Consider the following 107,071-nt stretch of genomic DNA (forward strand, 5'->3'; position numbering starts at 1 on the left):
AAAAGAAAAAATAGGAAATACATGGATCAGCCAATTCAAAACCCTAGCAGCCCCTCCTCTCCTCCTTCCTCTATAAAAGGCATGGCCTCCCTCACAATTCACCATCTCCATTCTCTCACAAACAAAGCTGAATTGCTGCCCAAAAACATCCAGAAAATTCAAGTCAAAAACCTTCATCCATCATCACCAAGCCGTCCTCATCTTCCTCCTCCACCAATTCGAATTCATCCTTGCTCCATCCTAGAAGGTTTCTAATGTGTGATTCATCCATGACTTGTAATCTTTCTTTTTATTTTCTGCAAATTTCGAATTCATTGTATGAATCATTGGATGTTATTTTTGGTTTCATATATGAACAACATAAATTCAGACTTCTTTGGTTTTATGTTTTGATTGCATGAACTCATGAAATATGTTTGTATGTCGTGTGTAGCATCTATGGGCAGTAGGATTTCGAAATTAATTTAGGTTTTATTTCAATTAATTCCTTGAATTTGTACATCTAAATCAATGCTTGAGGAAGCCAAGGCCATGGTTCTCCTAAGGTTGAGATTTAATTCACCAAAGTGTTCATCGATTGAATATGCGCTTCGTGTTTCAATTATGGATACTTATATAGGGCTGTGATAGTTCTAGGAATTTGCATGTTTAATCAAGATGAGTGACGCCATGCTTGTGTAACATGTCTCCAATTCGACTTAATGTGCTTATGTGCTACTTTGTTGTTTAACTAGAACGCTTCGTTATGTTGAACTCTCTTTAGCATATGTTTAGGATTGAACGCTTCGTTGATTCTAAATAATTAAGAAGTCTTAACGATTAGATGAACCGCTTCGGACTCTAATTAGAATTGGAATTGAAATGGACTTAGAAATAATCGAAAATACTTGCTGCCTATATGTTGTTCTATACGTGTCATACATGTTTCTTGAGTAGAATTCGTGTTTTGGTTATGTGATGAATGGTTGATCAATTGTATAAAAGTAATTTAGGATTTATTTTACGTTGTAGTTTTAGAATCCAAATCAAATCCCCCAATAACATGATAAGTGTTGAGGCCCTTTTGATTCCCCGGACTGAACGATCCCTGCTTATTCTATACTAACGATGATGTTTTTCAGGGTATTTTATAGACGTTCTAAACGAACGCTCTATCAAAAATACTCGACATTTAGTTTCTAAAAAAATTCGGATTATTACAATAAAGATAAAAAAAATTGTAAAAATGTTCCAGGTGCAAGAAGCCAAGAATAAAGGTCAACTCATTATTTGCAATAGTGCACATTTGTGTTTCGAACAAATTTACCACAGTTACGTCTTCAGTTTTGTAAAGATATATATGTAAATCATGGATGTGATGCGTCCAAAGACTAACTAAAGTGAACCGTTCGACATGCATTAGGCAAGCACATTCTTCCAGCCAACTTCCACACTCTCAACACACGACATCCCTCTATATATATGGCCATCCATGAACTTCAATTTCATAACCAATCCAAACCTAAACACCAAATATCCCATTTCCCTCATTTCCTAATTCAGGGTACTCTTTAGTTGAAAGAAAATCAATCTCCCAGAAGGAGAAAATGTTTCCCCTTTCAAAGTTCGAGACAGCTTCAATATCATGGTGGAAAAAGCATAGAGATGGGGATGATGATGGTGATGATGGATATGACTATGCTCCGGCGGCATCAGTATGCATGGAAGGGGATGGAGATGATGACGATTCGGACTACGACTATGCTCCGGCGGCCTCTATGGATGGCGATGATGACGACGATGATGGTGGTTATGATTATGCTCCAGCCGCATAAGAGTAGTTATGTTCGAGTCAAAATGCTTACATTAAGAATAATTATGTTCAGAGTCGAAATTGCTTACATTATGCTCCAGTCAATATTATGAGAGTGGCAAGTAAATCATATGGGGTTGTTTGCAAACCCCTCAAGTATTTTCTGCCTTTTGTAGCTCGTCAGCTGTCAGGATACTATCTTTCAGTTTCTTATCAGTAACTACTGAATTGTGGCTGCGCGCAGTCTGATTTTATTTTTGTAATTTGAAACTGGAAGATGCTAATCAGTTTTATTAATATGAGAGATTATGAGCTAAATGTGGTTTATGAACACTGCTGTTTCCTTCAATATTGAAGTCTGTATTAATTTCCAGCACAAGATAAATAAGTTTAAATTCCCTATGTGCAAGCACATATACAGACACAGACACAGCCTTAGGATAAACAATCATTTAGAAATACTTTACCTGGATGATAAGATCATCAATTCATCATATACTAATTGAAACGAGCTACTTACTTACCAATTTGACGGGCCTGAAGAAAGCAAATTTGTTCATACGCAGTTGTTATTTTCCATCTTTCTTGTAATGGCTTAGCTCAGTGCACTTGCTTTACGATATTCTCTTCCTTGACCTTTTTTCAGTTATAATTCTCATGTATTTTTCCAAGCGCGCGGTCAGTTTGCTCATCGTCTGATATAAATTAAATACAAACTTTCTGATATTCTGGTAAAGAATTGCTGATGAAAAGTTTGTATTCATTGAGCTACTAAGTGATAACGATAGAGCTTCGCAGTTTACTTTATTTGGAAGAGATTAATGTTTATATAAATGTCATCAAAACTCAAGAGATTAGATATAAAGTTCTAAACTATTAATGTTCAGCACGCAACTACGTACATGATGTTGGCGTGAATCACAGAGGGATTGTGGGATAATTGTTGTTAAAAGTATATGTTTTCTAATTATATATATAGGACATCAATATGTATAGATCGATTAAGAAAGTTCAATATATTTTTCCACTTGGTATCAGAGCAATGCTCTGTTTTTTTCTGGGTTTATTTTTTCTCTGCGGTGTGCGAGCTCGTCAGCCAAGCTTTCTGTCACCATATCTCGGAGCACAGTCCATCCTCCGACGTCAGCAAGTTGGTAGCAAAGTCGAAATACCCGACTCGGAACCGCTTCTAGCTCCAAGCTCCCTCGGAACTGCCAAGCTCCCGCCGATAAGCTCAACTCACCCCGCGCGTTCTCCCGCCGATAAGCTCTGCTCACCCCGCGTGCCACCCCGCCGAGCTCCTCTCCGATCAGCTCGAACCGCCGCGTTCTCCCGCCGATAAGCTCTACTCCATCCTTGTTATGCCGGTCTCCGGTCTCCCTCGGCGACATCTCCTTCCGCCGCTGCAACCTTTGTACCGCAGGCGCCGTGGCAAGCTCTCCTCCACGGGAACCGCCGCATCAAGCTCTCCGTTGACATCGCCGGTGAAAGTCTGGCCGAAATTAGACCCGCCCGTTGAAATCGCCGCTGGCTCCGGATTTGGATCCGATCTGCTCGGTCCGGCCCAGCTACGACCCGTATTTGATCCGACTCGTATCTGAGCCGACCCGGATTCAACCCGATTCAGACAAACCAGACCCGACTCGGCCCAGAATTAGTATTTTTGATTGTCAGTGTAGGTTCACCGACAATGCAAGTGCACCCAAGAGAGGTTTATATCAGTTTTTTGATAACAATACCCACCGCATCCATAGCTGGTCGTGGCAAAAAATTGGTATGGCTTTAAATATTTCTAACTTTGTTGGTTTTGATACATGGATTATTGATTCGAGTGCGTCTGATCATATGACTTATGACAAATCTTATTTTACCGTATTGTCTCCTCCACCAGTGCCCTATGTTACTAATGCTAATGGTGAGGCATTTCCCGTATTAAGGAAATGGTCAGTTCGTATTACTCCCACAAAAGAGCTTTACAATGTGCTCTATGTACCTGCTTTATCTCATCATTTGATATATGTTCCCCAATTGAACGCTTACGCTAAATGCTCTGTGACATTTTTTCCCATGTATGTGATATTTCAGGATCTTCTGACCGGGGAGTTAATTGGTCGAGGGTATCTGCGGGGTCGGTTGTTTCATCTGAATCAGACATATGCGGGGGAGAAACCAGGGACACAGTCTCGGACCGCTTTAATCTCCACTTCTGACAAGTTAAGTGAAGTTTGGTTATGTCATCGTCGTTTAGGGCATCCATCTTTTAGTATTATGAAAAAATCTATGCCTACTTTGTTCATTAGTGTGGATGAGTCACTTTTACGTTGTGAGACATGTGTTTTGGGTAAGAGTCATCGATCTACTTATTCCCCTAGTACTTCAAATAAACATATTCTTCCTTTCGAATTGATTCATTCTGATGTTTGGGGACCTTCCAAAGAGTCTACTGTGTCAGAGATGCGGTATCATGTGTCATTTATTGATGATTGCACCCGTCTTTCAAGGATTGTTCTCCTCAAAACTAAAGATGAGGTTTTTCCCTCTTTTCAAGTCTTCTGTACCACTGTCCAAACACAATATAATGCCACAGTTAGAGTTATTCGTTCTGATAATGGGGGGGGAATATGTGAATCATGTCTTTCAGGAGTTCCTTAACACACACGGAATTGTTCATCAAACAACGTGTCCTTATACACCTGAGCAGAATGGCGTTTCTGAAAGGAAAAATCATCACTTACTTGACATGGCTCGATGTATTCTTTTTAGTGCCCATATGCCCAAATACCTTTGGGGTGATGCTGTCATAACTTCCGCTCACCTCATTAATCGTCTTCCCTCTCGTGCCCTTCAGGAAAAAGTTCCATATGAGGTGCTTGCATCTCATGTCTCCTTACCCTTTTTTCATAATCTTCATGCCCGTGTTTTCGCTTGTGTTGCTTTTGTCCATCTTCCCCAACACCAGAGATCTAAGTTGGATGCCCGGGCCGTTAAATGTGTGTTTGTTGGGTATGGCAAACATCAGAAAGGGTACCGATGCTATCATCCGCCTACCGGGAATTACTATGTCACTATGGATGTTACTTTCTTTGAGGACATGAGCTATTTTGCCTCTTCCAATACTGCTCTTCAGGGGGAGACTTCATATTTTGAAGAGCTGTATCATGGATAGGGGAAGATAAGTAAGCCAGTAGATATGGTGATAGGTTCTATTGAGAATACCAATATGTCAGCTACACATGCACCACCGGATGATTCCGGCGGTGAAGTCACTCCAGAAATTTAGGTACCAGCATATGACAACACAACTGCCCATCATGTCTCTCCTACTACTGTTTCTACACCTGACCAATGCTCTCCTGGTACAGAAGATCACTCATCTGAAGTTAGTCATTCTATTGGGACTAATACTAGTGAGGCTAATAGTAGACAATATGTCTTTCCAAATAAGTCTACTCGGGGTCAGCCAACAAAAAAGTATGAACCTACCATTCAGGCTAAAACTAAGTATCATGTGGCAAATTTTATGTCTACCAAAAGATTGTCTAAGTCATATGAATCATTTGTGAATCAAATATCTACTGTATTAGTACCTAACAAAGTGCATGATGCATTAAGAGATCCAAAATGGAGGAAATCAATGGAGGAAGAGATGGAAGCATTACAAAACAACAATATTTGGGATCTTGTATCTCCACCACACGGCAAGAAGACTGTGGGATGTCGTTGGGTGTTTACAGTGAATTATAATCCAGATGGATCAGTGAGCCGGTATAAAGTACGCCTAGTAGCAAAATGGTTCACCCAGACATATGGCATAGATTATGATGAGACATTTGCACATGTTGCAAAGATAAACACTATTCGGGTATTCCTCTCTTGTGCTGCTAGCTTAAACTGGCCACTTAGACAGTTTGATGTTAAGAATGCATTCATTCATGGAGAACTTACAGAAGAAGTGTACATGGATATCTCGCCGGGGTATGCGGCCGCTTCTCCAAATAACTTCATATGCAGATTGAGAAAATCTTTGTATGGTCTTAAACAGTTACTTCGTGCTTGGTTTGGAAGATTCTCACAATTCATGAGGAAAATTGGCTATATGCAAAGTAATTCAGACCACACATTATTTCTCAAACATCAACAAGGGAAGGTAACAGCCCTAATCATATATGTTGACGACATGGTAGTTACTGGTAATGATACTATTGAGGTAGACAGATTACAAAAGCAGCTAGCCACAGAGTTTGAGATGAAGGACCTAGGTACACTCAAGTACTTCTAGGGCATTGAGGTAGCCCGGGGAAGTGATGGTATCTATATGTGTCAGAGAAAGTACATCCTTGATCTACTAACTGAGACATGTATGTTAGATTGCACTCCAATTGATACTCCTATTGAGCAGAACCATCGGTTAGCAGAGTACCTAGATCAAGTGTCCACTGACAAAACTCGTTATCAGAGGCTAGTTGGACGCCTGATTTATTTGTCACATACCGGGCCAGATGTTGCGTATGCGGTAAGTGTGGTGAGTCAGTTTATGTATAATCCGAGTGTGGATCACATAGATGTTATTGTGAAGATTTTGAGGTACTTGAAGTTAGCTCCAGGGAGATGAGTAATGTTTTCTAATCACAACAATATCCTTGAGATTTGTGGCTTCACAGATGCAGACTGGGCTGGAAATATTACATATCGGAGATCCACATCAGGATATTTTACCTTTGTTGGAGGTAATCTTGTTACTTGGAGGAGTAAGAAACAAAATGTGGTAGCTCGATCTAGTGCTGAAGCAGAATACAGAGGTATGACTCAGGGAGTGTGCGAATTGTTATGGCTTAGAAATTTGCTACAAGATTTGGGTATTAAGCCTCAGTGTACTATGCAGCTGTACTGTGACAACAAGGCGGATATTGATATCTCCCAGAATTATGTGCAACATGATCGTACAAAACATGTGGAAGTTGATCGTCACTTTATAAAGGAGAAACTAGACGCAAAAATCATCAGTTTTCCTTTTGTTCCTACAGAAGAGCAACTTGCCGATATGCTCACAAAGGGAGTGTCTAAAAATGCATTTATGATTCACTTAGCAAGTTTGGCATGATTGATATGTATGCGCCAACTTAAGGGGGAGTATTGGCGTGAATCACGGAGGGGATTGTGCGATAATTGTTGTCAAAAGTATATGCTTTCTGATTATATATATAGGACATCAATATATATAGATCGATTAAGAAAGTTTAATATATTTTTCCACTCATGATTATGCGAGAATAGAGTTTTCAATGTTTGTAAACTCATCCTTAAACCCTAACAGTCGTGATGCTCAAATCATCAATAAATTAACTACTCCTCCGGAGGCCTCAGACATGGAGCGATTGTCATATATATATGAGCTCCGTCACTCCTATCTCAATCGATCAAAGAAGTGGTGATGACCGTGACGTGCAGAGTCATAAGCGTCTTCGCAGTTTCAACTAACCCAGTTCTTTATACTTGCATGACTCCATCGCTCAATATATTGATCATGATTAATTAATATTGTGTAGTTATATTAATTAACTGGTTAGGTCTAGACTAATACAAAATTAAATTCCACACGTACGTACGCATGACAATCAACCAAATACCTCAGGTATGATCGAGAATCACGAAAATACAGCTAGAAATGAAGGAGATACTAATACTGATTTCTGAGAAAATATTTACAACTTGTCGATCTGATCATTTATAGCTATATCTCTCTGTCTTTCTCTGCCAATCGTTTATTTTCTTCTTTTTCTGATTGGTACACCATAGTCAAGTCTCATATGTGGACATTATATACGCGGCACAGTGTCAATAAAATGAGCTCATATAAAATGTCATTCTAGGGACCCTAGGTGGCGTTATCAAAAAGCGCCACCATCTTTCATTTTCAGAAATTCAGTGTGGAATTTATGTAATGGAAAATACCACCACGTTGCCAAATTATCTCTGTTATACATATTGGAAATGGATGGATATGTACATGTAGGGATTATGACTCCCTCCTGCACTAAAGAGCCATTTGGTCGAGATCTAGATCGATCTTTTCCAGATTCACTTTTTATCAGCCAAATTGGTCAAGATAGATGCTCGCCGACATTAACGTTCTGTTTGTTTACCTACATGGCACGCCGACCTGTCACTTGGATGTCTGAGCTGGTTGGGCCATATACCTCAACCTAATAGAATCGATGGTCCATGCACACCCCTTCATGCATTGCTCACACTCCACACGCGAATCTCTTGTGCCCTAATGAAGCTCGACAACTTGTAGCACATATCCATCCATCTTCTTCCATATTCTTCAAATTTTCCTCACTATATATAAGGACATCATGCATCCCTACTCACCCATCCCCCATTCATAGCACTGGTCAGGAAACCCAAGTAATCAAATCCAAACTCTTTGCTAGCGCTTTGATCACTTCAGCTCTCGCTCCTACTCATTAGGTTATAAAATGAGTCCTATCTCCAACACTAATGTTGCTATGTGGTGCAATATTAAGCATGTCGATATTGGATGCTATGGGAAGGATAATCGTAATAAGTATTATGATTGTCTTTCCCCAGCTGTGAACTCTGAAGGGGACAGCGACGACGATGATGATTCAGATTATGATTATGCTCCAGCTGCATGAGTAGAGAGACTAAACTACTAGGTAATCGGTAGCTTAGTGTCGTGAGCATTGATAAAAAGTGACTTATATATCGTACTATAGCTACTTAGCTAGTATTGTTATCATGCTGAATAAATTGACGGTGCGTACGTACCAAGTCGATATTTAATAGTTATGGCTTAGTACGAACGTAGAACAATATTAGTGGCCGGCGTAGAGGCGGTAGAGCTTTTCACGTACGTAGAACAATATTATATATCGAAGTAGAAGGTCTTGCATGGACGTCGTCTTCCTCTACATTTTTGTCCTGCTACCTGTGACCTAATATATATGTGTCTGTCATCGAGGGTAGGTACGTAGCTTTAGCTTATGGATAATGTATTGTGTAAGAGCCAGCAAGCTCCAACAATAAAATGATGTTAACTATTGTTATACGTCCATTCAGTTTGGTAATACACCCCGAAATTATCACATTCCAAGAAACAAGATGTCTCTCAGGCATTTCATCATACACAAAAACCGCCGAAAGAGCTCAATGCATGGCAATTCTGAATCATGTCCCTTTGGATACGGCTTTAATCATTACATTGTAAATGAACAAACCAGGGGTTTGGATGGGAGTGAACGTTTTCTCAGCGTAGTGTAAGTCTCCGAGAGATGGGTCTGTGCAGGAGACCATGAGCTTGTTGAAGGTGGCTCTGCATTGGTTAATTCCAAGCCGTTTGGATCTATTTGAGCTGCTTCGTGCATTATGCTTTGCTTTAGCATTTTAAGTGGTTTAGGATGGAGGAGGTTTTGGTTTATTAAGAAATTTGGAGGGAAATAAAACCTCAAACTACGGAAGTGTTAGGGTTGGTTCATATTTGGCCCAAACAATGAGTACTACTTCAACTCACAATATAATCACATATGCACCCCAATTCCGGAAGAGACTACCACCGAAATTTCCCCATATTTTGTTAAACTATTTATTATACTAATTGATTACTTTTGATAATTTTACTCTGATATTACGGTACGTAAATTCCACAGTAGTTTCAAAATTAGCAATTAGTTGGTTAATATTCTACATACTCATTACAAACTCATAGACCAGGAGGGATGGTCAAGAACACATGGGCTTCTTGACCAATGTTGCAAATTTGTGAAAAACTTGATGTGCAATGTGTTACGGGATCCCTTCTCCCTTGGCTTTTTGGTCTTCCTCACCTTCCAAAGCCACAACAAGAGGGTAAGAGAAATCTATGTTTTGTGCTTGATTGTTTACATTTTCTCATTTTGACGGTGGAATATGATATATTTTGGGTCGACAAATCGTACTTTTCTGATCATAATGATATATAAGTATCTCACATTGACCCATACACGACGTAGTCCCAACCAAAACGCTGCCGTTTCACTCCCGCTACCAAATCAACGCCATAGACATTTCAATTCTTCAGCATTTGCAGAGCTTCTTCTCCATCTCTGTGTCTCCATTTCGCTTCTCCGAGCTCTCCCTCAGATCTCAACCTCGTCCTCTGCTTTGATTTGGGTTCAAGATCCGAGCTTTTCAGCGTGTCGGTGATTTACCATTTCTCTTCTCAATTTCATATATTTAAAGTTTCAATTTTTATGAGTTAACTGTACTAGATCGGCTTAAATCTTCAATACCCACATCTCAGATTTCGCTATGAAGCTGTTCCCTTTTCATTTTGGCTCATTTACCTTTCTGGGTTTCACTCCACTCTTTCTATAGCTCTTTGAGATTGTTGAACATCTTGTATTACATTTTGGTATTGAATTTTGAATTGGGGTGTTCTAGTTAGTCACAATGTCTGCAATTAGAGTTGATCCTAAGCAGTACTACGCCACTAGTAGTCTTCTGATTGGCTATGCACTCTGTTCTAGCTTGTTAGCTGTGATCAACAAGTTTGCCATCACCAAATTCAACTACCCTGGTCTTCTGACCGCTCTGCAGTACCTCACTTCTGCTGTTGGGGTTTGGGTTTTGGGGAAGTTGGGCTTTTTGCACCATGATGCATTCACATGGGAAACAGCTAAGAAGTTCTTGCCTGCTGCTGTTGTGTTTTATCTTGCCATTTTCACCAATACCAATCTGCTTAGACATGCCAATGTGGATACTTTTATCGTGTTCCGGTCGTGTACACCCATTTTGGTTGCGCTGGCTGATACGGTGTTTAGGAACCAGAAGTGCCCGTCAAAGCTTACGTTTCTGTCTTTGTTAGTGATTTTGGGGGGAGCTGTTGGGTATGTGGCCACTGATAATGGTTTTACTTTGACTGCTTATTCGTGGGCGTTTGCGTATCTGGTGACCATTACGACTGAGATGGTGTACATTAAGCATATGGTGACAAATCTCGGGTTGAACACTTGGGGTTTTGTGTTGTACAACAATTTGTTGTCATTGATGATGGCTCCGCCTTTCTGGATCATTACAGGAGAGTATGTTGAGGTGTTTGCTGCTTTGGGATCCAAGACTGAGAACTTCTTTGCACCTGGTGCGTTCTTTGCGGTGTCATTGTCGTGTGTGTTTGGTCTGCTCATCAGCTTCTTTGGGTTTGCAGCGAGGAAGGCAGTCTCTGCAACAGCATTTACAGTGACTGGTGTTGTCAACAAGTTTCTTACAGTTGCTATCAATGTGATGATATGGGATAAGCATGCCAGCCCCTTTGGTTTGGTCTGCCTCCTAATGACAATCGTTGGTGGTGTGTTTTATCAGCAATCTGTAACTGGACCTAGCAGTGCTCCATCAAAGGGTGTATCAGTATTGCCTAAGCAGACTCACAGCGAGAATGATGATGATGACTTTGACAATGAAAATCAAGGAAAAGCTGTTTCTGCTAAACTTGGGTCTACATGAGAATTCCTATCTTTGCATAATCACTTATTAGCTGCTGAAGAGGTATTGTATGTTTGAAGATTATCTTAAGAACTGTGTTTAGGAGTTATTCAGTATTTATATGCACAATTATAATGATTGATATCTGAGAGAATAGCTGCAATTGATAAAGATTATCTTAAAGTTATGTTACGATTTGATTAAGCTCTTTTCTTTTCATCTGCCCATTGTTTGGGGTCGTGTTCTTGTCAGTTAAATCTTGGAAGTAATGGTTGTGTGCTAGCTTGCATAGTGCGAGGACCAATATGAACCGACACTTTGTTGGCCGAAAAATTTGTCATGTGATTCTTTCTCAGTTAGCTTATTTCATCCTGCTATCTTGTTGTTTCTCAGTTTCCCTGTGTGAAATGGTTAGGCAACTTCTTGTCGTTACCTAGATAGGTATGCCAGACCTACTTAACGAAGAGAAACTGAAAAAGGTGCGAAATTAATTTAGATAGGTATGCCAAACCTAGTAGGTTTGAAATAAGCTTTCTACATATTAGAAAATTTCCTCTTCTTACAGATAACACATTATTTTTAGTTAGTAAGGATAATTGTACATATATGATTCTATTAAATCTCTTCACTTAATTGCTGCAACTGCTTGAGCTTTGTTGAGAGTAATGGCAGACTCAACTGATTGTCTTTTTGTCTGTGTTTTGAATTAACTGTAAGCACACTGCTTTGAAGAAGAAGAAAAACATATGGCTTCCTTAAAGATGAAAATTGATAGGCAATTAGAATAAAGACCTTACAGAATGTGATTTATATTGGGATAGTTCATAACGTGCAGATCACACAGGCACCCATGGAAGGTGGTATTTTGTCTAGGATACCTTCACTTCCTGAAGTTTTATGTCTTCCCACGTAAACTTCCTCTTCCAATATTTTATTAAGCCCTTGTATATGGAAATGCTATGAATAAAATACTTCATAGCTTTGTGGTTTCACTCTGATTGAACAAGAATCTGGAAGTGTATCATTAAGTTAATTGTTGTTTATCACCAGAAATCCTTACATGAACATGATCCGTCCTTGAACTGGTGGAACCGATTCCTGTCCCGAACTATTTTCTCCCTGTTGTGGACTTTGGAGATAAGCTTGGTTGCAGCGTGGCAATCACTACAGACTCGAAGGTTTTTCACTACTCGTATTGTCGTCCCAGGTGCTGTACTTATGAGCCCAAATGCAATTGCTAGTTTTTCGCTGTGGAGGCTAAGTGCAGTCTCCTTCTCTTCATCCATATCAAACGACTCTCTCTCTCTCTCTCTCTCTCTCTCTCTCTCTCACACATAATCTCCATCTCTGAGATATGTATCTGCTGAATGATTTAAAGCTCTTTATGGTTCAGAGGGGGGTAAGCAGGGGCCACTGCCCCCACTCTGACTTTTTTTCTTGCTGACTTCTTCTTCTCCTAGACCTAAGATTTAAAAAGGCGAAGGTGTGAGGCGAGACGTTTTGTCGAAGCCTCAAGTCTTGAAAGCCTTAAGGCGCCAAGGCGAAGCCTTTCATGCTTTATAAATATTCAGATTATAATCAAATAAGTAAATAAATGTAGATGAAAATAGTTTTTAATTGAAATAAATAATTAAAATACTTTAAATTCATACATTTTAAATATAAAAAAACGTATAAGTTTCAATTCTCTCATTCTAATTTCTTCTCCATTTATCACTATAACTGTTGGATACACGTCCACAACAATATTAAATTCATCTCAAGACGTGATATAGCGTAAAATGCGACGTCTTTTGTGTCAAAAGTCTCACAGATAGAGCCTTGAGGCGAAATTGACTCGTTTTGCCTCAAGGAGCGCCTTTTTAAACCTTGCCTAGGCTAACTTCCCCCTTCTTATTCTTCTTCTCATTCTCCTCCTCCTCCGCAAATTTTGCCCCCATTGAAAAACATCGCTGGTTCCACCACTAAATGTAACCACAACTCTTTTAAAGGAGTAGAGAAGGAAAATAAAAGTTTTCAGACTTGTATTCACTAAAGTGTCATACTGCTGTAAAAAAGATAACTAGCAACAATGGTCATAAATGACGTTTTTGAGCGAGAAGTAACCTTTCGACCAAAAAAAAAGAGCGAGAAGTAACCTCAAGACTGTAAATTGTGTTGGTCTCGTCAACCTTGAAAATAATAATTCAAGCTTTGAACTGAGCTATACAGTTTTGGTGTTGGTTTATTTTTATGAAGTTCATAATATAGAGATAAGAGAATCTGAAATGTAATTTCATAACAGGAAGAAAGTTAGAGATGTATACAGAACTTCACCAAGAGTATGACAGTTAGTGTGGTATGAACCATAAATCACTCGTTGTATCTTGTTTTCAGAAAATATTGGTGAACATTGGAATTTCTCATTTTGAGGGCATATAACGAGCTTGTGATTTTAATAATTCGTGAGAACTACACATTCTTCTATTAATTTCTTTTTTTTAAATACTTCGGTGTATTGTATTTGTGTTACAATGAACAGTACAAGTGAAATTAATGATTAATTTTAGAAGTCTGAAAAATGAGAAGGAAAAGAAAAGAAACAAAATAATAATTGGGCCGTAGCATGGCTTTTGCCATAGAAAAACAGAAGAAACGTTCGTAACTTAGAAGTCTGAATCCGAAGCGGAGTCGGATTAGTCCAAAGTCCAAACCCTTTGTAACAAGGAGTTTGACGGTTTGGGTGTGCGTGTATATAAACGTAAACGACCAAACAAACTAGTTCCCGCTTCCAAGTCTTGAAACACAAACCCCCCAACCCAAAGCAAAGCAAACTGCCTCTCCTCTCAAAAGCAAATATGTCCGGCAAGGAAACCCCGCTCCGGCAGTGCAGTCAACATCGCCGCAAGGTTCATACGGATTCGCTTAATGTGAAGAAGAATAAGAAGAAGGCCAAGGAAACACCGAATCCCAAGGAGTTGAAGTTGGAGTCGGAGGAGGCCGACAAATCATTCTACTTATGTTCTCTAGAGCACAGTAAGGACTGGGCGGCTTATGTTGTCCGCACCCTCAAGCTTTCGGAACTGTTATTATCTTCGCCGGCGGACGATCCAGTACCATTACAGCAAGTGGCTTATGAGGCCGGTTCGGATCTTCCCGGATCTGTGGGTTGCGGGCTGTGGGGATCCCAAATTGTTTTCACCGGCGGCGTCACACCCTGCTGCCCTCACGGCTTCGGTGATATAAGTGCTGACTCAGTTTGGCATACATATGTTTACGCCTTCGAGACACTTGGAAATGCAAAGAAGATCAGAAAGCTTGATGCCAATTTCCAAGGAGCGAAATTGAACCCTTTTACGGTGGAGCTGGGTGGCAAACTGTACGCTCTGTCGTATTGGATGGTCGGCGATCCTCCCTCATTTGAGGTATTTGACCCTGCAATAGGCAGGTGGGAAGGTTTGCCCCAGCCTCCATTTCTCGATTTTGACTCTCCCTGTTCTGCACACGGCAGCTTCTCTTATGCAGTTGCCGGCACAAAGCTCTTTGCCTCCCACGACGAACGACAAGGTCCGGTGTTCTGCTTTGACGTTGCCCATCCCAACAGAGACTGGAGAGAAGTCCTTACGTTGTGTGATGGCGGCTCTTTTCCATTTGATGACCAGGCTTTAGTCCTGGACCTGCAGGGAGGCAATGACATGAAGATAATGTTCGGCTACAGTTATGAGCCCTGGAGTCTATTGGTATATCTTATGTCATTGTCTGAAAACCAAGAAACCATCACAAAAATCGGTGATCTGAGGATGCCAATGGTGCCTGGTGAATTGGGTCGGCCACAATACTGTCAACTTTTGCACATTGGAGGTCAGAAAGCTTGTGTTGTAGTCTCCCAAATCGAGCAACCTGTGGAAAATGAGCCTCCTTATGATGAACTGGGTTCTCACAATACGCATGGTGCTCTCATTCCATTTCAATTTGAGCTTGATATGACCAAGGACAAGAATAATTGCTTAGAACTCCAATTCATGCCTCTTCGCAGCTTCAAATACCAAACCAACCCATCCACTTATCCCGGACCTGAAACGGTTGGCTGCTTCCTGCTCTAGCATCATAGACTAGTTTTTTTTTGTTTTCCTTTTCTATTCAGTCCAATTATCTGTGTTATGTATGCTCCCTGTTTCAATCAATGATAATATCATCTTCTTCCTTAGAATTTGTTTCAATCCATGGTTATTTCATTTTTATTTAGTTCCTTGCTTTGCATTTCTTGTCCCTTTGTTTTGTCATTTCTTGGTCTATGTAGATGAATTCAGATGCAACCATCATGATTGGGGGTTTGAAAGTGTTTTACCTCTAAGACTGCGGACGCCTGAAACCCATTGTGCCATTTTATTCAATTTCGAATTTCTTTTAAAGGACAGGTTTTCAGGGTCCAACGGCTGCCAACAATATTCCAATGGACTTGGACTTTGGACGAGGAACAAGTGCATGCCCTTTTATTTTATCTGCTTTACCCTGTACATGTTTGCTCATGTTTTGTGATTCATTGGAACCTGTGTGTTCTCTTTCAATCCAGGTGCAATCATTTTTCGCCTATTTGCAATTGGTCAGTGATTTTGTGTTTGATTTCAATGAAACTAAAAGGTTATCTCCTGAGAGGTTGGTAGGCAACAAGATGGTTCCTTTTTACACTTAGAGATGGATCGGTACTCTGTTTCTATTGAGTTGTTGTCCTGGAATTCATGCTTTTTAAATAATTATGTGCAGATCTTTGATACGGCAGAGAAGGAGATTGAAGGTTGAGTTGTGTAGCCAGTAAGTTTTCTGCAATTTATTTCAGTTCACATCACAGACGAGTAATGGGGTTCTTGCAAGGTAGTATCTGAATCCTGTGTTCTTTTACAACCTCGGATTTATAGTTTGAGCAATTAGTTGGGGTGCTTCTTTGCCATGCACATCTCTTACATTCATTCATGCATTTATTTTGGCTTTTCATACTTGCTTCTATCTCCATTTAATCTCAAAGTTTATTTGATGATCATATCTGATCATTCTACCAAGAACTTGATAACTGACAGGAGATGTCTTTCCATTTACTTGATAGTGGAATTTGTATTGTTAGTTGGAAAAAAAATTCCGATGTTTTTAAATACAATCTGACTTATCTTTCATTCACTTACAATGGTGCAGGGAAGCACAGGCGGGACCTTAAATGAATATATCCTTAAATGTAGTCCGAAATGACTTGCGATGCAGGAACATACTGAGAAGCTTTTAGGAAGTTGGAGAGACTGCTCAACAATTTTGATCTGTGGTGTGAACAAATCAATGGGAGAAGAAGAATCAGCAGAAATACGTGTTGTACTCTGAGTTTAGTTTTAGATCGCAACAATGATCAGTTGATCAGTTTACGGTATTGCCATTTTGTACTGAAGCTCTAAATAATGATGTTTAGAAATGACTGGCCCAATGCAAGGAGCTTCTGGAGATTAGATGTAGATAAACAGTAAAACCAATTGGGCTGTTGGGCTTTGGTAGACATGTACTAAAAGAGTTAATCTCAATTTCTGCTTCACAATTTAGCCATTTAGGCATGCAGCCACTTTCCAAGCTAGCTCTAGAGCCCCCAATTTGCTGCAAGCAAGCAATAAACTTGCCATGGTCACCTTATATCCCCCTTTTCTCCCTCAAGTGCATTCTACGAAAGAATAGGAACGCCTCATCATAATTACCTTCCTCAACATATCCATTGATCATGATGTTCCAACACAACAAGTTCTTAATTCTCATGTGTGTTATCGAACAGTTCTCGCGCAAGTGTGCGCAACCACACTTGCAATAAACTTCCACAAGAGCCGTACTGATCTTCAAATGCGACCCAAAACCTTTTCGCAGTTTCCAAATCCCTTGCCATCCCACATGCAGTCAAAACATTAAGCAAAGTGACCTCATTAGGATCCACATTTTCCCTGGCCATCTCATCAAAGAGCTTCAAAGCTTCAGTGGGCTGATTCCACTGCGCATAAGCGTCGATGATGGTCGCCCAAGACACCACACTCTTTTCACTCATCTTATCAAACACCCACAGTTCGAATACATGTTCATCTGAGTGTTCTGGATATAGGAATCGGAAGCGAAGCCTAGCTTGGTAGATTGACAATGCAGCTGTTTAATTTCCCTTCAATCAAATCCTTGCATGACTTGAACAAAGAAGGGAATGAAAACCGGTCAGGTACCCAACCCTGTACAATCATTTCTTTGTAGAAATAAATAGCCTCCCGGGCCAAATCCTTGTTCGTATAGCCTTGGATAATTGAAGTACAAGTGAAACCATTGGGATTGGGGATCTGGCTGAGTACTAAACGATAATAAGTAAGGTTTCCGAACTCTTCTAAAGCCAAAAAGGCGACGGCATTGAATGCGTCGAAGAAAAGACCAGTACGGAGGAGCGGCGCGTGGATTTGCTTGAGCTCGGACATGCTGGAGCAATTGTCTAGTAACGTAAGACATGGGTGTTGTTGAGCTTCATTGGTTTTAGTAGCCGCCGCGGCGGTAGTTCGGACCCTTATGGCGGTGGATTGGTGTAAAACTGGATTGTCAGAAAAGAAATACGGCCTAATGTGGAGGGAAAGCGGAGCAGCCATTGCTGCAGCCCTATCCTGTACGGACTTCCTTCCTGGTTAAATATTACAGTGAAAAACGCGTCTTCACCAAGTACAGTCGTTTTTCTTCTCCATTAGGGTTAATATGTAACTTTTTCCCCTTTGATCGTGACACTGAGGAGGCAGTTAATGCCGTTAATTTGGTGACCAATGCCGACATCGACATTGGCAGAGAATCTGCAACCTTTTTGATTGTGGGGTTGGTTCGAGATCGACCTGCAACTAGGTCAAATACTCAAATTAGTAGAGACCCGACCAAGTAAAACAGTAAGATAATTGTTTTCTCCAGCCCCGGCCGCAAGGAGATGTCAGAATCCCAATACTTAAAATCATAGTTACCCAATAGTGCTTCAAGAGCTAGCCTTTTGCTTTGGACCCTCCCAGCTGCGATTTCCACCATTGTTGTTTCTGAGGTGTTTGAGCACACCGGCCACCTAGGGTTTTCTGAGCTGTGATTCCATGTGGCGAGTACAGTACGTAACGGTGGTTGTGATGTTTAGCTGTGTAGACATGATATATCGATGCAGGTGAAGTAATGCGAGTAGTACTTTTTTGCGAAATCTATGAGTGAGGGTTATGTCTGCCCCTTGATACCGATTACGTCACATGTATCTGACCAAATTAGAAATTGCCAACGCAGAGAGAGCTATAGCTCGTGGAACAACAAACCAAGGACGTCAAAAAATAGCGAACAGAACTGAGACACACACTTGTGTCTCTAATTTGCATCGTTTCTTCTGATTAGTTAAGGTTCTGTCTTACGCATATTTACATGCTTGCATACCTGCATTCATGGTTCAAAACTTCAAATTACAATCGCATATGTGTTGCGGCCGTGTTATATATTATTGTTAATACTGTGTTATTTATTAACACTAACATACACGCAACACTTGTAGCTAGTTATGAAAAAAAAAACGATTTTACCGTTGAAATATTGGATCATAACTTATAAGTATTTTTTTTTTTTGTTCTAAGACATTTTTATGTGGGATCCCGAAGACAAATCTATCGTAATATAACTCTCTAATTAATACTCCACAGTAGTACACCATTGTATCACGAAGTGGAAATACCGGTCCAGAAATCAGACATCACGTATCCCACGGTCATGACTTATAAGTTATAACCAGTAAAAGATATATTTGTTACAGTGCTCAAGTTAAATGCCATTGGAGATGACTCAGATCGATCTAGTTTAATCATGAGGAGCAAGGGACTCTACTCTCTCACTCACGCACACGTCATCTTCATCTCTGAAATATGTTATATGTATCTGCTGAATGATTAAAGATCTTTATATTTCAGAGGTGAGAGGTTGGTGGTGAATATCATAACGTGATAGTGTCAGCAAAAACAACGGGAATTGAAGGGGACACAACCCTAGACCTAGAGAGATGTCTGTCCCATACACAACACGCATGTTCGCTCTGGTCCCAAATACCCCTCTCTCTTCATGTACCTCTCAGAGATCGTCTCCCTCTCTCATCTTCTTCCCCTCACAGTCACAGATCCACGGATCTATCTCTCTTCAGAGCTATCAGTATCGATCAGCAACAGCAGTCACAGACTCACAGTTAGTGATCCCTACCACCGATCGAGCCACCACCACCCACCACCTTCCACCTTCTTCGATTCACCTCCTCATAAAACCAATGCCAGCGCAACCAAGCAGAAATAGTTTTCGTGACTCATTCCCTACGTGTCCATAACCTATTACCTTCCCGATCAAACTTAAACTCTTGGTCCTCTCCTTCTCATCGTCCTAGGCTAGTCATCCTCGAGCATTACGACTTTGCATCCCTTTTCACTTAAATTCATGCCTCATTTTTGGGCTCTGTGAAAAATCTATATATCAATCCTATCAATAAGCTCCCCTGTGATCTATAATATGATTAATATCAATATACGCTCGATCTCCCTGGTCCCATATTCCATGCATGCATGTTACCCACTGTACTGGACCACCTTATGCGAATCACCACCTTGATTATACATATAATCAACTCTTTATCATTATCCCTCCCTATTATTTGACTCTTAACTCTTCCCAGTTAGGAAGAACTAGTTTCCTTAAAGAAATTTATCTTCATCAGATTCCTATACGTAGGACAGTGTACTCCCATCGAAACACCGCGCGCAAGCAGCGGCTTCCTATAAACATGTTACATTTTCCGCTTAACATATACGTCAAACATGATATGTAATTGATTCACATCTTCAATGTATCGTAAATATATTTATATGGCTTTTTCACTAAGAGATTCTTTTTTTTTTTGGTCTTTTAAAATGATAACTCATTCAGCTTTTCGATTACATTTTCACATCTCCACCGATCAACTTTTAGAGTATAATGTGTATATCACTTTTGTAAAATTTAAGATAAAATGGTGATCGTTAAGGTATCAAACTTGATGAAAGCAATTGACGCACCAAATATGTCAAACTTGAACTGTTCATGTTTATGAGTTTAAATTCTAGTTTTGAAAGTCTTAAACACCTCAATTTTAACTGAATTTTTACATAAGTGATATACGCATTAGACTCTAAGAGTTGACAGTGAACCCTGTGACCTTTCACTTTTTAAAACTAAAAAATGGATCCCTCACTAGAAGGGCCATATATATATATATATATAGGCGGGTTAGAGAGTCGACGTCCACAATACACTAAAAGTGTGGACATTGCTGCTTTCGGCAACCGACGACATGAAACGACGGCGCGTAAAGTGCTAGCCGTGCTCCCCCCTCCCGGCACTCTTGTCTGTGTCTACCAGAGCTCTATCTCTAACCCACGACGGCTGGAATATACAAATTTCTAGAAGTGATCTATACTTAAACTCTAAAAATTAAACGGTAGAAATGTGAAAATGCAATAAAAAGTTGATTAATGAGATATTCTTTTAAAATACCCAAAAAAAAAATCCCTTGGTAGAAGGGCTATATATATCTAGTACACGAGCGAGTTCAGATTTCCAATTCTATTAACATTTTGATTTGTAGCCTACAACGGGGAGATCCTCCCGGCCACTAGGTAGAATAAAAGATACAGAAAATTGAGGACCATCATTCCGTTAACATCTAATTAACAACAATATAAGCTGCAAATGGATTATTGAAAATTAGCTACGTTATCTTCAAAGTACTTCTTCAGTGGGTAATCCACGTATTTGTAAAGTACATATTTGATAGAGTAATTAAGATCAATAAAGCTAATCTAACAGAATCTGCATATAACTTTACCAAGATTGCAAGTAGTAAATATATCAACTTACTCTTCTGTACGTTAATTAAGAATTTAGGTATGAGATGGTAAGTAAAAGATCGTGACAAAGCACAGTCGATCTGTGGTTAGCTTCAGTGCTTGATAATACTAATCAACCAGTAATTAAATACGGTAAGTTGATGACATTAAAAAAATACTGTTCAGCAGTGTGGATTCAGCCATTCAGGTCGATGTGGTTATGATTGAAACTCAAGTGATATAAAACTATAGTGTAGTAGTCTTCTTTCCGTTGATTAAAACTAAGTTCGTTCGATCGGCTGGTGATTTGGTTTACTCAATAATAAGTCCTCCTAACTATAATTAAATCGTACTCGTCCTTGTCTTAATAGTATGGTGACATGACTGCATGGCTTAATTAAGAGCAACTTGTGGATAACTAAATCCAGTATTATGAATATTTCCTTGTCTTACTTTTGTAAGTAAATAAGAAAACCTATTAATCCTTTCTTTATCTAATCCAACTTGATTCACATTAACAATGACACCCACGAAGTAATATATATATATATATATTAACAATACTAATTAACAATGTCCCATCAATAGTGTCTTTACATGACACCTGTCTCCCTGATGCGAAAATATTCGCAGAACAATGCTACTATCTATATTTAACTACATGAAATTGCTACATTTATTGATTGTAGTGTGGCACCTAAGCAAGTGACAAGCTGCATTTCATTTTATGTATAGGTGAAATAAATCTGATCAGGTAGTATATAGGACCACATACCTTTCTGAGTTTAGAATACCATTACAAAGTGAAAAAAATTGATATATGTGATAATCTTGTCTTGTTTTTTTTCTTTGTAGAAAAATAATAATATTATCATGTTTACAAAGCTAAATTATATATATTATAAGATCAATTAATATGTTGTGAGTCAAATTCATGATTTCTGGTTCGTAATACATAAGAGAATTATGCGAACTCTCTATCTCTTATTCTTAATTAGAATATTAGTGGTAACCAATAATGGGTTTTTTTTATTGGAACCAATCATCACCATAGATTATATAGCGTAACACATCATTACTATAATCTACTCATTCCTCGAGCAATAATTTATCTAATTTTACCGACATGCAATATCCTGAAGGGAAAATCCTGAAACTTGAGCTGTATAAAACTGGTAATCATATAACTAATCAATGTAAAAGGACCTGCGTAAAGCTTAATTAAGCACCAACGGACTTCAGTTCCTTAATTTTTTACCCGTAAATTAATTTTCAGTTGAGCAGAAGTCATCAAACTGCAGCTGCTTCTTGCTTGAGCAGTAAATCCTATAGTAATTAAGTACTGAATGATCGACTCCAACTTATATTATTTTTAGTGCTAATTCGTACTGAATGCACCTGGCTGCAACATATTATTATTTAGACCTAAATCAAGATCAGGGAATCTTGGTTCTTGGTTAAGGGTCAGTTAGAAATATTCTCGATCCGGACCTGATGCTGCAGCCCTCTTCGATATCCTCAATTTTGAATCCTGATCCGGTGGAAAAACTCAGGACCGGAAAAATATCCGGTAGAAGCTAAACACGTATACAACCAATGAGCTAAGGTTCACCGCAGTCCAAAGAGTCGTCGTTAGCATTTCCAAATTCCAAGGATGAGAGAAGCACTTACTTATTATATAGTTGACCGGCCCAGTTAGGCCGGCGGATTTCCAGACACGGCGGACTCCGCCTGACGTGGATCACTGGATTTCTAATCCCCCTTACGGTGTTCCACAAAACCATGCCCTAATTCTCAACGTAATACTCCATCTTAATCACTATTTTAAATCAATAATTTGAAATAATCTTAAGAAAAAGGAAAATAACCATGTACACTATAGATTAGGTGGGTAATGGACCAGTGGAGCGCGTCATCAGTCGGCCCGTTTCTCTATCTATCTACTGTCCTACACTCTCTTTCCGACTCGGTCTCATATCATATCAAAACCCCCCTCTCCCTCCCTTTCGTCTTCCTATTTCACTTCACCATCTTCAATTCTTCATCTTCATCTCCTTCCCATCTTTCCTATCTCTTTCCCACTCTCTAAACTACCCCTTCACCTTTACACATTCCGACTCTCACTAATCTCTCTCTTTTTTTTTTTTTACGTCCATCATGAGATGAGAGCAGAATCTTCATCCTCATCCAACTAAGAACAACTCATCTTCCCCCCTAATGGAGCCGTACAGTAACTCCGGTGGCGTCAGCAGCAGCTCGAGCTCGTCGTCTTCCTCCTCTCTCGCCTCTATTACTAAGCCGCAAGAGATGGACGGTTACTTGGCGGAGGCAGGGTACAAGGTCCGCTCCTCCGACCTACGTCACGTCGCTCAGCGGCTGGAGCGATTGGAGAACGTCATGGTTAACTCCCAAGATGACCTTGCTCAGTTTGCTTCCGACACCGTCATCTACAACCCCTCCGACCTCGCCTCTTGGGTCGACTCCCTCCTCTCCGCCTCCGACTTCAACTCCCACCTCCCCATCTCCGATCTCGACTTCCCTGACGCCATCTTCACCAATCAGACCACTCTCCCTTCCGACACCTGGACAGAAATCAAACCGATCCCAGTCGCCGCGCCACCGCCCCCGCTGCAGAACCACCAGCTCGTCACGGCGTTGGAGGAAGACTCCGGGATAAGGCTTGTGCAGCTGCTCGTCACGTGCGCCGAATCCGTCCAGCACGGGGATCTCCCGCTGGCGGGCTCGCTGATCGAGACCATGCAGGCGCTGCTCACACGTGTGAACACCGGCTGCGGTATCGGAAAGGTCGCCGGATACTTCATCGACGCCCTCAGCCGCCGTGTGTTCACGCCACAGAGCGTCGGCTCCGATGTGGGCTCGGCTCACGAGAACGAGCTTCTCTACCACTACTTCTACGAGGCCTGCCCTTACCTCAAATTCGCGCACTTCACGGCGAACCAGGCGATCTTGGAGGCTTTCCACGGCCACGATTGCGTCCATGTCATCGACTTCAACTTAATGCACGGACTACAATGGCCGGCGCTGATTCAGGCTCTTGCTCTACGCCCCGGTGGGCCTCCCTTGCTTAGGTTGACTGGAATTGGACCGCCGTCACCTGACGGCCGTGACTCGCTGAGAGAAATCGGTCTCCGGCTAGCGGAGCTGGCTCGCTCCGTTAATGTCCGTTTTGCTTTCCGCGGTGTGGCGGCTTTGCGGCTAGAGGACGTGAAGCCGTGGATGCTTCAGGTTAGTCCAAAGGAAGCAGTAGCAGTGAACTCAATCATGCAGCTCCATAGACTTCTCGGGTCCGATTTGAGCCGGATTGAAATGATGTTGAGCTTGATCAGAAACCTTAACCCGAAGATTGTCACGGTGGTGGAGCAAGAAGCGGACCACAACAAAGCAGGGTTCTTGGAGCGGTTCACGGAGGCTTTATACTACTATTCCAACATGTTCGACTCGCTCGAAGCTTGTGGCACCATGCAGCCGGACAAGACCCTAGCGGAGATGTACATACAACGAGAGATATGTAACGTGGTATGTTGTGAGGGACTGGCTCGTGTCGAGAGGCACGAGCCACTCGCGAAGTGGAGAACCCGACTAGAAGAAGCCGGGTTCAGGCCGCTCCACTTAGGGTCGAATGCGTACAAGCAGGCGAGTATGCTGCTAACGTTGTTCTCGGCGGAAGGGTATCGAGTGGAAGAGAAGGAAGGTTGCCTGACAATCGGCTGGCATAGCCGACCTCTGATTGCGGCTTCGGCTTGGCAGGTTATGCCCTTGCCTGAAGCAACCGCAACAGCGACCCAACTGGGTTGGGATTGTTAATCATAGTGCCAATCGTATTTAAATTGTTACTCTTTTTTTTTTTTTTTTTACTTTTACTACAACAACTACTACTCTCCTACTACTACTTGAGCTTTATTTGTAAACTCGTGTTGCACCAGCTATGAATTAAGGAACTATTCATTAATTACCATATGTTGGTTTAGCAGGTTCTTTAAGTAGCAGAAAGAAAAGGGGAAATTCTCAAAGAAAAGGAAAGAATTCTATTTTTATGGTTGCCGTGTTAGCGAAGGTAATGGCCTGCTAATGGCTAAGTTGATGGTTCCTCTTATTCAGCCTTGTAAAACTAGCTCGTTCATGTCAACTTATAAAACCGGGAAGTGTATGTTGCGTGGTAATTATCCAATCCGATAATATAATTAGTACATCACTCGAACAAATTATGAGTTCATGAGAATTGATCAAGATGTTAATTAAAATATGGGAAAAAAATGTAAATCTAATTCGGGTTGTTTAAACTGAATCAGGTTGGTATTTGCCATAACTAAAAGAAGAGTCTTTGTTGAAGCACGCCCCAGAAGCAGTCGATCCTCGCAGGAGAAGTTGTACGTAGATATAGGAGGCTGTCTAGCTCAGTGTCTCTTGGTGACCTTCAAAATTGATCTTTGTTGTGAAAAAAGTTTATAGAATTCAAATTAAGAACAGAAATTTGAAAGAGAAAGCACACTGGTACCGCAACCTGACGTATTCCATAATGGAAGAAGGAATCAATTTAATTAAGGGTCCAATCTAGTGACACCCTTTGGGAATCCTATCTGTTCATTAGGGTCTATAAACTCAAAGAATGCTACCTTCGACCAAACATGCATTACACCAAATGGTACGTGATGGAACTTGAATTGGATTCCAAATCTGTATTCTCCACCTAAACAAACCTACATTATTCTTTTTTGATAGTGATTAGATTAATCTCAGGTATTTTTGTTGGTTTTATGATATATATATATATATATATATATTCATGGTTGTGTTATATGTTATTGTTGTAGATCTAACATTCTAACATGTTATATACTTTGATATTTTTAGTGAAAATGGCGTTTCAAACTGAATGATTTGTTGATTTTTCGAAAATTAGCGCACCATGTAATTCCGTAATTGCATGCATGCGTAGGTACACGTACATCAAAATTGCTATTGTTAGAGGTTGGTTCTACTTATGGTTGAAAAGTGACTCCGTAAGTGTGGTGGCATGTTTTTATTCCAAATCTTTCTCTTCTCCGTGGAACTTAAGAGTTTGTTGGCACAACTGTCTATCTAAAGTATTACATATGTCTTTTCGATGCAATCATATATTCAGAGAAGGAAATGCGGTAGCTGACAGAATGACCAATTTAGGCCTCACTAATGACTTTTTTGCTTTGTATGATATTCCCTTTAGTATGCTCGCTAAGTTATTACAAGCTTATTATTTGGTATTTCCAAATTTATCGGTTTTGATATTAGAATTATCTATTTTATTTTTCTTTTTTCCTTTGGATTTTCTTGAGAAGTTTTTGATCTTGACCCTGCTTTGTACTTTATTAAATAAATATTAAAAAAAAGGTACACGTACATCGATGATTATGCTAAAAAAATGCAGACTTCCACCGGAAAAAGAAGGATCGAATATGAATTGGTGTCATGCATGTACTGTAATTGCTAGGGCCAGAAATGGAATCATGATTGATTGAGTTGAGGATGATCAACCTCGAATGGAAAAGAGGATTCAACTTTCGCAATGTAAGAACAGAAATGCCCAGACACCTACAGCTTTAGCTACCTTTCACCATTTCGTTGTTGGCCTCTATCTGATACCCCATGATCGACTGTGATTCTGCAACAGTTCTACATGAATAGATGAGAGATTGAATCCCAATTCGAATTCATCATATTTCCATTTCACTTTCCTCCAGCTCGAGTGATAATTGAACATGCAGATAGGCGCATGTGGCCGGGTTGGCCAAGAATGGGAAGGAAATAAGGGTGTACAACTGTACAAAGTGAACGGGACCCGTCGACGTAATAATGAACATGAATGTGGACTCGACACTGCTTTGCTTCACATGGAGGTAGGAGAGAGCTAGCACCATCCTCGGGCCACCCTTTGTATCCGTATCTTAGACACATTTGCTTTGGGTGAAAATGGATCCAAGTAGGGGGTGATTTCTTCAAGTTTTTGTTGTTGGGACTTAGGAGCAACTCGAAGAATCTTCTTTTCTTAGACGTGGATCATTTCGGTTGCTCGATTGTTCTTATCTTAGCTCATTCGATAATTCAAAAATAACCCGTCATACTTTTTAGATAATACCATTACCTAATGTACTTCATTGTTCGAATTAGATATTTGAATAGATATTGTAATTCTGTACAGAATAAAACTCGAGCCAAATCACTTTGATGACAAAAATTAACTACCTAAATCAGATATCTGAATAATGTGGTGGAATAAGATCTTTAATTCCAAATCATAGTGTGTTAAAGCAAACGCTAGTCGATGGGGACTTACAATCCTTGAATCTCTTTCTTGAAGGTAGCTAGGTTCATCCATCAATCATCAGTCATCACTATATACTAGAAGTCTAGAAGGAATGCCACTAGTCCACTAGTACGAGAATTAGGTTTTGATAAGATATGATGGGAGGGATGGAGGGAAACATCGTTGAAAGGCCCGCGGGTCATACCGGAGCCATAAAAGCCCACAGTTTTGGCGTTATATTTTTGTTCAGTTCCTCGTGATTCCGTTACAAGATGATACTGTTGGAATTGGGGTCATCACGGGGCCGGGCTAGGGCGGACCGGGATTTGACCAAATTAATAAAATTTAGATCCGGGTTCAGGCAGCAATATGTAAGTCATTAGCCCACTCTAACGACCCATTCATTTAGGGATAATAGAATCAGGTAGAGTCGGCCTTCCATATAGGACTAAAGAGGGTCAAACCGGGCTGAATTTTGTATTAGGTTTATAAAAAAAATTAAAATAAATACATTTTAGTTATTTTTTCCTCAAAATTTAGCTATATAATTATATACATAATATAAGACTTTTTTTAAATTTATAATCATATTTTGCATATATATATATATAATTGATTTAGCTTAAAAATTTATAAAATATAAGCCAAAATGCTTATATTCAATTAACTTCCACTCAAAATCAAGGATTATTTAACAAAGCATAAATAGAAAAGAAAACTTATAAAATCAATCAAAAATAAAGATAAGTTCTATTGTATATGTAATTGAAGAAATATGTTTAAAAAATAGAAAACAAATGTTATTATTAGGACCAAAAGGACGAGCTTTTAGGGTCGGGCCAGGCTAGGCCTTAAAAGGCTCATTAGGATTGGGTCGTAAAGTATGGCCGGACTTTATTTGCACAACACTTATCTTACCCTAATCGAAAAAGCTTGGGGTGGCCCTTGCATTAGGACGGGTCGGGCCAGGCTGTGATTGCCCCTTTAGGATTGAGCGGGTTGGGCCTTAGGGTGAGACCTACATTGGATCTAAGCTACATAAAATTGGGTGCGTGTACGTGGAAGTGAAGAGTATGGAAGTGCGGAAGCGTTTTTTTTTTAATGGAAGCGGATAAGTTTTGGAAACATTATAATAAAATAATATATATTTATATCTAAAAATTCATTATATAAAACAACAAAAATAATTACTAACATTATAGAAAAACAATATGATAGAAAATGAGCTCAATAAACATTTTGTAATTGGCCTAGAATAAACAACACAAATAATTCAATAACTAACACGATACTAGTAGTGTAGTTAACCACAATGATATGCATCACCTCTCAGTCAATACATCAAACACATGACGATATCTCCAATCACACCGACCAAGTGTGTGGAATCAAAAAGATATGTAACTACATTTTACAATGAGTAGCGTGCTCCAAAGCTGAATGACTCTGCGCTCTCTCTCTCTGATTCATCCTAGTATAGCCCCAAAATCTACAACACTGATTTTTCACTCACCTAGTTTCAATCAATATCTTACTCCAAATCAAACTCATCTATAATCTTATATGCCATTATTGTCTCACACAAAACTAAAAATCTCAAACAAATCTTCAAATCTCATTCAACCTGCTTGAATGAGGCTTCAACTATATGTTTTATGGGTTTTCATTCAATTCGAGATTTTGATTTATCTTCATGAATTATCAAGTCCTTATAATATGAAGATCATTAAAAGGATTTATATTAGAGTCATGAAAGAGAGAAGAAAACTATAAAAACCCAACAACCCTCGCGCTTCCACGATACTTCTGATCTGGAAAGTTGCGCTTTCGCGACGCTTCCAAAAATTTCTCTTTTGAGAGCGCGTTTCCGTTTCCGCTTCTAATTCTGAAGTCGGAATCAGACTTCCGATAAAGTTTTCGTACATCGTCGCCTTGAATGTGTTGGTAAAAAGATTATTTCCCCACAATGAATAAAATTGAAGTAGGGCCACCATTTTACGAGAGAGAGCATTCACTTATGAGTTACTTCCCACGCCGTCAAAACGACATCGTACTTCACTATCAGGTCAATTTTATTGTGATGGGGGACAACTCCTAAATTAAAGATCCACATAATAATAAAAGGATATATATTATGATGTGGACGCATACTAATTTACCATAGAATACATGGAAGAATTCACATAATTGGTCTACCACTAAAATTAGCCACCGCTCCTACGAGCTTTACCGAATCCCAACAAACTAGAAGTCGAGAACAAAAGCGCGTCGCACCACCATCACTGGCACTAAGAACCGACTCTGAGATGATACCAACAAATGAAGTCCCGGGCCATTCAAAGCGTCGCTACCCCTCTTCATGATTTTCGATGTTTCATATGAAATACTATATTACATAGAAACATAAGTTTCATCATGTTGAGTTGTTGACCTATGAGTAGAAAATGGTTTATGTTTTCTTTTCTTTCAGTAGTGTCGGATCAATGATTTAGGCATAGGGTGGGCTTTAGGTTTGGCCGAATGATAACATTTTTTTTACTGCTATAATCATGTAAATAGTAAATGTTAATGAGTCTTTAAAAATAAAAATGGGCGTGAATACAAATATAAAAATATGATTTTAAAAAAACGCAACATTTTTCTTTTCTTTTTAAATTAATTAGATTGAATCTCAATAACTCATACTTGCAATTTCAAAATCAATAGATATGAGGAAGATAATTAGAAGAGTTTTTTACTTGAGGAATTTTGAATATTTAAAAAGAAGAAAACTGTCTTACAATATATATATATATATATATGTATGTATATCAGTCTCTATCCAGAGTGAAGCTTCACTCTGAAATTACAGAGTGAAGTTCCAATTTTAGCAAACTTTTCGGCCAAATTTTTTCACCATAAGCTATTCAATATTTAGGTATGTTATTCAAGATCATATCTACAAAGTTTCATCCAATTTGACAATGGTTTGAGCTTTCAAAATTGAGATTTACACGAACGGTTTACGTTGAACAATTTTAATTCATTCATTGATTTAATCTAATTTTAATACCTTAACGATGTTCGAATTAGATGAAACTTTGTAGAGATGATCTTGAATAGCATCCCTAAATATTGAATCGCTTATGGTGAAAAAATTTGACCGAAAAATTTGCCAAAATTAGAACTTCACTCTGGATAGGGACTGTATATATATATATACATATATCAATCAGAAACTAGAAGACATAACTAAAACAAATAACTAAAAGAAGAAAGTGTGGTAGAGAGAACTAAATAACAAAGGTCAAAAACGTATGATGAGTAGAATCCAGAGGAATTTGGCTGAGAACAAATACAAATACCACAAAAATAATGATATATACTTAGTTCTTTTTAAAACCCAAAAAAACTTGGTTGAGTTAATGCCTACCGGTCAATGCCTTGGATCCGCCCATGTCTTTCAGAGGTATATAAGGACATTCAGTGCATGTGACAAGCTAGCGAAACCGAACCCTATATATTGATGAATTACTGCAGACACATAATTAGAGGGGGCTGAGATGTGATATTATGTAGCCCAACCTTGTGTTTGTGAAGACAATATTTCATGTTCAATTGTGAATTCTCTATTCTCTATGTATTTACATATGATTTAGTTTTTACCTCTAAAAAGTTAATATCGCCTAATCTTTTACCGGTTTATATATAAATACACAAGATTTTAGCTTCTCAATTCAAACACTCGCAAGAAATGAGGCTCGATTCTTCCTCTACAAAGCTCACAATGCGTGTGTTTATCATCGAGTCACAAAACCGATAATGTGAGCTACACGTGTTAATGAGCTACGATGACAAATACAAAACGACTTGTCGTTCGTACACATCAAAATAGATAATTAAAATAATAAAAATAGAAAAAAAAACTAGAGGCGGGAGAGGAGCTTAGTCTGAGATAGAAAGAGAGCGATGACGATCGACGACGACAGCTCCGTCTACGTCGGCGGTCTCCACTACGACGCCACCGAGGACAGTGTTCGCCGAGTCTTCGATCTCTACGGTGCCGTCGTCGCCGTTAAGGTCACACCACTCTCTCACTATCAATTTAGTCTCTTCCTTATTCTTCCTAGGGTTTTGAGCATTTGAATTTGGGGATTTTTGCTCCGATCAGGACTTTTCTTTGTTAATTTTCAGATTGTGAATGATAATACGAGTAGAGGCACATGCTACGGCTTCGTCACTTTCAGGAATCCACGGTCGGCGATCGACGCCATCAACGACATGAACGGCCGGGTGAGTGATTCCGATTCTGTTTTCATGAAATCGAATTTTGAATTTTGTTTTGAATTGAAATTATTGACATTGTGGAGGTTTGGATTTTGAATCAGACTGTGGATGGGAGAGTGGTGAGAGTGAATGGAGTGAGGAGTAGAGGAGGGAGGTTAGGTTTCGGTGGAGGGAGAGGAAGAGGGAGGGAGACTTTCCGACGAGGTTTCGAGAGGGGGAGAAGCTGGGGTAGTAGGGGTAGGGACCATGAAATGGCGTATGATGATGTTAGGGAGAGGTATAGGGATAGATATAGTGATAGGTCGACGGAGCGTGGCGATAGGTACATTGTGCGATCGAGGGAGCGGCGGTCTGTGGAGTATGAGGAGGAGAGGGATGGGAGATACGGGCGTGGAGTTGATGATCATGAGTTAATGAGTGAGCATTACTCAGATAGAGATCGTGAGAGGGGTCGGGAGTTGGAAGATTTGGAGCAAGGAAGCAGCAGGAGCCATGAGCTGGGTTGGGGGAAGAGAAATCATACTGTGGAATCTGATAGAGAGATGGAGGTGGACATAATGGATCTTCGGAATGATGTTGTTGAGAAGGATAGAGATCAACAGTCGAGGAGGTGGAACAGGTAAGATATGCCTTTCTTCTTGTTTCTTATTTTTACTTGTAGTAGTCAGAGGCTGGAGTGCAACTTAGCTTTATATTTAGATTGCGCGAATAGGGTGATTGTAAAGCTGAATTCAGTTGCTTTGTTAGGCAAATTGTTGGATTTATGGTCACATGAATATGCAATTTTTCTAATTTTGAAACTGCCAGCATATTGCATTTGTAGCATTTTTTCAATTTTGCTGCCTTAATCGGTGTTGAGTGTAGCGGTTAATAAAACTGAGAATATGTTGGAATTTGAAATTGCCTGTTGGATGTTCAGTTTTCAAAAACTTCTTCCTATCTTCATGATCGGATAGTAGTCCCAAATGCTTCTAAGAGTTATATATGTCCTCTGTAAGAGAATTGCAGCCATCTTCCCCTTATCATAGATTGCCATCAGTAATTTAGTATCTTTTTTTTAGATGACCAGGAGAAATAAAGAAATGAGAAATCACATAAGGTAAATACGTGGAATTGGAATAGAGTTAACTTGACCATGTACGGGTTTTTTTTTTCTGCAGTGCAAATTCTGTTGACCAAAATAGTAGGGAGCTTTTATCCCATTCAAGCGGTGATTTCAATGATCAGGCAAGTAAAGCATTTGTAGCATTTCTTTCTGCGGGAATTTCATGCTTTGTTTTTTTTTTTTCTGGTCCTCTTAATTACTTTGCTTTTCTTTCTTTTCTTTTTGTCCTGTTGTGTATCTCAGGTAAAAGAACAGCTTGAAATATCCACACAGAGGCTTGAAGAATTGAAAAAGGAGGTTTGTTTTCCCGGGAAAACACTAGTATTTTAAGAATGGCAGTACCTTGATGGTCTCCATTATTGATATGGTCCTCTATAATGCATTAGATTAGTTTCGTCATATCTATCGAAAAATAATTTCATTCATTTGACACCTCCAAATCTTGCTTGAACTTGATTGTTGTTACCTTAGATTTTCTCAGTTGCAGGAGAAACCAAGAAGCATAAATTCCAATAGGGTTTCTCAATAGGAAGATTTGGTGGTCGAGTAATTTATGTAAATGGCCTTGAATTGTTCATCAGGAAACTATGGTCAATGCATGCAGATTTAACCCAAAAAAAATGCATGCCGATGAAAACGTGCTGCCATGCTCACAGACACCACACACACACGGGAAAGTCACCTTTGAAGTGAGGATGATATCAAATCTGTACGAGTCAGTAACTTAATTATATTCTGTTGTCAGACTATTGAGATGGAAGAGAAGCTAAAAGATGATGGAAAACTGGTTTTGGATTTACAGAAGCAATCTCAGGTTCTCCCAAGTTTCTGATTACTTGTCACTTTCCAGCTCATGCACTATTTTCATTTGCTCAATTTTACTCCCAAGTCTTTTTGTTTCACATGCTGAACTTGTTCTGGTCTCACTGTGACAGAAGCTGGAGGATGCGTTGGCAAATGCAAAGAAGAAAACTTTAAACCAGAAGAAGCAGTTGACCAAGGTATTCTTCGACAGACTGGTAGTCAGTAAACTCTGTACGTGCAACAATTCTAAAAGTTTATCTGTAATGCATGTTTATTTGATATCTGCAGCTACATGATTGCTTTATGCAAGTAAAACATTACAGAGAAAAACTCAAAAGCAGTGAAGACGAACTTCAGGTTGGTTGTTTTGTTCCTTTTGAAAATGTAATTATTTTGTCTATCCACGAACACTTCTTATCTATACTTTTAGCCATCTTGTTTTGAATTGGTTTTTGAATGTGCATTCTGTGATAAAGAGGCTATCTGATACCCGTTTAAGTTTGGTATGTTAATGGAGATCTTTGGTTTTGTGAAATCTTAAATCATGTTTTCCCCTCAATATCTCTATTGATATGCTGCACCAAGTGAATAACTTTCATCTATATATGGTAAGATTTGATTACAAACCATATTGCTTGCAGATGCTGGTTGAAAACTCAACAGGGGAAGATGTGATTGATGATATTGGTTGAGGGATACAATTCTGGCTATTGGCAATGCCTGAAGTCATCTGTAGCTATTGAAGATAACTGAATCTGCACCACATACTGAATTGTATACTTTCTCCTTTGTGGTTGTTGGGCGGTGAGGTTAGGGTAGCAAGCAGTCCTATTCATAGTGTATGAAGCTTTTGTAGATCTGTAACAGTCTAGTGAAGAATCAGCTTACTATATCTATGATGTATATCATATATCGTGCTTTCTTATCTGCCAGTAGTTTCACATGCTGTTGCGATACAATACAACTCTGTAGAGGAATTGTTTTCGCAATTAGATTTATTACCTGCCATAACTCTTTTGAATTAGAATGCGTGTTTGAATACATGCGGTGTGCATGAGACTCATGTGGATTATTAGCTGGTGTCTTGAAACTTGAAAGCATAGAGCTTTTTCGAGTATGGTGTGGGAATATGCATACCAAGGTAAAGAGGAAACAGGCTGTGCGTGCTTACAGAACAAGTGATCCTCTTTGCTCTGAAATTGTTTAAACATTCCGAGCAATTAGAGGCCCCCTGCTCGTGTGTCTGTGAATGCTAGGAGACCCAAGGCAAAGGAGGAGGAGCGGAGTTGGGCAAAGCGAGGCACCCTCTTCTCATGTGTCTCTGTGAGACCCGGGTGGAAAAAAAAAGGAGCTGAGATCAAACATTATCTTCAGATTTCGCAGTTATTCTAAGCCATTTGTAGCTGGATAGCAAATTAACAGCTTGAACTACAACTTTTAAAAGAGAAACAAAATGTTATTTATTACATGCAATGAACTACAATAATCAGAAATAGAAGTGGATTATTCGATTTAACAGAATCTCATGCCTAAAGGAAAACAAAACAAACACTCACTTTCTCCTTTACGACCTTTTTTACACACTAAGTTAACCTCACAGTCACTCCCGTTATATTTCACATTAAATAACGATAAATTTAGAATAAACATCTTAGTCCTCACCATACAAAATGGTATTCCTAACCTTACTCCTAAACCCTAACCCTAATCTTAATCAGAACTTGAGTGTGATCTGACTTCCATTGCTTTCCTCACGGTCTTCCGATCTCCGGACAGCCAAGCCTTTCTCCCCACTCTCAGTCCCAGCTTTCCAGCTCCCACTCTCAGACTTTCCATCCTCGATGCTTTCGGACTGGTCACCATTTCCCCTCAGGTCTGACTCCGGCGAACTTTGGGTCCGGGAAGTAGTGCTGGCTCTGTACACGTGGAGCTGGTGGTGGAGTGTGTGGTGCAGCTGGTGGTGGCCTGACTGCGACTGCTGCTGTGCCGTGGTGTAGAAGTCTTGTGACATTGGGGTTGCACAGTAATGTGTTGGCGCGTGCGAGGCTGGATTGTAAAGAGCCGTGGGACCATTGTGACCTCCGGCAGCATACTCCGGTGGAACCCAGATGCCACCTAGAACCACCAGCTGAGGCGTTGGACCTCCGGCCACCTGTGGGCTTGGGCTGGGCCGTCTAGTGTGGAGCCTGTACTTCTGTAAATAAAATAATTGAAACGTTAGTATTCAATTCAGAATATACAATTATGCAGGGTTAGTACCAGGGTTGTGTCAGAGATTCAAAATCATGAGGTTCATGTTAGCCTGCATTGTTTTGAATCAGAACAGAAAAGACTGGACGGTCTGAAACATGGTCAATACCTGCAGATGACTTTTAACTTCATCATTGGTCAAACCTTCAACCTTCATGAGCTCTCTGATTTGTTTTGGCGTGGCCACTGAAAAAAACACAAAGAAACAAATCAGATATTTGGCCACGCCCAATATCATAATGATCCTATAATGAGTTTATGACTGTCTTCGGTGTTTCATTATATATGATTACCTTGAGAACCACCAAGCATTTGCAGGGCGCTGACGAATCTCCGGTGTAAGTCCGGCGACCAGCACCGCCGTGCCTTCCTGTGACTACTGTTTTGAGTACTTGTGTTGGTGTTAGTGGTGGTGATAGTACCTGTTTGGCCTTCTATGGCCTTGCCTTGTTGATCTTGAGTAGTGCTAACAACACAGTTCATACCATTATCACCCAACTCGGAGCACTTGTTGTCCAGATCGATATTCTCGCCGGTTTTGTTCTCCGGGGACCCGAGAGCCAACTCCGGAAGAGGTTGCAGATTAGGGGAAGGACCCGGGTTGCGAATATCTTTCGAAAATGGATGGAAGGCTCCTCCTCCATAAGATTTTTGCTGCTTGGTATCAAGGGCTAGCTTGGGGCTGACATTGAACCCCATGCCACCTTGGCCTTTTGGTTTAGTTGCATCGGCTTGGCTCCATAGTTGGACCGAGGTCATCCAGTTTGCCTTGTCAGAACTATTTGCTGGTTTCTCTGAGCCTTCAGAGTTTGCATGTTTAAGAGGGATGAATTCTTCAAGAACCGGCCTAATTGGCCCTTGGTTATTTGCCGACGACGATCTGTAAGCTTGTAGCTGCTGCTTTGATGCCTCCACAGCTATAACAAAATCAATAATCGTATTATTTACATTGCATTGATCATTTATTTTATGTATTCAGTTCTTTAGCTTTATGTTTGTTTATCCTTCTTTTGCTGGCTTAAAGCACTCTTTGGAAAATATGTTGAGCAAGCTCTAACTTCTATAAATGAAAAAGAGATAAAAGAAAAAGGGTTTTGGAAACTGACTTCAAGGCAAATGAAAAAAAAAATTGAATATCCATTGGTGACTTCATAACATGAACATGAATATAAACTCCGAATCATAGGACGTACCAGTAGTGAGGAGCTGCATGGAGAGAGGAAGCTCGCGCTTGAATGCATCGATCTTGAGACGCTCTTCTTCGAGACGAGAGAGGATCTCTTCGAGCTGCTTCAGGTCATGAGACTGTGTCGTTGGGGCAGCCTGGAGATGATGGTCGGGAAATGATTTGAGGAGCATGGAGTAGCTGTGAGGCTTGCACTCAAGGCTTAGTTCAGAAGGTGATGCTGCACCCATTTTCCAATTAGTTAATGCAAGATGTTCGATAGGAATAACAAGAAGATCTCACTTTGGGTAGTCTATGAGAAAACAAAAACAGTGTTTTTAGAAGATATCGGGCAACAACAACAGGGTATGTGGGAACAAACAAGATCAAAAGAAGCTGTTTGGCTCTTTCTAAATTTCTAGCAAAAGCTAGAGAGGTTGGAGAGAAGATAAAGAAGGAGAAAGGTAGGGGGTGGTTGCTTCTGAACACAAGGAGGATCGAGGTAGGATCGTCTTCTTTTTTAGGGTGAGTTCAAGGGAATAAAGTGGTCATGGCTGAGATAGATATATAGAGGATCAATCTTAGAGAGAGAGAGAGAGAGAGAGAGAGAGAGAGAGTGAGTGAATAAAAGAAAGCTAGAACAAAGCAAAGGGATAAAGAAGGATGGTAACTTCTTGCAAAGGAACAAAGGCAAAAACAGATGGAGGAAAAGCTCAAAATGAGAGAGAAGGAATCAAGATGTGTCTGACAGTAGAGGGTCATGTGCTTTGAGCCGTGCTTCAGTTGCTTGTTTTATTAGAGATGCACATAGAGACTTTACTGGCTTCTCTCTGTATCTCTTCGTTTCTGTCACGATGAATTCAAAATTCACCAAATTTTAAAGATGATTCTTCTTCTCACTGTGTTTGTACTTTTATCCTCTAACTTTATCTTTATAATTATTTTCTTAAACTTTTCTCAAGCCTTTCGAATCGTACTGACCTCTGCTATGAACCTATTATTCGCATGTATATGGTTTAGATTTTAAGTTTATACCCTACAACTTGGATTCTACTTCCAATAGCATTGGTGTATGATTTAATTAGTTCGATCATGAAATGAGGATTCGTTATGCATTCTATTATTTCTATAGGTTTGCCAAAAAAAAATCTATTATTTCTATATGATAATTAAGAGAAATGTAACTGATTGGTTCTAGTAGAATGATCGATTAAGAAGTAGGAGCACCGTATATCCGCATCAGATATACTCTCAATAATACAAATATTTCAGAATTTTCACAATAATTAAGCTTTCAACTTCTACAGTTCTGCACTGTTTTTTTTTTTGAGAGAACAGTTCTCTACTGCATTGCATGCTTCGCAAGGTTGGAATTTAATTTAGGACTCGCTCATGGCTTAGTGAAATTTCAACCGAGATCGTACATGCTTACACACTAAATATTTCATGCTCAAATGAATCTTTCTCCGATTAACGTATGCTTAAGGTACAAAAATTCGTGAAAAGCTTTGTTTGGGCGTATTCAACAGTAAAAAATATGTATAAGCATGCAGTCCACAGAGATGGTATAAAGGAATGGTTGATTCCATGGTTGTGATCCTACGCATATCACATCAAAAGTCCAACCCTAGCTCCAAAGTCGAAAGCTTAGCAGCTGATTGTAGAGATTGGCATGGACACGTCTACGGCCAAGTGGTACTACGGGTTGTCCTCAACAAATCATTCACATAATAATATGATTAAATGATTCCACGATGATTACATATTAACATGAACAACGGCCATTGGCCGGGAAAGAGAGAAGCAAGCTAAGCATATACTAAAAATCATCCCCATGCATATTTTTTTTTACCACCAAATTATAGGATTATTATAGGACATATTCAAAATGAGATTAGTATCTTTTTAATATAATTAAGATAATATATATTCCTCCATATGTATGCAGCATGCAACTTTCTTTTTGGTTTCAAAAGTTGCATAATTGCTATGAAATCGAGTGCATTCAGAGAGAAGGTGAATATAATTTTGGAGATGAGGGAATATCTAATAAAAAGATGAGACATTCATGTTTACGAATAAAAATATTAAGGAGCTAAGGGAAGGAATATCTTCCTTCCAATTCTACGACTCTAAATTAAGGGAACAAAGCCACAAAGCTTAAAGGGAATTTAAAGACCATTAGCAACCCCAAAAAAAAAATTTAAAGAGGGGAACCTTCTTCTGCTACTGACCTTTGATGAAGTGGGTAGGAAGGTAAGAAGATTCTCTGGAGAAATTTGGAGGAATTTTTCTGGGTTCTGAACCTCTATAACAATTTTTCCGGATTCCGATTCTCTATATTGTGTTTATGGTGTTTGAATTGAGTCCAAGGATTTTTCTAACTATACGTAACTGCTGGTAATGGTTTACAACTCTTTTTTTTTATATAAACAATGGGTTACAACTCTTGGAAAGTTAAATTAATTTAACTTTGAACTTTTGAAGTACAAATGAGAGATGCCCACTTTCTTTCTCAAGAATAACCACACAGCTGATAAATAAGAACCCAACAACACGTACACCAGGAAAATAATATACGATAGATCAAGTGAGTCTACTAATTTCTTAAATTCATTACAAAATTTGATAACTAATAATTTAAAAGTCGAGTTGCAAGTCCGTGCAACTAATCAATGAGTCATGCCTGACATGCCGGCATGCACATGATATAATCAGGGTCTCTTCCTTGTTCACATTTTTTTTTTTTTAGAAAAAGATTGTTCACTAATTATTTAGTAAATAAGTCATGCAAAATATCATTTTCCGCAGTTTCACGCCTTCAGTTATACGGAAGAGCATAGCAGATGATTTGTACGTACGTATATATGAATAATTCGCTCTGAGAAATGAAGTTAAGACATTATATACATCGCATATTCACAATAAACAAAAAATTAACTTATAAACTCCTAGTTATTGTAAGTTTGTAACCAAAAAAAAAAAAAAGCTTCGACTTGCAGCTGTAATATAGTTCTAGTACGTGTCTGCACTCTGCAACCAGTCAACTGTACGTATAACCTTCAATACGTATGTTCATATGTAGATATACTTATATGCATACGATAGCCTTGCATGATATCTAATGCATCTGCTTATTAATGCACTTGCATGCATGCATGGACTGGGACATTGGGTTCATTCTGCCTGCATGATATGTATGGCATGGATCCATCATCCATGATCGAAAAATGGTCTATAAGAGAGTTATTTTTTGCTGAGGATTTCATGATATGTATGTCTTGAAGAGCTGCATGTCTACACATACCCTTTATTTCTGGTGAAAACTATCACCGTGTATATATGCAGAGGAATGCAATTTGCATCGAATTCTCTCAAATCCTTTTCTCAGTTTCAAATAGAAAGAGAGAGTGGTATATAATGATGGTTGGTCACTTTCTGAAACGAAACCAGTCTTCTAGTACAAGCTACCTTCCAACCCACAACTTTTCTCCAGATTCTCCCTCTATCTATCCATCTACTCTCTCGCAAAATCAAGTGTTTCTTTGTTTCTGTTTTTGCTGTTTCCAGAGGGAAAGCAAAGCAAAGGGAAAGGGAAAGAGATTCTCTGGTGACACGCGTCGTGATATTCCTCCATATCTCGTTCATCTGAATATCCCTTTTGTCTGGGCACAAAAATAAAGGAATATTCCCACCACCACCCTCCTCCTCCTCCTTTAGCTTTCCCGTTCTACGATGACCATATTCAATCTGTGTAGAAAACTGAAACCGAGGTGATGAACAAGCCTGAAAACTATGTAACATAAACAACTTGTTGCCAGAAATTCATATTCATATTCTAGGGTACGGTCAAGATCGACATGGCATGGACTCGCCCAGGCTTAAGTTGGCTTTGTTATTCACTGAAGTTATCGATCATGGATCCTCGAATTAATCTATACCCTACTCTAAACTTTTTATAAGAGTCTACTGATTCAGTTACTAATCGGAAACCCTAGCATGTTTTCAGATTAACAAGGGCTTCAACAACTTATTTATGCATCGAAGTTTCCAATTAGTTTCACCCTCACGTGGCCAAAAAGTATGAGTCCCCAAATAGCCTATATCGTATATTTCTTGTCACAAACCTATGGACAACTATTTTTATGTAAAGCCTTAATTAGCCCCATTTGATCAAGGACCACCATTCTTTCCACACAAAATTTCCCTCCAACGTTTAACTTTTCCCAAATACAGACTCTCTGACTCTCATACTAAAGTTCATATCCCTTTTTCTCCTCCCTAGCTTGTAATAGGACGGGAAAAGTAATACAAAACCACATATAATTGTTAGCTAATGTTCATGCAAAGCAATCTTTGGAACGCTTGAGAATTTTTCTAACGATCCTAACGTACAGTACAGAATTTTATGATATAAATGTTAGCCTATTGGGGTGCTTTCTTTCGAATATATCATTGTTCTAAATGATTTCTCAATATATTGGCTGACAAATTGTGCAGGTCTTTTATATGTGAGATTATGTACTGCAGATGAAATGATGAATTATCTAATACACTATGTATTTGTGTGTAATATAAACTTAATAGACATAACAAACAGTACCGTCAAAATTTAAAGCGTGCACGTACATATGTTTTATATAACCTATAAAACAATGTTAATATAAAGTGGTACGTATATGCAAGAAATGCGCAATGTCGAATTTATCTAAATCCACTTTTCAGGAAGTGATTGTATATGAAAATTCAAAGTTGTATCAACTTGTTCAAATTGGAGGTTAAAATCATAAGAACGAATGAGCTTTATGAAGCATTATATATATATGAAATATTCTTGATCAACTTTGCGGAAAGACAATGAAAGCTACATTGAGGGGCTGTAAGGTTTGTCAAATAAGAATCACGATAAACTAAAAATATTTGATGCATGAGCGAAACCAGCTGATTGAACTGCTAAATTCTATATTCACTAAGGATATATTCCTCACTTTGGCATTAGAATTAATTTCATTATTTTATGGATAATGACTGCAAGCTGTGCTGAGGTCGATCATCTGAATATATTATTTGGATACTTCAATACTTATCTCAGCCACAATTTGTGCGCGCTGTGTTGAAAATCAGTTCTTGAATATTGTACAATGAAAGGAGTACATACTTGAAGTATTTCTAATTTTTCCTTAAAAGATTGTGCGTTATCAAATCGGTATTCATATTATATTCTTATGATTCAGAAATACTATAGTTGAATGCCCAGCATCTTTTATAAATTTTAGGTCAAGATGTCAAGAATGAGTGCAATGTAGCATCTGAAACAGGAGAGAGTGGTGTATGGAATTAGAATCACTTTGGTCGGCCTCTTATGAAAAGATATATATCAACTGCTTAGTTACTATAAAAAAAAATGATAAGACACGCATTTAAGCTAGAGTATCAATGAAGACACGAACTTATACCATGTCTATGAGTGTCAAAACTTTCTCAATATATATATATATATATATATATATATATATATATTAATCTATGTCTCTATAAACATCAAACTTGATCTGCACATTGGATTCGGTGTCTTGATACCGCTACCAAGTTCATCAAATCATTCAAATGTTGAACTCAAACCGGAAATTAGAATCAAGTATTGCTCTATAAGATCTCAAAACCTTATTGCATTTGTTAATATCCTTCTGTACAGAATTACCAAATGTACATAATGAAAGAGAGCGAGTCATATTCTTGCAGAAAATTTCATATTGAATACAATGAAGAATCCATGTAAAGCCCAATGAAATGTAACCCAACCCAAGACAAAACCAAAACCTGTTTTGGTTGACGATTGTACACTTCCCGTTTTATCTAGGATTAACGACCAACCAACCAAACCAACCATATCTTCCTCTAGTTTCAACTTCCGCTGGTTTCTCTTCAGTCATGGCTTCTTTACCTTACAGAACCATCCCAAATACAAACCTCTCTTCATCCAAACACTCCATACCCACAGAAAGCCAAAAACAATCACAAGCCCATTTCCCAAAGCTTCAACAAAATGCCGCCCACAATCAAACTATGTCAAACTCTTACTTCAATCAAATGTCCACTCTCTCCAAACAGAGCAAAATTCAAGAAGCTGTAGACTTACTCATCCAAATGGACCTAAAAAACATTCACATTGGCCCCGAAATCTACGGTGAGCTTCTCCAGGCGTGTGTCTGCAACCGATCTCTCCAAACCGGTAAGCAAATCCACGCTCGGATAATCAAGAAAGGTGAGATCTTTGCGAGAAATGAGTACATTGAAACCAAGCTGGTCATATTCTACGCGAAATGTGACGCAGCGAAAGCTTCGAATCGTCTGTTTAAGAGAGTGAGGTTGAAAAATGTGTTTTCTTGGGCTGCAGTCATTGGACTAAATTGTAGGTTGGGTTTATACAAAGAGGCATTGCTAGGTTTTATGGAGATGCATGAAGATGGGTTGTTTCCTGATAATTTTGTTGTTCCGAATGTGTTGAAGGCTTGCGGGGCGGTAGAGTGGATTGGTGTTGGGAGAGCAGTTCATGGATATGTGGTTAAGACGGGTTGCAATGCTTGTGTGTTTGTTGCTAGTAGTCTTGTGGATATGTATGGAAAATGTGGGGCTGTGGATGAAGCGAGGATGGTGTTTGATGGAATGGTTGAGAGGAATGTGATCACTTGGAATTCGATGATCGTGAGTTATGTGCAGAATGGATTGAATGAGGAAGCTATTAGTGTGTTTTGTGATATGAGGGAGGAAGGTGTTGAGCCTACTCATGTGACGGTATCTAGCTATCTTTCTGCTTCGGCTAATTTAGGTGTGGTAGAGGAAGGTAAGCAGGGACATGCATTGGCAGTTGTGAGTGGATTGGAGCTGAATACCATATTGGGGAGTTCTATTATAAATTTTTATTCTAAGGTAGGTATGATTGAGGATGCTGAAATAGTATTTAGTAGGATGCATGAGAAAGATGTGGTTACATGGAATTTGCTTATATCAGGGTATGTGCAAACTGGGGAGGTTGGTAAAGCTCTTGAAATGTGCCGCTTGATGAGGCTAGAAAACTTAAGGTTTGATTCTGTTACTCTTGCATCCCTAATGTCTGCTTTTGCAGATACTAGAAACTTGAACTTGGGCAAGGAGGCGCACTGTTATTGTATAAGGAACAACCTTGAGGATGATGTGGTTGTTGCAAGTAGCATTGTAGACTTGTATGCCAAATGTGATAAAATTGATTATGCAAGACGAACTTTCGAATCTGCAACAACTGGAGATCTTGTACTGTGGAACACACTGTTGGCGGCTTATGCAGGATTGGGACATAGTGGTGAGGCATTGAAATTGTTCTATCAGATGCAACTGGAGAGTGTGCCTCCAAATGTGATAACTTGGAACTCTCTGATATTTGGTTTTTTGAAAAATGGCCAGGTCAATGAGGCTCAAGATATGTTCTTGCAGATGCAGTCCCTTGGCGTTGAGCCAAACCTGGTCACTTGGACTACTATGATTTCTGGTTTGGCAGAGAATGGTTTTGGCCATGAAGCAATTGAGACCTTCCATCGGATGCAACTAGCAGGAATCAAACCCAATGTTGTGAGCATCATTTGTGTACTTAAAGCTTGCATTGAAATAACATCATTACAGCATGGAAGAGTTATACATGGGTATTTGATTAGACATTCCCTGTACCTTTCAACCCCAATTGCAACCTCTTTAGTAGATATGTATGCTAAATGTGGTGTTGTAGAAGAAGCAAAGAGAGTGTTTGATATGGTTTCAGACAAGGAGTTACCTATTTATAATGCAATGATCTCTAGTTACGGGTTACATGGTCAAGCTGTGGAAGCTATTGCCCTGTATCGGCGTTTAAAGGAAGAAGGGTTACAACCCGACAGTGTAACCTTTACTAATGCCTTGTATGCATGTAGCCATGCCAGTCTTGTGACTGAAGGTTTGGAGCTTTTGGATGACTTGTTATCCAGTCAAACTATAAATCCAACAATTGAGCACTATGGATGTGTAGTTAGTCTTCTTTCTCGGAGTGGCAATGTGGATGAAGCTTTTAGGCTTATCGCGGCAATGCCTTGGGAGCCTGATGCACAGATACTGGGATCATTACTTGCAGCTTGTAGAGAACAGAACAACATAGAACTAGAGGAGTATTTGTCCAATCAATTACTGAAATTAGAGCCAGAGAATTCTGGAAACTATGTAGCTCTATCAAATGCATATGCAGTTGCAGGAAGATGGGATAAGGTTAAGAAAGTGAGGCAGTTAATGAAAGAGAAGGGCCTGAGAAAGATTCCTGGATGCAGCTGGATTCAAATTGGAGAAGAAACTCATTCTTTTGTTGCTGGTGACAAATCACACCCTGAAGCTGAGCAAATATATACGACACTGGAACTCTTGGAATAGAAAGTGGGGTTTACTGTATGCTGTGTCCTTCACTATACTCACTGCTCTATAACATTTGTGTTCATAAATTAGAACTATAACACAGATTTGTTCATGATTTGTTCTTCAAAGAGAAACAAGTTTTGTATTTTGCAATGTAGATAGATTACATATGGACTGAAGAGGTGAAGTTTTGTGTTTATCTTTCAAGTTTCGATTACTAACCAATACTTGATCACAATGGTGATACAGAAAATAAAACCCTGATCTGATGGTAGACATATTTTGCAAATCACCAAATCTACACGTACATTTATACATGTAACTGATTATAACACTGCACATAATACTTTCTGGTTTAGTAAGGTAAGACTTTCTCTAATTCTTATTGATTAATAAAAGAAGCCGTCTGTGTCATCAAATTAATGAGATTAATAACACCAAGCGTGCTTTTAATTCAACTCCAAAGATCATCATATTTGATTTGAATTTTCTTCCCTAGCTATGAGCTAGGTTTGTCCATCTATGGAGCTTACCTTATTCTATTTGAAAAGAACTGAAGTCTTGCTTGACTTGGAGCACCAGTCCTTCCAAATGTGAAAACTTGCAGGTTACAATAATAGTTTTCAAAATATTTCAAAACTTGAACTTAGAAGACAAGAGACTGAGCACAACTGTATATACACAGGTACACTGGTCAATCATACCTTATGATCCAATCCCCACTTCTCCTTTGTCTTCATTTTCATCATCTTCTTCTTCTCTTGTCGGATGTGTGAGCAAGTGAGTAAAGATTAAGACTCACCACGACACCACCTATTGGTTTTTGTTCTTTCTTTCTCTTATATCAGGGTTTACTGGGAAAATTATGTGACTGGAAACTCTATTCCTAGTAATTAGTTGAAGAGTTGGTTACATATGGAGGATATTATTGAAGTTATTATGTGATTAGGTCAACTATACATGGAAAAACTTAGATAATTTAAAAGCTCAGGAAACCCAGCAAAGAGGGTACTTGGCTACTTGCTTTAGCTACAAAGAGAGACAGCTTTATCAAATTGGATGGACCACAGAATTATGTTATCCCAAAGAGGCCATGGAGCAAAGCTTTATCAGTGTCACCATTATCATTGATTTTTCAAGTTTCAACAAATCTTTTTTCTCATGTGTAATGTTGGTGCGTGTGAAATACAATCTTCCTCAAGACTTGAACTAGGGTTAATCACGGTGCCCCCATTCTCATTCCGTATTAGATTGGTCATGACGAATTGACAATTGGCTAGAGTTCGTGCGAGACACCAATTTTTCCAAGGAAGTAACGACATAATTAGAAAGACGCTCAGTACTCGGAAAATGACCGACGACTAAATCAGATTTTGGAACGTCTAACCATGCAACCCATGTTACATAAGTTATCCACGGATTCCACACCAACACAACTACACAAGCACATAAATTTGTGAAGCATCCACATCAAAAGTCTCGACAAGAAAAAAAGTGGTTAATTTAGTGATGTAAAGTCAATGTCATGGTCCACATTCATACACACCAACAATGTGCTATGTCCGTAACCCCAAAATCCACCTTCAGAAACTAAACACCCCCCCCTTTCTAAAATCATCAGAATTTCGACTAAACTTCTGGTACTAAACCTCTAATTTGTAACTGCATTATGCTTTGTATGGCTCACAAGAGCACGAAATCTAGATACTGATCACTTGTACTCAAAACCACAATTTCTATAAACCGAAATCCTTTCGTATTTTTTGGCATAATATAATTTTAATACGATATTGATAATATTATAAATGAAAGATCTTGAGTTCGACCACGTTGATGAGGTTTATAGAGGAAGATTAAAAAGACGAAAAGAAAGATAATAAAGAACAAATTGTAGGGTAGAAGGTCGCGTAGATCAACGGCTGACATCACATCTGTGTCAAAGGCACACTCGTTTTCTTTTAAAAAGCCAGGCTGTTCCCCACCCCACCCTATTATTCCTGCACTCACCCCCAATAGTCCAAGCCGGACAAATCCTCCGCTACGTGATGGCCTTCAGATACTCAATTAATTACCCCTACCGACAGGTGGACCAAAAACCACCGTATACTCCGCCGGTGCCGGTGGTGCTTCCCAATCATGTACTTACCAGGACCTACGGACGGTACTTAAAGCCTCAAATTACAATCATCGGCAATAAATGCAAGTTTGAGTGCTGCTCAAGCCTCACTATTTAGGGCAACAATCTATCATTCAAGAAACTATTACCAAATTCGATGTTAAATTTGAGAGTTTTGAATTACATAATTTGTGTCAAAATTAGGGTTTACAAAAATGCATTGGGAAGACTAGCCATTGAAGAGGGCAAGTTCACTAGAGAGTTTTGAATTGTCCCAAGGAGGTCATTGTTCAACACCCATTAGAGAAATCTAATTTAAAAAATCAATTAAGATAAGAGAATTCACAACAACAGCCATGCGTATGAGACAAAGATCGTGAGAATTTATAAAGAGAAAGAATTAAGGAAAACCCAATTCCATCAAATATTGTCAAATTCCAATCAGTCCATGGAACTCTCCCACCACCCTCCCCCAACATCATCAACAATTTAAAAACCCTCCCATTTATAAAAATCATTGCAAAAAATTTAAAAAAAAACAAAATTAAAGCTAAAAAAGAAAAAACAGATATTCGGACCAACCAGACCATACCCACCTTCCATTTCCAATCCCTTTACATTTGTTCCCTTCTTTCTTACGACTCACTCAAGGTGTGGGTGTGACACTAGGTGGGGTCCTGGACCCTTGTGGAGGCGTATGACCGTCTGATCCCTTCGACGGGTCATCCGACGACTGTCGTAAGCCGTCATCGGTTTCGGCCCGGTTCATATCCTCGATCATACGGACTACCTCTTGCATTGCCGGCCGTTGATCGGGGACAGTGGACACACAAGCCATGGCTATTTGCAAGAGCTGAACCATCTCTTCCTCAATGTTTTGGTACCTCATTAGCTCCACGTCGAACACCTCAGCAGTCCACTCCTCACGAACCACGGACTGGACCCACCTAGGTAAGTCTATTCCCTCTTCACCCAAGGAAGCCTGATTGGGTGCTTTCCCCGTTAATAGCTCTAACAACAACACCCCAAAGCTATAAACATCGGACTTGAACGTGACTTTTCGGGTTTCCACCACTTCCGGAGCGCGGTAACCCGCGATCCGGTTGGGCGGGGTGAAGGTCCCGAACAGCGGGTTCAACCCAAAGTCCGAAATCGTCGCATCATTATCGGAGCGTAACAGAATGTTGGATGACTTAATGTTGCCGTGGACCACTTTACCCGCCACGTGGAGATGTGCTAAGCCTCTCGCGGCACTAAGCGCGATTCTCATCCGGTTGTCCCAGTCCAGTGGGGTGCGACCTGAGCCTCTACTCCCTGCATATCCAAAATCACACAGTTCAGGTCACCATGGTTACTTTCGTAAATTTCACATTCCTCTCATTCTTTTTTTTTTTAGACATGAGAGCTGATACACTTTCTTAAAAGAAGAAATAATAAAGCTTCAAGCCAAAGTTAAAATGATGTCGGTGACATTGGCCGGTGACCACCATGCTGAATGATGACGACCACCGGCTCATTTTCTGTTTAATTTTCTCTGATTTTTCTTATTTTATAAAGGACCAAAATTAAAATAAAAAAACAATGAAACAGAAATAGCAGCAGCTTCAAACACAAAGAATGTTTGCACAGAAACAGCAATGGAAATTAAAGAAGAACTCAAGGTATTTCTGTTTTAATTCCGCCTAATATTCCTCGAAGACCAGAAGGAATATACAAATACTGGGTCGCATATTAAATACACAAACTGTAATTAACAATTTTCAAGGCTGAAACAGCTCAACCTCCCACCATGAAAGAAAATAATCCCAGAAAGCTGAGGGTACCCATTCACAATCAGCGACCAAACCCTGAAGCACCACTACATTCATTCTTAAATCTACTCTAACATAAAACATACCCACAATTCAAAACACCAATCTGCATTTCACATTCTTAGTATTTTAATTTCAGGGCTAATTACGTTTCAATGAAAAAAAACAAATTAAAAGGGAAAAGAATGAGAAAACGTACCGTGAAGAAGAGCAGATAAGCTACCGGCGGTCATGAAGTCATAGACTAACAATTTCTCATCCTTAGAGAAGTAGAACGCCCTCAACGGAACCACATTTTCATGCTTAATTTTTCCGAGAACCTCCATTGTCATATCGAACTCTTTCTTCGTCACCACCACGTCCTTCAGCCGCTTCACAACCACCGTGGTACCTTCTTCCAGCACCGCCTTGTACGACGTTCCCACGCTTCCTTTACCCAAAACCTCCGCCGATGCCCTCAACAAGTCCTCCAAGTCGAAGCTGTAAACTCCGCCGTCAAAGAAGACTAGCTTGTTCCTCTCGGCCTCCGTCGACGCGCCGGTGATGTCGTCCTTGGACGACGACGTCCCGGCCTCCGCCGCCGGGACCGAGCGGGTCGCGGCGACGGGGGGTTTCGGGGGCTTGGGGGAGTGCTGACGGCGTCGTTTTCTGATGCAGCAAAGGAGAAGCAGAAGTAAAAGGCAGAGGGCTAGAACGGAACCGACTACGATGGCAACAATGGCGGCGGTGGAGAGCTTCTTGGACTTGTCGTGGACTGGGACTATAGGCAGCGTCCCGGGCGCCGGTACTGGCCCCGGAAAAAACGGATAGCACGACCGTAATGGACCGCCGCACAGATCTAAGTTCCCGGCGAATGCGGAGTAAGGGAACTTCTCCAGGGTCGCAGGGATTGATCCGTTGAGGTTGTTGTTCGAGACGTTGAACTTGTCCAACTTACCGGCTGAGATGCTCGGCAAGCTCCCGGAAAACGCATTGTTCTCGAGGAACAGCCCGGTCAGCTGCGTCAGATTGTTCACCGCAAACGGAATTGAGCCTGTGAAGTTATTAGAGCTGACATCGAGCCGGTTCAACCGCTGTAACCGAGTCAATCCAGCCGGAAACTCCCCGGACAGCTCGTTCCCTTGGAGATAGAGGTTCCGAAGAAGTGTCAAGTTGCCTAAATCTGAAGGCACTGAGCCAGTGAGGCGATTGGAGCGGAGACTTAAGACACGGAGCTGAGACAGCCGGCCGAGGGTGTTGGGTGGAATAGGACCCACGAGCCCAACACCGGGTAGCCGAACGGAGTAGACATAAGAATTGTTCGCGTCGCACTTGACTCCGAACCAGCTGCAGGCCGAGACGGAGTTGTTCCACTGTACCCGGTTGGCGTGCGGCACCTGGGTTATGAATGCAAGTAGAGCTTGCTTGTCGCGAGTCGGCTCGGAACTGACCCGACCGGAACTCCCCAGCAGCAAAAACACAGCCACAGACCAAACCGCATATCTAAATCTCACACTCATATTCCCCTTCAAAACAGAACACACGAATTGAAACAAATGTAGGGGGTTAGTTTGTACGTTCTAATGTGGGTTATACAGTGATGGGTTTCTCACGGCGGGTTTGGGTGGAAGGATCGATTTTCCGGCGAAGACCCATGAGAGAGGGATAGAGTAGAGGGGAGTGAGTGGGTGCTGTGAGGCAGAGAGCGAGAGAGGTTTTGTAAGAGACAGGGTTTGAAGGGATCACGAGGGCAAAGGGGGTGAGGGAAAGTGAACAATAAAGCTGAGAGGGGAAACAGAAACAGTAAGCTGGCAAATAGTAGGAAAGCGTTTTATTACTAATTTATTATCGTATTTAGTTAAATCAGGAAAAATACGAAAATAACGTACTTTGATTTTGTCTACAGCCACGTTAGGCGCGTGGGTTGTGGTGGACTTGCCTTGTGGCAATCGGGCGATTGGGGCTGGCCTTTCGGCCTGCGTGAGTCCATGTCCGGTGGAAGACAGCTCAAACATTCATATACCCCAAAGCAGCCTGGGATTTTAAACAAAATTATTCACGCAATTGATTGAATTGAACTTGGTAAAAAGTCCATGAGAGAGTGAGGATGTAACAAGTAAGCCCGATGATCAAGATTGTTAGATCTGTTTTTGACCAATGTGGAGTTGAGCTAGACTTGGGTTGGAAATTATGAGTAAAACTAGCATTCCGCATAACATTAGGAGATAATTTCTCTTAATGCCTAATTGCCTATCTATCAACATGTATGTTGAAGATTTAGATATGATTTTAATATTTATCTTTTATAAATTATACGTCTCACTTTTCATTTAAGAGTTTGTAATTACAAAAATGAAGTATCTAAACAACGGAGATAGAGGAATTTGACGAAAAACTTGATCACACATTGTTGTGATTGTAATGTAATTGAAATTAGTGGAGTTGTCTTAAAAAGAAGAAGAATAAATTAGTGGAGTTGTAGATATATTAGTACTATTAATGTGATCATTTATAGTAGGGTGTAGTCAAAGTGTAACAAATTACATTAAGTTACAAATTAATCATTCAAGCATTATAATTTTTTAAGAGCATCTCTTATAGCTCCTTTTAAATTTTTTTATTATAGATGATGAAAATACTCTAATAACTCATTATTTTATTGTATAAAATTAAATAAAAATGTGTATAATTAAATGAAAATCAAATTGAATTTCATAATGTCATAATTTATACAAAGACCATAAAAGAAATGATATTCTTTTTAGGATGGAGAATGATTTTTTTGTAAAAAAAAAAGTTCAGAGATTGTTTTTAAAATTATACAGATTTTGAAAATTCTACAATTGTATAAATTTTGTTAAAATTGAATTAAAAACGAGTCCAAAATCCATCAACCCAACTAGACCCTTTAATCAAGCATCAAATTTGCCGTCCTTTTCCCATAAATTTTGTTTTAAGCCACGTAACATATTCTTCATTTGTTCATCTTAAATATATTATGAGTAGCTAGGTTCTTAATTACACTATCTTGTTCTTCCTTGAATTGCTTCTGTTATTCATCAAATTAGGAGTAGTATCTGTCAAGTTCACGAATGTTTGGTATGATCCAATAAGCAAATAATTGATCTCAACTGTCAAGTCTCATGCATATCACCAACTCGAGTAGGCAACTTTATGCAGATTAAGTGCCAATAATTTTCCATTCAATTAAACTCCAAGCAAAACTCATATATGATATGTACTTTAAGAACACCTAATCTGTAGTATTAATTTGCCTTAAACATATATGAAATGGGTAGCTAACCAAACAATAATGCCTTTCACTGTGTATGATCGAATTATCGATCGGCGCTTTCTTAGCTATTAGACTATTACATTCGACCTAACAAAAGAAGAAGCAAAGAAAAAACAAAGGTGGTTACTGGTTATGAATTCTTCGTTTTTGAAGAAGCAGACAAAGTGAAGTACGTAGTAAACTAGTCACCGAACTGGCCAAGAAGGTCTCGACGGAACCCTAACTGGCCAAAACAGCCACTGTGTGATGCAACAAATCTCCAAAAGCTGGGATGTAATATACACGAAAGTAGTTAGAGTTTGCTATGTAGCGGCATGTGCTTAATTAATCTCCAGAAGCTACATTTTGAGCCAGGGGTCATGCAAGACATATATTTCAGATAGGGTGATGAACTACCCCAAAACCATACATATGGGTCCTTCACTCCTTCTGATAAGATTTTGCGGGTTTCAGCTGTCTAGTTAACTCCACTTTGATGTCCTGGCCTGCTTGTTGAGAATCATCGATCATGTTCATGTTAATGTTTGAAGGTGTAGTAGTAATCTGCTGAAGGCTAAAGAACAGAAGCAGACTAAACCAGGTAGCGTACGTAGACATAGGGCCAGCAATGATATCAATGTATGATGATGATGAGGATCATGATGGAATAGATGATCGATGAGGACCAAGTCTAGCAAGCAACCGGCAAGGATTGATTATCATAATGTTAAGGCCATATGGCATGGATGATACAGTTTCCCACGGCTGACTGTCCCTGTGTGGGTATGATGATCGAGGAGCGCCATTGACAGAATTTAAAATAAGGAATACGGTACAAATTTAATACGGCGGAAGGTGTTCGATGAATTGCTTAAGTGAGATCTAGGCAACCATAGTTGAGTTTACAAAAATATGAGAAATGGTTAATTATTCCATATACAACTTATCTTTTTTTATGTGTCATCATTGTTACATGTTTCGATTGATGTATTGGCAAATAATTAATGAGAATGATATATATTAGTTAAACAATTTTATAAATTATACGTACGCGAAAGAGAAACTCAATATGACATGACAACATACAATTCACAATTTCATGATCATAAATATTGGAACTCCAATATGTCAAATATGGTAAAATGTTGGCTTAAGATTAGATGATCGAGTTGAAATTTCTTTTGCATTGGAGTTGGTCCTCGGCCCCCTCACCTATATCAGACATTCACAAAACAAATAACATCTCAAGCTGTATATATCAACCAGCTGCAGCCATGCAGGTTAGATGCCGAATGTCTACTACAAACCAAAGGCGAAGCCAAAGTCCAAAGAGATCATGTGACCATGTGTTTCACTCCCCAATTCTCACTCTCCTTGATTATAACATGAATAACACATCGCAATCCTCTTTGGTCTGCACAGAATTATTGATGCAGTAAGTACTGGTAATTAATAGATTGACTGTCCGATATAGATTGATCTTTCCGATATGGTAAAGATTTGTTATCCTGCCAAACATCATCTTCCATTTCTATTATCTACTCAAGACTGCGCTATCTTCCCCAGTATGACAGTACCATCTGTGCCTCCGACTCCTACCGACTGTCTAACTTCTAATGTAACTTGATGCACAAAATGGGCGAGGGTGAAGATTCACTAATAAGTTAATAAAGATGAAGTGTTTGATGAATTGTTTCAAATAAACACAATTAACTAACCGATGTGACCTTAGTTAGGAAAGAACACGAAAAAAGGAAACGGACCTACCTACATAATGCACGGAAAAGTGACATATTTCGAAGATTAACTTACATTTTTGAAGTTCAGAGTAATTGATATGAAGCCATGATGATATGTGCATTTTTGTTGTTCCTAGCTCGCACACTCACCACCTATTTCACTATAACGTTAACATGTAATCATACGAATCAAACTCGCCCAGACTCACCTCCAGTAATCGATCAATTGAACAACCTCTCTGAGTTTGATCGACTTCTTCACCAAATCTAAGTGCAAACTGCTTATTTAGATAAATATACGTATGTAAAATGTACATATACATTGTTAGGTAGCTAGCAAGTACAAGAATACAAGATGCACCGGTGATCTAGTTGGTAGAGAAAAATAGTCAGTAGTTCATAGGATCCATTATACTACACCTAGCTATCTACAAAATTCCTGGAATCCTTCATCCTTGGTTTTGAAATCAATGACAAAGAACCATACTTGATCACAAACGATTAAGATTGCTTATGCTAACCGGATGGGCTTCAAAGTTTCTTATTCGGCCCAAGCGGGCTAGGAGAAACCCAATTCGCTTGAGCCTAGACTGGCTGGGACGGTCCAAATATATAAATACAGAAGACAAAGACCAGTTTCATTCTTTCAACTTGATACGATTTTTCCCTTCTTTTTATTTGGAAAATATAATGACACTTTGTCAAATTGTTCATTTCTTACACTGAAGCACTGAAGATTTATTAGTTTTATATTTGATTCGATTGCTATGTTTTTGAGGCCGAAATGTATATATTGATCCAAAAACGCAGTTTTCTTCATGCATTTTCTGTCAAGAACTCCAACACTAAAAGCCGAGAGCTTTCATTTTCTGCTGGAGAGTTACACATCAAAGTCGTAAGAGCTCCAGGTCTACTATGTAAAATATATATCTGTCACTTAATTTGGAAACAGACCAATCTACCTAGTTTCGGATGAGGCTAGATTCCACTTAGATGGATTATCGATCTGTGTGGCTCATTGGTTTCCACGACCACCAACAACAATACAAACCCGGTAACCAGTTTTGGAGCCAAGTTCCCATATGCAGACAATCCTATCTCCCCACTTCACTATTCTAAGTTTTAAACTCAACAGCCCCATACTTTTTTGATCTTTTCCTATTGATTGAATCCCTTGGTTTTGACCCAATGTCTTCCTTGTCTAGATTTGCTCTCAAAGATTTCAAGTTAAATACTTGTGAAGCCTACTGTAGGCAGAGCTCTTCTTTATCTTCAAGGAGGCTCCAAAGCCATATTGGTATGTTTAGTTTATGCGCTCTTCGTTTCTGGGTTTGTGTTTGGTATCCGTTTTGGCAATTGGGTTTAGATTGTTGGTGATATGGGAGCTCAAGTTCAATTCTTTTCTGTTGTGGGGATTGGGACAGTTTATTGTTTTCCTCCGTTTCAAGCGTTTAGTTGATTCTAATTGATTGGTTTTCAGATGTAAGAGGTGGAATTGTGTCTGAGAAGGGAAGGAGTTGTGCAATTGAAAGCAAGACATGGAGTCCGATTGTTGCTGCTGGTTCTTCGATAGTTCATACTTCAAGGTGTGTAGTTTAGTGTTGTTTTGAGGGTACCCTTGTTTTGATAATGCTTCATAAATGAGAATATATGTGAAGTTGTGAGTACATAATATGTTGATTATGTTTGTGGGAATTATTGGGTACCATAGTTCAGTTTATAAGCAAACCCGAGAGCTACATTACTGTTCTTTAGTTAGTATTGGTTCTTGGAGGTGTGGTATACACCAAAAGGAAATGAGATCGCTCTTACTTGTTTAGAGAGCTCAGCTGGATCAATGTCGAGTAGACCTATACCTCTTAGTTACTCTCAGATGTTAATGTTATTTGTAGTCAAATATGAGTAACTTATAGTTCAATATTTCATTCTTACTGTGATCAGGTCTGTATCACTTTCCTATTTCCTTTGAGTTTTTTTTCCTGTCCCAACACACCAAAATGACCAGATAGTGTTCACCAGTTGCCAGTAATGTGTACACAACGTAAAATGTCTCATTTTAACAACTAGTTACCAAGATGGCTGCTCTTTTCACGCATAGTTAGGACTTCATAGTTTCTATGGATAATCTGCTTCTCCTGGATACTTACCAGTCAGTTTTACATCCTTCATATATTCATGTAGCAACTCCAAAGTTTTGTGCAAGGCGGCAACAAATGCATCTGGAGGTCTTCCCACTGCTAGTGGCATGAGCCAGTATGAGAGAATAATCGAAACTTTGACAACGTTATTTCCTCTATGGGTAGGTATCACATTACACTAATGTATATAGTTACTATGATCCTGTCTTCCCAATTCAAACTTTCTTAAGCATAGTTCTGTTCTAAACAATGTCTCTGGAAAGACTTGCGAATTCTGACTCCTACTTCCTTGACATAGGTGATAATTGGCACCATTGTTGGGATCTACAAACCATCTGCTGTAAGATCTCTTTCCATTCTTTTTGCTATATGACATATCAGCTAGTGATCATCAAGCTTAATGTTGGGGTTCCTTCAGGTAACTTGGTTGGAGACAGACCTTTTCACCCTTGGCCTTGGTTTCCTCATGCTTTCTATGGGTTTGACGTTAACCTTTGAAGATTTTAGACGATGCTTGCGTAATCCTTGGACTGTAAGTAGCATCCTTTCATTAAGTCAGTGAGCTTTGACAGATAATTTTAGTTAATTGTAATGGTTATTAAATGTATGCTGCAGGTCGGTGTAGGATTTCTCGCTCAGTACATAATCAAACCCTTACTAGGTTTTGTCATTGCCCTGGTAAGGATTTATGGCTTCACTGTAATTTACTCCATTTAATATGCTTTTCCTATGGAGTTTCTCCTTTATACCATTTGAGATCTTATAACAGGTGTTAGTATCAGTATTTCTGCTATTAGATGTACAAATTTTGCTAGTACAGACCTTAGTACATAAGAGCTCTTTCTTTTCTGCCTCACTTTAAGATCCTGTCGTCCCCTAGAAAAGGGGGGAAGGTGGCTAGTCCTTCATATAAACATATTATGGATGCTACAATGATGATCCTCTCTTTTCAGAAACTAAAGCTTTCTGCACCTATTGCTACGGGTCTTATTCTGGTCTCCTGCTGTCCTGGCGGTCAGGCATCAAATGTTGCAACTTATATCTCAAAGGGGAATGTTGCACTATCTGTTCTCATGACGACGTGAGTTGCATGCCATATAATTGTCTGGGAAGTTTACAATTGTGTCTGAAACAATATTCTTTTTTCTGCATCTAAATGTCTTGTATTAAACCATATATTATCTTGTGGACTATGTCTAGATGTTCAACAATAGGAGCTATTATAATGACACCGCTTCTTACCAAGCTGCTTGCTGGCCAGCTTGTTCCAGTTGATGCTGAGGTAAGTCCAAACATGATCTATAATCAGTGCAATACTGATGATCAATAAATTTACTCATCAATCTGTTGATCTCACGTATAGCTGGTCATAGGTACCGTGTGTAAAATCTGAACCAATAATGAACAAAAGTTTCCCCAACCTATAGGATTCATTTTTCATCAGTTATTGGATATTAGTAACAAAATGACACACTCATCCACAATAATCTAAACTAAAATAAAGGGATATCTACACTATCTTTATAATGGTTTGTTTTACTATGCAGTAGGATTACAGATTCTCATTGCTACTTAACAGAGGTATTGACTTTGATTTCTTGTATTATCTATCATCCTTGCAGGGCCTAGCAATCAGCACTTTCCAGGTTGTTTTAGTGCCAACAATTATTGGAGGTAATAATATTTTTGTTTTAATTATCATCAGATTATTAAAATGCATCTGGACATAAATGTTGTAATCTTCACTGGTGTACCTGCTTCATGTGACAGTACTGGCAAATTCCCAAAGTTCACTTCAAAAATTAGCTCAGTGACACCTTTGGTTGGAGTAATCCTCACCACTCTTCTCTGTGCAAGCCCAGTAAGTTCATGATTGGAGTGAGTAATTCATAGTGAAAGTTGATGTGCATATTACTTAGCTTTAATTTTTTATCATTTTATAGATTGGACAAGTTTCTGAAGTCTTGAAAGCACAAGGACTGCAATTAATACTCCCAGTGGCTGCTTTACATGCTGCTGCATTTGCCATTGGCTATTGGGTTTCAAGGATATCTTTCGGTGAATCCACTTCTCGTACCATATCCATAGAGTGTGGGATGCAGGTAAACATATTCTCTGGTAGTATTTCAATACTGCATCCATGTATTCTTAGGACAAGCAGGATAACTGTTCACTGACACCCTAACTTACGGTTTTGGTAATATCATTTGCAGAGCTCCGCACTTGGGTTTTTACTAGCTCAAAAGCATTTCACGAACCCCTTAGTTGCTGTCCCTTCAGCTGTTAGCGTTGTTTGTATGGCGGTATGTCTCGCCCTTTAGATCCTATTGAGTTAACTTATGAATGTTCTCAGAACTTGTAACCCAATTCTATTCTTGTAATTGCCAATTCGCAGCTCGGTGGCAGTGGTCTTGCCGTGTATTGGAGAAACAAAGGCCTTCCTGTTGATGACAAGGATGATTTCAAGGAATGAGAAGTAGCCTCATCTTTTTCTAGTTAGAGAAGAATGTCTTTCATTATAAGGCCATGTTTACACCAGGATTTTTTTGATTTGAAAAGCTGTAGATTCAGGTAATTAGAACTCAGAACATGGGAAAGGAGGAGAGTGAAGTAATTTCTTTGTTCTAGATTTTGGAAATAATTGAAGGCTTATTTGTGGCAATGTTTGCCAATTTACAGTACCAGCAGCTATTGATGATTAGCATCAAGTGAGTTGTGATCTGTGTCTATGTTTCTGATATGGATTGGTTTAGGTGCTTAATTGCCAGTCAATCATTGGTTTTCTCATCAGTAATCATCTTAATCTTGAAAATGATGGATTAGAAGCCAGACAATCCTAATCTATTAATAAAAGGGCAATATTGATGTTTCCAACTACTTTGTCCTTGACTTTCTATGAACTGTGCCAGTCAACCTTTTTTTTCTCCTCTTTTTCTGGGACAGGTAAAAATAACATTTTGACAAACAGGTAAACCATTGAGACATTCTGACACTGTCAGTCTATGATAGGAATCATAGGATGTGCCAACTTTTACAATCCCAACAGAAACAGAAGAAATAAGAGAAAATGTGCTTAACCTTCCTAATTCTTATTTTAATCTTTTCCTTTGTTATTTATCTCCAAGAATTCCTAGTCGTAAGACTTGAGTCTTAATGAGTTCTTGTGAAATGATAGAAGATAATTAGTTCTACTAATCAAGCAATTTTTTCTCTAAACAAAATAAGTTAAAACATAAATCGACATATTTTCTTAGAAACTTTCAACATATTTTTTTTAAAGAAAGATGTTAATTTCAGTAATAATTTAATAAAGTTACACGTAGTGATTTAATTATATAAGTTTATATCACACAATCTCACATCACATGACCGATTATGTTATCAATTCTTTAATTGTAACTCAGAACACAAATTTGTTTAAAGAGCAATGAGCAATGCTTAAGTATTTCGTAGCCACAATCCATATAATCAACTAAAACATGCATTCTTGCCCACCAAGTTTGTATTAAGTTTTGGAATTTTTGGTCAATACAAGGAAGATAAAAAAGAAGAGGAAAAAAGAGAATAAAAAGTCATGAACTTCGCCACACCGCTTGCGTGGAATTAAAAACCCATAAAGGAAATAATTAATAAAAAAGGAAATAATATTTTAATATTGACTCAACAAGGAGGTTATGGTCTTCTTCAACTTTATTAATTATTATAGAACATAGTGAAGAAGCCAGAAGAAGAAGAAGCAAAAGCTGAGAAGCAGTAGTAAGAGAAAAACAAAACTCAGAGAAAGCAAAAAGATACAAACTTGAAAAGCATTTATAAGAAAAGTTATCATCTTTGTGAAGAACGCATATCACCCATCATGGCTTCTCAGGCCAATTGGGAAGCTGATAAAATGTAAGCATCTCTAATTCTTATTAGGCTCTGAACTTTCTGTTTATTTTTTAGTCATTTTTTTGTTCTTATTGTTATCATCTCACTTGGGCTTTAAGGGTTCTTGATTCTAGGGTTCTATGTTTTTAGGGGCACCATTTGTTTGTCAATTTCCAAATGGGTTCTCCATTTTTCTATGCATTTGGGGCTGCCCTTTGTGTTGTTGATTGTTCATATCTGATTAAAGGATCATGCTTTTTCAATCTGTTGTCTGTTGGGACTTGAAGGTTGTTGTTTGATGATCTTATTCTGTAATGGGTATTAAGAGCTTCAACCATGTTTTGGTGATCTTGTATATTTGTTATGTGTGATTGAATGGGTTGTTCTTCAGTTCTGGCTTTGGGCTCTGTTTGATTGAACTGAGGGGTGGGATTTGGAGATTCGTTGTATTTGCAGTTATCCAATATGTGTCTTCGTCTCCAGAACATAAGCTTAGAAAAAGGAGACGAGTTTAACTTTCAGTTTCTGTTTTGTATCAAAATTTGAGAATTTCCTCAACTAAATACACTAAAGCTTAGATTTTTCTTAAACAAAAAGAAGAAAAAGTTTACTACCAGCTGAGAAAAAGCTTAATATGTGGAGCCCAGATAACAGGGAAACTGAAACTCCAGAAAGTTGTTTCTTTCTTCCTACCAAGAAAATACGGCTGAAAGTCTTCTGATGTTTCATATGGGTTATTTTTCTTAAACAAATTTGCTCAGTCAGATATAAGAGTTAATTAATAAAAGGATTTAATTCAAATTTCCAAAAGTAACTAGCAAAATATCTGGCATTTCATTTCATTGTCTTTGCATTGATTTATCGTTTTAGCATCAGTTTAGATATCATGATTTGCATTTTAATCCCTCTGTGTTTCTCAGAAGCCTTAAATATGTTTGGGTTCTGACTTCTGACATGTGGGCATAATTGTATGGATCGTAGGTTGGATGTTTATATATATGATTACCTTCTGAAGAGAAATTTACATACTTCTGCAAAGGCATTTCAAGCGGAAGGAAAAGTTTCTACAGATCCTGTAGGTAAGAACATGGTTGTATTATGAATAAGATTTACTGCAAATTGCAAGTTCATATCCAAATTGATTGTTTTCTTGGATTGTACATTTATACCAGCTATTGATGCACCCGGTGGCTTTCTTTTTGAATGGTGGTCTGTCTTTTGGGATATATTTATCGCTAGGACAAATGAAAAACACTCTGAATCAGCTGCATCTTATATTGAGGTGAGTATTTTGGTTTTCTAGTAGTTTCTATTTGTTTCTTAATTAACATTTGTGGGTGTATTTTTAACTTTTATTTTTGGGAGATTGGAGAGCTTAACTGTTGCATCTTGAATTCGGTGTAAGTGGAATGTTGCACTCTTTTTTGGCAGGTTCTCTTGAAGGATTATAAAGAATGAACATCTTGAGATTCATAAAATTTTAATGCAATTATGGAGATCTAATGCCTCGTTTTGCTTTCTGTATCAGACTCAAGTAAACAAGGCTCGGGAGCTGCAACAGAACCCTCAGCAGCATCCACAAATGCAAATGCAGCATCTTTTGCAAAGGCATGCTGCTCAGCAGCAGCAGCAACAACAGCAACAACAACAGCAGCAACAACAGCAACAACAGCAACAACAACAAAAACAACAACAACAACAACAACAACAACAGCAACATCAACAGCAACATCAACAGCACCAGCAACAACAACACCAGCAACAACAGCAGCCGCAACAGCAAAGACGAGATGGGACCCCACTTCTTAATGGAACTTCCAATGGGCTTGTTGGAATGGATCCTCTTTTGAGGCAGAACTCTGCAACTGCAAATGCCATGACAACAAAAATGTATGAGGACAGATTGAAGCCTCCCAGGGGGGATGCTTTGGATGATGCGGCTTTAAAGGTAATAAGTTTGACATAAATTACTTTCTTTCTAACATAGATTCCTTTCATCTATTGACGACTGTTTGCCGATATTCACCTTGCAGCAAAGGATGGGTGACAATATGAGTCAGCTTATGGATTCAAATCGTGCATCATTGGTGAAAGTAGCCACGGCAGGTGGCCAGTCTCCTGGGTATATCTCTAACAAATTATATTTATCATGACCTAGCATGGAATTTTTGTTTTATATGAAAGTTGTTGAACTTCTTCTCAGTCAAATGCTGCATGGTACACCTGGAGGTGTGTTGGGGAGTCTCCAACAAGCTCACAGTCGGAGTCAGCAACTTCCTGGATTGATGCAGGTAATTATCATGTCTGAGTCTGTTTCTTGATAAAAATTTAACATCACAAATCCTGTTTTCTTATTTTGGGTCCTATTTGCATGGTGAAACAGGACATAAAGACTGAGATGATGAACCCAAGAGCTGCTGGGCCAGATGGATCATTGATGGGTCTCCATGGTATTGATTTTATGTTTTTGTACTAGGAATAACTGGATGTGATCTGATATGGAGATATGTTATAATCAACTACTACTTTGATAGTTATTTCGAAATCCACTAATTCATGGTGGATACACATGTTTCCATTACCATTAATTACTTTTGATATCTGATTGGAGTTTAATATTGAGATTATAGTTCTTCCCGTACCAATGAATGATCAATTTGTTTATGTTAGGATCAAATGAAGGCAGTAGCAATTTGACTCTGAAAGGCTGGCCTTTAACGGTAAGGCTCATTGTACTATCTCTTGCATTTTCTCTCCAATTTTAATTCCTAGTTTGTTATATATTTATTTATTTATTTTTTGTTGGAAGAAAAGGCCTGAGGGTTTTTACATGAAATGTATTTAACACAATACACCAAATGTCAAGTATTAGTAACAATTAATCTCTTTTCCAAATGGTGTATGTTACTTATGTTCTTGCTCTCTCTCTCTCTCTCTCTTTCTATTTATATATATATATATATTACAATTTACTCTTTGTTTAGTGACTATAGAAACATTGTTGTTATGTTAGGCGACAGTCATAACATTTTAGAGAAGTCTGCTTTTGTTTGAACGTCTCTCTTATTGTTAAGAGGAAAGTTGGAAAGTTTTGCAGATTATTTATATTTCCTACCATAAATTGCTCGCACATTCCAGGTTCTATCACAAATAAAAAGATCAGTTTAGTTTAAGAACACGAGTAATATATAATGCCGATCATGTGTAGATAATTACTATGAAATTGGATTTTCACTGCAGTTTTCTCCGTTCATGTTTTCTTGTCCAGTAAAATTTAATGTTTATTTTTCCTGTTAGGTTCGGCCTGGAATTCTCCAGCAGCAAAATTCCATGATGCACTCATCTCAGCCCTTTAATCAATATCAGATCCAGCAGCAACTTCTACTTCAGGCACAGCAAAATTTAGCCTCCCCATCGGCCAGTGACCTGGAGACTAGAAGACTGCCCATGCTTCTCAATAGAAATATATCTAACGTTGATGTTTCTAACACTGGATCGCCTGTTCAAGTTGGTTGTCCTGTATTGCCTGGTGCAGATGCTGATATGCTTATGAAGGTATCATTCATGGGTCTGAATTTGGAAGACCTCCTGATGTAATTAATATCATTAGACCTTCTGAAATTTAAGCTTTCAGAACATATTGGCTTACAAGAATAACCAACTTACCAGTTACAGCAACAGCAGCTGCAAAACAACAATCAACACCAGCAACAACAACAATATTCACAGCATCCGTTTCCAAGTCAACACCCTCAGAGTTCAAACCAACACCTTCAACAGCAAGACAAGATCATTGGTGCTGGTAGCATTACAGGTGGTGGAAGCATGTCCAACTCCTTTCAAGGCAGTGATCAGGTTTGTAGTTTGTTTATATAGCTATAGATCCTTTCAATTATGTCTTTTCTTTTGTGCAACTTGACCTCAGATGCAAATTATCTACATGTGCAGCAGTGTTTATAAATTCTTAATTACCCTTTTTTTGTGTATTGCAAGACGATATGGATATTTTCTCTATGTATTGCTTTTCAATCCAGCATGACATGCATTTTATTATGAAATTCGAACTTCATCATATTGCCTGGTGTAGGGTACTAAAGTGTTTTTAGTCTGTATTCATCAGTCTGTATATGATCCTATGATTAGGGCTGTATTAGATTTTCCCAGGGTGGTTTTCTAATTTATTTCGATGTTTTCTAAAGGCTCCAAAGAATCAAATGGGGCGAAAGAGGAAGCAGCCAGTGTCATCTTCAGGTCCTGCCAATAGTTCAGGGACTGCTAATACCACTGGACCATCCCCCAGTTCACCTTCAACGCCTTCCACTCACACAGCAGGAGATGCGATCTCGATGCCAACTTTGCCCCATAATGGCGGTTCCTCAAAGTCTCTACTTATGTTTGCTTCTGATGGTCTAGGCTCAGTTGCCCCAGTACCAAATAAATTGGTGTGAAGCTAGTCACTGTTTCATCAACTTATTTGCGTAAATTGCATTTAGGGTGATTATATGTCCCTCTGCTGTATAGCTATTATTGGCATGGACCACAATGGACCAGTATGGTTGATATATTGGATGGAGAAATGTCAACTGCATTTCTATTTTTCTCCCTATTGCTAGGTCTTAAGTTGTAGACCACAACTTTCTAGGCTTGCCTCATACAGTCTAGTTCATCGCACCATATTGTTATTAGCAGTTCATTTGGCAGTCAGTAACTAGGGTTGTATTTTGCAGAATGATATGGACCGTTTTGTGGATGATGGATCTTTAGAGGATAATGTTGAAGAATTCTTGACACATGATGATGCTGACCCTCGGGATAGAGTTGCTCGGTGTTCAGATGTCAGCAAAGGTACTATCAATGCTGACTTTCTATTGCTATGTCACTGATACATCACAATATGTCTGGTTTGCTTGTGCTGTACTAGAAACTAGTAGAATGCTTTAACACTTGTTCTTAATAAAACTAGGTTTCACTTTTTCGGAAGTTGGGGTTATTTCTGCAAGTGCAAGTAAGGTCGAGTGCTGTCACTTCTCAGCAGATGGGAAAACACTTGCCACTGGTGGGCACGATCGAAAGGCGAGTACTAGTTAGATTGAAGTGTATATTACATAAAACTGGCAGTAACACTTGGATATTTTGCAATTATATGAAATACTACTTAAGTTCATATTAAGCCATTTAAACACAAAATAGTCATTATATCTTGATGGTTTTGTGCACAGGCTGTATTGTGGTGTACAGAATCCTTCAATGTGAAGTCTACTCTGGAAGAGCATACTCAATGGATAACAGATATTAGATTCAGTCCTAGTATGTCAAGGCTGGCTACATCCTCCGCTGACAAGACTGTCAGGGTTTGGGATGTTGATAATGTTAGTAAATACATTTTCCTGTTTTCACGGTCAAGGCAACATTTATTTTTCATATATCTCCTACTCGGTCAAATATTTATCATGCAGTGCATATTTGCATTGACCTGTCACTGGATTGACCTTCATAGGGTCTTTTTACTTTTTAGGACAACCGTTTGTGATTGCTAGCATTACACTTCTCTATTGGAATAAATGTGTGCTAATTACTGGCCAATCCATAGTTTTTAAGTGAAATACAAGAATTTGCTCACTGCTAATTTTCATTTTGTTAATTATTTCTCAAAATTGAATACATGATCAACTAATTTGGAAAACCTGGCAAATGGTCTTTTGGATATTTTTCGTATTTTTGCATTATTACTCTCCTACTTGTTAAGTCTAAACCGTCCACTTGTAATTTATCTAATGTATTGAATGCTTATAATTGTGCAGCCTGGCTATTCACTTCGTACTTTTGTGGGACATTCTACAACTGTTATGTCACTTGACTTCCACCCTACTAAAGAGGATCTTCTGTGCTCTTGTGATAACAATAGTGAGATAAGATACTGGAGTATCAAGAATGGCAGTTGTGCTGGAGTTTTCAAGGTATGGCATATGGTGTTAATTTCGCTACTATATAAGGATTAACATAGTTTGGTAATTTGTAGTCAGCTTCAATAATACTTTTATTTATCAGGGTGGAGCAACTCAGGTGAGGTTTCAACCTCGTCTTGGAAGGATTCTCGCTGCCGCTGGTGATAGTGTTGTCTCCATACTCGATGTAGAGACACAAGTCTGCATGCTTAAATTGCAGGTTTGTTGTGAGCCAAAATAGTTATCTTGGGTATCGACTTTAACTTGATCACAAATGGGCAATAGTGATATCCACATTCTTGCCTGAATGAGTTTTTACTTTATATGAGCGTAATGCAGTTATTTGCATAACAAAATGAAAGTGTGAAGCTATCATGAACTTGACGACTTGAAGCAATTCATAAAGCTGCATCTCTAGCTTTCTTATGTCTTTTGTATTTAATTGATTTCTTAAAAAAAACATCCGATGGATTTATTCAGACTTTTAACTTACTGTTTTGTCTTATAGGGTCATAAGAACCTTGTCAATTCTGTATGCTGGGATTCAACAGGAGAGTATTTAGCTTCTGTTAGTGATGAATTGGTTCGAGTGTGGTCAGTTGGCTCCGGTAGTAAAGCTGATTTCCTTTATGAGTTAAACTCTTCTGGCAACAACTTCCGGACATGCGTGTTCCATCCCACTTACCCATATTTGTTGGTAATTGGCTGTTATGAGGTGGGTCATTGCTGCGATATCTCTCCCTGACAACTGCATTTGAGTTTTCAAACAATCACTTTGTTCAGCAACTTCTATATGAGTTTGTTCTTTAATTCACATACGTGGTAAAATATAATTTTGCTTAAAAAAACATAACTTGGTCAACTGGAATTTTGCTTAAAGATAAACTTGTTTTGCAATGACTTGCTCTTATTTGAGCTGCTAAATGCTTCTGTGCTTATTGTGCTCTGTGTTTATTCAGACATTGGAACTTTGGAACATGACTGACAAGAAGACAATGACGCTGCATGCACATGACAAGCTAGTGTCTTCCTTGGCAGCATCAAGTTCAGCTGGCATGGTAGCTTCAGCAAGCCATGATAAGTGTGTGAAGCTATGGAAGTGAATTAGTCTTTTACCATCGGCATCACACATCCTGATCTCGTCGGCAATGGCACCTCTAGTTGTCTATGTCGGATCGTTATGTCGTAGTAAGTACATGAGACGGTTTTTAGATCTTAGCAGTCCCGGTTTAACCCATAGGAGAGTTTCCTGCGATGTCAGAAACAAGGCTTACAATACAAACGATCATCTTCTAAACAACCTCAATTAATATGATATCCATCTATGGCTTATGCTGCTGCTTTTGGATGTTAAAGCTTATCATTCTCCAGTCATTTCGGTTTTCAAGTTTAAAATGTACGGTTTGCTTTACTTGGCCGCTCAAGTTATGGAAGAACAAAGCCCATTTCTATTAATATCCGACTAACTAGTCATTTAAGCTTTGAAATTTACGCTTTTTACAATGTACAAGTGGTCAAGTGGGTGAAGAAAATGAAAATGAGATGAGTAAATATAGTCTTTATCCAAAGTAAAATTTCGTTTTGAAATTACAGTTTGAAGTTCTAATTTTGGCACATTTTTCAGTCAAATTTTTTTCACCATAAGCGATTCAATATTTAGGTATATTATTCAAGATCATTTATACAAAGTTTCATCTAATTTGACAATGGTTTGAGCTTTTAAAATTGAAATTTACACGAACGGTTCACGTTGAACAATTTTAATTCATTGATTGATTTAATTTGATTTCAATATCTTAACGATGTCTGAATTAGATGAAATTTTATAGAAATTCTTGAATAACATACCTAAATATTGAATGAAAAAATTTGACCGAAAAATGTGCTAAAATTGGAAGTTTACTCTGTAATTTCAGAGTGATGTTTTTACTATGAATAGAAATTATATATATATATATATATATATATATATTTTTATGTACACTAAGTAGGTCTTCTAGTCATATATACATGGTGCTTGGTTTAAGTCATTTCTGATTTTTTCAAGCGCCCAATTGAAATGTGTACCCTTGATACCAAGATATTCCTTCCAAGTTACCGGCCGGTATAGGAGAGGATGATCTTGGTCGATCAACTTCATCGGCGGTGATATCTTCACGTCGTACGGTGGTCCATAGAAGTAAGCAATGGAGATGCGGTGATGTTCCTCATTGACAACCGCACGATGCATTGTAGTCTTGAACCGTCCGTTCGATAGAATGTGCATCAAATCACCTACATTGACTACAAGTGCACCGGGGATCGGGTGAACCAAAACCCAGCCAATGCCCTCCTCAAGTACTTGCAGGCCACTTATGCTGCATTGGTTTAGCACAGTGAAAATTGAGGAGTCTGTATGAGGAGCTAACCCTATGGCTCGGGTCGGGTCGGGACAAACCGGGTACGAGTTCAATTGCAAGACCTGTGGATTACTTCTGCTACTCTTTTTGGGCCGCTTCAGCCATTTAACATCTTCATGATCTAAGCCCAATGATCCAAGCATCAACTGAAGCAATTTTCCACAAAAGCCCTTCATCTTCTTTTGGTAATCTTCCATTACATTACTGCAAGAAGGGCATACTTCAGGGATAGAAACGTCACACAGATAGTAAATTCTAAATAGGCTATTATCAATATTACATAGGAAAATACTTGACAGGCTTGACAGGCAGCTCATGCATTTCATGCTGTGAGTACGTACCAGAAGTGGGTTTGGACCGAGTAGTCATCTGGCCAGAGTTGAGCAGCATGTTCAAACGGTGACCCCATCATCGTGAAACCCTCCGACCACATCAGTTTTGTGAAGTTGGCTGAAATGGGAGCCCGCCCGTAACCGCTGAAGCTCTCCGGTGATCGGAGTGCCCGGAGTTTTTGGTCCCTTGGCAGCTCAAACAACCCTCGGGCTTGTAGCTCGGCTTCTTGGACTATGTTCATTGGAATGCCGTGGTTGGTGACTTGGAACACACCCCATTGCTCGGAGGCAAGCCGTATGAGCGTGGCGGCGTTCGGGTCGTGTAGGTCAATGACGGGTATGAACTCTGTGAAGGAGTGGTGGTCCGGGGAGGAGTCCCAAGAGTGGGAGTCGGGTAATGTGTGGACGGAGTTGAAATCGAGTGGGACGATATGAGAGAGGTTGGTTGAACTCATGAACTTAATCTGAGCGAGGAAGTGAGGATTTGACTATAATGCTATTCAGTAACAATGTTGCTGATAAGGGATTATGTTAGTTCTTATTTATAACTGCTTCGCTAAATTGGGTAGTTATCAGTACATGCTATAGGTATTGGCCAACTTAATTAGCTGGACGTACACATTTTCTTGTCATAGACTTTCACCATGAAAGTCGGTGCCTGAAATTAATGAGGCCGGTGTCTTGTGAAACTGGAAAACGAGTTCTTTTACCGGCTAGTCACCGGCCTTCTTTCGATTTAACTCTTTATCTCCACGGATTCTTTCCTCTTTAGAGAAAGTGTGGGAAAATGATGGGGATCGATGATAGTTCCTGCAATGTTTATATAGAGCAACTGAACCTAGCTATGGCCTTCTATGCTCTACATGCTTGTCAATTCTACTTCATTACTTGATTTGGTACACCGTAGGAACCATCCTCAACCTGTTCATACTTCAACGTTTTTCTCTAAACAGGAATGATTCAATTCCCATGCTGAAAATGAAGACAGAGGAGATGACTTGTCGATTATGAAACACTCCACACAAGGTCACCTTCGTTCACCGGCAAAATTAAGATATATAAAAGCATTGATGATTTGGCATTTCGGAGCTGTCGTGGTAGCACTTACATATGAAACGTTATCAATGGCATGATTGGAACAAATTATTCTAAGTGAGGTAACATTTTAATGCGACATTCTTATTATGCAATCCTATGTTTTTCTTTGTTATTGTTATTATTTCTTCGTAATTTATTTGATTTTATATTTATTAGATAATTTGAAGCAAACTAAGGAAATAACGTTAAAATAAGGAAATTGCATGAATTTCTAATTCAATGAGGATTCTTGACGATTATGACTTTTATTTGAAGCAAGGAGTTAGAGATTAACAAGGAAACAAATTGAAAAGTCATTCAGCTCTTAAAGAAGCCAGAGAGACATCAAGAGAAGAGGAGAACACATAAGAGTTAGGGGGCCAGAAGCGATCGATCATCAACCCTAAACGATCGATCGTTTGCCTTGTTTTTCCATCTTTTTAGATTTTTCTTCATTCCAGAATTCATGTTTTCTTCTTCTTTTTGTGTGTTTTCAAGGATGGTGAGTATCTAATTTTCTTATAGTTAGGGACTGCTTTAAGCCCTAGACATAGGTTTATATATTATGTTCTGTGGATTTCGGATATTTATTGGATTATTGCTTATTCATTGATCAGCTCCGTGTGTTTATTGGTGGTGTGTAACATTAGTATGCATGGTAGGTTGTAAAGCTATGAGTGTCTTGTATGATCATCATGTCTACTTGCATTTTAGAGTAGTGAGTGAATGACTTGAGCCCCATTCACATAATCCAATGTCTAGGTAGATTAGGACAACACTAGTACTGACATTGCCTAGCCTTATTCATAATCCTTTAGACCTTATTGACTTCTAGGTGAGAGCTGAGCGAGAACATCACTCTAGGTTCCATTCTAGATGCTAGGCTGAGTTGAAAACATCATTCTTAACATACCAAGTAAGAATGGTTGATAGGTTAAATTTAACACACCATTGGCTTAACTTGAGTAAAGATATCCTAATGAATTGAACATGTTCGTAAACAAAACCAAAACCTCAATTTAGTTTTTCTGTTTTTATTCTTCTGTTTACTGTCTTGTCGAATTTTGTTAGTATAGTAATTCAACTCCGATTATCTGATTTAATTTCGTGTGCCTTTGTTAGTGTGTCTAATTTCTCCAGTTTTAATTTCGTGATTTTTAGTTGAGTCTAAGTATAGTTTCTGATGTCGTTTTTGTCTAGTGTCTGTTCTGAGTTTTAGAGTCTGTTTTGCAATTGTTGAAGATACAATCCTCTGCGGGAGACCCCTACTACTATCGATTATCAAGTGTGATTGTAGGGTTAATTTATAGGCTAATTTTATGCTAATCAGAATTCAGGGCGGACAGAAAACTGAATATTGCAAGGTCTGATACAAGTATACAACAACTTAATTAAAAAACAATCCATGGGTACTGGCTACATAACAGCTCTGAGAATCCTCCGATGGGCGACCCTTATTACCAATCATCCTCAGAGTCACAGGAGGGAGGATCATAGCCGAGATCAGAGTCAGAGTCTTCAACAGGGCATAAACTAGTCAGGTGACCAATCTTATCACAACGAAGACAGAAATTGAGTACCTCAACTCCTTCAACACATGTAAATTGTTGGTCCGGGCAATCGGATGTGACATGATCAGTTTTCTTATTGCACACCTTGCACCAATCAATAGAAGCTAAGATATCTACTTTGTAGGGGCAATCGATAAATTCATGATCGGTTCCCTTATTGCATTCGATGCAAAAAGGAAGCGTCTTTTCATCATTTTCAGTCGGAAAGTCGCCGGCAGCCTGAAATGGTAGTTCCTCCCTAAGCGCTTTACTGAAAAAAAAGAGAAAAGTTTCTTCGATACTTCGAGGTTTGTCTTCCAGAATTGTATAAGAATATCTGTTAGCAGTATGAATCATCGGTTTCCCATTAAACAGTGATCTCCACCTATAAAATCTTTCACCACGATCATCAATCTTATAGTAAATTGCAGTTTCTTCTCCTGTGTATCTTTTCCAGTAAGGAAAGAAGGAGCTTTCAAAAATTCTTGGCGTGGGTCCAAAGCTTCCATCCGTCTGGGACCGGGTCTGGCGATTTGAAGCATTCTGTCGCTTCGGGCAGCTGTGAACCCTTGTTCTCCATCTGTTTGTCAGGTTCGGTCGTCGGAGAGTCTCCAACAAGCTGTGGTTTTTCTTGGATTATTTCAGTAGAACTGTCTGCAGCAACCTTTGAAGCCCCTTGTTCTCTATCTTCTCCTATGCTGCAAAAGGAAAATTTGTGATAAATCTACCCAGCCAAGACAAGGAAATCCTATTCAGAATAGAACTAGGAAATTTTTTCCATATACGCCACCAAGACAAGGAAACCTTTAATAATCTGATGAAAACTATAATCTAAATGTTAAACAGTGACAAACGTGGCTCGTGGACCAACTGTACCGATATTGTCCCAACTTAGCCACCTCACATGTGTTAGGTTTTAATCACAAAAGGTCTCGGTACAATTGGTTATTATCCACCCACTTATAAGTTTTATTTTCTTTATCACTTCTTAGATGTGAGATCTCTCATCTCCAACACGTCCCTCACGTGCAACCTAATTTTTAGGTCTGCACGTGAACCAAGGTCCTGTAACCAACTACACTTGGCGACCATCCAATCAAAAACTCTCTGATGGCATAATAATGACACTAATCTTGGGCTCATGACAAATTGACACCCAACTCGGACCCACGACAGATTGGAGGCGCGACTGGAGAGGGACCCGCTCTGATACCATGTTAAACAACGACAAGCGTGGCTCGTGGACCAACTGTACTGATATTGTCCCAACTTAGCCATCTCACAGGTGTTGGGTTTTAGTCACAAAATGCCTCGGTACAATTGGTTATTATCCACCCACTTATAAAACTTTATTTTCTTTGTCACTTCTTAGATGTGGGATCTCTCCTCTCCAACACGTCCCCTCACGTGCAACCTAATTTTTAGGTCTGCACGTGACAGATTAACATCCCACATACTGGGATGAAAGAAACTAAGGTCCAGTAACCAACGACACTTAGTGGTCATCCAATCGGAAATCTTCCGATGGCATGACAAAGTGGCACCCAACTCGGGCCCACGAAATATTGGAGGCGCGACTGGAGAGGGACCCGCTCTGATACCATGTTAAACAGCGACAAGCGTGGCCCGTGGACCAACTGTACCGATATTGTCCCAACTTAGCCACCTCACAGGTGTTAGGTTTTAGTCACAAAAGGCCTCGGTACAATTGGTTATTATCAACCCACTTATAAGCTTTATTTTCTTTGTCACTTCTTAGATGTGGGATCTCTCCTCTCCAATGGTATCACTTATAATAAAATTTATAAGTGGGTGGATAATAACCAATTGTACCGAGGCCTTTTGTGACTAAAACCCAACACCTTTGAGGTGGCTAAGTTGGGACAATATCGGTACAGTTGGTCCACGGGTCAAGCTTGTCGCTGTTTAACATGGTATCAGAGCGGGTCCCTCTCTAGTCGCGCCTCCAATATTTCGTGGGCCCGAGTTGGGTGCCACTTTGTCATGCTATCGGAGGATTTCCGATTGGATGACCACTAAGTGTCGTTGGTTACTGGACCTTAGTTTCTTTCATCCCAGTATGTGAGATGTTAATCTGTCACATGCAGACCTAAAAATTAGGTTGCACGTGAGAGAGCGTGTTGGAGAGGAGAGATCCCACATCTAAGAAGTGACAAAGAAAATAAAGTTTATAAGTGGGTGGATAATAACCAATTGTACCGAGGCCTTTTGTGACTAAAACCCAACACCTGTGAGATGGCTAAGTTGAGACAATATCGGTACAGTTGGTCCACGGGCCACGCTTGTCGCTGTTTAACATGGTATCAGAGCGGGTCCCTCTCCAGTCGCGCCTCCAATATTTCGTGGGCCCGAGTTGGGTGCCACTTTGTCATGCCATCGGAGGATTTCCGATTGGATGACCACTAAGTGTCGTTGGTTACTGGACCTTAGTTTCTTTCATCCCAGTATGTGAGATGTTAATCTGTCACGTGCAGACCTAAAAATTAGGTTGCACGTGAGGGAGCGTGTTGGAGAGGAGAGATCTCACATCTAAGAAGTGACAAAGAAAATAAAGCTTATAAGTGGGTGGATAATAACCAATTGTACCGAGGCCTTTTGTGACTAAAACCCAACACTTGTGAAGTGGCTAAGTTGAGACAATATCGGTACAGTTGGTCCACGGGCCACGCTTATCGTTGTTTAACACCAAATACCCAAATGAAACATGTACACGTACAGTTGCTCTCTCCAAACTTGTTCAGAAAAACTCCAAAATTCGATTACAGCATATAGTGGTAATCTAACAAACTTTTCAGGCTTAGGTAATCTAACTTAGTGGTAATTTATATGCGTTTGTTAATAATACATAAATTATCAGAAACAACTCGTGTTCATCCCTTTTGACAAACTAATTATCAGAAACCTTAAATTAAAACAACAAAGAGCGAACTAGGGCAAGTTTGATTGCATACCAAGTTCAGAACGATCCGCTTCATAAGTTCCCATAAATATTGAATCCTTGATCGGGCCGCTGTCTGCTGGGGCCGGGGAACCTTAGGGGGCTTCAATTGCTTGATTGGATCTTCGGCCGGTCGCTTTTCCGATTGGTTCAGGTCGGAGGCACTCATGGTTGCCTTACTTATTATAGCAGTTGGTTTATTGTCTTCGGTCCATGCCCAGTCCGAAATATGGCATTCTATGCTTCAATTTCCATTGGTAAGAGACCATTTGACTTGATTCTCAGTGTGCAACAACTGATTCAGAACAAAATTTTCACATGCTAAAATCCTAATTGTATGTAACTTACCAAAAAAATTATTTTCTGTAACATAAAACAACATATCAAAATCATGAATAACCGTTTATACATCAGAATTTCCAGCTACTTATAGCTGTTATTTGCATACTCCCCTAAAGACAACGAATAATTGTTCTGTAATCTGTAGCTATACACACTTCATCAATAGTTTGATAAGAGCTCATGTTACCATATGTGAAATGAACTGATCATACGCGTATAATGCTAGTTACTTGACATCACCTCCTCTGGAAGTTGAATGCTTTTATGGCATAGGCAAAAATTACTGCGAAAAGTATGCAGAAACCGACAACCATAATTCCTGCTACACTTAGGAAATCATGCCTGTATCCCAGACCAACTTCGATGAACTGCCTTACCGGCATTGTGCGTTCTCCGTCTGCTAGCTTCAAAAGACTGTCATCATCACCGTACTGTGAAACAATCAGGCCATACAGACTCCAGGCTACAGGGTTTGCCCAGTAATACCATCTCCACCATATTGGGATTCTCTGATGAAGCATAAATAGTTGCTTGTTATAGAGACTAGCTCAACAATGATGCTCCAATATAAAGCACAAAAAAAGAAAGCAGAGCAGTCACTTCTATTACCTTGTGAGGAATCATGAATCCGCTGAAAAGATTCCATAGCATGTAAAATGGAGCAGCAATGATGGAAGCTACGTTATGATTTGGTGTGACGGCTGTTGTCATCATTCCGTATAAGGTGAAGTATAGCATTGTGAAGTACATGAAGAATAAATACCAAACAAACTTCAAGAGTGTCCAGTCAAATGCAGCTGTTGAGTAGAAAATTGTGCAGTAGATGACCGCTTGCGCAAACACATAAGGGAACTCAATTGTAACCTGCAGAAACGATTGATACATGATTACATAACCTTTAAGGAGTATCAGGTATTATGCCTAAATAAATTGGGATCAAGGTAAACCTGAGCAAATGCAAATGGTAACGCCGAGTACATCCCAGCAGCTCTCTCTCGATATGAGACGAATCTTTCTATAGAAACAACAGGCTGAACAGCAGTGGCATTGGTGATTCCACTAAATAAGATTGCTGAATATAAGGATCCCATGGCATTCAATAAGTCCTGCTGATTCTCCCTGTATGTAATGAAGGAGAAAATTATATGCTTAATTCGATTGTGAAGTTACTTTAAGTCGAGAGATAGGTACAAAAAAAAAAAAGGAAACCTCTTTGCCCCAAATCTCCAACAAATTGTTCCTAGCATCAAGGAGATGATGACTGTGTAAAAGAACCGAACTGCAGTATACTGAGGGTTACGCCAATAAGACAGATTTTGCTTCCAAAGACAAGTAAGAAATTGTTCAAATGATGTGTGAGAGTACTTGGTTGGAAAGTTTAATTCTTTGGAGTTAGTACTCGGCTTGCTTAGGTATTCAACCAAGTTGTTGTTATGTCTGAAACAAGGAATGGAGGTACTATTAGATGAAGAAGCAGATAAAAGCTACCCAGCTAAAATCCATAGAGAAATATTCTTACTGAAACAAGGTTGATCTTCTGTAAATTTCTGCGAAATCCACCCCCAGACGATTTTCTTCAGTTGAAGAAGTGATATCAAGTATCCATGCAGCAGGATTATATCCAGGCCTAATCTTTTGTACTCCTTCAATTTCCTGCAGATACAGATGTTCATATGTCATGTTTATACACCTGATAGCACATAATCTAACTTACATCCTGGCATTCATGATCTCACCTCAAAGTACTTGATGAGTTCACAAGACTTGGGTCCAAGTGGACCAGCATATATGACCTGACCTCCGCGCTTCAAAAACAGAAGCTGCAATGACAGATGATTTTATTGGAGGATCAATCAGATATTAACGCAATATGGAACTGATTAGAAATATGCACTCAGTTAGGAAGTGATATTTTTCAGAAAGGAAGCTAGGAGGTAGCCATATCAGTTATACAAAATATGATACAAAACATACATAGACCATGAGAGAGTACCTCATCAAAGGATTCAAAAATGTCTATGCTAGGCTGGTGGATTGTGCACACTATCGTACGGCCAGTATTGACTATATTTCTCACAGTCCTCATCACAATCGCTGCAGACCTTGCATCTAGCCCAGATGTGGGTTCATCCATAAATACTATGGATGGGTTAGCAACAAGCTCTACAGCAATAGTTAGCCTTTTTCTTTGTTCTGTTGACAACCCATTCACCCCCGGCAGACCAACCAATGCCCCTCTTAATGGAGTGAGCTCAACAAGTTCCATCACTTCCTCTACAAAAGCCTGAATTTTTTTTCTCAATATTTTAGATGCTGAAATGATCTCATGATGAAGACATACAAAAGCATCAAGTAGTTTATGTGAATACCTTCTGCGTATCCAAGTCAACATCTGATGGTAAGCGAAGCCAAACAGAGAACAGTAGTGATTCAACGACAGTCAAGCAGGGGGAGTGAATATCAGATTGCTCACAGTAACCGGAAATTCTAGCAAAAGTTTCTTGTTTTTTTGGATAACCAGATATATTAATGCTCCCCTCTATGATCCCACCAGTTTTTCGGCCAGCTAACACGTCCATGAGGGTGGTTTTTCCAGCACCACTTACTCCAACCAATGCTGTAAGCACCCCGGGCCTAAATGCCCCAGTCACATCAACCAGCAGCTGCAATCTATCTTCTTGAATTCCCTGTTGCTTCATTTCCTGTGGTTGTACTTGGATCAGAAAAAATATAGTTAACATGTTTCCAATAATAGATGATGCAAACAGATAGCGTTAAACACTCACCAGAGGGACATCGACATAGTAATTGATATTGCTGAAAGACATGGAAAGTGGTTGAAAGGGGAGCACCATTCCCCTCTGCTTTACGTATTTTCCTGCTTAGCAAATGGCCAAAAAATGAGTAATCTAATTGAGGGCTATGTGTGTTTTAACTGATCAAGACTTTTTAAAAACAGTTTAATCTTCAAGTTAATTGACATACCATTAAGTGACTCTGAATGCTTCAAGTACTGTCTCAGCTCAATAACAGCACTTTCTCCTTTTCTTCTCCTTTCTCTCTCTTCCAGCTCTTCCTTTGAAACTACAGCTTGTTGCTTTCCCAAGGCTGTAGTATATGTTAAATATCAATTTCCTTAGGCTCTACTAAATTGGTTGGGCTATATACAACGCCAGAAGTAAATAGGAGTTCAAGCAGCATTTAGTGACTTACGGTTGAGGTAAGCAAGGAAGAATGTGAATAGCATATTGAATAAAACTGTATATCCAAGCAAAGCACCAGCACCAATCCAATACCAGTATCTCTCTGGAAACAAACTGCGTGCTTTTAGTAATGACTGACCTAATGAAAGACCTGTCTCGTACCCATGTGCCTACATAAGTAACATGATAGGTAAATTTCCCCCCTTCTAAATAGACCTTCAGAAATTAACTCAACAAATAGAAAAGAGAAATTAATGTTCATATCACTGGCTCTCGCTAATGCGTACTTTTTCTTTAAGTTTGTAACACAGCAAAACTAATCACAATTTCAGTGAGTATCATCTTCTGGTATAATAGATGTTGACAATGGTCTGGTTGAGAACTCATATAAGAAAAATCAAAACAACCTTCTTTTGTGATAATAGAGGCATGTAAATAATTTGCTGGTACTTGTACCACCAGTTCAAAGCCTTCCCTCCTATGACTAGCAGAATAATTTAAGTTTCTAAATTGCAAATTACCTTATTCCAGGAGTGTCCAAGGAATTCATTAACAGAAGCTGCATTTTGAGCATACATCAAAGGAGAAAACCAGAAACCCCAAATCCACCATTTTGGTATGCGGTCTGTCACAATTGCGTAAAGAAATGAAGTATGAGATTATGGAAACACACAGAAATTGAAAAAATGTTATTACTTTTACCTCTAGAGATGATGTATCCTCCAAGAGCCATTACAACCAACATGGCAAACGATCCAAAGGTGTTTGCAACTATCATATTTCGACCTAAGGATCCCATGAGACGGAAGAGAGCTGTGGACATTTGGTGCAGAAGGAAATAGACCAGGAACTGCCCAAAAAACCTGCAGATCCAACAAGTAACCCAAGAATCTCATCCCATTGCTGACTTTCACAATTCATGTCAAGTACTTGAGGAAAGATATAATCAATTTACCTAGAAATTGCAGGGTCATATCCAATGACATAATATGTGATTGCCACCCAAAATCCAGACTCTATGAGTGAATTTGGAATACTCAAGAGCCAAGAAGGAAGAGTGTAAACCCAGCTTGGATAGAAATGCAAGTCCCTATGCTTGTAAAGCACTGGGAGCTTGGCGACTAACATTGGCACCTCCATAAAGCCATTAAAAAGAATAATAACCATGGAAAAGTACAGTACTCCGAGATATAAGGCTGCATCATCAATTGTATCGTGGTGCATTTTTTTCCGGCAGAAGACACTCATTGTGACCAAAGCAACAAAAAGAAGCTGGCATGCAGAACATAGTACTTTAAAATCAGCAACGGAAATCATTTAACCTTTCAGATGATTAAGCTGGAAAAATATTACTGCATTTTGAAGAATCAAATAATTGAACAATTACCTGAACGAACTTAAATATATAAATAAAAGCATTCCGCTTCATCAGTAGCACCTGCCAGTTAAAGCTTGTCTTGAGAAGTTCCATCCTTTTCATGCCATAGCACGAAGTTGCCAAAGCTGCAGGGTGGTTATAGCGTTTATCAAAAGGAATTTTCAACTCTTCAGACAAATTCTTCCCATCTTGAAATGATTGAAAAGCTTCAACAAACTTTGCTGGTGGTATGTAGCGGTACGGAAGATCAGGATTGGACCAGTATTGCTCTTGATCCTTCTTTGATATAACCTGTGTTCAAATGAAGACAAATATATATCAAAGCCTTCATGAAGGAGAACATAAATTAAAAAAAAAACAAAAAAAGTCATAGTTATCACAGCTTACTTCTTGCAAGAAGTCTGCCACATTCTTTCGCTGGGGACAAGTAAACCCCATGTATGAAAAGAAGTCAAGAGCAGCTTCCAGGGGTCCCTGAAACACGATTTGGCCCTCACACAAAAGTATAACATCATCAAACAACTCGTAGGTCTCTGGAGCAGGTTGAAGTAGAGATATAACAGTGGTGGAATCAAGTGCACGAGTTGAATGCCTCAGATACTTAATGATCTGATAAGTAGTGGCACTATCAAGCCCAGTTGATATTTCATCCATGAACAACACTCTTGCTGGACCTACTAGTAATTCACCTGAAGATCATATTGTTGATTTATCAGCAAACAGCTTTAACTTACTAGCACCAAAAATTGTTACACCAAGTATGCACCTGAAGTAAGCCGCTTCTTTTGGCCCCCTGATATTCCCTTAATCATTTCATCTCCTACCAACGTATCAGCACATATGTCCAACCCTAAAATCTTTGTCAGAAATATGTTAGTACTAGAACGAGAATCAAAGAAGAAATTTTGATACAACATAGTAGGAACTTCAGTAAATTGAATCGAGAAAATACCTTGATGATGTACTCTACCACAAGGCTCGTCTCTTGCTCTCCAAGAGCTAATGACTGCAAAACAACAATACGTCAGTAATCATCACATATGAAAGGAATCAACATTTTTAGCAAGAACAAGTACCTTCATGAATATATCAAGATCACGATCAGGTTTTATCCCCGAAATCTTTTCTCTTCTGGCAAGTTCTACTAGCATATCTGTGACAAGCTCTCATGTAAGCATTTCATCCAACACCAACCGTGCACAAATAATTCGTACATAACCCAAACCTTACCATATTTGAATCCAACACCCTGACACCGCCCTGCAAAGTCAAGAGTCTCCCTGACAGTCATCTCCGCGGCAAACCAGTCTTGTTGACTGACATAGGCCGCCGTCCTTTGCGGCACAAACTCATTCAAGCCATGGCCATTGTATGTGGTTTTACCTGACATCTTCAAAGTGATCAAACACCAAATGAGTACTACTTACAGCTGAAGTTACTAAACCAGCGGGTTTCATCAACTTGTGAAACCTGAATTTAATGTAATACCTGAAGGCCAGTTCCAAGGCGTCCGGCGAGAGCCAATAGCAGTGTCGTCTTGCCGGAGCTCGGTGGACCCAGTAGCAACGTCAACCTTAAAAGACAACAACAACAGATCATTAGACATAAAGCTTACTACTGATAATTCAGAACTTCGGTATTAATTGAAACTAAATTATGTACCTTGAAGGTCTTATAATCCCACTAACGTTGTCTAAGATCGTTAATTTACTTCTCTTGCTCCTTAATAGCCGTAATTGCCTCAACAACGCCTACAATCAAATACAAAAAATTTGATCTTTCCAACCAAACCGTTATATGGGTAACGAAAATCTAACCAAACTTAGAGAGAAGAAATCTACCTCAGTCATATTGAAAACGAAATTCGGAATTGTTGGCAGCGCTCTGCTTCCGACATGGACAAAAGCTTCAACCTTCAAATTCTGAAACCGCACTTCGATCTTCGGAAACTCCAAATCAACTCTGCACACCCCAATTTGATCCAAGCGATAAGAATTATCAACATAAAAGTCACATAATTTAGAGAGTACAATCTGTTTGGTTGCTCAGAACCACTAAAAGCAGAGACTTCAGCAATAGAATTTGGTACAGACTAAACTACCAAATGTTTCGAGACGCTTACGCATTGAATCGGAGTCGCATTTTCTCAAAGAAGTGCTCGGGGTCATCTTCGACCCAGTTAACAAGCCGGTCCAGCAGCACCTTGTGCTCCTGAGCCTCGAGCTCGCTGACGTCAACCTCCTTGGTATCACCCACAATGTTCTTGAAAATGCCACGTCGGACTCTGGAATATGTCGGCAGCCTCTCCAGCGCCGCCCACCGCAGAGCCTCCTCATCCTCCCCCTCCTCCCTGAACGACGCCGACCTCGCAAACGCATTCTCCGCCGAGTTCCACATTGTATATCACCCCCCGCGGCAGAGAGTTACTTAGAATCTCATCTGATCTGAAACTGTGGACTTTCAGCTCAGCTCAGAGAGAGAGAGAGACTGAGAGAGACGAAGATGGGTGGGGTTAGAATGAGGAGCTAGATAGATAATGTCGTCTCTGATTGCTGGAAAGGGTGGTTGGATTCTGCATTTAATAGTCTCTTTGGTTTTGGTTTTGGTTTTTATTGTCTCTAACTAAAATCTAGAGAGAGAGAGAGAGAGAGAGAGAGAGAGAGCTAGCACGTTAAAGTGTCTCACAGTTTTTAAGCAGGGACAGGGTTTCTCACCCGGCATTAAATAGCCGCGGGAAACAGAAGGCGTCTTTGGAACTCCCCACTCGCCCCGGTGTCTTCGAGTCGGTCCATTCGCTTCGGAAAGTGGAAGGTCTTTTTTCGTCGGATGGTTGGAAGTGGCGCGTGTGTTGGCGCCGCGTGGCGCGTAGGTTGGGGGTTTAAGGAGGGGAGTTTGAATGAAACGGCGGGGAAGGTGGGATTACAGTGATTACTGGGTTTTGTTCCTTTTTATTTAACGGTAAGTTGAAAAACGGCGGGTAGGAGTGCAGAGGTGGACTCGGTTCCATCTGTTCGGTTTAAGAGCACTAACCGAAAATCGAAACCGAGATCTCGGTTTTGTATTTCTCAAAACCGAAACCGAAAAAAATATATATTAACCACGGTTTCGGTTAACCTATAATTCGGTTCGGTTCGGTTCGGTTTCGGTTAATAACTTATCATTTGTAATAACTTTTCACACTTGACTTAAAACAAAAGTTAAAATCAAAATAAAGTAGTAAGCTACAAGTTTAGTACTTCAAATTAGTAAATAAGTAAACTAGATTGCAATAAGTTAGAAACAACAAATAAAATCAACAAAGTTACGATAGAGTATTAACCAAACGTAATATTTAATGAGTTAAAGACTGTGAGCAATTAAGTTAGACATTTTGAGGCCATTATCATGTAAAATCATGTATATCGTATATAACTCTTAGTCAATAAAAACATGATATACACCTATTACTATATTAAATATTAATGATTAAATACATATATGTCGATTGAATTCGGTTCGGTTTGATCGGTTTTTTACACCGACGAAACCGCAAACCGAAACCGAACTATTCAATTTGATGTAAAACCGGAATCGATAGATCGATTTTTTTCGGTTTCGGTTTTTCGGTGTCGGTTCGGTACAGTTTTAATCGGTTTTCGGTTTTTCGGTGTCTAAAAGTCCACCCCTATAAGAGTGTGTTGGCCGTTTAAGGTTAAAAAGTTAAGATTCTGGGAGAAAGTTTGATGTTTAAAAAAAAATTAGGGTTTAAACGATACTCAATGTAAATTCAACCGCAGATTAATTTCAGTTTTTACTGTTTTCGAACTTTGTATAGCTGCCATACGGCATACTAATAATTGAAGTTGCCCGTGAATAGTAATGATGAGAGTAAACAAAGACAATGGATGAGTCAATTTCCTTTCATAGCTTCGTTTCACCATTGTGTGGCCAGTTGATTCCATAAAACGCAAGTATCTTTTGTAATATTACCATCATCATTACCAAAAGAGATTACCTTCTGTGTATCTTGTGTTTGTTCTGGTAATGTTAAGTAAAACTCCAAATGACACCAGCCAGCTGTGATCTCAGCAATTCCTACTATGATCATATATAAACAAGTATATTATTGCTAGTCAAGCAGCTTAGTACTTCTAACTACTTCTAACTACATTATATTCATTCCACATAGTAAATCAAGTCAAATATTCATAAATACACAGGGCCATATATATTACATGAACACAAGAAATCAAGCCTACTCTTCAAGTCTGGTGTAGCTCCAAGCCTCTAAATTAGCTTAGGATTAGAAATTCATGTATGCATTCAATATGGGAAGTAGGAGACAGCTAATATAGAGAAGAGGGCCATCCATGGATTCAGCACAATCATCATCATCAACCATTTCAATTAAAAACTGGTTAACAAAAGGGTTTTGCTTCCTGCCAACTGCATTCTGCATATTATTCCTTCGCAGCTAGCTAGCTACTTGTAGTTGGAAAATACGTTGAGATATTAATGGTAACTAAATGCATGAGGACCCGCATGCATTGAAATATGAACAATTCATCTTATAATAGTTATGCAGCAAAGTAGACGATCAATTATTTATACATGTGTGTATGAATCAGTGGAAGAAAATAGAGGAAAACCCCATGTGAATATAAAAATCAAATTTACCCACTTTGTGCTCACTCTTTTAAATGCATGTCATGTGTCTTTTTTCAACTCATATTTAGATAATAATTGAGTAATTGGACACATAATATAAGTTTGGAAGAGTGGGCACAAGTTGGGCAAATAAAAAGTGATCGGTAAATTTATTTCCTGTGAATATGTGGTTTTCAAGATCGAAAGAAAATCCAAGCATGTGATCCTACTTCTGGTGGTGGAAGTTATTGCTTTATGAGTTCATGTTTGGTGTGCAGAACTCTGAAGGAAATTTGGTCTGAAATTTCAATGGTATTGAGTATTGACTAATGACTCCAAGAACAAGATAAATGGAGATCGAAGACGTTTTCGTTCATAGATAGATTACAGTTAAGAAAGAGTTAATAACTAGTTCTGCCCATCGATCTGCAGTTTTGCTATATATTTGCAACAGATGAAGATCAGATCTAGGGTTTTTTTTTTAATATGTAAGCAGATTGGATACTTGGATTCAATCGAATTTGTAAGTACATCAGTATATATAATATGGTTGGGCATTTGCTCGGCCAGTTTTGACAGGAAGTTATGACCAAAGATAATAATCGATATCAATGCTTGCTTCAATGCATTGCTTTCATGGCACATGCCTGTATGCTTGTGTTCACCTCAGACTCGGATGTGACGATTAAAGTTAGGATGAAGCTTGCACGTCCGAACTTTTCCAAATGTAGAACACAAGTTATCTATGTTCCATTTTTCTTGTTCAAGATTGACAAAGCTAAAGATATATAAGTCGAAGAAACCTTGTATATATAGGTATGTGTGCGCCTGCGAAATTGATCCAGAAGGGAAAATAATTTTACCTCATATATGATTGATCTTAACCATTGTCTACTTCTCTAACAAAACACGAGGTGCAGAAAATGAACAATAGATAAAAGTCGATCTACTACTGGTTGGTGAGAGTGGTTCACAAAATCACACTTGTCCTTCATGTAGTCTCACTCGTATACGTATCGTGAACTGAAACAGGTTAACTATCAACCATATGATAGCAACACTCATTTTAGTAAACCATCAAAGAACATGCTTTAAATATACTGGGGGAACAAAATCTTGGTCATCCACAACGTATCTGCCTCTATCTACTTCCAACACCACCTAAACTTCACTGGAGCGTACAATATGATTGAAGTAGACGAAGTCACGTATACAAAAATTGATGCGGGCTTGAAGTAAGGCTGCAACCTCATTTCTTAGATGATGCCTAGCTAACTCATCATAGTCCGTTGCAATTTGTTTATATATCATTAATTCATTATATTCTTTCATGAATTTGCTTCTTTCACAACTCCAGTGGTAAATTGTAAAAAAAAAAATATATATATATATATAGGGTCAATATCTTTGAGTCTTGTCAATTTGAAAGACGCTGTAAACTCATCATTTAAAAGTCTGAAATTTTGGTGACAAATAAGAACATGCGATGTAACCATAAAAACCGTGTGCTATAACCCATACTTTTGAAAGAAATCATAATTTTTTAAAAACAATTCTTTTTTCCATTTGAAAACTTACATTACTATCCAATGTGTTTGAACATCAATTCTTGGAACTTCAGATCACCGCCATGGTACCTAGCTCAAGATTAAAACCTGAAAAAGTTCCAATAAAATTTAAATCAGACCATTAAATACATGGGCCACTACACCCTTGCTAGTTCGACCCAAAAAGTTCCTTATCCAATACATGTAATGCGGCCCAACTCAACTTCTCCAACGTCGTCGTTTTATTCCGCCCCATATTTCGGTTGGTGAATGAGAAAACACCCGGGGGTAAAATTGTCATTTCCTAAACCTCTTTGATCTTCTCTGGCGATTTTTCGGGCATATCTGACACTTATCCGACATTTCTTCAAACGTGTAAAATGTATGTGCCCGTAGAAATGCGAAACTTATTCTGGGCCGCCCATATACACTGGGCATCTCAGCCATTCAATTCACCACGTGGAAGAAAGTTTAGATCGTTTGAGATCAAACTCCTATTTCACTTTTGTTGCGCGAGTGAGGCCTAATCTCCTTCAACCTCAACACGAGAGACTCTCTCTCTCTCTCTCTCTCTCTCCAAGAAAACTCCACCGAGCTTATCACTGCCACCACTTCTCTATCTCACATCATCTTAGCGATCCAACGTCATGCAACAGCAACAACATCAGCATCAACATCCTACTCTCTTCTTCCTCTACAAAACCATGTCTCTCGACCACACTTTCACAATTTCACCCACGTTGTGTTGAGATCGAAATTGAAGTAGCACGTTCAATCAGGAATTTCCAGTGAAGCTATGAGCTCCGGCGAGCCATTCAACCTTGTATAGGTAGGCCTAGCCTCATATCCTGGCACCCAATATGATTGTTCTTTTAATTTCATCAATCGGAGCCTAACCCAAATCTCGCAGCAACGCCGCCTTACTGGTAGCACCAGAGGTGCGTGACTACACTTCTAATCTGTGTATATGCACGGCCCGTGTATGGAATAAACTCTTGTAAAAACGTCGGATTCTACTTAAAAATTGCCGAATTGGCTCTGAGTACGGTCAGATTCGTTCGGATTTGTTGCACGCAAAGACAGTTATACCCCCAGTGGAAATTTTAAATAATAAATATACAAGAATAGCCCATAAAAAAAAACAGAACGAAGAAAACAGGGCGGTAAAGAAATGGAGGAAAGCTCCGGCGCACTCTCCGACGCAGCAATCGAAACCCTAAAAGCCCGAGGATGGTGCTTCGGCGACTTAGAGCAACTCAAAGCGATGATCGTGATCCAGTCAGCTCTCACCGACGACGCGCGCACGGTGGTGAGCTCAGTCGAATCGGAGCTCCTCAACACGGATCTCAAATCCGTCGGAGCCAAGTCGTTACCCGACCCGGTCACTCTTCGCAAGTCGTCTCATCTTCTCGGCCCCAAAGTCCTCCAGGCAAAACACTCCTTCATTTTTTTTCTTTAATTTAAATTTTATAACTAAGGCTTTGTTTGGCTGCTGCTTTGAAATTCATTGCTAGGTTTGGTTTGATCAGATAGCTTGGGTTAGAGACATTGCGAGTAGCAATGCGGACGATTTTGCGAGAAATAGTAGCCGGCGGCTTTTGAAACTTGGGCTCAGTGATGGACATGGTGAGGTAGCTGCTATAGAGTACTCGCATATCGCTTCATTCTCCGACGACGTCGTTCCCGGCACTAAGGTACTGTCGGAACACTCAGAGTAGTCTATTGTTCAATTGTTATCGTGAGAATTGAGAAAAGCTGAGAATTATATTAAAAGTTTCGAAATTTCGTACATGCTTTTAGTGTAGGTAAACTGGGGGTATATATGAAGCCTGCATTAGTAGTCATTGCTTAACATTTTTGTAATGTGTCACTGGCTTTTGATGTGCAGGTTCGCCTGGAAAATAAAGCTGTTGTTCGAAATGGGATTGTGTGTTTGAGTCCTAAAGTCTTGACTGTGTTGGGAGGTGTTGTTCAGTCCCTTTATGAAGAATGGGAGATGAATAAAAAATATTCGGGGTTTTCACGTTCGACTTTGAGGCTTTCAAAGGAGAGCGAGGGTAGCGGCCCTCCTCCGTTTGAGAAGTTGCAAGTTGGGGCACCTAGAACTCAGTTTCCTCGGCAGGACAAGCCTTGTCAGTACTTCAGCTCCTGATATTTAAGTTCTTTTAATAAGTTTATTCGTCTTTCCAATTGATGTTGAGCAGTCATTGTTAGTAATACATGTTTAACTTGTGGGCGACATGTGATGATTTGCAGATCAGTCTGGTGTTGACACCAAGAGCAGCGATGCTACTTTGAGATCTTCTGACATGAGACCAACTGAAAAGCAGCAGCAGAGCGTTCATTCAAAGTCAAATGATAATGATGATCCTGATAAGAGAAGCAACATGGATGGCAATCCTAAGACGGATTCCATTGATGAAAGAACTGAAGAGAAACCTAGCAGCTCTGCACCAAGGCCAAAAGAAGGTAGATGTTCAAATAAAATGAAGCCTACAACTTTTTTCTTATTAATATGTCCTAGTATGATTACTTATCAGAATATAACTACATGCTGTCATTTCTTATTGCAATAGTATCATGACATTCTAATGTACCCATGGCCTCTACAGCTGTTGAAGCTGTCCCTGTTCAGAACCAGGCAGCAGCACAGAAACTCCTCCAGAAAATGAGTCATCAAAACCAGGATAGTAGGTATTCGAGAGGTAGAAAGTTTAGAGGCAAGGGGAGGGAGGAAGAGTCGGAAGTGTTCACTTTGGAAGAATGGGAAAAGAGGAAAGCTGGTGCAAAGCCTTCCATAACCGCTCCTTCTGCAGATGTTCGTCGTGATGAGGAACTTGCTTGGCAGCTTCAAAATCAGTTTGATTTAGAAGATTCTCATGTTAGTATTCTCTCATCATTGAGTCTCATTTTTGTTAGTGTTTTTCTTGTTGCCTTACGAGGTTTTTATGTCATTATGCTGATTCCAGGTACAGACGGGTCCTCCTCAAAATGTGGGGGCAGATGATATTAAATTGAGCATGTTTAAGTATGAGAAGGATGACGACTGGGGTAGTGGAATGGGAAATGAGAGGAGAGGGAGAGGGAGAGGGAGAGGAAGAAGGAGAGGAAGGGGAAGAGGATGGGAAGATGAGGACCGCGGTTACAAAATGGAACATGAAGGGAGTGGAAGAGGGAGCGGATGGGGAAGAGCAAGGGAAGATGATGGCGCTAATAATATGGAATGCGGAAGAGGTGGAAGTGGCAGTGGATGGGGAAGAGCAAGGGAAGATGATGTCGCTTATAATATGGAACGTGGAAGAGGGAGTGGATGGGGAAGAGATTGGGAAGATGATAACAGGAGTTATGGAACAGAACATGGAAGGGGCGGAGGAGGGAGAGGATGGGGTAGAAGGGATGATGATGATGCTGGCGGTTATGGAATGGAACATGGAGCGCACACAAGAGGAAGAGGAAGAGGAAGAGGAGGGGGAAGGGGAAGAAGAGGGAGATAAAGCGGAGGATTTTATCGACCTTTTTTTGTTTTGTATCAGGTAGTGTGTTCGTCATACCATGATTTCTTACTGTATTTAGTATTTACCGGCTTAGCTTCATATGCTCTTACCAAACAGAATTTTGTCTCTCGTTTCCGCATTTCATATTCTCTTAGGTTGGATTGAGTTGGACCAATACAGTGATACACTACTCACTCATCTTCTCTAACGCAGCCAATGTGGCGGCCACCAACTCTCATGTCTAATAGACAACAACAGGAACGAAACTATGGCTGCCAAAACAATCTCGATTGCAAGCTAAACGTGCCGGAATCTGAAATAACCATTATTGATCGGACCAGTTCTGGTAGGGATCAAAAAACATGTATCAGCATTTGCGCAATTAAAACATCTTGCAGCATAGTAACAACTTCGTGATTATTCCAAGTCAAGTAACTCACCCAACTAGGCCAGAAGCCCAGAACAACGATTAGGCCACTTTTGTTGACCAATAGCAGCAATTGCCCTAATTAATTTGTCTAGTTGCTAACAATTTAATTTCACTGCACCCAGCAGCCCCCTGCCATTATTACTACTACTCACTTATTATTATTATTATTATTATTATTATTACGCGTATCCAACCTGCTCCGATAGCCATGGACTCGCATCAAATCCAGCCGTTGATCGCGTTCCTAATCTCCTCCTTCGTTGCCGCCCGAGCCTACCGCCGTAAATCACTCGACTTCTCCGGCGCAATCGCCGGCCTCGCCGTCATGACTCTCCACATTGCAGTCGGATACAGGTAGCCCAGTTTCTCCTCTCTACTCATATCTATCAGTCCCAAACCATCAAAGCTCTCATGTTTGTTTTTGCTATGAGTATGTTTGTATAGATACGGAGCTGTGTTGCTGGTCTTCTTCTTCTCATCGTCCAAGCTTACGAAGGTTGGTGAGGAGAAGAAGCGCAGGGTTGACCCGGAGTTCAAAGAAGGCGGTCAACGCAATTGGTACGTTTTCTTCATGTTCCTCGTGCTTAGAATCTTTGTTTTTTTTTTTACTTTAAGTTTTTTTTTTTGGGTTAATTTTCAGGATACAGGTGTTATCAAATGCGGGGATTTCATCGGTGGTGGTTGTGGTGCTGTGGTGGGTGACGGGGTTGGAAGAAAGATGCTTGGATTCCAAGGAGTCGAGTTTGATTACTGCACTGATGGGAGGGGTTATAGGACACTACTCCTGCTGCAATGGGGACACTTGGTCTTCTGAGCTTGGGATTCTTAGTGATGATCAGCCGAGGCTGATCACTACATTCAAGGTTTGTTTCTTTACATATAGTTGTTGACTTGTTGTGTTGCAAATTAGGACCTCTGAGGTTGATTAGGTTAATTTGGTGTTTCGGTTGCACTGCATCTTCTAATTTGGTTCTATCATTTTGGTTGAAATTATAGTTCTTGGTTTAAGTTTCAATTCAAAAATAAATGGGAGTTTACTTCCTATTCTGCCTTGCTGCATAAGCATACCTCATACTTTATCTAGCAGCTTTCCAACTTTTACTCGATGGTTTAGTTTTTAAGAGGTCTGCAGTGCCTGCACACCATTTGTCTCACATAACTTTGTAGAAGCCTATTTGCAAGCAGCTAGCTTATGTTTGGCGATTTTGTTATCTCTTATTCTTTAGCTGTTACAAGATGACCAGTGGTCTAATAGTACAGTGGTAACCTGCCTTACTTTTAATATTGGTGGGTTAATCGGTTAATCCAATCATTATTGGGAGAGTATGAATTATTGATATATAAGAAAACTAGTTGGAAGACTAGTAGTAGACTACACTACAGATGCTAATTTAGTTACACATATGACACATGTTGGCAGCCTGTGCGTAAAGGTACCAATGGAGGAGTTACTAAAGCAGGATTACTGGCAGCTGCTGCAGCAGGGTCTGTTATCGGGCTGACATTTGTGCTCGTTGGCTTTCTGACTACAAAATGTACACTAAAGCAGCTATATGTGATACCTCTATCTAGTCTTGCTGGACTTTGTGGGAGTGTCATTGATTCTCTTTTGGGAGCTACACTGCAATTCAGTGGATTCTGTACTGTTCGTAACAAGGTAAGACAAACATGATTCAGTTGTTATTAAGGCTAGAGTTGTAACTGCTTAGCTCAGTTTATTTCAATTATTTCATACTTCAAAATATGATGTTGAAGTACGCTCATTCTAACTGTGTTTTGTAGGTTGTTGGGAAACCGGGACCTACTGTCAAGAAGATATCAGGTCTCAACTTTCTTGACAACAATGCTGTGAATGTTGTCTCAATCCTGATTACAACAATCCTCACTTCCATCGCCTGCATTTATGTCTTTTGAGACTGCTGGTTCAATCTACTGTTGGGAATTGTTCAGACAGTGCTATACAGTGCACACCTGATCCATGTACTAGCACCACAGTGTTTACTCTTGCCGGTCTGAAAGAGTTTCTCAATGCTAGCCCTAAACCCTAACTAACTCTTGTGCAAGCTAACATTCTGATAATCATGAATTGGCATAATTTGCTTGGAGAATCTTTGCTAAGCATAAGCTATCATTATGATGGTTACCTGCCTCAATCAAATATTTAGTATACAGATACTGTGCATTTACCATATTTGCTTCCACTTCCCATCATACATTATCTTGTTATTGAAAGTGGGATGTATTGCTCGACTGGAAGACTAGTTCATGACACTGCCAAAAACTTAATAAGGTGTTGAAAATTGTACACAAGTCATCAGAAGTTAAAGTTTTTGAGACCTTGGAATCAGTGTTTGAAGGCATAGCTCTCTACTTAGTACGTGCCTGATCTTTCGATCCTTTAATGTTTTGGACAGGTTGCTCTCATACAGTCATACTTGGTCTTTGCTTGAGATTGCCAATTTTGCTATTTGCTTGACCCTGCCATCCATCGGCTTGGACCTGATATCTATGCAAGACATGTTAACGATGCCCATATCTGGTTTGAAGATAAGTTTATCCCATTTCTGAATTCTGACCAATACAATGTATAGTGAAGATCTGATTTACCGTTGCAGTCGAACATGAAGTTACTGGCTTCAACCAAACCGAACTGGATGATGTTCTAATGTTTCCTATCATATAATCTTTAAGATATGGACATGAGAAGTAGACATCCAACTATTCATAACGCTCCATTTTATCATGTAACGCATCGTCAACGATATAGGGCTCCCTGTCCGCTTTCATGATTCCTTTTATCATGAGCTTCAGGTGAGACTCACGTCATGCATGAGACTCAGTGATGCCCTTTGGATTCCAATCCTCAGTACCCTCCAAACCAAGATACAAGTCAATAGCAGCAACACCTACTCTTCTCTTTTAATTATTTTCGTACAGCTGTATGATTCCGTTTCAACACGGATTGCAGATGATGATGAATTGAATTATCATATGCTGCAGCACTTGGTTCATAACAGAACAGAACCTAACAGCAAGCAAAACCAGATTAAATAACACGAAGAACAGATTTGAGCAAGTTGTCAATTCATGGTAACAACATTCGGTTTTATGTTCTAATCTCAACTCCATACCCAGCTAAAAATACGGTGCATAAATGTAACACAAAAATGTTCGAATGGGAAAAGGAACAATAATTTTAGCTATACATCGATCTTCTATTGGCATTTGAAAGCCAATGGCTTAATATTCATAAGCATGATCACGAAAAATATAATGCAACTTACGAAAGATGTGTCAACAAACACAACGACAAGCCAAAGGGCGACAAGCCAGAGGGCAGTCTGCCACAAGCTTCAGCACAGGAAATTTACCATCAACAAAATTCAAAACAACATCCAGGCACTACTACTAATGCAACTCTTTGTTATCCCAAACTTTGTCCATCCAACTCACAGCTGATTCCTAGTACTCAATCAGAGCTGTCACCACAATCCTGTTACTAGGGAGATTAGAAGACAACAGGACAACTAGAAGGCTTGATGGGAGATAAGAAGTTACACGCTACAACAGGTTGGACGCCAGCAGCAGTTTCCAAGCGCTCCCAGGTTAACCTTCGCTTCTCAGCTGCAGAATTTGACTTTATATGTTCCTCCTCCAACTTACATTGGCAGGCAAGTACCAGCTCCTCATCCATCTCGCAGAACATCTTCCTCACATTCATTGTCAGGTTGAGTACTGCTTGATTCCAGTGATTTTGGGTGTTCCGCTCAATAGCTGGGAAGACAAGTGGCAAAATCACCTGGCGGTTATGCCCTATAAGGTTGAGGATGTGCTCATTGTTCCATAGCAAGTGGGCTCGCTCAGCCACCTGATATAGGAAGAAAACAGAGGAAAGGGATGAAAATGGCATCGGCAATATCTTCATCATGATCCCTAAATTGGGATGCTACTGAATATCTCCAAACATGGTGAAAAATTACAAAACCTAGTGCTATGATGGCAATACGGGATCAAATTACCTGGTAATGGGAACTGTTGAGACAGCATCTAATTCTTCGGAAAAGAGGGACCATGACCTTTTGGAACTCATCCATGCTAGTCATTTCCAAAACCTCTTCTAACTCACTTAGAAACATCAACTCCTTCTGGCTATTTGTTACTGGCCAGTACTTCAACAATCCCTTTATTACAGTACCCGTCAACTTCGGGTCCTTCTCTATAAACTGTACAACACAATATGTCAATTGCTGGTGATAAATACCCACTGATTTTGGTTTGTGTAGAGGAATCAGAGCCCTCCACAAAAATATCTTGTGCTCCTCCTTCAATGGTAAAGCAAACCCACTAATCACACTCCCAAAAATCTCCAACAGCTCAGACATGCCATTATGCCTTTCAGTTTCAAAAACAAAACGATATATGATATTGCTGACAGCTTTTCGTATGAAAGGTCTATGCACCATGAATTTTCCATAGATCCTATGCAGAATAGTTTTCAAGCAGTCTCTTTCTCTTGGGTCCTCAGAATCAAAGAGGTCAAGTAATCGTACGATAAAAGAATGATCTATATGCTTTTTCGCCACCTTTAGGTCAAGTGAATTGTAACTGATAAACCGAACCAGTAGATCATACACAATTTGCAGATGTGACCAAGCAGGATCAAACATAGGTTCTTCATCTTCAGTTTCACCACCAGTAAAATTAGATCGGTACTTGGGTGGGAAGACTCTAAACAGGTTGGTGGCACACATTTTACACATGGCAGATATTGCTGGTTCAGTAAACTTTGCAGATCCAGAAGAAACAAAATCAACTAGTTCAATCAATGTTTCACGCTTAAGATCTTGCTTGCCTGGATCACTAGAATCAACAATCTCGCAGCAGACATTCAACTTACTGATAAACAGATTCTGCTTCTGTGGATTTGAAACCTCTTTGAAAGACAGATGAGGCTCGACTACCTCTGGTCCAGCAGCAATGCTTGCTGGGAAAACAGCTGAAGACACCCGTTTGACGACATTTAATTTGCTTGTAAGAGAACTCCCACCAATTGTACATTGGAAACCACTGCCCAAGTTGGGACTATTGTTGCCAGAATCACTCCCAGTGGAATCTAGTGACTCTGACTTTGGCTTGCGAGGAAACTTGCTCAGAATTTGCTTCAGCATGTTGGAGTCCTACATAATCAGCGAAAATTTAACTTGGTTTAATGTCATAGGCACAATCAAGTCAATACATCCATGAGAACAAGAGAATGGTCAGCTTATAAATTGCTGATTACAACAGATTTCGGGCTACCCTAGTTTATCTACAGCTTTCCATTAGATTAACCTCGAACACAGTAGCTACCATGTCCAACTAGACGATGAAAACTAAGTTTGTTAAAACCAATATAGAAACTCCACAGCGGAGTTACACCAGAGCAAGAAGAACACCACCTAACAAGGCTAAGATAATCGAGCATCCTGATTTTCCAGAAAAGTCTCTCATTGCAATTAACTGAATATCTTCAGTGAGAGCTTATGGACTGTAAATCAACTCAAAAGGAACCTTCAAACCATAGTTGGGACAAGATCATCTATCTGAATGACCACATTCTTTATCAAAACCAGAAATGCTAAACTCAGATCAAACTTCAAGTGAAATTCAAAACATGAATCATCTTTGTACTCATAAATACTTCAGTCTTGGAAATAGCAAGTTACAGATACAAGGCTCATTTTGGCAATAATCATTCAAAATACCAAATGCAGGAAAGTTGTTAGATTTTGGAACAGAAACCACTGAAATCCAGATCTGGAATAAGAAAATGAGAACCCAAAAATGAACTAAACTACAAAAATGGATCTACACCACAGTACATATGAAAAACTAAGAACCAACCCCAGATCATACTTATCCCAGAACCCTCTTGAAAACCAAAACCTGGCCTTGATCTATACAATGCATACAATAAAGTTAATGTTTTCAAGTTTTTTTTTAAAAAAAAGTAAACTTGGGTCTATGGAGTTAGCTACAATGAACATCAAATAAGGAAAGATACCTGTAATTTGAGCTTCTGGGTGTGAACGTATGAGTGAAGAAACAGCAGAGAGAGAGAGAGAGAGAGACCCTTTTTCAGCAAAGCAGAGAAGCAGAGGAGGAGCTCATGATAGCCTCAAAACTACCCACCAAATCTTGGGTGAGAAAGCAAATGACTTTACTTTAAAACCAAAACAACAAAAAAACACACAAGGCAGAGAAGAGAAAGGGCGTGTTTGGATGTGAAAGCTTTCACCTTTTGAAATGATATCGATCTATAAAAATGAATGATGCCCCCTGTTGTTGAAGTTGGACCAAGAAGCTTAAGCTCTCTCAACTCTGACCTCCATGGAAGATGAATAAGAGGTCTTCCTCGAATGAAGAGATGAGAGACGGTGTGGCATTTTCTGAGAAAATTGCAGGCACCACTCTCCACTCTTCACCAACACAAAATAGGTAAAAGGAAATATAGTTTACACAGAATGAGAATAAAATATAAAGCTTATAACTTGGGGGTTCAGACGTTCAGTTCAGTTGGTAGGAAGAGGAAAAAGAAATTGACAATATTCTGAAGCTATGTTTGGCTGAGATGAATAAGATCCGAGATGGATTTTCAGCTTTTGCTATTATTGCACTATGTGGGGTTGCCCATGGCAGCCTTATTTGTAGCAGGAAGCACCCGACCCTGTTTGTTATCCATGGTTCTACTGATTTCTTTTCATTATCCTAAAAAAAAAAGTAATTAGATTTTAGGTAGGCTTAGATTTATGTAAATCCGTCTAATTCAGCAAGTAGTATATGTCAAATCTCTGAAAATTTAAACGGTTAAATGAGTTGTTGCGTCTAAAATTCGGCATGTCATACATTTATCTAAAATTAATGTTGAGTTGTTGCGTCTTTAACTAATGAGATATATTTTGTTTAAACGAGTAGTATACGTTAAAATTCTAAAAATTTAAACAGTTAAATAAGTGACTATTTTCTACATGTCACATGTACTGAATTTATCTTGAGTTGACGCGCCTTTAACTGATGAAATATATTTTGTTTAATCAACAATCTAGTCTTCAATTCCAACCAAAGAAAAAGCAACCATAATGATACTTGGTGTCATCATTATGGGCAATCCATGGTCCTCAGAAAATTTAAGCAAAGTGTTAATCTTTGATTAACATGTTCAGAAAAACAATGAATCAATGATGGAATCAACATGATAGCAAAATGACAAAAACAAAGAGCCTGCAGTGAGTCCCATACTTCTTGTTGTACCTAGACCCGCAGGAACAGGGTGTCCCTTAATAAGTTGGTAACGGGGAAAACATAATTAAATATGCATAGCATGAAAGCCAAGATCAAATTGATTAATTACAGGAGAAAATCGAATCAGAGCACCAAGAGAAGAGAAGGATCAAATGGTCCACTTAACATTTCCTTGTAAATTCTTATGGAATTTGCATTGGCTAATTTGGATTAAGCAGTTTATCAGGTAACTCAGGCCGGGTTTGGAGCTCCAATAATTGCCTTACGAGTTTACATAAATCTGCTTCTATCAGATAAATTTTTTGTTACAGTAAATAAAATCCAAAACACAGTAAAAATCATGTGAATGTTAATGCCGTAATCTTCACTTTCATATAGCTATTCAACCTCTTGGACATACACATACGAGTTTAATGTTACATTCATGAATCAAAGATAGGGCCATGGGACTCTTCGACTCATTTCACAGGAAAATTTGAGGCTGAAAAGCTAAGGCAAGTAAATATTTGATGAAGAACCACCACTGCAAGACATTATGACACAAGTCGTTCAACTGTGAACTAATATAAACGATAGCAATTATATTTGACAGAATAGATTGTTCTAAAACCAGGTTCACACGATCACTTTTACACAGAACCACTATATATCATACATAATTTAGGACCGTGTTTTAAGCAAATTATACTCCCAAAAAGCAATCACTGAATCGATATCAGTGTCTTGACCCCAAAAAAAAAAGAATCGATATCAGTGCAAGTATTTAGTATTAACAATGTAGAATTGTAGACACTACGTACTGTAAAACATTAGTAAAAAGTACAATGATGATCAGATTCTTTAATTAATGAGCACAGAAGATATTAAGAGTGGAAGTAGGGACGTCTCTGGTCCCATATATGATGTATTTTGTGATCAACGATCGACTGGAGTCTATCAATTTCTGACTGCAGCTTCTGAACTTCTCATTAACCGGATACGTTTGCATGATTCCTTAAACATTCTGCACCCAGCAATACTATATTTCAGTTCCCTGATCTTGATCGATCATCAGCTAAATTTACGAAAATATGTTATACAAGAAATCAATGAAATAGTGTTGCACTATCTATAGCTTACTTCCAAGGAACGTCTCCAACTAACATCCAGTCGTTATCCTTATCTTCATATGTCACCGCATACTGATCATATTCCGCTGTGCCATTCACTGCTGCAGGTTTCATAAGAAGCACCTGTTGCTTCCTATCATCCTCCATGTACTTGTTCCCTGTATTAAGCATTAATTGAGTCATAATACCACTAATTAACAAAATATTATTAATCTATATACATACATATATACACTTCATGCAATAAGTAGTTTATTATATGCAAGTTCTAGCTTAGTACGTAGTCGCTCACCGTTTACGGTGAAGGAAATGAAAATTTTCTCCAAGGCTATTAATAACTCCTCATAACTTGTATACATCTCTAAATCTACTTTCCTCAAGTAAGGAGCTCCATCAGCACCCACTTTCACATGCTTACTGCTGCTGATGTTCTTTAAGTTCTTGGAGTCCAAGGCCTTATTCCTTGTCGATCTCACCGGCGGCCACCCAACTGCTGGATCCCTTCAATTTCCCACCATACACATGTACACAAACGCTATGGTTAAAAGTTAAGAATAACTATTAATACACACATACAAACCAAAACACATAGAATTACGTACTTTTCATTTGGAGCTTTCACGGCAGTAGTGGTACTACTACTGGAAGAGCACTTAGCTGCTCCAGTCGACTGCTCATCGTCCACTTTAGCTTGGCCACGATGCTTGCCATGACAGCTTTCCAGGTCAAGGTTGTTAGGATCATCAATGGTCTCCATGCACCCGCGATTCATCGAGCTCTTCATCAACTCTCCGAAAACCACTACACCAGTAGTCGAATAACCACGATTTCCGCCACCAGGTAGTCCCAAGGTCAGCTCAGTGTCCTCATAACTCATCATCTCTTCCACACGTTCAGTCGTTGACGTCATCTAGCTTTCCGGCGAGTAATCAGTCCGTCATTCACGCACTGGTTAGGTCCGTACGGTACGTTAGTGTAAGGCTGTAAGCTGTAAGCACGGCTTAGGGTTTGCTCCTTGTTCTGAACTACTGGTCTGGTACGTACGTATCAGATTCAAACCTGCAACTCTACTATACTGAGATGGACAGTTTGCATCTATTAGACATAAATAGATCGATCATAAGCTAGAAGAAAGAAAGCCAATGGAAGGGGCGCGTGTGGTCGGTAAGGAACCACTACTTACGGTTGTTTTGAATCTTTTTGGCAGCAGCGGATTAGAAGTTTGTGCCCTCTGTCGGTACATTCAATCGGTATCCGTTTCCTGTCACTCTCGGCCAATATATATAAACAGTCGTACTAGTACATTTTTTATAGGCTGGAATTGTGTTTGTTTAGTTATACAAGGAATTTCCACATGAGCCAGACTCATATATATATATATATTCTCAAATAAGGAGGTCCGCACCAATGGTTTTGGTGCAGATTTCCATTTTTATACCACTTTTCGATCGAATTTTCTCATCTCCACCGTCTAATATCTATATAATATTGCGTAGATCATCTCTGCAAAATTTCAGCAAATTTGGTGATCGTTAAGACCCTCAAAATTGAAAAACAAATGGACGGACTGAATTCTGTCAAACATGAACCGTTCATGTTTTTAACAGAAAAACGCAATTTTGAGGGTCTTAACGATCACCAAATTGGCTGAAATTTTGCAGAGATGATCTACGCAATATTATCTAGATACTAGACGGTGGAGATTAGAAAATTCGATCGAAAAGTGGTGTAAAAATAGAAATCTGCACCAAAACAGTGGTGCGAACCTCCACAGCCAAGACGGGCTATATATATATATATATATTAATATATAGTCTCTATCCAGAGTGAAGCTTCACTCTGAAATTAAAGAGTGAATTTCCAATTTTAACACATTTTTCGGTCAAATATTTTCATCATAAGTGATTCAATATTTAGGTATGTTATTCAAGATCATCTCTACAAAATTTCATCCAATTCGGACATCGTTAATATATTGAAATTAGATTAAATCAATGAATGAATTAAAATTGTTCAACATGAACCGTTCGTGTAAATCTCAATTTTAAAAGCTCAAACCATTGTCGAATTAAATGAAACTTTGTAGAGATGATATTGAATAACATACCTAAATATTGAATCACTTATGATGAAAACAATTGACCGAAAAGTGTGCCAAAATTGGAACTTCACTCTGTAATTTCATAATGAAGCTTCATTCTGGATATGAACTATATATATATATATATATATGCATTTGAATTCAAATGCATGTTCAAGGATATTCAAATGCAAGTTCAAGGATATTTAAACTTCAAAGCTTGTATCTCTATTCCTACTATTGCATGCGTACTTACACAGTGATAAAGATTCCGGGCTAGGTCAAATATCACTCGTGAAGGGCTTCAATATTCCATCTTTCCATTTAATTTCTCCATATAGTAAGCAGTATTTTTAGACCAAACCTAATCCGAATAACAAAGTTTTACATATCTAAAAAAGAAAAGAATCATATATACGTAATCCGAATAAGTCTAGAATGTATATCAAATTAGAAATAAGACGTGTTAGTAATTAAGCTTGGATCCTTATCAACGTTAAGAAAATGAAGTGGCCAAGGAACTAACCTAAAAGGGATTCCAAACCAAAAATTAGGAAGACGCAGTAGGGCGACAAGCATGTGACAAATGTTGGATTGTCGGGAAGCCGTGGCTTGTATTATTTCATTTCATTTCATCCTCTAAAACCTTTGTACATACTACCTAATAAAGTTTCTCATGTTAGTACTGTGAATAGTCAAGAACTTGTGAATCATGATCGATCACTGATAAAACCAGCAAGCGGCACACAGATTTGGCCTTTAATGTAACAGCTTTAACTAATTTATCTGACCAATTGGATCTAATTACAAACCATGACTCAATTAGGTATAGGAGCAAGAGAAAGGTTAGGTTCATTGGATTAGACGTCTTCCAATTAACAATCACATCTCAACATATAGAGCAAGTCTAGATTAGTTAGCTGGATTGATGTGAATCTTAACCAGGATTGTCGTTAGTTTTGCGCGGTTAAGCCCCTTGATTCGAGCACTAATTGGGGATTGTCATGATAGAAGAACCAATGCGTAACAAGTTTTTCATATACCACATTGCTAAATTCTACAACTTTGCATGACTTACCTAATATCACTATATTTTAGATTTTAAATCGCCGAGCTTTGTCACGAGAGCTAGTGACCCAAACAGAAGTGTTTGAGGATGGTGTTAAGAGCCGGCGTCATGCAATCGCAAGCTCCCCGATACCGGTAGCTTATTAGAGCACCATGTAAGCTCCATATCTTCAATTTGGGATTCAGCAATCTCTTCAGCAGTTCAGCTTACTTCTATTTTTATTTTATTTTTCAAGCCATAAAGTCCCATAAGGTCCACAATGAGTAGTGGAAGTAGCCACTGGTCAAAAGCCCAAAGAATCTTAAATTGCGAATCGATTGGAGTTTGCTTGATATTGGTTTACACACATAAATTGCATAAAATACTAGGGTTGGGCATTCGAATTTCGGTTCGGATCTGGGGTAAATTCATATCTAATTCGAATTAATCGTTTATTTATTTTGTCCAATAATATCCAAATTTTATAGACCTTAATCTAGATGTTCAACCAATCTTAATTTTCGGATAGGTTTGGATCGGATCGGTTTTGGTGAAAACCCAAATATTAAAAATCTTGTCTATAAACTCAAATTTAAAGATGTATAAGCGATTCAATTATCTAAGCACTCTATACATACAAATTTCAAAAATAAATTTAAAGAATAAGTTTGTCACTATATTATGAAATCAATTATCATAACCATATGTTCAAATTTTCATTCATCAACCAATAATGAAGTGTCATGTATATTAAAAAAAATATATTTGTAATTAAATTAAATGATTCGGATCGGGTCTGTATCCAATCCGATTTTAACCGGATCAGATCGGTTTTTTTTCTTTTTTCAACCCAAATATTTATCAGTTATCCGATTAAGAAATCTGGATGGATCGGATTGGTTTTCAAGCGAATTCGGTTTTTTCCCCGACCCTATAAAATACTTGTCAATCTAACTTTCCTTCTCCATATAGGAAAACTTGTTTCAGTGGACTATTCAGTAAGCGCTCAGCCGTCATGCAATTCGATCGTTGGCTTATCAGAGCAGTACGCAATAATATGGAGCCCTCGGACAGATAATTCTATGGGTTTTCTAAAAATGGCAGACCCCCAAGTGAACTTAGAAGGGATATTGCTGCCTAATCTAGAGTAAGTGTTTTGTTTTCTAAAAAAAAAATCTACAGTAGGTGTAGATGGTTAGCTTCTAACCAATTCTACAACATATGTTTCACAACATATCCCCAATTTGGGATTCAATAATCTCTTTGATTGCGCACTAGCTGGGGATTGTCATGCAAGAATATTATTTCCAAGTTCAATAACAAGATGTTATTGGTAACAAGTATTGGGATCTCTCCGCGCAACCTTCACTTTTTTTATCATACACTGCCAGAATGCAACTAGAGTTTCGCGCCGGCCGCAGCAACGTCCCTTCTCCGGCTTTCGCTTGGCGGCATCCTTCCTCCAGCGGGGCGGCTGATCCTGTTGGTTTGAAGGTGCAAGGTACTAACCCAAGGCGGCAAGGCACCATATTCAGTGCCTTTCTTATATCCAAATATGGCACACACCGAAATTGAACTTTGTGAATCAGCAAGTGTCGTGCACCATTTAATTCCAATTCATTACCCACTCGTGACCGTTGCCGAATCATATGTGGTCTCATGCTCTGAGGTGGGGAGTTGCAACTAATTTCCTTTTCTTTTTTTGAGAGTTGCAACTAATTTCTACCTATTCATGTTTCAGAGCCGTGAAAAATGAAGATTATTTCTTGGTGATGACTTGGAGGTGGAGCTAACTTCCCAATATATAAGAGGTGGTGACTTGGAGATGGAGCTAACTTCCAACATAAAAGATCCAAATGTGAACCAATGAAATAATTTTTCCATATCTAACTAGAAAGAATTCCAAAGATATACATGTCTTGCCCAGTTTAACCAGGATAATACCTGGAGTAGTTTCCCATACAGCTAGGGTTCCAAGTGGCACAAAATCAATACATCTGGATTTCTGGGAGGCAAAAACCAACTAGGCCAAAGCTGCAAAGCATAATTGAGGCTATTTCGAACGAGGGAGATGGCGAGAGAAGTGCACCACAAGGCCTAATTACAATGGGACTACTTTCAATATATATAAAAAGAAGAAACATGTATGAATCCAAGAAACACGAGCAGAACTCTACACAAGCAATCGGCAAGGAGGCAAACGGCGAGCGGGAAGAAGAGATTACTGTAGCTCATTCATTCCAGCATTACTTTCAGGACTATCCGCTCTCTGCTGGAAGCCCACTCATAATCCCAAGATTGTTGGGTTTTTTGGGCCTCCAACCAGTCCTTCCCCTCACAATCTCCAACCCACCCTCGAGTCGAAGCATGTGCTGGCACTCAACATTGCCAGTACTTGCCAAATGCCCAATGTCAGCACCAGACACTGCAGTCAGGGACTGAAGCACACTGTCCCTTCCACACTCCCTCCTATACTCCAGAGTCATAGAAGAAAGCTCATGGCTCTCCAAGATTGGCAAGGGAGCACTCTGTAGCAACAAGTGTTTCAATTATAACATTCATAAGAATTATAGGCACCAAACAAATGGTGATCAGAATCAGCAACCTACCTCAAGGATCCAGCCAATGTACTTCACATTGTTGACATGCTGGTTGATATCCAGATCACTCCACCTGGGCTGCAAATAAGAATTTAATACGAATATAGTTATCATGACAAAGCAGCTAAGGGAAAAGAACAAGAATGATGAGCAAAGATGATTGACTTACAGTTAAACCAGTACGGACATGGTCCGCTGTGTTGTCGTCAAGTTTCTGCAGCTTCCTGCCATCCTCCTCCACAACAGGAGGAGAATTCATAAAGTAAGGTTCTATTTCATCTCGAACCTCATCAGGTATCTTGGAAAGCCTCCTAGTCAGTTTATTCATCATCACCCACACACTGCAAATACATCGTAACCCGAATCAATAAGTGCGTCAAAAACTCTGCAACATCTGCAAATACATTTGTAACATATATTTTTGTAAAGATAAAAGGAGAAAATAAATACCTAGATGCTCTTGTTAAAATCTGCCCTGTTTTGCAATCATGGATAATCCAATCACGCTGCATACCATTCTTCCCAGAGGCACTAACCCAAGTGTCAACTTGAACAACATCACCCCTGTAACATAAATTTTACTAAAGTCCATCAGATGAAAGTCGAAGGAAAATAACAAATGGCCATTTATTGTTGGTTATACAACGTAATTGACTAACAGATGCTATGCAACTCAACAACAATGGCCAATCTACTTGGCTGCAGGATTTGTAAGCTAGATATGGTCCAGAAATAGTTTAAACCTGAAACAGTTATCCTTTTACTAAAGGTTTTGAGCAGTTGGTCTGCATTGTGAAATAGTCAATTACATCAACTCATTAGTGCCGGAATGCAGATTTTCAATAAAGCTCACAAGTTATTAAAGGTCTATGGTCATCTTTATTTGCGACTATCAAATTCTAATGTTAAAGAAGTATTCCCCAGCTCCTGTAATTCGCTCAGATTTCCAATGATGCCAAAGACATATATTCCCAATTTCAAGAATCCACAGCATGACCAAAATATACTAAAAAAGACCAGACTCCAAACCATTGCATACTGTACTTTACAAGCTAGGCCAAAAATAAATGAGTGACTGTATAAATAGACTCGGCTTTACTGGTCAAACAGCAAGATGCATGCTTGGAGTTTTTACGTACCAAGTAGGATAGCGGTCCACCTTAACCTGCATTTTGGTTACAACCCATATCAGGTTTCTTATGGACATCTCTGGAGTTGAACCAAAGCCATCCCCTAAGAGGCCAGCAGTTTTAACATGATTAAGCGCTGTTTCCTGCAGAGATAAAAGAAGGTAATACATAAGCAACCTCATAAGATAAGAAGATGCAATCTAATTCAATAACGTGAAAGCCACTTTCTAACAACAACTGTGTCCAACAAAAACATCTTCAAATACAGCAGAAAATAAACTGTAAATGTCAAGTACCTGTAAATGATTCATTAACGTCTCTATAGAAGCCGTTCGATCAGCACCTATTTCATAGGATCTAATGGAGAAGTTCTGGCGGAATACGAGACCATCCTGAACAATTCTTCCCAAACCAAACGGATCAATTAGCATATCGGCCCGCTTAGGTTTCCAATCAAGCATCATCCATTGCTTTTCAGCTGCCAAGAAGATTGTGGTTATAGCAGCAAGGAGCATACTCCAATCAGGTAACTGGTTAATGAAAGTCCGTGCAGGAGGGGATTGCGTAAGTCCGTGCGTGTCATCCCCATTCTTTCCACTTCCGACAGTGGCCAAACCAACACTAGTTCCATTAATTTTCGGAGGGGCTTGAGCATTAGCCTTTACCTGCAAACCAGCCGCAGCAGATTTTGATTTCAGTCCCAACTTGCCATTCCCATTTCCGATCTTCGAATTCTTGGCGCCAGAGTCGGGAGAAGGAACCGGAAAAAACGACGACGTAGCAGCAGTCGCAACCATGATAACAGTTTTAATCACAGTCCAGAGTCACCAATCAGAACACTGCAAGAGTAAAAAAACACCTCATCAATACATATATTCCAAAACGAACTGGATGTACCGGCCAATTAAATCCACAGAAAACACCAGCCAAATCAACAGCAAGCAAGTCTAGCAATTTATGTCAAAAACCACGAGATACTGACAATATCAACGGTCCTTACAAATCACCCAGGCAAAAATACAGCTTCCTATTCCGAAAGTCATCAAAAACGTCACTAAAAAATGAAGCTTTTTTTTCAGTTGAAGGATAAAAGCTTGTGTCCTACAGCAGTTGTGCATATTTTTTTCGTTTCGAAAACAACAAAATACAATCGGAAACTTGCTTCAAATTTTGACACATAAATTCTGAGCTTCAATCATTGCTAACTAACCAAAACGAAACCCCGAAAAGTAAAGTAACAGCGAAATCCAAAATCATCGGGGTAAAAATTAATGGAAACAAACTTTAAATACCTCTAATTTACAGTCACACAATCATTACTCTCTCTATCCAAACCCCGAAAAATCACACATGCATAGAAAATCAGAGCAGATCTGAGCTACTTACCTCTCACACATAACTAGTGAGGATTAAATCACACAAATCCCACGCCTCAAAAACCAAAATTTCACAGCATCTAATTGCTAATATAATGCGCAACCGAAAATCACACAGTAAATTCAAATTTTCAAAATAAAAAAGAAAAAAAACAAAATGAAATTCAAAAACAGATCTCCACTTTTTCAAAAGCTATAAAACCGATGAATAAGCTAAAGCTTTCCACATTTCGATTCAGTACACTGCAAAATCTCCGAAACAAAAAGCGGCACCGTTTTTTTTCAGATCAGACTCAACAGAAATGGAACCAAACCGCGTGTACATCGCCACCGTCGTCGGCGCTTACCAGCTTAACAAAGCAGCGGGGAGGTACGTACAGAGAGGTGGTGGTGACGGAGGAGGCTATTGCGTCATTCGGGATCGGCGGTGCTTCAGCTCCGGTAGTTTCTAGGGTTCGCGATCAAAGCTTTCTTTTTCGTTTTTTTTTTCTTTCAAAAAAAACAGAAAGGGAGAAATAAAATTGAGAGAGAGAGAAGGAGAAGAGGGATTTAGGGCCAGCGGTTCAGTGGGTACTGGGTGGTGTGCGAATTGGAGTCCATCGACTTTAATATATACTATCCACCTGGCCACCTCTTAATTCCGCCGCAAGTTCAACCTCCGATGCCGACTGGAATGCCGCTTCTGCCCTTTCTTCTTTCCCAATTTTCGGTTTTCATTTATTTGCCAACTATTGTTGTTGGTGTCTGAGTCCGACCTTTGTTGGTTTTAAGTTTTAACTGTAAAC

General features: G+C 39.2%; 14 protein-coding genes and 3 pseudogenes across 18 annotated transcripts; 9 read left to right on the forward strand and 8 right to left on the reverse strand.

Annotated features, from left to right (window-relative positions):
* The first annotated feature begins 9,639 nt into the window (after positions 1-9,639).
* LOC126787184 (GDP-fucose transporter 1) lies at positions 9,640-11,502 on the forward strand. The gene has a single exon (XM_050513108.1). It carries the CDS (start codon positions 10,247-10,249, stop codon positions 11,294-11,296), a length of 1,050 nt encoding a protein of 349 aa, XP_050369065.1. The 5' UTR covers positions 9,640-10,246; the 3' UTR covers positions 11,297-11,502.
* An 816-nt stretch (positions 11,503-12,318) lies between these two features.
* Positions 12,319-17,895, reverse strand: LOC126792931 (pentatricopeptide repeat-containing protein At2g02980, chloroplastic-like; annotated as a pseudogene).
* A 5,250-nt stretch (positions 17,896-23,145) lies between these two features.
* LOC126797459 (protein SLENDER RICE1-LIKE 1-like) lies at positions 23,146-25,144 on the forward strand. Its single transcript, XM_050524113.1, has one exon. It carries the CDS (start codon positions 23,374-23,376, stop codon positions 24,979-24,981), a length of 1,608 nt encoding a protein of 535 aa, XP_050380070.1. The 5' UTR covers positions 23,146-23,373; the 3' UTR covers positions 24,982-25,144.
* Positions 25,145-31,373: 6,229 nt separating this feature from the next.
* LOC126788212 (uncharacterized) lies at positions 31,374-34,687 on the forward strand. Its single transcript, XM_050514188.1, has 9 exons — positions 31,374-31,516; positions 31,631-31,729; positions 31,825-32,342; positions 32,884-32,950; positions 33,072-33,125; positions 33,574-33,642; positions 33,764-33,829; positions 33,921-33,989; positions 34,274-34,687. Exons 1-9 carry the CDS (start codon positions 31,406-31,408, stop codon positions 34,322-34,324), a joined length of 1,104 nt encoding a protein of 367 aa, XP_050370145.1. The 5' UTR covers positions 31,374-31,405; the 3' UTR covers positions 34,325-34,687.
* Positions 34,688-35,114: 427 nt separating this feature from the next.
* Positions 35,115-37,589, reverse strand: LOC126786432 (myb family transcription factor EFM). Of its 2 annotated transcripts, XM_050512274.1 has the most exons (5): positions 37,076-37,589; positions 36,176-36,799; positions 35,992-36,068; positions 35,317-35,826; positions 35,119-35,282 (listed from the first exon to the last, which is right to left on the reverse strand). In XM_050512274.1, exons 1-4 carry the CDS (start codon positions 37,296-37,298, stop codon positions 35,347-35,349), a joined length of 1,404 nt encoding a protein of 467 aa, XP_050368231.1. In that variant the 5' UTR covers positions 37,299-37,589; the 3' UTR covers positions 35,119-35,282; positions 35,317-35,346. The 2 variants fall into 2 exon arrangements, with proteins under 2 accessions (XP_050368223.1, XP_050368231.1); XM_050512266.1 differs by having other exon boundaries at positions 35,115-35,826.
* Positions 37,590-42,832: 5,243 nt separating this feature from the next.
* On the forward strand, positions 42,833-44,379 carry LOC126796964 (pentatricopeptide repeat-containing protein At5g55740, chloroplastic-like; the record flags this gene model as incomplete). Its single annotated transcript, XM_050523673.1, has 1 exon — positions 42,833-44,379. A coding segment is annotated over exon 1 (1,401 nt), but the record flags the coding sequence as incomplete, so codon positions are not given.
* A 1-nt stretch (position 44,380) lies between these two features.
* Positions 44,381-45,546, forward strand: LOC126792939 (pentatricopeptide repeat-containing protein At5g55740, chloroplastic-like; annotated as a pseudogene).
* Positions 45,547-48,198: 2,652 nt separating this feature from the next.
* On the reverse strand, positions 48,199-51,134 carry LOC126800338 (probable inactive receptor kinase At2g26730). The gene is made up of 2 exons (XM_050527694.1): positions 49,583-51,134; positions 48,199-48,886 (listed from the first exon to the last, which is right to left on the reverse strand). The coding sequence occupies exons 1-2, from the start codon at positions 50,880-50,882 to the stop codon at positions 48,219-48,221; spliced, it is 1,968 nt and encodes a 655-aa protein (XP_050383651.1). The 5' UTR covers positions 50,883-51,134; the 3' UTR covers positions 48,199-48,218.
* A 3,942-nt stretch (positions 51,135-55,076) lies between these two features.
* LOC126800349 (sodium/pyruvate cotransporter BASS2, chloroplastic) lies at positions 55,077-59,390 on the forward strand. The gene is given in 14 exon segments (XM_050527705.1): positions 55,077-55,672; positions 55,856-55,961; positions 56,557-56,674; positions 56,812-56,853; positions 56,932-57,045; positions 57,129-57,191; positions 57,467-57,594; positions 57,714-57,795; positions 58,136-58,187; positions 58,284-58,289; positions 58,292-58,374; positions 58,457-58,615; positions 58,727-58,816; positions 58,909-59,390. Coding segments are annotated over 14 exon segments (1,230 nt in total). The 5' UTR covers positions 55,077-55,563; the 3' UTR covers positions 58,987-59,390.
* Positions 59,391-60,256: 866 nt separating this feature from the next.
* On the forward strand, positions 60,257-67,664 carry LOC126800322 (transcriptional corepressor LEUNIG-like). Of its 2 annotated transcripts, none has more exons than XM_050527678.1 (18): positions 60,257-60,404; positions 61,362-61,459; positions 61,553-61,662; positions 61,909-62,328; positions 62,414-62,502; positions 62,584-62,671; positions 62,764-62,830; positions 63,051-63,100; positions 63,678-63,935; positions 64,050-64,235; positions 64,580-64,822; positions 65,108-65,225; positions 65,344-65,453; positions 65,600-65,749; positions 66,182-66,337; positions 66,429-66,545; positions 66,834-67,040; positions 67,285-67,664. In XM_050527678.1, exons 1-18 carry the CDS (start codon positions 60,370-60,372, stop codon positions 67,426-67,428), a joined length of 2,646 nt encoding a protein of 881 aa, XP_050383635.1. In that variant the 5' UTR covers positions 60,257-60,369; the 3' UTR covers positions 67,429-67,664. The 2 variants fall into 2 exon arrangements, with proteins under 2 accessions (XP_050383635.1, XP_050383643.1); XM_050527686.1 differs by having other exon boundaries at positions 64,056-64,235.
* A 657-nt stretch (positions 67,665-68,321) lies between these two features.
* Positions 68,322-69,683, reverse strand: LOC126792960 (gibberellin 3-beta-dioxygenase 1-like). The gene is made up of 2 exons (XM_050519492.1): positions 69,066-69,683; positions 68,322-68,928 (listed from the first exon to the last, which is right to left on the reverse strand). The coding sequence occupies exons 1-2, from the start codon at positions 69,509-69,511 to the stop codon at positions 68,322-68,324; spliced, it is 1,053 nt and encodes a 350-aa protein (XP_050375449.1). The 5' UTR covers positions 69,512-69,683.
* A 5,342-nt stretch (positions 69,684-75,025) lies between these two features.
* LOC126797827 (ABC transporter G family member 32) lies at positions 75,026-81,971 on the reverse strand. Its single transcript, XM_050524560.1, has 24 exons — positions 81,688-81,971; positions 81,407-81,527; positions 81,228-81,316; positions 81,054-81,138; positions 80,796-80,955; positions 80,642-80,718; positions 80,518-80,571; positions 80,332-80,422; positions 79,953-80,254; positions 79,575-79,856; positions 79,143-79,459; positions 78,890-79,050; positions 78,709-78,812; positions 78,198-78,357; positions 77,970-78,092; positions 77,771-77,862; positions 77,354-77,686; positions 76,978-77,268; positions 76,721-76,804; positions 76,504-76,637; positions 76,194-76,421; positions 75,932-76,103; positions 75,594-75,848; positions 75,026-75,493 (listed from the first exon to the last, which is right to left on the reverse strand). Exons 1-24 carry the CDS (start codon positions 81,960-81,962, stop codon positions 75,221-75,223), a joined length of 4,263 nt encoding a protein of 1,420 aa, XP_050380517.1. The 5' UTR covers positions 81,963-81,971; the 3' UTR covers positions 75,026-75,220.
* A 4,924-nt stretch (positions 81,972-86,895) lies between these two features.
* Positions 86,896-89,354, forward strand: LOC126797838 (uncharacterized). Its single transcript, XM_050524571.1, has 6 exons — positions 86,896-87,167; positions 87,268-87,432; positions 87,627-87,870; positions 87,995-88,207; positions 88,351-88,619; positions 88,708-89,354. The coding sequence occupies exons 1-6, from the start codon at positions 86,910-86,912 to the stop codon at positions 89,230-89,232; spliced, it is 1,674 nt and encodes a 557-aa protein (XP_050380528.1). The 5' UTR covers positions 86,896-86,909; the 3' UTR covers positions 89,233-89,354.
* Positions 89,355-89,551: 197 nt separating this feature from the next.
* Positions 89,552-92,258, forward strand: LOC126797867 (protein PGR). Its single transcript, XM_050524611.1, has 5 exons — positions 89,552-90,016; positions 90,107-90,220; positions 90,303-90,525; positions 91,083-91,319; positions 91,445-92,258. Exons 1-5 carry the CDS (start codon positions 89,871-89,873, stop codon positions 91,574-91,576), a joined length of 852 nt encoding a protein of 283 aa, XP_050380568.1. The 5' UTR covers positions 89,552-89,870; the 3' UTR covers positions 91,577-92,258.
* An 800-nt stretch (positions 92,259-93,058) lies between these two features.
* Positions 93,059-96,321, reverse strand: LOC126797847 (serine/threonine protein phosphatase 2A 57 kDa regulatory subunit B' kappa isoform-like). 3 transcript variants are annotated; one of them, XM_050524592.1, is made up of 4 exons: positions 95,940-96,321; positions 95,706-95,825; positions 93,682-94,839; positions 93,059-93,530 (listed from the first exon to the last, which is right to left on the reverse strand). In XM_050524592.1, the coding sequence occupies exons 3-4, from the start codon at positions 94,828-94,830 to the stop codon at positions 93,171-93,173; spliced, it is 1,509 nt and encodes a 502-aa protein (XP_050380549.1). In that variant the 5' UTR covers positions 94,831-94,839; positions 95,706-95,825; positions 95,940-96,321; the 3' UTR covers positions 93,059-93,170. The 3 variants fall into 3 exon arrangements, with proteins under 3 accessions (XP_050380549.1, XP_050380557.1, XP_050380539.1); XM_050524600.1 differs by having other exon boundaries at positions 95,706-95,838; XM_050524582.1 differs by having other exon boundaries at positions 95,706-96,321.
* Positions 96,322-97,793: 1,472 nt separating this feature from the next.
* Positions 97,794-101,180, reverse strand: LOC126792969 (auxin-responsive protein IAA1-like; annotated as a pseudogene).
* Positions 101,181-103,039: 1,859 nt separating this feature from the next.
* Positions 103,040-106,801, reverse strand: LOC126796486 (palmitoyl-acyl carrier protein thioesterase, chloroplastic). Its single transcript, XM_050523330.1, has 7 exons — positions 106,634-106,801; positions 105,207-105,749; positions 104,920-105,053; positions 104,231-104,344; positions 103,950-104,121; positions 103,790-103,858; positions 103,040-103,708 (listed from the first exon to the last, which is right to left on the reverse strand). The coding sequence occupies exons 2-7, from the start codon at positions 105,705-105,707 to the stop codon at positions 103,439-103,441; spliced, it is 1,260 nt and encodes a 419-aa protein (XP_050379287.1). The 5' UTR covers positions 105,708-105,749; positions 106,634-106,801; the 3' UTR covers positions 103,040-103,438.
* Positions 106,802-107,071: the final 270 nt, after the last annotated feature.

This window comes from Argentina anserina, chromosome 1 (assembly GCF_933775445.1).
Source record: "Argentina anserina chromosome 1, drPotAnse1.1, whole genome shotgun sequence".
Taxonomy (NCBI): domain Eukaryota; kingdom Viridiplantae; phylum Streptophyta; class Magnoliopsida; order Rosales; family Rosaceae; genus Argentina; species Argentina anserina.

What these genes read in the sequence shown, in the direction of transcription:
- LOC126787184 (XM_050513108.1), top strand. Translation starts at nt 10,247, where the DNA reads ATGTCTGCAATTAGAGTTGATCCTAAGCAGTACTACGCCACTAGTAGT.
- LOC126797459 (XM_050524113.1), top strand. Translation starts at nt 23,374, where the DNA reads ATGGAGCCGTACAGTAACTCCGGTGGCGTCAGCAGCAGCTCGAGCTCG.
- LOC126788212 (XM_050514188.1), top strand. Translation starts at nt 31,406, where the DNA reads ATGACGATCGACGACGACAGCTCCGTCTACGTCGGCGGTCTCCACTAC. An exon ending in TTGAAGAATTGAAAAAGGAG is followed by an intron (nt 33,126 to 33,573) that starts GTTTGTTTTCCC and finishes TTCTGTTGTCAG; the next exon opens with ACTATTGAGATGGAAGAGAA. An exon ending in GCAGTGAAGACGAACTTCAG is followed by an intron (nt 33,990 to 34,273) that starts GTTGGTTGTTTT and finishes TATTGCTTGCAG; the next exon opens with ATGCTGGTTGAAAACTCAAC.
- LOC126786432 (XM_050512266.1), bottom strand. Translation starts at nt 37,298, where the DNA reads ATGGGTGCAGCATCACCTTCTGAACTAAGCCTTGAGTGCAAGCCTCAC. An exon ending in CATGCAGCTCCTCACTACTG is followed by an intron (nt 36,800 to 37,075) that starts GTACGTCCTATG and finishes ATTTTGTTATAG; the next exon opens with CTGTGGAGGCATCAAAGCAG. An exon ending in AAGTTAAAAGTCATCTGCAG is followed by an intron (nt 35,827 to 35,991) that starts GTATTGACCATG and finishes TTTTATTTACAG; the next exon opens with AAGTACAGGCTCCACACTAG.
- LOC126800338 (XM_050527694.1), bottom strand. Translation starts at nt 50,882, where the DNA reads ATGAGTGTGAGATTTAGATATGCGGTTTGGTCTGTGGCTGTGTTTTTG. An exon ending in CTTATCTGCTCTTCTTCACG is followed by an intron (nt 48,887 to 49,582) that starts GTACGTTTTCTC and finishes TTGGATATGCAG; the next exon opens with GGAGTAGAGGCTCAGGTCGC.
- LOC126800322 (XM_050527678.1), top strand. Translation starts at nt 60,370, where the DNA reads ATGGCTTCTCAGGCCAATTGGGAAGCTGATAAAAT. An exon ending in AGTTTCTACAGATCCTGTAG is followed by an intron (nt 61,460 to 61,552) that starts GTAAGAACATGG and finishes CATTTATACCAG; the next exon opens with CTATTGATGCACCCGGTGGC. An exon ending in CAGCTGCATCTTATATTGAG is followed by an intron (nt 61,663 to 61,908) that starts GTGAGTATTTTG and finishes TTTCTGTATCAG; the next exon opens with ACTCAAGTAAACAAGGCTCG.
- LOC126792960 (XM_050519492.1), bottom strand. Translation starts at nt 69,511, where the DNA reads ATGAGTTCAACCAACCTCTCTCATATCGTCCCACTCGATTTCAACTCC. An exon ending in TCGGTCCAAACCCACTTCTG is followed by an intron (nt 68,929 to 69,065) that starts GTACGTACTCAC and finishes CCCTTCTTGCAG; the next exon opens with TAATGTAATGGAAGATTACC.
- LOC126797827 (XM_050524560.1), bottom strand. Translation starts at nt 81,962, where the DNA reads ATGTGGAACTCGGCGGAGAATGCGTTTGCGAGGTCGGCGTCGTTCAGG. An exon ending in AGAAGATCAACCTTGTTTCA is followed by an intron (nt 76,422 to 76,503) that starts GTAAGAATATTT and finishes TCCTTGTTTCAG; the next exon opens with ACATAACAACAACTTGGTTG. An exon ending in TACCATTTGCATTTGCTCAG is followed by an intron (nt 75,849 to 75,931) that starts GTTTACCTTGAT and finishes TCGTTTCTGCAG; the next exon opens with GTTACAATTGAGTTCCCTTA.
- LOC126797838 (XM_050524571.1), top strand. Translation starts at nt 86,910, where the DNA reads ATGGAGGAAAGCTCCGGCGCACTCTCCGACGCAGCAATCGAAACCCTA. An exon ending in TCGGCCCCAAAGTCCTCCAG is followed by an intron (nt 87,168 to 87,267) that starts GCAAAACACTCC and finishes TGGTTTGATCAG; the next exon opens with ATAGCTTGGGTTAGAGACAT. An exon ending in TGCACCAAGGCCAAAAGAAG is followed by an intron (nt 88,208 to 88,350) that starts GTAGATGTTCAA and finishes TGGCCTCTACAG; the next exon opens with CTGTTGAAGCTGTCCCTGTT.
- LOC126797867 (XM_050524611.1), top strand. Translation starts at nt 89,871, where the DNA reads ATGGACTCGCATCAAATCCAGCCGTTGATCGCGTTCCTAATCTCCTCC. An exon ending in GAAGGCGGTCAACGCAATTG is followed by an intron (nt 90,221 to 90,302) that starts GTACGTTTTCTT and finishes GTTAATTTTCAG; the next exon opens with GATACAGGTGTTATCAAATG. An exon ending in GGCTGATCACTACATTCAAG is followed by an intron (nt 90,526 to 91,082) that starts GTTTGTTTCTTT and finishes ACATGTTGGCAG; the next exon opens with CCTGTGCGTAAAGGTACCAA.
- LOC126797847 (XM_050524592.1), bottom strand. Translation starts at nt 94,830, where the DNA reads ATGCTGAAGCAAATTCTGAGCAAGTTTCCTCGCAAGCCAAAGTCAGAG. An exon ending in TCAACAGTTCCCATTACCAG is followed by an intron (nt 93,531 to 93,681) that starts GTAATTTGATCC and finishes TTCCTATATCAG; the next exon opens with GTGGCTGAGCGAGCCCACTT.
- LOC126796486 (XM_050523330.1), bottom strand. Translation starts at nt 105,707, where the DNA reads ATGGTTGCGACTGCTGCTACGTCGTCGTTTTTTCCGGTTCCTTCTCCC. An exon ending in ATTTTAACAAGAGCATCTAG is followed by an intron (nt 104,122 to 104,230) that starts GTATTTATTTTC and finishes ATGTATTTGCAG; the next exon opens with TGTGTGGGTGATGATGAATA. An exon ending in ACATTGGCTGGATCCTTGAG is followed by an intron (nt 103,709 to 103,789) that starts GTAGGTTGCTGA and finishes TTGTTGCTACAG; the next exon opens with AGTGCTCCCTTGCCAATCTT.